At 40.3% G+C, this 144,179-nt stretch overlaps 2 protein-coding genes and 1 long non-coding RNA gene across 3 annotated transcripts in view; 2 read left to right on the top strand and 1 right to left on the bottom strand.

The window, feature by feature from the left end:
• Positions 1 to 9,332, top strand: part of MMP7 (matrix metallopeptidase 7) — a 10,465-nt gene extending 1,133 nt beyond the window's left edge. Inside the window, exons 2-6 of the mRNA XM_054439142.2 lie at positions 1,652 to 1,878; positions 1,964 to 2,112; positions 4,773 to 4,901; positions 6,445 to 6,606; positions 9,044 to 9,332. Coding sequence (XP_054295117.1) covers positions 1,652 to 1,878; positions 1,964 to 2,112; positions 4,773 to 4,901; positions 6,445 to 6,606; positions 9,044 to 9,072 — 696 coding nt within the window. The 3' untranslated portion in view covers positions 9,073 to 9,332. The remainder of the gene's footprint in view (positions 1 to 1,651; positions 1,879 to 1,963; positions 2,113 to 4,772; positions 4,902 to 6,444; positions 6,607 to 9,043) is intronic.
• A 25,177-nt stretch (positions 9,333 to 34,509) lies between these two features.
• Positions 34,510 to 66,118, bottom strand: LOC129008912 (uncharacterized). Its single transcript, XR_008492594.1, has 3 exons — positions 66,003 to 66,118; positions 39,390 to 39,475; positions 34,510 to 34,804 (listed from the first exon to the last, which is right to left on the bottom strand). It is a non-coding gene; the product is annotated as an uncharacterized LOC129008912 (long non-coding RNA).
• Positions 66,119 to 80,295: 14,177 nt separating this feature from the next.
• On the top strand, positions 80,296 to 137,117 carry TMEM123 (transmembrane protein 123). The gene is made up of 5 exons (XM_054438653.2): positions 80,296 to 80,883; positions 84,539 to 84,595; positions 131,111 to 131,401; positions 131,622 to 131,775; positions 134,597 to 137,117. Exons 1-5 carry the CDS (start codon positions 80,784 to 80,786, stop codon positions 134,619 to 134,621), a joined length of 627 nt encoding a protein of 208 aa, XP_054294628.1. The 5' UTR covers positions 80,296 to 80,783; the 3' UTR covers positions 134,622 to 137,117.
• Positions 137,118 to 144,179: the final 7,062 nt, after the last annotated feature.

The raw sequence follows: 144,179 nt of genomic DNA, 5'->3' as shown, positions 1-144,179 counted from the left end.
TTTAATTCACATTAACTTAGACTTTTAAAAAGTTCCAGTTATAATAAGTTAGATTGAACCACATGAAGTTACTAGTATTTAACTTTTAAAATCTCCACAACAGTAATTTTATATGGTTCCACCTAATGAATTCTCCAGAAAGAGTACTTTGCATTTAGTTTCTTTACTTAGAGTGCAGGTTGGCAGAAACTTAGTCTTTACTTGGAGGGATGTTAGCTAGGTTTAACAAAAAAACAGAAAAAGTCATCTCAACAAAGCAGAGAGATTTCTTCCAGAGGGTGTCTCGGTACAGTCTGTAGCTCTAGAAGGGATTAAATGGGTTACTTGTTTTTAAATAAAGGATCAGTTATCAATTGTCATGGATGAACAATAAGTATTTGTTGTATTTAATGAGACAATTGTTGGTAACAGGAAAAAAAGGCACGATATTAATAAGATTTCTTACATAAATTGCATATTCCTGGGTGGTCCCAAGACAGGTAACCATTACCATCTACTCCAAATAAACTGCAAATTAGTGAGCCAATGTTTAAATCATTTTAACAACAATATTATCAGGCATCATATAACCCTACACATGTTTCTAATGTATAGAAGTCAGAACACTTGAGTTCAAATACTGGCTCCTTCAGTTACTCACAAGGTGATCTTGTGCAATTTATTTCACTTCTCTGAGCTGTGTTTCTTCATGTATAAAATAGGGATAACAATGCCATACTTGTTTCATAGGGTGGTTATGAGGTTTACATAAAATAAATATGTAAGTGCCTGGCTCTAGTAAGTGCTTAAAAATGTTCCTGTGAGGTTTCTATTGTTGTTAGTTCATTCACTTTTGTTGTTGTGTTTGTGCTGCTGGATTCCTATCCTCGTATCCAGATACTGAGAACCTTTAGAGAAATTCCCAGGAACCCAACTTTGCATGGAATAAACCTGGGAGTCCTACTGTATACTGTAATCTCCCAAAGTGGGTTTGACTAGAGATTTAACAGCAGAAAGAGGGGCTGGGAATTGAATGAGCAGAAAGAGGGAAAAGGGCCTAGGAGTCAGGAACATGAAGTCCAGTTCTGCTAGTAATTTAAGGTGTCAACCTGGGCACATAAATCATTTAGTTCCTATAAGCTTTGGTTCCTTCACCAGATTATTAAATTGAACTATTTAATAATTTCCTAATATCTTTTCCCAGAGCTAAAATTTTAAGACCCTTTAACTTTTAGCTGGAACCACATCTCAGCTGGACCTTAGATAGGGCTAGTTGACCTCAGATCTCCCTCACAGGGGCTATGATAACACTGAGAGAAGGTCCTAGTCATACCCCTGAGGACAGACTGGTACATGCCTCCTGATTGCTCTTACACACATCTAGGCTTTATAAAGTGTATAGTGTATTTCTCCCCAAAACATTTAAAGGGATTTTTTTTTTAATTGAAGGATTCTTTTCTTTTGCTCAGGAAATGGCATGCCAGTGCTTCATTAGCAATATTAAATTTTCTCCTCACTAATGCACACTTATTTTACTCAGTGACTATGTAATTATTCTGTCTTCAAATCATTATTTGAATCCACAGGACCCAAAGGCAAGAGATGTATAGGCTTCTAAGATAAAAGAAGATAATAAACAAGAACTATAGATTAATTACTCTGTTTTCAATAGGACTATCTCAAGAGATTTTATCTCTATGACTCAGAAACAAAAAATGCCAACAGTTTAGAAGCCAAACTCAAGGAGATGCAAAAATTCTTTGGCCTACCTATAACTGGAATGTTAAACTCCCGCGTCATAGAAATAATGCAGAAGCCCAGATGTGGAGTGCCAGATGTTGCAGAATACTCACTATTTCCAAATAGCCCAAAATGGACTTCCAAAGTGGTCACCTACAGGTTAGTTTTGCTCTGGCTCATTTTGGCAAAAACAATAAAGCCTGTTTCCTAAGAGGTCAAACATTGTTTTCTTGTTTGCCACTAGGATCGTATCATATACTCGAGACTTACCGCATATTACAGTGGATCGATTAGTGTCAAAGGCTTTAAACATGTGGGGCAAAGAGATCCCCCTGCATTTCAGGAAAGTTGTATGGGGAACTGCTGACATCATGATTGGCTTTGCACGAGGAGGTAAGAAAGATTCCTGTAGGCTAATCCTGTGTCCTGTTTTGTTTGTTCATGGTTTATATCAGTGCTCTTTTCTTATGAGGGTTAAAATCCTTTAATGAGATATGATTGATTGATAGATAATAGATTCAGCAATATTATTACAATTTTTATAATCTGGTAATATAGAGCCACTTTTTATAGCAGCAGTTGGCAAACTATGACGCATGAGCCAAATCCAGCCCACCTTCTGTTTTTGTAAATAAAGTTTTACTGGAACACAGTCAGGCTCCTTCATTTCCCTATTATCTATGACTATTTGGGCTCAGGCTGCAATTGTGACAGAGATCACAACACTTAAACACTGGTTATCTGACCCTTTACAGAAAAAGTTTGCCAACCCCTGTTTTGTAACGTGAATTATTATTTATATATACAGTCATGCACTGCTTAACAATGGGAATACATTCTGAGAAATGAGACCTTTGGCAATCTTGTCATTGTGCTAACATCATAGAGTACACTTATACAAACCCAGGTAATACAGCCCACTGTCCACCTAGGCTACATAGTATAGCCTATTGCTCCTAGGCTGTAAATCTATACCGCATGTTACTATACTGAATACAGTAGGCAACTGTAACGCAATGGCAAGTATTTGTGAGGCTAAACATATTTAAACATTGAAAAGGTAATGCATTGAGCTATGACATTATCACAGCTACTATATCACTAGGCTATAGGAATTTTTCAGCTCCATTATAATCTTATAGGACCATTGTATATGTGGTCTGTTTACTGAAAGATCATTATGTAGCACATGACTGTATGTTTACAATATATCTAGCTAACATCAATATTAAATCAACAGAAAGAGTTGCAGCTTCCAAAGGCCTCAAGAGGCCCCTGAGGAGTGGTATATGACCTGTTGCTAATGCCTTTCATATGGCAAGGAAGTAGGAAATGGAAACTTTCATATTAAAGAACTTAAAAATATATAACACAGCAGGACATGGTGGCTCACGCCTGTAATCCCAGCACTTTGGGAGGTCAGGCAGGTAGATCATCTGCGGTCAGGAGTTCAAGACCAGCCTGGCCAACATGGTGAAACCCCATCTCTACTAAAACAAAAATTAGCTGAGCATGGTGGCGCATGCCTGTAATTCCAGCTACTTGGGAGGCTGAAGCATGAGTTACTTAAACCCGGGAGGTTCAATATATATATATACAAATATATATATATACACAAATATATATATATACACAAATATATATATACATATATATACACAAATATATATATACATATATACACAAATATATATATACATATATACACAAATATATATACACAAATATATATATACAAATATATATACATATATACACACATATATATACAAATATATATATACAAATATATATACAAATATATATACATATATACACAAATATATACATATACACACAAATATACATATATATTTGTATATGGGTTTTTCTATATATAAAATCCTTTTTTTTAGTATATGGGTATACACTAAAAATGGGTATATATGTATATATATGGGTATCTATATGGGTATATATATGTATACACACACACACACACACACATATATATATAACCCATATACATAAACTGTTCTTAATTACTAGTGTTTCATGGTGCGAATTTAGAGAAAAATGTTGCCCATTTCGGTCTGTCCTATGCGGAACTGTCTGGATACTGTAGTTGAAATTTGAGCTTCAACCCACAATATTGACAACACTGAAGAAAATGTTATGGGAAAGCACTAATCATGGCACTACAAGTTTTTTAAGAGCTAGATAAACTGGACTGGCCTCATATCACCTTGAAGATAACCAGCTCTGCATCACAAATTAAAGGACTATCAAAAGCCATTTTAAGAGATCTTGAAGCATGGCTCTCTAAGAGACTATTTACTATGCCCACAAAGAATAAACTAGGTTTTTAAGAAAAAAACAAAAACATATGAAATGGTGCACAAATTACTTGCCAAATGCAGTATTCATATTCTTTCTCCCTCCCACCACCCTTTGGCCGAGCAAAATGGTCAAATGTAACAAAAGCGTAAATGCAACCATAAGTTAGATATAACTGCATTTTAAGTCCCGTATCCAGTAAGCTTTCAATATATGGTGATTATCAGTGATGAGCAATGGTTATGTGAAAGGAAAAGTGTCTGGGCCAAGAAAGCACCCAAACTACCCTGTGAATGCAACTGACAGTGCATAACAATGTCAGCTACTTGGACTGGGCTGCCTTTTTTTTTTTTAAATTTATTTTTTGAGATGGAGTTTCACTATTGTCACCCAGGCTGGAGTGCAGTCGCGCGATCTCAGCTCACTGCAACTTCCACCTCCTGAGTTCAAGCAATTCTCCAGCCTCAGCCTCCCAAGTAGCTGGGATTACAGGCATGTGCCACCACGCCCAGATTTTTGTATTTTTAGTAGAGACAGGGTTTCACCATGTTAGCCAGACAGGTCTCAAACTCCTGACCTCAGGTGATCCGCCCACCTCGGCCTCGCAAAGTGAGCCACCATGCCTGGCCTGGACTGGACTGCTTTTTCTAGCCTCAATAATCGTATAAACTGAAAAATAAAATGACTGGAGAAAAAACAAATCAGTCACTAAGAACAATCACTCCATTTTCTTTCAGCTCATGGGGACGCCTACCCATTTGATGGGCCAGGAAACACACTGGCTCATGCCTTTGCACCTGGGAAAGGTCTTGGAGGAGATGCTCACTTCGATGAGGATGAACGCTGGACGGATGGTAGCAGTCTAGGTATAGCATCTCATGTCTCTTCTACTCCACATCCTTTTCAAAATCCTGGACTTACACTAAGTTAAATAATTATTTTAATTTATAATAAGTATTGAGCCCTTGCTAAGTGCCAAACACTGTACTATATGCCTGAAATGCATTATTTCATGTAATATACTCATAATGCTACACACACAGAAGATGAACACTCAGGCTATGGAGTCAAGCACCACTGATCCAATTTGCTGTACGTCTACCAATTACTCTGTGTCATTGGGCAAGTTATTGAATTTCTCTGAGCCTCAGTTTCCTCCTCTGTGGAATGGAAATATAAATAGTTCCCACATCAAGGATTCTTTAAATTAAATGAGATAATGCTTATACAGTGCTTGGAATGTATTAATAATTCATTAAATTATAGCTCTTTCTTCATATTTCCAAAAAATACATGCCCCAAATGGAAAAGAAAGAGAAGTAGAAACTATGATATTTAAGAAGTATATGCAATTCTGGAATTATTCACTATTTTCCAAAAAGAACCAACTCCATGATTTAGTATATCATTTTTATCGTTTTACATAGTAGGATATTATAGGCACATGAGAGAACTAATGGAGAAGAGCTCTGGCATAAATAATCCCAATTAGAGACAATTTTTCTTAAGGCTACCAACTGGCCCTAAAAGGGAAATTTGTACTTGTGTTTGGCAAAGGGAATTCACTATAGCTTGCTGCCTTGCTGTGAAAATCTCTGTTAAATTGTGATGCTGCCTCCCATTTGCATCTGGCATATTCTTTTCATTCTTCTTTCTTCCCACTTAAGGTAGGTTAAAGGCAGCTTCCTTCAATTCAATGCTACATCACCAGAGCTCTGGCCACTCCTCAAATACACGGGCTCATACCTTCCACATACTTGCAAAGCCTTTCAATGAGTATGAGGGAGAACAAAGGATATATGTAATGCAAGTTAATGAATCAAAATCAAAAGCAAAGCCCAGCATTGCCTAGAGATCCTGCCTTTCAATCTTCACTTTCTCAAAGCCACTTTTCTCTCTTCTGATATCCAAAGTCACTAACATTTATTGAATGGCCGTGACTTCCCAAATATTGAGAAACTCCAGTTATCATGACAAATCTATAGGGAAGAAATTACTGTCTCTGTTTAACAGATGAGAAACTGAGACTCAGCAACATTGATTAATCTGTCCAGAGTTGTTCAGATAGTAAGTAGTGGAGCTACATTTCAAATCTAGGTGTTAGTGCTTTTAAAACCTTTGCTTTCCACTGCAGAGTGTTGCTGCCTGAATGAAAGAAGCAAATAAAAAAAATTACACATTTTTAAGAAGCAGAAGTAGTGATGAGATTAAAGCACTCCTATTCTGATTAATCTTCCAATCCCTCTCCACTTTTGAAAGCCTAGAAACAAATAAGTAAGCTACCGTGGGCTAAAAATTGCGTATTTTTCTTTAGTTTTTTTAAAATTATGATATCATATATTATATATAATATTACATAATGTATGTAGCTATTTTTATCATTACTGTTTGTCACTTCTTCGGTTGTAGGAATTAACTTCCTGTATGCTGCCACTCATGAACTTGGTCATTCTTTGGGTATGGGACATTCCTCTGATCCTAATGCAGTGATGTATCCGACCTATGGAAATGGAGATCCCCAACATTTTAAACTTTCCCAGGATGATATTAAAGGCATTCAGAAACTATATGGTAATATTTATTATTTCAAATAAGAGGATTTCCCATTTTCTTTTTACAGTGGGGTAGGAAAAGGAAGGCTGGGAAATGGGTATTTACCTGGAAAACCACACTGGAACTTATACCAAAAAGCCTATTGAGGGGAGGAATTGGAGACCTTAGATACTTAAAATATAACTAGGCTGTGATATACTATGAAGAGGCTGATTGTGAGTTTCAGTAACATAATATCATGTGGTAAAATTATGCAAATGATATTGTCAAGATTTTCTTCAGGCTGCCACCCACTGCTCTTCCTCTCTCAGTTTAAATAGTTTAGGAGAGTGTCCCCTGTAGGGGTGGATCGAAGGGACAAAACGCCTTTCTTCATAGCCGCCCACTCCTAAGGATTCAACCCTAAATAATTAAAAGTGACCCTGCTCTTCCTGTTTGCATGTAGAGAAAGTGGTTAACCACGGACAGAAACTGCTTATCATTCCTGGTCTTGATACTTATGTGTATCCCATGTTCCAATCTATGCTTTTTTGGTTTAATCAAGTTCCAAATTCAGTTTTTATGAGTGCACTGATTTGGATTTACTGTATTGAGTCAGCCAAAAGTAGTATTTGAGAAAGAAATCAAAGGACAAGAATAAAAAGCTCTGTCTCTGGATAAAGATAAGGAAAGTAAGGTTCAAAGAGGCTAAGAGGACTGTCCAAGGTCATGTGACTGTCGAGTGCTTGAGCCATGATTCCAAGTGGGGACTATGTGACTTCATACTTTTTCTACAACATATCCCGGCCTATCACTGCCCAGTAAGCTTTTTATCCTAGTAAGAATAAAAGAATACAGAATGACATCTTTAAATCAGCAGATATAACTAAACCTAGCCAGTAAAAATATCAGGATGAAGAGAATACACTGCAAAAAGATCACTAAAGAGTCTTCAAATGATCACATGAGCAACGAAAGTGCTTCCACATAATAGAGGACTGTCCTCAGGGGAGAAATATTCCAGTAAGACACTGGATTTAAGATATCAGTTCAACCTAGCATTTACTAGAAATCTGCATGTCCCAAACTGTATTCTCAGAACACTAGTCCTACAGGGTGATTCCCAGAAAAGGAGGCTATGGACGAATAAGTTCAAGAAACACTACCTACTACATTTCAGGTGTATAGACTATTAGAGAGTATGGAGTATTGAACAAATGTTTAACTCAGTGTTTCCTAAATCATAATCATTTTTATGGGTCCCAATGAGTCCCATAAAATAGTACTTCAGAGAACACACTTTGGAAAATGCTATGTAACTATTCCCAAAAGATCTGACGTAAAGAACCACTGCTGCCCAAAAGATTCACAAAATGCTGACTATTGTTGGTAAAGTTATCACCAAGAAAACCGAAAATACTACCCTCCCCTTACATAAAACTGTGAAACTCATGGAATATTCTACAGCAGTCTGTAAATATTTTAGAACCCTAAGAAAAATACAAAGAGACTAAAGAAGATCTGAGGCATACTGATTAAATTTAAGAGGAAGAAAAGAGACTAGTGCATTAAAACCTTAAGTATTAGACAAAAGGGCATCCCTGGTCAGAGTTGGAAAGAAGTAACTTCTGGACAAATGGAAATAGAATTTAATTATGTAGGCTGTATACGTAGGGAGTTAATTAATCTAAAAAGTAATATGAGCAGAAAACATAGATTCCAAAGAAAGTGATTAAGATACAAGATTCCTAATGCTATACTCAGAATGACAAAAATAATAGCTGGCTGGGCGCGGTGGCTCATGCCTTTACCCAGCACTTTGGGAGGCCAAGGTGGTTGGGGATCGCTTGAGTCCAGGAGTTCGAGACCTGGGCAACATGGTAAAACCCCATCTCTACTAAAAATACAAAAATTAGCCAGGCATGAACCTTCACGCATGTCTGTAGTCCCAGCAACTCAGGAGGCTGAGGCATGAGAATTGCTGGAACCCAGGAGGCAGAGGTTGCAGTGAGTCAAGATCACAGCACTGCAATCCAGCCTGGGCAACAGAGTGAGACTCTGTCTCAAAAAATAAATAAATAATAGCTAGCATGCATTGAGTACTTGCAGTATCCCAAGACTTCACATGGATTAACTCATTTAATTCAAGAATTCAATGAGACATTATTATCCACATTTTACAGATTTGTAATCCGATGCTAAGAGAGGTTAAGTAGTCAACTACCTAAGGTCGCACAGGTAGTAAACTGGTAGAGACAAGATGCAAAGGTACCTGAGCCCTGGGCCCACACTCCAGTCAATCCTGCCTTCTTAGCATCTGGAGGTTGTTCTTCAGAATCTTTGTCCCAGGCACAAAGAACTGGGCTGAGTGAATAATAGAATATAGTTTCTGTGACATTTCCTTTGCCTGTATAATCTTAGGATGGTTTTTATGTATTTTCTACATATCAGAATGTTCTTTTTTTTCTCTCAATAGGAAAGAAAAGTAATTCAAGAAAGAAATAGAAACTTCAGGGGGAACATCCATTCATTCATTGGATTGTATATCATTGTTGCATAATCAGAATTGATAAGCACTGTTCCTCCACTCTATTTAGCAATTATGTCACCCTTTTTTATTGCAGTTGGTTTTTGAATGTCTTTCACTCCTTTTAAGGATAAACTCCTTTATGGTGTGACTGTGTCTTATTCATCTATGCTCGCAGTGGGCAGATGTCAATAAATGTTATATACACAAATAAATACAATGTTTATTCTATAGTAAATTTATTTATATTTGGGAGCACTCTTTCTGTGAAGACATACTATACAATGAAACGAAAGACTAAGACAAAAAAAGAATCCCACCACACTATTTTGGGGTCTTCTGCAGCACCTCACCCTTCCACCTAAGAGGGAAGGTGGGAGCTCCACCTCTTTATTGTTCATTAGTGTGGCCCAAAGTTACACTAATTTCCCCTTACCTTTGTGGCCCGTGCTCTCACTCTGAGTCCTCTGGAAAGTCCAATTCTTCCCACAAATGTCTGAGAATTTCCAACAACTTACAACTTACTACCACGGTCACTTCCAGCTCCAAGTTCCTACCTCCCCCTTACCTCCTGATTTTCCTGCAACCTCTCCTGCTGCAGCCACTCTCTAGGTTCACTTCCCTTTTCCCCATGCCAACTCAGATGTTGCTCTCACCCTGTTCTCTTTAACTTTCTACAAACCAGTGCTACAGGCTTTAATGAGAATGTAGATGTTGCTGGAGATTTGCATAAATAGTGGAATTTTCTACTGTGCAAGGGTCATGAAATTGAACAAAACTAAAATTGGATATTATGGATATTATCCCCATCCTTCAAATCCTTTTTTTTTTTTTTGGAGGCGGTGTCTCATTCTGTTACCCAGGCTGGCGTGCAGTGGCATGCGATCTCGGCTCACTGCAACCACCGCCTCCTGGGTTCAAACGATTCTCCTGCCTCAGCCTCCCAAGTAGCTGGGATTATAGGCACGTGCCACCATCCCTGGCTAATTTTTATATTTTTAGTAGAAATGGGGTTTCACCATATTGGCCAGGCTGGTCTTGAACTCCTGACCTCAAGTGATCTACCGGCGTCAGCCTCCCAAAGTGCTAGGATTGCAGGTGTGAGCCACCACGCCCAGCCCAAATCCTTTACTTACCCCAGATCAGGAATTTCTCACTGGCCACCTACTTTTGCAGGCTGCAGCCTCCTACCACCTGTCTCCCAACTCCTCTTTCTTTAAACCCCCCTCCTTCTCACTTTCCCAGAAACTCATTTTCCTGATGTCCTTCAGCTCAGGTCCTCCCTTTCCACACACAGAAACCCACTGTGTTTCTCTGGGTGAAGCACTCTCTATGCAGGGTTTAACCTTTTAGCAGAACACAGAGCTGGCAAGGGCTTTGCTGTTTCAGCCTTCTCTTTCTTCCTTCTTCTCCACACTCCCAACACCCATGCGTACTTTCTCTATAGGGAGATGAACAATTGAAATTTACTTTCTTACTGATAAAAATTATCCTTCCCACACATATCCTAAAAGCAGATCAATATCCCAAAATTCAGAACTATCCTGCAGCCTTAGGAAGCCATTCCAAGAATAGATCAAATGAGAGGAGAATCCACAATCCAGGCAAAATATAAAGTATATATGAACAAGAGTTCAAAGACCCTTTTAAAACATAAGGAAATATATCTATATGATGCTAGAATGAAAAGGAAGTTGTGTCATTAAATTCAAGTTCTTCATTTTGTAGAAGACAAAACAGAGATTAAATGATTTCCCTAAGGTTCACAGTAAGCAAAAGTGGTGATTTAAGCGTTTTGTTGCTTGTTTAGCTCTTTGTATTTTGATTTTAGACAGCAGGAGGCAGTATCTACCTTGCAGCTAAAGTGGATATCTATTGTTCTTACCTGCCCAGCATCCCTTCTGGGGACAAGAAACTGCCTCTTCCCTTTGTGTACAATCTTCATGAGATGTCACATAGGTTGCCACAAGCTGCCTGGGCTGAGAGAAGAGTACAGGACCCAAGCTTGGCCTATCAGACACTCTCCCAAAAACACTGGAGGGATTATGGGTGGATTCATCCTGGCCATGGGGCTCTGGAGACACTGCCTATTGAATCCTGCACCCAGACAGATTCCCTGAGGCTGCCCTGGGCCTTGTCCTTCTCATAGCTTCGGTGTAGGGCTTCTCTTCCAGATTTACAACTGACTGCACTGCCTTACAGTACATTTTGTCTATTGCTTAAGTTATCCATAGTTAGTTCATGTCTGTGGTTTGCAAATTCCTGGCACAGTAGCTTAGTTGGCTTTCCTAGAGTATCTGCACATACGGGCTCCATTCTGTATTTCACCACATATTATACTTCAATCTTAACAATGAAATAAGCTCTAACAGAGCATAGAAGTAAATAAAATGTTCTTTTTCTTATCAAATAGCATAAAACTAACTGGTAAACAGAAATTTTTCCTAGCAAATAAGGACTCATTTTTTAAATTGTGGTAAAATACATGTAACATAAAATTTGCCATCTCAACCATTAAGTGTACAGTTTAGTATTGTTAAGTATATTCACATTGTTGCACAAGAGAAAAAGTCCTTAAACTCAGCACTATTTGCATTTTTGACTACATAATTCTTTGTTGTGTCCTATGTATTAAGAATACTGGGCCAGGCACAGTGGCTCATGCCTGTGATCCCAGCATTGTGGGAGGCTAAGGCGAGCAGATCGTGTGAGCCCAGATATTAAAGACCAGCCTGGGCAACATAGCAAAACCCTATCTCTACAAAAAATTTGACAATTAGCCAGGCATGGCTGTATGTACCTGTGCTCCAAGCTAATTGGAAGGCTGAGGTGGGAGGATTTCTTGAGCCCAGGAGGTTGAGGCTGCAGTGAGGCATGACTGTAACACTGCACTCCAGCCTGGGCAACAGAGCAAGACCCTGTCTCAAAAGAAAAAAAAAAAAGAATGCTTACAGTTACCCCTGGCCTCTATGCACTGATGCCAGTAGAATATCCTCAGTTCTCTCAACCAAAAAAGTCTTCAAACAGTACCAAATATCGTCTAAGAGGAAAAATAGCCCCAAGTTGAGAACCACTGAGCTAAAGAGAATAAACTATTTCATTGTATTATACTTAGTATCCCTTCTACCATTTTCACCCAGGACGCTATCATACTCTAATTCTGTACCATCCCATGAGAAAGAAAAACCAGTAAGAGATTAAGGTGACATCGCCTGTCACCTTTTTGACACTTATTTGAGGAAAAGATTGTCATGTTTTAAGAAATAAAAAACACTTGGATTCCGGCTGGGCACGTGGCTCACGCCTGTAATCACAACACTTTGGGAGGCCGAGGCAGGCAGATCATTTGAGGTCAGGAGTTCTAGATCAGCCAACATGGCAAAATCTCCTTTCTACTAAACGTACAAAAATTAGCCAGGTGTGATGGCAGGCACCTGTAATCTCAGCTCCTCGGGATACTAAGGCATGAAGATCACTTGAGCCCAGGAGGCAGAGATTGCAGTGAGCTGAGATCACACCACTGCACTCCAGCCTAGGTGATAGAGCGACATCCTGTCTCAAAAAAAAAAAAAAGAAAAAAATCTCTATTCCAAAGCCAGGGTACTATGTATTTACAGAAGTCCATAAGACTTGGGTGTATTTTGTAAATTACTTGTTATTTTTCTAGTTTTAAAGTCAATAAACTCCAGTTTAAGAAAGAGGTCTTAGCACATGAATTTGTCTTCCCTCGCTTCAAAGATTCCATTTAAGCAGTAGTGAAGGAACAAAACAGAGCAGGAAGAGGTCTGCAACGGACAAGTGATTTCAATCAATTTCTGTGAGATCTAATACAGCTGATAGACAAAACATATCAGCCTCAGCCTAGGATGTACAAAGAGGCCTACAGTGAAAATGGGAGTTAAATTGTCCAACTCCTGAGAGGTTTTGAAATCTCAGTTAGAAGGTTTAATGAAGTCAGAGTGAAAAATGATATCAGGGGATTAACTGTGTATGAGTACATGTGTATAAGACAATTAACTTCATTTCATCCCTTTAACAAAAATGGCAGAGAGCCAGATGTTCACTTCCAGGCAAAATATCAAAGGGTTCTTTGCTAAACAAGTTTTTTTAAAAATGTAGGAGAGAACAGGACATTTAAATTGGGTTCTGTGCCTCTGAACAAAATAACCATATTTTAGCTTTGAGGCTGGGAGTAGGGAAGTCTCCATCCATCGGCTCATCCTAACTTAAATGTACCAGTGAACAAGAATATCCATGGACACCAAGCTCCTAGTTAGCCTTCTTATTGCATTGTTCTGTGGTGGACAGGTCTAGGCAAATCTACCCACAAAGGCTGAGGAAGTTGTGGGGCTGAAGAAAGAGGCTGACAAATCCAGTTTCTCAGAAAGAAACATTTAATAGTGACTTACAAACAGAAGCCTTATCTTGGGCAGCCATAAGATGAGAGGGTGGATTCCTGCACCATTACCCGCAGAACCAGTACTCACATGCCATAGGGAAAGGGTATACATGCTTCAGAAGGGACAGGTAGGACAATTGTAGCACAGTAACATCAAGGTTGTTTTGACCAGAAATTTATGCTAAGTATCTACTCTTACACAACGAACAATAAATAAGCTGGAAATCTTAGAGGCCTTCACAGAACTGGGGTTAATGAGAAGTTAACATGGTGGATTAACATCCAAGATGGAATTGCTTTACTCTCCACATTAAAATGAGATGGGAAACAAAATAACAGCTCATTGAAAAAAATGGTGATACCAAAAAAATTCACCCCAGAAAAAACAGAAATAATTTACAGAATAGAAGAGGTATGAGAAAAAAAATAGGACATTCTTACAGAAATTTGGGACGACATTACATACATAAAAAACAGTAACCAGTCAGGTGCGGTGGCTCACGTCTGCAATCTCAGCACTTTGGGAGGCCAAGGCAAGCGGATCGCTTGAGGTCAGGAGTTCAAGACCAGCCTGCCCAACATGATGAAACCCGTCTCTACTAAAAATATGAAAATTAGCTGGGCGTGGTGGCAGGCGCCTGTAGTTCCAGCTACTTGGGAAACTGAGGCAGGAGAATCGCTTGGACCCAGGAGGCGGAGGTTGCAGGGGGAGCCGGGATCGTGTCACTGCACTCCAGCTTGGGAGACAGAGTGAGACTCCATCTCAAAAACAAAACAAAACAAACAACAACAACAAAAAAAAAACAGTAATACTAAGATTGTATTAAAAATTATCAGAGAATAAGCTGAAACTTTTGAAAATTGAATTTATGATTGTCGAGAGAGAAGTATAATATAAAAGAGTTGGAAGATAAAGAAAGCCACTCAGAATGAAGAGCTGAAAGACAAAAAAACAGAAAATAGGACAGAAAAAAGAAGAAGAAAAGATCAATTCAAGAGGTCCAACACCCAACTCTTGTTGGCTTTGAAATATGTCAACTTGACTAAGCTAAACTTTATTTCCGAGAATTCCTTTCTCTATGTTTCTTGTTAGGGCTGCCCACAAGAAAAATCTGCATGGAATTTGGACCATAGAAGTAAAGTAATACTTGCTCTACCAAGGTTGATATGAGTCTGGTGCTGTCGCAGCTCATGCACAATTTCATGGTTCTGCTCATTCACATTGTGAGCACAAAACACTGCAGGCCCAGGGCCCTCCAGCTCCCACATTATCTTTTCCTTCAACTTCTCCAACTCCTGAGTTAGGCCTGAGTGTGGCTCCACACAATAATACTAGTATCTACTACAGGGCACCCACAGAAGCAAGGTTGGAGACTTAGCAACAGAGAGAAGCCATCACAAGTACCTGTGATAGAAGGAGAGAGGTTCCAGCTTGTTATTCACGTCACAGGTCCCAGGTGTCCTGCTCTCCCCACTTTACTTCTATCTTTTAACCCCTAACACCTGTCCTATAACTTCAAGCTCAGCACCAGATGCAGAAGAAACAGCCAAATCAAGATCATTTTACCAGCTCCCACAACGGTATGAGGATAAATCCCTAAAATAAGTCCTTATTTTACATCATTTTTAGTGGTTCTGCTCCTCTCATTGAACCTTGTCTGCTACAACAGCCAATAAGATTTCCAAAAATGAAGAATAGACAAAATAAAGAAAAGAAAATTATCAAAGAAATAATTGGACATTTTCCAGTCTTGAAAAGGGGGAATGGTTTGGAGAAAAACGAATCTTCAAATGAAAGAGACAACATCATGTTAAAATTTTAGAACACTAAGAATAAAGAGATGTTAGCCATGCCCCAAGATTTTTTTTTTTTTTCAAAAAGGACTCAAACAAAATAGAATTAAATTGACATCAGATTTCTCATCAGCAAAAATGATTCTAAGCTAGAGTGAAGTAAGGTCTTCAAAACCCTGAGGATGAGTTATTTTTATCCTAGAATTCTATATATACCCAGCCAAACCATCTATCCAGTGTTGTTGTGGGTTGAATTGTGTCCCCAAAAAGACAAGCTGAAGTGCTTATCCCTTGTACCTGTGAAAATGGGACCTTATTTAGAAATGGGGTGTTTGCAGAGGTAATCAAGTTAAAATGAGGCCATACTGAAGTGGAGTGGGCCCTAAATCCAATGACCATTGTCCTAAGAAAGCCATGTAAAGACAGAAGAACACAGAGACACACAAGGAAAACACCAGGCAGTAACAGAGGCAGAAGCTGGAGCGATGCACCTACAAGCCAAAGAACGCCAAGGACTGCTGGCAACCACCCAAAGCTAGGAGAGAGACATGGAACAGATTCTCCCTCAGATACCAACTTGGCTGACACCTTACTTTTGACCTTCTCACCTTCAGAACTGTGAGACTTATTTTAAACCATACAATTTATGGTACTTTTTTAAGTCAGCCCTAGAAAACTGATAAAAGTGTGGAGCCAACATAAACTCAATCTTGTACGACAAGAGTTCAGAAAGTCTATCTCTCGTGTACATTTTCTGAGATAGCTAATTTAAAATATATTGCAAACACAAAGGATGAAATCCAAGAAAGAAGATGTGAGATAGGGAAATGATGGAAAAGGAATCTCTGAATGATAGCTATGCTCCAGGGCTAGAAAGTAGCCAGTCCAAATTACAACAGTAAGTCAATGGGACCTAAAAAAAAAAAAAAAAAAGATGGTTTTTAAGAAAAAATGAAATAGCTACTAAACAATATATGAAATGATGAGTAAAAATCTGTAAAATATATAGGATGTCGTGAAGGGACATAAACTTCATCTCCCAATGGAGAAAAATGACTATCAGATATTCAAGGGAAAATGAGGAATTGTAATAAAAATGATGATCCAAATATAAGACCACAAACTCAAATGTGACAGGAGTAATTCTCAAAGAGTAATCAGCGTAATTACTCAAAGAGTGATCAGAGAAGTGGGAGAAAGGAGAGCACATTTGAACTGAAGGGAAAATTCTCCTGTGAGAGGCAGGGGGTCATGTCGGAACCAGAGAGAAGAAATGTGGTTGTAGCTCACTGCTCAGCCCTGAGCTGAATAATGTTGACATGGTGATTTATTTAAATGCTCTTTATTTGTTGTTCAGTATTCATAATCAGCACACTGATAAAGCTCAGGCAATTTAATGATGGATACAGAATGAAAAAGTTGTATCAATCATGACAATGTAACAATATGGGAAGTTGGGAGGTGAAGGGAAGGGAGAGATGCAGAGAATGCCAGAGGCTTTCAGAGCCTCCTATTACAGGGTGAGGAATGGAGAGATGCTCCTGAAACTAATGGAACAAGAAGCAAAGATTTACATAGATCATGTAAAGTTACAAGCAAAACCAATAATGATACAACTCTCAAAACTGGGAGAGAAAGGAAGGACAGCAGAGAGTAGTACAAGTGAGCAAATTCTCTGAATAGAGGACACCTAAAACTGATAAAGGAATAGTGATATAGGCTGGGTGTGGTAGCCCATGACTGTAATCCCAGAAATTTGGGAGGTCAAAGCGGGAGAATCACTTGAGCCAGGGACTCATTTCCAAGTCATCAATTCCCTTCTCTGACAGTCTTTCTTCTCTAATAAGTATGCCTGACCTATAGCAGGTCTTCATGCCAGTTGTGTACTATCCCAACTCCTGTCACAGCTGTTCGGAGCAGGAGCAGACACCTGACCCATGCAGGACCAACATGGCAACGTGATGAAACCACATCTCTACATAAAATTTAAAAATTATGGCCGGGTGTAGTGGCTCACACCTGTAATCCCAGCACTTTGGGAGGCCAAGGCAGGCCGATCACTTAAGGTTAGGAGTTCAAGACCAGCCTGGCTCACATGGTGAAACGCCATCTCTACTAAAAATACAAAAATTAGCTGGGCATGGAGGCAGGTGCCTGTAATCCCAGCTATTCAGGAGGCTGAGGCAGGAGAATCACTTGAACCTGGGAGGCGGAGGTTGCAGTGAGCCAAGATGGCACCACTGCACTCCAGCCTGAGCTACAGAGCAAGAACCTGTCTCAAAAAACAAACTAACTAGATAGATAGATAGATACATACATACATACATACATACACATAGATAGATGATAGATAGATAGATAGTTAGATAGATAGATAGATAGATATTAGCCTGGCGTGGTGGCACACACTGTAGTCCCAGCTACTTGGGCAGCTTAGGTGGGAGGATCACCTGAGCCCAGGAGGTCAAGGAGGCTGCAGTGAGCCGTCATCCCACCACAGCAATCTACCCTGGGTGACAGAATGAGCTCCTGTCTAAAAAAAGAAAAAGAAAGAAAAGAAATAGCGATGTAAGCATATTATTCAATAATATGGAGGTAACTATTTTTAGACAACTAAAAATAAAAGAAAATGTATTACTTCTGGTGGGGGAAGGAAAAAGAGAAGTTGCTTTTTCTTCTGGGAACACTTTTCCCTCTGGGTTTCATTTTCTAATTTATGTAAAAGCGTGGTTTTTATTAAAAATTAAATAAATGCAATATATGTCCATAGGGAAAATTTTTGAAAATAAAAATGCATACAAAGAGGAAACACAAAATAATTTAAAATCAACCAGAAATAATTACTGTTGACATTTTGAGATATTTTATTTATAAAAATGTGAGGAAACAAGAAAGAGGAAGGCAAGAGTGTTGCTCATATGGTATAATTACAGGTGTGCTAAGGAGAGACTTTGATATCCAGTGCTTCCTCCACTTCTAAGCAAATGCCTGAAAATTTATTCCACAATTGCAAACACATTTTCGAAAAAAAAAAAAAGAAAAGAAGTAATATATAAACACAAATTTATACCAGGAAGAAAATAACTGATACTGGTCCTCTCCTGAGGCCACATGAATGGGATGAGATTATGATTCTCTCAATGGGGAAGAAAAGACAAAAAGATCTTACATGGAAATGACCAAGACAAATATCATCCAATTTATGCATTTTCTTAAGGCTGAATTTAAAATAATACTTTAGGGCTGCTAAAATTGTAAACTAGTCTTTCTGTGACTGCTGTTCCAGGAGACTAAATCATCTTTGATGTGCCAGGAGATTAAATCTTTTCAGATTTCCATATATTTCTCCTTTTATCATTGCCTAGCTAAACTCTCCTCACCCTATCAAAACCGACTTTTATCCTGTGGTTAATCTGTGAATCTAGGATGCTGGAGAATTGGATGAATTTCCACAATTATTCAGCACATTGCCAATTTCACAGATTGTAAAACACACATTTGTACATGTTTACACTGCTAAAATAAGATGGCATCTTACAATAGCTGCTGGCAGTTCTCCTGAAGAGGATTTGGGTTTGTTTATGCCAAACATATGGGGCTCTATCAACCTGAGATCACTTGATATTAAATCATTTGGTTGAGATTGTTTAGGCCACACTGTTTGTGTGAATTCCGTCAGCAAACCTGTAGGAGTGCCAGCTTAGCATTCATACATTCAGGCATTATGATGTTTTTTCCTCCAGTTCCTCAAACTACAATTGAGATAGTCATTTGTCCTTGCTGGGTTTTTGTTTGTTTGTTTGTTTTTCAGACACAGTCTTGCTCTGTTGCCCAGACTGGAGTGCAGTGGCGTGATCTCGACTCAGGGCAACCTCCGCCTCCTGGGTTCAAGCAATTCTCCTGCCTCAGCTCCCTGAGTAGCTAGGATAACAGGCGTGTACCACCATGCCTGGCTAATTTTTGTGTTATTAGTAGAGACGGGGTTTTGCCATGCTGGCCAGGCTGGGCCTTGCTGTATTTTTGGTGTGGCAGGTTTATTTCTCATTTATCTTTGCACCACAAGATTAGTCATTGGTGTCTGAGCTTCATGTCAGTGTTTCCTATTAGACTCTACTTCTTTAACATCTCTTCTTTTTTAATGGCACACAAAGAAATAGTTCATCCTACAATAGATGATATTTTATTTCTTGGAAATGTGCTAATTGGAATACCAAGTTTAGATGCAGTACATGAAAAGACACCAAAGTTTATACAATAATCTTTTCTTATTTTAAATGCCAATTCTCCAGAACTGTTGGTTGCCTGTCAGTCTTTTAAGAACAAACATAAATAACTCACTTTCAAGTCATCAGCCCCCTTCTCTGACAGTCTTTCTTCCCTGAGGAGTATCCTGACCTATAGCAGGCCTTCATGCCAGCTGTATACTATCCCAACTCCTGCTGCAGTTGTTGGGAGCAGGGGCAGACACCTGACCCAGGCAGGACCAACTAGGTGCTTTCTCCATAGGGAATTGTGGAATTCCATTCACTTACTCATTCAATATGTATTGATGGTTCACCATTGTCTTAGTCTGTTTTGTGTTGCTATGCAGAAATACCTGAGGTTGGGCAATTTATAAAGAAAATAGGTTTTGGCCAAGCCAGGCACAGTGGCTCATGCCTGTAATCCCAGCACTTTGGAAGGCCAAGATGGGCAAATCACTTAAGGTCAGGAGTTCAAGATTAGCCTGTTCAACATGGCAAAACCTTGTCTCTACTGAAAATACAAAAATTAGCCAGGTGTGGTGATGCACACCTGTAATCCCAGCTACTTGGGAGGCTGAGGCAGGAGAATCACTTGAACCCAGGAGGCAGGGGTTGCAGTGAGCCAAGATAGTGCCACTGCACTCCAGCCTGGGTGACAGAGCGATCACCCTCTCAAAAAAAAAAAAAAAAAAAAAAAAAAAAAAGAGGCTTATTTACCTCACAGTTGCGCAGGCTGTACAAAAAGCATGGCGCCAGCATCTGGTTGGCTTCTTGTGAGGGTTTTTGTGCTAAGTCGTAACACGATGGAGAAGGTCAAACAGGAAGCAGGCATGTGTGAAGCAGGGCCCAAAACTGAGGGACATCATGGCTTTATAACAACCTACTCTCAAGGGAACTAATCCGTTCCCCTGTGAACCAATCCAGTCTCCCAAGAACAACAACTCACTCACTACTGCAAGAACAGCACCAAGCCATTCAAGAGGGATCTGCCTCCATCACCCAAACATCTTCCACCAGGCCCCCCTTCCTGACACCACCACACTGGGGGTTAAATTTCAACATGAGATTTAGTGGGGACAAACAAACCATATCCAAACCATAGCAACCATTTTCCAGGCCCTGTTCTAACCTGAAAGACACCATCCTGAACAGAGCAAGCCCTTGTGTGCACATAGACCTCACAAACTAACCACAGTGAATAGAGAGGCCCAGAGACTGGGAGCTCTGAGCTGAGTGTCGTTTATAGTGAGATTCCACAGGAAAGATGCATGTATTTCAAATAAGCTGCTGAAGATCCCAGAAATACTGTAAAACTTTTCTTTCCCACGCCCTGGTTGTTCAATGGTTTCTTTAGGATTTCATAAAGCATTCTAATGTTCTTCCAATAAATTATTTTTTGGCCATGCTAGCACAAAAACAAATGAATCTAACTATAAAGGGAAAAAATAGAATGTATTAGTATTCCTCTCCTTGTTGGTGTTATTCACCATTTTTGCCATGAAACTTTCCAGAAAAATAGAGTCCAATAATGCAGAATAAAGACCAGATCAAAGGTGACTGAAGTGTCATATAAACAAGTAAGTTAATTATTTTTTTCTCCCAGTTCCAACCTAGTGTGAAGCTAGCCATGGCTGTTCTCACATTGTTGCGGTTGTTGTTGTCGTTGTTAATGTAAAAATAATCATAGGAAACAGAAAAAATATTGAACTATGTCTGAAGTTCTGTTTTGATCCTAATTATGCTCTAACTAGTAGGGAAGCCTTGGGATTTCTTCTTTCAGCTACAGATCATCATTTATTTTAATTCCCTTACTTTATAAAGCAAGACTTACGATCCTTCTAGTTCTAAAATTTAATGATCAACTGAAAAGATAATATTTGCTGATAATCTTTTATGATTTTAGAATCCTTTACATGTCAAAATATTTTGTTTCATCCTTGAGTAAATTTACGAATGCTATCAATTCTATTACGAAAAACAAGGATGTGAAGGAAAATGTATGTTATCAGAATCACTCATTGGGGCTCTACAAGGGAAGCAACCTAGCTTACAGAGTTTAAAACTGATATAAAAAGAGCCGCTTCTCTTCACCTGGCTACTTCTGGAGTTCTTCACCTCTCAGTCTGTATGTCCTGACGTCCAGAATACCTTCACTGATCTCACACTCACCTAAACCTGCTTAGATGCTCCTCTTAAGAGCTGCCTCGGTAACTAACACTTTACCCCTCACATTCATCACTTACCTCATTGAATTAACAATCTTCTGTTTAATTAAGGAGTCCACTCTAGATTGTCAGCTTCTTAATGGAATTGGACATATATATGTGTAAAAACAATTATTTCGGAAATTAAATGAAAGCTTCACTAACATAAACTTCCATTAAGGTTATATTCAAATTATTAAATCATTCAAGTCACTCCCAAAATACAGAAAATTGAGTTATCCATGGTACATAATTAGATCAATGCCTAAGAAATTAAGGAAAAAGAGAACTTTAAAAAGAACCGCAGGTGAGGATTCTAGGAAGATGACAGAGTTGGAACTACCAGAAATCTAGCTCCTCACCTAGATGAAAATTGCACTGGAAGAATCCATCTGATGTAACTATGTTAGAACTCTGGAGTCAATGGAAGGCTTCCATCTTTCAGGGGACAGCTTAGATGGTAAATTGTAGTGAATTTTGGTGAATTTCAGCTCTTAATACAGTAGCGGCTACCCATCCCCCACTCTAAGCCCAGTGGCAGGCAATTGTGCACCTGTTCCTGGAGCAGCTTTATGTAATATAACTTTCATACAACTTTGAGAGCCAGGATAGACGAACAGGACCCTGTCCTGCAATTACTAGGTATTTGTGCTCTGATCTCCAGATTGCTGCTTCTGATCACACAAAGAGGTTATGGTCATTGTTTTTGCATCTCCCTCACTGTTGCAAGCTCTCGCCATCTGACTGACTGAAATAATTTCCAGGGGATTTAAATGGCCAGCACTTTTTCCTCCTTCATTTTTCTCTTTTTCCCCTTTTGGGACCAGACATTGAAGACACAACCTTAACAGACAACTGCATATACAAGGGAAATTAGAAAGCCACCATGCATGCTCTAGGGTAGGCTCAGGCTCAGAAAAGACCTGAGAAGACCTTAAGTTTACACTTCATGCTGATCCTTGGCACAGAGACCACCTATAAGAATATAAAAAAAGGCCAGGTGCGGTGGCTTACCCCTGTAATCCCAGCACTTTAGGAGGCCGAGGCAGGCGGATCACGAGGTCAGGAGATCGAGACCATCCTGGCTAACATGGTGAAACCCCGTCTCTACTAAAAATACAAAAAAATTAGCCAGGCGTGGTGGCGGGTGCCTGTGGTCCCAGCTACTCGGGAGGCTGAGGCAGGAGAACGGCGTGAATCCGGGAGGCAGAGCTTGCAGGGAGCCGAGATCGCGCCACTGCACTCCAGCCTGGGCGACAGAGCGAGACTCCGTCTCAAAAAAAAAAGAAAAAGAAAAAAAGAATACAAAAAAAAAAAGGCAAGGCAAACCCTAGGGATGGGAGAGAATCTGACTTCCAGAGTTACCATATCACTAGATTCAAATGTCTAGTGTTCAACAGCAATAAAAAAGTCACAATGCATACAAAGTATAGCCCACTTAAAGATAAATAAAAAGTAAAATATAGCACACTTAAAGAGAAATAAAATAAACCAACAGAAACTGTCCCTGAAAATGATATGATAGTAGATCTATCAAAAAAATCTTTAAAGCAACTGTTTTAAAGATGCTCAAAAAACTAAAAGAAGACTTAGAAAAAGTCAGGAATATAACATATGAACAAAATTAAAATATTAATAAAGAGATAGAAAACCTGATAATAAACCAAAAAGAAATGCTGGAGCTAAAAAGTGCAATAACTAAAATAACAAAGTCACTAAGAATATTCAAAGACAGATTTGAGTGGGAAGAAGAAAGAATCAGTGAACTTTGAGACAGAACAATAGAAATTATAAAATTTGAAAAACAGAAAGAAAAATTGAAGAAAAGTGAATAGAGTCTAAGACACCTGTGAAATGCCATCAGACAAACCAACATACGCGTTGTGGGAATCCTAGAAGAGAAAGGGAAGAGAGAATATTTGAAGAATTAATAACTGAAGACTTGCTAAATTTGATGAAAGACATGATTATAAACATTCAAGAAACTTAATGAATGCCAAATAAAATGAACCAAAAGAGACACACACCAAGACACATTATAATCAAACTGTTGAAAGGCAAAGAAAAAGAGATAATTTTAAAAACAGCAAAAGATAAATGATGTTTCACACATGAGATCCTCAGTAAGATCATCAGCAGATCTCTCATTGGAAACATTGGAGGCCAGAAGCAATGGCCTGATATATTCAAAGTGCTAAAGGAAAAAAAAAAGTCAGCCAAGAATTCGATATCTGGCAAAAATGACCTTCAAAAGTGAGGGAGAAATTAAGACATTACCAGATAAACAAAAACAGAAGGATTTTGTTACCACTAGACTGACCCTGCAAAAAATGCTAAAGGGAATCCTGCAGGTTGAAATGAAAGAACCACAGAGAGTAACTTGAAGTCATATGATGAAATAAAGATCTTAATAAACATAAATAGAGGGGCAATTATAAAAGATAGTATTATTGTAATGATGGTATGTAACTCTACTTTTTGTTTCTACATGTTTTAAGAGACACACTTTAAGAAAATACTCCTAATCTGAAAGCTAGTATTATTTTAACTTTTGTTTGTAACTCAACATTTTGTTTTCTACAAGATTTAAGAAAGTAATGCATTAAAAATTATTTCTGTGTTTGGACATACAATGTACAAAGATGTAATTTTTGACATCAACAACTGAAAATGCTGGAGGTATTAAAGGAGCAGAGGGCATTAAAGGAGCAGAGTTTTTGTATGTTATTAAAATTAAACTGGTATAAATTCAAATGAGAATGTTCTAACTTTAGAATGTTAAATGTAATTCCAACAGTGTTCAAAAAAAGATAAAATAATATACACAAAAGAAAATGAGAGCACAATTGAAACATTTTATTACAACAAATCATTAAACACAAAAGAAGAAAATAATGCAGGAAATATAAACAAAAAAGCTATAAGGCATATAGAAAACAAATCGTAAAATAACATTAGAAAGTCCCTCCTTATCAGTAATTATGTTAAATGTAAATGGATTAAGTAATCCAATTGAAGACAAAGATTGGCAGAATACATTTTAAAAATAGGATTCAACTATATGCTATTTACAAGAGACTCGTGTTAGATCCAAAGACACAAATAGGTTAAAAATGAAAGGATAGAAAAGAATATTCCATGGAAATAGTAACCAAAGAAAGCAGGGTTGGCTGTATTAATATCAGACAAAATAGACCTCACATTTAAAAACTTATAAGAGACAAATAAGGGCATTATATAATAAAACATTAAACACTGAAAGAACATATAATGATTGTAAGCATTTACACATCTAATAACAGACTATGAAAATATGTGAAGCAAAAATGGACAGAATTCAGAAGAGAGATGGACAGTTCTATAATTGAAGACTTCAATACTCTATTCTCAGTAATGAATGAACAATAAGGCAGAGGACAAGTAAGGAAACAGAAAATTTGAACAACACAATAAACCGATGAGATTTAACAGACATATACAGAACACTTTACCCAACAACAGAATACACATTATTCTCAAGTGCACATGGAACATTTTTCAGGATAGACCATACAGACATAATAAGCCTCACTACATTTGAAAAGACTGATATGACACAAAGTATCTTCTCTGTGCACACTGGGATAAAGTTAGAAATCAATAACAGAAAGAAAATTGGAAAATTCACAAATTTGTGGAGTGTAAACAACAGAGTCTTAACCAACAGATCATAGAAGAAATCACAAGGAAAATTGGAGAATACTTAAAGATGAATGAAAATGAAATCACAATATACCAAAACTTATGGGACACAGGAAAAGCAGTGCTGAAGTGGAAATTCATAGCTATAAACATTTAAGTAAGAAAGATCTCAAATAGGCAACCTAACTTTACATCTCAAGTAACTAGAAATTGAAGAACAAACTAAACCCAAAGCTAGCAGAAGAAAGAAAAGAATAAAAATGAGAACAGAGATAAATGAAATAAAAAATAGAAAAATAACACAGAAAGTCAACGAAGCCAAAAGTTGGCTCTTTGAAAAGATCAACAAAATTAACAAACCTTTATCTATACGGACTAAGAAACAGGAAAAAGGGCTCAAATTTCTAAAATCAGAACTGAAATTGAAAACATTACCACCAATTTTACAAAAATAAAAAGTACTAAAAGAGGCCAGGCACAGTGGCTCATGCCTGTTAATCCCAGCACTTTGGGAGGCTGAGGCAGGCAGATGGCTTGAGGAAGCTTCCAGAGGAAGGAGCAGGCAGCAATCTTTGCTGTTCTGCCGCCTCTGCTGGTGATACCCAGGCAAACAGGGTATGGAGTGGACCTCTGGAAAACTCCAGCAAACCTGCAGAAGAGGGACCTGACTGTTAGAGGGAAAACTAACAAACAGAAAGCAATAACATCAACATCAACATCAACAAAAATGATGCCCATGCAAAAACTTCATCCAAAGGCCATCAGCATCACGATGAATCCACAAAGATGAAGAAAAACCAGCACAAAAAATGCTAAAAATTCCAAAAACCAGAATGTCTCTTCTCCTTCAAAGGATCACAACTCCTCACCAGCAAGGGCACAAAACTGGATGGAGAATGAGTTTGACCAATTGACAGAAGTAGGCTTCAGAAGGTGAATAATAACAAACTCCTCCGAGCTAAAGGAGAGTGTTCTAACCCAATGCAAGGAAGCTAAGAACCTTGACAAAAGGTTATAGAAACTGCTAATTAGAATAACCAGTTTAGAGAAGAACATAAATGACCTGGTGGAGCTGAAAAACACAGCACGAGAACTTCATGAAGCATACACAAGTATCAATAGCCAAATCAATCAAGTGGAAGAAAAGATATCAGAGATTGAAGATCAACTTAATGAAATAAAATGTGAAGACAAGATTAGAGTGAAAAGAATGAAAAGGAATGAACAAAGCCTCCAAGAAATATGGGACTATGTGAAAAGACCAAACCTATGATTGATTGGTGTACCTGAAAGTGACAGGGATAATGGAACCAAGTTGGAAAACATAGTTCAGGATATTATCCAGGAGAACTTCCCCAACCTAGCAAGACCAGCCAACATTCAAATTCAGGAAATACAGAGAACATCACTAAGATACTCCTCAAGAAGAGCAACCCCAAAACACATAATCATCAGATTCACTAAGGTTGAAATGAAGGAAAAAATGTTAAGGGTAGCCAGAGAGAAAGGTCAGGTTACCCATAAAGGGAAGCCCATCAGACTAACAGCAGATCTCTGCAGAAACCCTACAAGCCAGAAGAGAGTGGGGCCCAATATTCAACATTCTTTAAGAAAGGAATTTTCAACCTAGAATTTCACATCCAGCCAAACTAAGCTTCAAAAGCAAAGGAGAAATAAATTCCTTTACAGATGAGCAAATGCTGAGAGATTTTGTCACCACCAGGCCTGCCTTACAAGAGCTCCTGAAGGAAGCACTAAATATGAAAAGGAAAAACCGGTACCAGGCACTGCAAAAACATACCAAAATATAAAGACCAATGACACTTTGAAGAAACTGCATCAACTAATGTGCAAAATAACTAGCTAGCATCATGATGACAGGATCAAATTCACACATAGCAATATTAACCTTAAATGTAAATGGGATAAATGCCCCAATTAAAGGACACAGACTGGCAAATTGCATAAAGAGTCAAGACCCATGGGTGTGCTGTCTTCCGGAGACCCATCTCATGTGCAAAGACACACATAGGCTCAAAATAAAGAGATGGAGGAAGATTTACCAAGCAAATGGAAAGAAAAAAAAAAACAGGGATTGCAATCCTAGTCTCTGATAAGACAGACTTTAAACCAACAAAGATCAAAAAAGACAAAGAAGGGCATTACATAATGGTAAAGGGATCAATGCAACAAGAAGAGCTAACTATCCTAAGTATATATACACCCAATACAGGAGCATCCAGATTCATAAAGCAAGTTTTTAGAGACCTATAAAGAGACTTAGACTCCCACACAATCATAGTGGGAGACTTTAACACCCCACTGTCAATATTAGACAGATCAACAAGACAGAAAATTAACAAGATATGCAGGACTTAAACTCAGCTCTGGACCAAGTGGACCTAATAGACCTGATAGACATCTACAGGTCTCTCCATCCCAAATCAACAGAATATATGTTCTTCTCAGCACCACACAGCACTTATTCTAAAATGGACCACATAATTGAAAGTAAAACAGTCCTCAGCAAATGCAAAAGAACACAAATGATAACAAACAGCCTCTCAGACCACAGTGCAATCAAATTAGAACTCAGGATTAAGAAACTCACTCAGAACAGCGCAACTACATGAAAACTGAACAACCTGCTCCTGAATGACTACTGGGTAAATAAGGAAATTAAGGCAGAAATAAATAAGTTATTTGAAACCAATGAGAACAAAGACAAAATGTACCAGAATCTCAGGGACCCAGCTAAAGTAGTGTTTAGAAGGAAATTTATAGCACTAGCTGCCCACATCAGAAAGAAGAAAAGATCTGAAATCAACACCCTAACATCACAATTAAAAGAACTAGAGAAGCAAGAGCAAACAAATTCAAAAGCTAGCAGAAGGCAAGAAATAACTAAGATCAGAGAAGAACTAAAGGAGATAGAGACATGAGAAATCCTTCAAAAAATCAATGAATCCAGGAGCTGGTTTTTGAAAAGATTAACAAAATAGATAGACCACTAGTCAGACTAATAAAAAAGAAAAGAGAGAAGAATCAAATAGACAAAAGAAAAAAATGATAAAGGGGATACCACCACTGATCCCACAGAAATACAAACTACCATCCGAGAACACGATAAACACCTCTATGCAAATAAACTAGAATATCTAGAAGAAATGGATAAATTCCTGGACACGTACACCCTCCCAAGACTAAACCAGGAAGAAGTTGAAACCCTCAATAGACTAATAACAAGTTCTGAAATTGAGGCAGTAATTAATAGCCTATCAACCAAAAGAAGCCCAGGACCAGATGGATTCACAGCCAAATTCTACCAGAGGTACAAAGAGGAGCCAGTACCATTCCTTCTGAAATTATTCCAAACAATAGAAAAAAAGCGACTCCTCCCTAACTCATTTCATGAGGTCAGCATTATCCTGATACCAAAACCTGGCAGAGACACAACAAAAAAAGAAAATTTCCGGCCAATATCCCTGATGAACATCAATGTGAAAATCCTCAATAAAATACTGGCAAACTGAATCCAGCAGCACATCAAAAAGCTTCTCCACCACAATCAAGTCAGCTTCATCCCTGGGATGCAAGGCTGGTTCAACATATGCATATCAATAAATGTAATCCATCACATAAACAGAACGAATGACAAAAATCACATGATTATCTCAATAGATGCAGAAAAGGCCTCAGATAAAATTCAACAACTTTTCTTGCTAAAAACACTCAATTAACTAGGTAATAATGAAACATATCTCAAAATAATAAGAGCTATTAATGACAAACTCATAGCCAATATCATACTGAATGGGCAAAAGCTGGAAGCATTCCCTTTGAAAACCAGCACAAGACAAAGATGCCCTCTCTCACCACTCCTATTCAATATAGTATTGAATGTTCTGGCCAGGGCAATCAAGCAAGAGAAAGAAATAAAGGTATTCAAATAGGAAGGCAGAAAGTCAAATTGTCTTTGTTTGCAGATTACATGATTGTGTATTTAGAAAACCCCATTGTCTCAGCCCAAAAACTCCTTAAGCTGATAAGCAACTTCAGCAAAGTGTCAGGATACAAAATCAATGTGCAAAAATCGCAAGCATTCCCATACACCAATAACAGACAAACAGAGAGCCAAATCATGAGTGGACTCCCATTCACAATTGCCACAAAGGGAATAAAATACCTAGGAATACAATTTACAAGGGATGTGAAGGACTTCTGCAAGGAGAACTACAAACCACTGCTCAAGGAAATAAGAGAGGACACAAACAAATGGAAAAACATTCCATGCTCATGAGTAGGAAGAATCAACATCATGAAAATGCCCATACGGCCCAAAGTAATTTATAGATTCAATGCTATTCCCATCAAGCTACCATTGACTTTCTGCACAGAATTAGAAAAAACTACTTTAAATTTCATATGGAACCAAAAAAAAAAATGCCCACATAGCTAAGACAATCCTAAGAATAAGAACAAAGTTGGAGGTATCACACTACCTGACTTCAAACTATACTACAAGGCTGTAGTAACCAAAACAGCATAGTAATGGTACCAAAACAGATATATAGACCAATAAAACAGAACAGAAGCCTCAGAAATAACACCACACATCTATAACCATCTGATCTTTGACAAACCTGACAAAAACAAGCAATGGGGAAAGGATTCCCTATTTAATAATAGTGTTGGGAAAACTGGCTGGCTATATGCAGAAAACTGAAACTGGACCCCTTCCTTACACTTTATACAAAAATTAACTCAAGATGGATTAAAGACTTAAATGTAAGATCTAAAACCATAAAAACCCTAGAAGAAAACCTAGGCAATACCATTCAGGACATAGGCATGGACAAAGACTTCACGACTAAAACACCAAAAGCAATTGCGTGCAACAAAAGCCAAAATTGACAAATGGGATCTAATTACACTAAAGAGTTTCTGCACGGCAAAATAAACTATCATCAGAGTAAACAGGCAACCTACAGATGGGAGAAAATTTTTGCAATCTATCCATCTGACAAAGGTCTAGTATCCAGAATCTACAAGGAACTCAAACAAAGTTACAGGAAAAAAACAACCCCATCAAAAAGTGGGCAAAGGATGTGAACAGACACTACTCAAAAGAAGACATTTATGTGGCCAACAAACATAGGGAAAAAAATCTCATCATCACTGGTCATTAGAGAAATGCAGATCAAAACCACAATGAGATACCATCTCATGCCAGTTAGACTGGCAATCATTAAAAAGTCAGGAAACAACATATGCTGGAGAGCATGTGGAGAAATAGGAATGCTTTACGCTGTTGGTGGGAGTGTAAATTAGTTCAACCATTGTGGAAGACAGTGTGGTGATTCCTCAAGGATCTAGAACCAGAAACACAATGTGACCCAGCAATCCCATTACTGGTTATATACCCAAAGGATTATAAATCATTCTACTGTCACATGTGGTGGCTCACACCTATAATCCCAGCAATTTGGGAGGCCAAGGCAGGTGGATCACCTCAGGTCAGCAGTACAAAATCAGCCTGACCAACATGGTGAAACCCCGTCTCTACTAAAAATACAAAAATTAGCTGGGCACGGTTGCAGGCACCTGTAATCCCAGCTACTTGGGAGGCTGAGGCAGGAGAATCACTTTAACCCACGAGGTGGAAGTTGCAGTGAGCCAAGATCACACCACTGCATTCCAGCCTGGGCAACAGAGGAAGACTCTGTCTCAAAACAAACAAACAAAAAAAAATCACTCTACTGTAAAGACACAGGAACACGTATGTTTATTGCAGCACTATTTACAATAGCAAAGACTTGGAGCCAACCCAAATGTCCATCAATGATAGACTGGATAAAGAAAACATGGCACATATACACCATGGAATACTACGCAGCCATAAAAAAGAATGAGTTCATGTCTTTGCGGGGACATGGATGAAGCTAGAAAGTATCATTCTTAGCAAACTAACACAGGAACAGAAAACCAAACAAAAAAAAATTCTGAGAAGAAAGCACAGGGCAAGTGCTTCATGATATTGGATTTGAGAATAATTTATTGGATATGACACCAAAAGCACAGACAACAACAACAAAATGCACGTATTGGACTTCATGAAAACGTAAGAATTTTGTGCATCAAAAAACACTCTCAACAGAATAAAAAGGCAACCCAAAGAATGGAAGAAAATATTTGCAAATCATATATATGATAAGGAATTAATATAGAGCATATATAGAGGCCTCCTAAAATTTGACAACAAAAAAATTTTGATTTAAAAATGTGCAAAGAACTTAAATAGAAGTTTCTACAAAGAATGTATACAAATGATTGATAAGCACATTCAAACATGCTCAACATCACTAATCATTAGAGAAATGCAAATCAAAACCACAACGAGATACCACCTCACATCCCCTAAGATGGCTTCTATTTTTAAAAGCTGAGTATATATGAAGAAATTGGAACCTCTATGCACTCTTTGAGGGAAAATTGTAAAGCAGTTGTGGAAAGCAGTACAGTGGTTCTCCAAGAAATAAAAGCAGAATTATCATATGATCCAGCGATTCCACTTCTGGGAAAGTACGCAAAAGAATTGAAAGCAGGATCTCAAAGACACAGTTGTACACTCATGTTCATGGCAGCATTATTCCCAGGAGCTAAAATGTGGAGGCACACAAGTGTCCACTGACAGATGAACAGATAACAAAATGTGGTATATATACGCAATGGAATGTTAGCCATAAAAAGGAAGAAAATTCTGGAAAAAACTTGAGGACCTTAGGCTCAGTGAAATAAGCCAGTTACAAAAAGACAAACACTGCATGACTCCACTTACATGAGGTACTTAGAGTAATAACATTCATAGAGATGGAAAGTAGAATGACAGTTTCCAGGGCCTTTGGGGGAAGGGGCAATAGGGAATTATTGTTTAATGGGCATCGAGCTTCAGTTTTGCAAGAAGGAAAGTGTTCTGAAGATTGATGGTGGTGATGGTTGTACAACCATACGAATGTACTTAATACCACTGAACTGTACACTTAAAAATGATTAAGACATTAAATTTTATGTTATATGTATTTTTCCCCAAAAAAAGATAAAAATTTACAATGAAAAAGATCATAAGTTAAAATTCAATTTGTAAAATACTATGTATTGAATTATCAGTTGTATTTTTAGTATATTTTAAACATATTTTTAAAATATATAAATATAGTATAAACATATGTTTAGGTGTGGAACGATAAAGAACAAAATAGTATGCATGGTCCTATCCAGGTTTTCCTTATATGTGTTTTTATAATGGACAGGAATTTATTTTGTAATAATAACACTATAAAATATTTTTCAAAAGCACATAAGAAATAATTATCACCAAGTTTCTTCAGGCAAAAAGTTTCCTTAATAAGGAAGAGAAAGTTAGAAACAGGATATCTCATCTGAAAAATGAAGTGTGACTGTTAGGAAGAAACAATAACACAAGTTACCATGGAATAAAAGTGTCTTTTAAAAATTTTTGTTTGTATTAAAAAGGAACCAGCTATTTATCATTGCACAGTTAATAATTTAGTGAAGAAATTATAGCAATTCCAGGTTTAGTTTTATTAGGCTGAAAGAAATCATTTTTAATAACATATCACCGTTGTAGAACTTCTTTTCTTCAACTTCCTGTCTTCTGGAATGTTCTTGACAATAATTAAACTATGTTTAACCACACATGGCAATGCACTTCATGTGACTATAGATGAACAAACTAAGCCATTGCTAGGGCTTGAATATTTGTCTCTTCCCAAACTCATGTTGAAACTTAAATGTCATTCTAACAGTATTAAGAGGTGGAAGCTTTAAGAAGTGACAAAGCTGTGGGGGCTCTGTCCTCATGAGTGGATTAATGCCATTATTGCAGGAGGGAGTTTGTTATCATGGGAATTATAAAAAAACAAGTTTGGCTCGCTCTCTCACTCTCTCTCGCTCGCTCTCTCTCTCTCTCTCCCTCTTGCTTTCCACCATAGAATGATACAGCAAGAAAGCCGTCACCGGATGCCAGTCACTTGATTTTGAACTTTCCACCTCCAGACTCTGCAGATGTCAATTTTTGTTCTTTATATATTACCCAGTCTGTGGTATCTTGTTATAGCAGCACAAAACAGACTAAGACAGCCACTGAAAAGGCCAACTCATTTTCTCCTGGTGTTTAGATAGGAGGGCATAGACTACTAGATGCCTACTCAAACATTCATTCTCTGCTTCTGTTTTTTTTTTTTTTTTTTTTGGAGAGCCCCAATTTTTTGCTAAGAATGTTGCCATTGTAAATCAAAGACCATTTCTCAAACTTTCTTAACAGCAAGTATACAGAAATGTGATGTGGGATATCTAGGAAAGCTTAAAGGGACTCTGTTGGTCTTATGCTTTTCTGCTTTTCTTACATTTTGCAGCCTGAAAAGCTAGCAGGAGAGGAACTCAAACAAGATTGAATTTTATTTCTCTTTTATCTAACAGTCCAGCAGTGCACAGACCTGGGCAGGTGCGGGAGCTCTCCTCAATATGAGGCTCCAAGCTTGCTCTGCTTGTCTCTGATTTCCAGCCAGCAGTCAGAAATATAGAGAGAAATGAAATTCTATTTTCTAAGCCACTGCATATCTATATCCCCTTGTCAAGAAGCTTAGCTCATTCTCTACTGATATTAGTCCTCAACGGACTGCATGGAGCAGGGCCGCTGCTGGTATGAAACTCCGGCACAGAGCTCTTCTGTAAAAATGAAATGAACTATCTTTTCTTTAAATCATTATGTTCTGGAGTCTGTAGCCTATTCTAAATAATGCATATAGCAAATAGATCAGGCACACCTATCTTGCACCAGCAGGAAGAAGGCTATGAAATCTGAACAGCCTTCTACAAGCACCGATTTCTAACACTTGCAAAAAGTAAAGAATAATGAATAAAGGACAATAGACAAAGAATTGCTCACAGAAAATGGAACAAGTTCTAACCAAGAATGTATTCCATTGCCAGGACAAGGAGTCTGTTTTTCTGCCCATTAGAATTCTGCCATTGTTATAAACCACTGGGTCCTGCTCATTTCCTGTTTCCCAATTTTCCATTTGTGAAAGAGAGATTTTATTGCAGATATACCATTCTACAACATCATTACGTACTGGATGCAGGTGTGGGAGGCAAGAGCCACCCTGTCACTTGACAGAGAGGACAGCACATCACCCAGAGATCCTGGACTTGGAGATGGATGCAACACCCAGACAGGACTTTGGGTTGTTGGCATGTGGTGATTACGCTTTACTGCTGAGAAAAAACAGTGAGCCTGACTACATGGAGGGCCAAAGGAGTGGGCTGTGATGGATCACTATTTTCTCCAGTATCCATTCTCGTCTTCCTTTCAAAAATAGAAACACCAAGTTTTAGCTAAATACATGGCCAAGAGCTACAGACCAGAATTCCCCAGCCTCACTGGTCTCTTCCTCCAACGAAGTCCAGGCCAACAGAAAGTAAGCAGACATGAGGTGTGCAACTCCTGTGTCGCCTCTGTAAATATGAAGCATCTGCTGGATGCTGTGGCTCACGCCTGTAATCCCAGCACTTTGGGAGGCCAAGGCAGGCAGATCACCTGAGGTCAGGAGTTTGAGACCAGACTGACCAACATGGCAAAACCCCGTCTCTACTAAACAGACAAAAATTAGCCAGGCATGGTGGCAGGCACCTGTAATCCCAGCTACTTGGGAGGCTCAGGCAGGAGGATGGCTTGAATCTGGGAGGCAGAGGTTGCAGTGAGCTGAGATCACGCTGTTGCACTACAGCCCACCAGCCTAGGCAACAAGAATGAAACTTCGTCTCAAAAAAAAAAAAAAAAAAAAAGCTTTGTCCCCAGGACATTCTCATTCCTCCTTACCAGCCCCTGGAAAATGGCAGCTGCCGGACAACTAGGAAAGCCCTAAATAAGTTGAAATTTTAATTTACAGCCAATAGTTCAGGTACACAGGCTGGTACCAAACTGTAAAGGAATGAGAAACAATAAGGATAATGTACTAACTCTGTAATCTGTCTCTGTCCATTCCATTTTAAAATTCTGAGATATCTTCTTTTTGTTATGAACATAGCCTTTCTTTTGTAAAATGATGGTAATAACAGGCCATAGATGATTTTTGATGTTCTCGCTTTACAAAATAAGTGTCAGCATCCCAGTTTTTAAAAAATGATATTAATCCATGAAATCCAAAAATCTGGGAACCATCACAATAGGATACAGTGACAAGGAAGACTTTAGGTACAGAACTTACAAGATCAAATGTATCCTCTAGGAAGTCAACTAAAACGTCAGTCGGGTGAGTTACGAATTCTCCTGTCCATAATCCCGTCAGAAAATGGTGGGAGAGCAGCGCTAGCAAACAAGACTATAAAAACTATTTACTAAGATAGCAAAGTACCATTAAAGAGAAATTCCTCCTTTCATGTGATTTTCTTCATTATTATTTACAAGTCTGTTTACAACATAGTTTTAGAAGATGTAATTAATATTCAGATATTTCATCAACAATGAAGTCCTTATAAATAAATCCAGAGAATTACAATTTGTTCTGAGAACCACACAGAGAATGTGATTTCACTATTATTCTTAGTCATTCAACAAGCATTCATTGAGCCAGGAACTTGGGGAATGAAGAGGGATACAAAGATAAAAAAAACACACAGATCCTGCCTTCAAGAATATCAAAGTCTGATGAATAACATGGCTATGTAAAAAATAACTATAACACATTTTGGCTGGGCGCAGTGGCTCACACCTATAATCGCCGCACTTTGGGAGGCCAAGTGGGTTTGAATCATTTGCGGTCAGGAGTTCGAGACCAGCCTGACCAACATGGCAAAACCCCAACTCTACTAAAAATACAAAAATTAGCCAGGCGTGGTGGGGCACACCTGTAATCACAGATACTTGGGAGGCTGAGGCAGGAGAATTGCTTGAACCCAGGAGGCGGAAGTTGCAGTGAGCCGAGATTGCACCACCGCTGCACTCCAGCCTCGGTGACAGAGCAAGACTCCGTCTCAAAAAAAAAAAAAAACTATGATACATTTTCAGAGTTATAATAAATGATATACAATGTGAGAGGGAGAAAGTCCTAACACTGGGATTCTATAAGTTGTTTTTTTGTTTGTTTGTTTTTTGAGATGGGGTTTCGCTCTTGTTGCCCAGGCTGGAGTGCAATGGCGCGATCTCGGCTCACTGCAACCTCTGCCTCCCGGGTTCAAGCTATTCTCCTGCTTCAGCCTCCTGAGTAGCTGGGATTACAGGCACGTGCCACCACACCCGGCTAATTTTGTATTTTTAGGAGAGGCGGGGTTTCTCCGTATTAGTCAGGCTGGTCTCAAACTCCCAAGCTCAGGTGATACGCCCACCTCAGCCTCCCAAAGTGCTGGGATTACAGGCGTGAGCCACCGCGCCCGGCGTGGGATTCTGTAAGTTGTTTTCATGAGTTTCTAAGCTACATTCTATCAATTCTAGCATGCTGCACACAGGTCCAAAACTCCAGTTTGATATAAAGTGTTTGGGATAAGCAGAATCTTTCTAACAGGCTTGAGGACCTCCCGCCCACCACCACAGCCTGGAAAAACTTTATTTTCTTGTGAGATAGCCTAAGACTCTTCTTGCCTAATCTTTCTTCCTTCAGATTCCAGACCTGCATCAGAGTCTGAAAGCTCTCCCTACCTAGTCCACTCCTTCACCCGTTAGCCTTCGCAGGTGTTTCCCCAAAAACCTCTTTTATGTCGAATCCGATCCTCTTGGTATCAGCTTTTAGAGAACTTGAATTAACAGAAGGAGTGTCCAGTTATCTAACATTGCATAAAAAGAACCCTAAACCGTAGCTCAAAACAACAATCATTTTATTATATCTCATGATTTTGTAGGCCAGGAGTTCAGGCAAGGCTGCCCTAGGTGATCCTTTTGTTCTGTGGGGCCGATGGGCTGGTTGGGAGGGGCTGTGATGGCTTCAATCACACGTCTGCTGCGTTACTGGAGATAATTGGAAATCTGGGCTCAGCTGGGACTGTCAACCATATTGCCTGCTCATGGCATCTTCTCCACCATGGAGTCTGTATGACTTTTAAGATCTAGCCATAGAAGTCATATAGCCTCACTTCTGCCATACTCTACTGATAAAAGTAATCAGAAACACAACCAGAGTTAAAATTAGGCAATATACACCTCCTCCTTGAAGCCGGGGATGCCAAAGAATTTGCTGTTATGTTTCTAAATCGCCACATGAGGGCACCCTTTCTCTTGTGAAACCACTAAGTTTCATCAACTTCAGGAGACTATCATTCAAACCAGAAGAGATGTTTTTTACACTTTACACTCCAGATGATGTGAATCTAAACACCATGACCCTGGTGACCACATTAGTTTCTTTAACGGTAAAGTCTGTATTTCCTACAAGTATAGAAGGCTGTCATGAAACGGGAACCCTGGCCACTGACTCTGATCATTCTTGGTGTGCGAAACTGTTACTCCTTTAGTTACTAGCAAGCATACAGAGGAGAGTAAATTGCACCTGAGCCTAACCTCCGACTAAGGGGCTGCTGTGACCTACTGTTGCCTTTTGGAACTTTACTTGGGGAGGTAAAAAACATGAAGTTATGATTACGAAAGGATAATGAGTTAAACTTCAAAGGAATAACTCAGTCTTATATCCCTGTCGTCTTTTGCTGAGGCATCTTCATAAAGACTAAGCACGTTAGGACCATGCAGCAGTGACTTTCCTTGGTTACAAAGCAAGAGTGGATTTGCCATCCTAGTCGTTGATAATGGTGAACGTCAAGTTTGTTTTGTGTGCACGCGTATGTGCTAAACATTCACTTGAAAGATACCTTGAGAACTACTTTGGCATAATACAAATGCATTTGACAGGCTTTTTTGTCTTGCCTCTCAAATTAGCAAATTTCCCTAGCCCTGAATAAAACCAAGCAACCACAGTATATAGAAAAATTTAGGAACCCTCAATAATGGATTGAAATTCTATTCAAACTTAACACCTAATTGTGCTTTTTTAGTTATCAGTAACTAGACCATGTCATTCAGGGATCAATCTACCTCAAAGTAAATACATTAAAATATCTTAATCTAAGAAATCATTCAGTTATAAAAAATATGATTAACCTAGCACTTTTTTTTCAAGTTTTTCCTCCTCTACCATAATTTTGATATGAAAAGTGGAGTTCTTGGCAGAAAAAGCAGAGTCTATGTCTGAATCGTTCAGAGAAACAATGGTTAGCACAGTTTAGCACGTAAAAGTTGTCCAACAAATATTTGTTGAAGCCAGGCGCTGTGGCTCATGCCTGTAATTCCAGCACTTTGGTCAAGGTGGGTGGATCACTTAAGACTGGGAGTTCGAGACCAACCTGGCCAACATAGTGAAACCCCGTCTCTACTAAAAATGCAAAAAAAATTAGCTGGGTGTGGTGATGCACACCTGTGGTCCCAAGTACTTGGGAGGCTGAGGCAGGAGAATTGCTTGAACCCGGGAGGCAGAGGTTGCAGTGAGCTGAGATCATGACACTGCACTCTAGCATGGGTGACAGAGTGAGACTCTGCCTCAAAAAATAAATAAATGAAATAAAATATTTGTTGAATGATTGGTTGAATGAATGAATGGATGAGTGGTATTTATTTGTGTTAACTTACTCAGTTAGGATTTTCATTTACACATCTTCCAGAAGGTAGTGGTATAAATTAAAAATAATAGGTAAGACAGAGGCTAATTTAAATTTGAAATAGCTATATGGTGTCTATTCAGCTTGTTAACGATTAATACTTAGATGTTAATTATAATTTACTTAGGACAGATTTCCTTTGAACTTCATTTCTTATGTGTCCATATCAGACAATTAGGTCTTTTTAGCTAAACCCCGATATTCTGGTTATCTTAATAACCATTACATCACCAACAATGATTAAAAGGTATTACCTTAATTACTTTCAGGCAAGGAATTTATCCACTTTGTTCAGCAGCAAGAAGGGCATGTGACACAGAAGTAAGCACCCATTAAATACCTGTTGAATAAGGCAATTAATTATTAAACTCCATTTCTCAATGTGAGTACATAACAAAGAATGTGCAGCCATCCCCAATCCACCCTACATACCTACATTCTGATCATTACAGCAACCCTGAAAAGTAGGTATTATTTTATTCATTTCATAAATCAGGAAATTCTCACGGCTGGGATGTGATAGCGCTTGCATTTGAAGCTATATTTGTATGTTCCCAAAGACTTTTTAATTGCCTCTCCAGGCGCAGTGGCTCATGCCTGTAATCCCAACACTTTGGGAAACCGAGGTGGGTGGATCACCTGAGGTCAGGAGTTCGAGACCAGCCTGACCAACATGGTGAAACCCCATCTTTATTAAAAAAGAAAAAAAATACTAAAAAAGATTAGCCTAAAAAATTACGTGGTGGCACGTGCCTCTAATCCCAGCTACTCGGGAGGCTGAGGCAGGAGACTCGCTTGAACCCAGGAGGTGGAGGTTGCAGTGAGCCAAGATCATGCCACTGCACCCCAGCCTGGGCAGCAGAGCCAGATTCTGTTCTGAAAAAATAAAATAATAATAATAATTGCCTCTCCAATAAGATAATCTTAAGGACATATACATATAGAAAACAAAAACAAACAACAATTACTGGATATCTGACTTTGTGTCTGGACTTAGTCATTTGCCTCATGATTGTCCCTGTTAGCCGTGTTCAGGGACAATCTATTTTCATATAGAATCATTCGTCAGGGCCCCGTACTGCCTTTTGGCTCCAAATTCTGCCTCTTGGGGTTTTCCTATTAATTGTTGTCAACACAAAGACCAGACCACCATTCCCTATTCAGCCTGGGTTTCTTGTCTTTTCACAAACCAATCATTCAGCCACCAACAAATAACCAGTCCTTGGTTCTTTTTTTTTTTTTTTTTTTTTAGGAGAGACGAAACCACACTCGGCTAGTCCTTGGTTCTTTGAAGAAAGACTATGCTTACCTGAAATAACAACACAGCATTGAGCTCTAGGCGAATTTGTCCTTATAACCCAATCACTTTCTCTGATGTGTCCTCAGAGAATGCAAAACATTTTAATACTAGCCTGATGATCATAATTCTTCTCTACTCCAAAATCCTAAAGATATTCTATGTTTTATTTTTAGTTGTTGAGACAGTGTCTTGCTCTGTCACCCAGTCTGAGTGCAGTGCAGGCTCACTGTTTCCTCAACTTCCCAGGCTCAAGTGATCTTCCCACCTCAGCCTCCTGAGTAGTTGGGACCACAGCCACATGCCACAACACCCAACGAATTTTTGTATTTTCTGTAGAAACAGGGTCTTATTATGTTGCCCAGGTTGGTCTTGAACTCCTGGGCTCAAGCAATCCTCTCACCTAGCCTCCCAAAGTGCTAGGATTATAGGCATGGGCCACCATGCCCGACCTATATATTTTTTTCTAGCAGTTACAATCTTTAATATTTAAGTCCTAACTTATTTTTATATTTCTCCCTTAGGTAGGAATCTAATTTTTATTTTTCCATAAAAACTAATTTTTTCTCCAAAATAGACCAAATTCTCATGTGCCTGTTTCTGGGTTCTATTCTGTTCCCTGGTCTGTTCGTATGTTCCTGTACCAGTACCACATTGGTTTACCTACTACGGCTGAGTAATATGTTTGAATATGTGGTGGAAAGGGGCTGTCCCCTCTTTTTCTTTTTTTTTTTTTTTTTCTGATTGTCTTAGGCAGGGGTTAGGGAATTAGGGTTCATGGGCCCAACCCTATTCACTAACTATTTTAGTAAGTTTTATTAAAACACAACTACTCTCATTTGCTTCTTTTGAACACTGCAACAGCCAAATTGGGTAGTTGCATCCAGCCACCAAAGATTCAAATGTTTAATATCCGGTCTTTTGTAGAAAAAGTTGACCAATCCCTGGTCTTAATTTACTCATGGACATGTATACTTTTACATGAATTTCAGAATCATTTTGTAGATATTCCCAGTTCCAAGTTATTGATTGTAAGGAACAGAAACTGATTCCAAATTAATACAGAAATGAATTTTATTGGGAAAGATATCAGAGAGCTCACAAAATCAGAAAGAAGGTTAGAGAAACAGGCTCAGAAAATGGGCTGGAACCACAGGAGGCCTGGCAACAGAAGCCTACACTGCTGCAGAGAGCCTGGTTAGGACACCACCAGGACGCTGCCACAGAGAAAGTTCTTGCAAACTGTCCCTGCATCACCCTACCACTCACACAAGCTTCAGAGTTCCAGAAAGGAGAATGTTATGTCCAAGTTAGGATTACATACTCATATCCTAGTATCCAGAGAGAAAGAAGGTTCTGATTCTTCTCCCACTTCCACAGAGAGAGGCAGGGCTCCGCCCTCTATCAAGACTTACTCAATGGAGGGTTCGTTCAAAATATGAGAAGGCACATTCTCCCTAAAGGTGGCTATAATTTTGCTTGGAAGTGCCCTAAATTGAGGGAAAATGGTTATCCTTAAATATTGCTGCCTCATTCATGAAGATGATTTTTCTGATTATTAATTCAGGTTTCTTTTTGCCCTTTGGTAGAGTTTCAAAGTGTTCTTCTGTGGTAGTCTTGTGAGTTTTCGTCATTAAGTCCTTGATATTTTACAGGTATTTGTGGTTTTAGACAGTATCTTCTTTTCTATTATATTTTTAATTTTATTATTTCTAGTACTGAAAAATATTACTGACTTTTGTATATTGATATTGCAATCCACAAGCTTCTTATTACTTCTAAGAGTTTGTTGATTTACTTTACTTTTCTATGTAAATGGTCATAGCAGTCATAACACTTGCAAATGACAATTTTATTTCCTCCAATCCAATAGTTATATTTCTTAGTGTTCTATGCTATGTTATTACATTGGCTTGAACCTCCAGTGTGAGGCAGAACATTATGATAGCCAGTATTCTTGAATCATCCCTAATTTTAAAGCAAACATTTTTCAAGATTTTCCAGGTAAACAGTAAATACCTTTTTATCACATTAAGGAAATTTCTTTCTGTTCCTAGTTTTCTGCTAATTTAAACTGTAAATAAATATAGCACCTTATGGAATGCTTTTTATGCTCTGTTGAAATGTTCTAAGTATTTCTTTCTTTAGTTTCTTAGTATGGGAAATCACATTAATAAATTTTTCAAATGTAGAATTATCTCCTTGCAGTCCTAAGAATTAACTATAACTGGTCATGGTATGCTATATTTTTAAATCATGATATATTATTTTAGTAATTACCAAATTCAGTTACCTAATGCATATTAGTATTCTTGCGTTTATGTTCAGAAGTGAGAACTATCTGTAATCTACTTTATTGCACTACTCTTATCAAGTTTTGATATTAGGGTTATATTGGCTTCATAAAAGGAATTTGAAGTCTTTTTTTTTTTTTTTTTTTGGCAGAGTATCGCTCTGTTGCCCAGGCTGGAGTGCAGTGGCATGATCTCAGTTCATTGCAACCTCCACCTCCTGGGTTCAAGCAATCCTCCTGCCTCAGCCTCCTGAGTAGCAGGGACAACCAGCATGCACAACAACGCCCAGCTAATTTTTGTATTTTTAGTAGAGACAGGGTTTTGCCATGTCGGCCATCCTGGGGAATTTTTAAAAGTTGAAATGATTACAAAGATTACAATTTGTTCTTTAAAAAGTTAATACAAATAAAGAAATAGCCAAGTTGACTGACCACACAGGAAAATTCTGGTTTTACTTATAGTCCTGAGATAATTATTAATAGCTGCCCCTTTCATTCTCAAAATATCACTATTGGGCAATAAATTATCCACTAGGGTAAACCTACAATAACTGACATGGATTTGATGTCACATACTAGCTGTATTACTGTGATAAATTCCCCTGACCTCTCTGAGTTTCAGGTTTCCCGTCAGCAGAATGGAAACTGCGACATTTACCTTCCTGGGTAGTTTGAAGAACAAATGAAATAAAGCAAGTAAACTGACTAATTATTTTTTAAAGTTAGTTAATTTCAGCCGTGGGCAACCTCAACAATTCACAGATTAAGGCAAAAATTCAGCACCCAGATTCAACCCCCAACAGAATTCCAAAGCCTTCTTGACCAGAAGCAGGAAAGTTCATACGAGGTTAGACCTCCAATGCCCAGCACCCACCCCTGCCACCTGCAACCATATCTACTAGGTAACTGGAGATATTCAGGTTTGATCTATGGACCCTGAATGCAGGCTCATTGCAATGCTCCATTCTGAAAATCAGGGAAGTCCAAGTTTAAAGACATCACCTTCAGCCACTCCTCGGACCCATCATATGTCCTGCCAATTGCCTCATTCATCAAGTCCTTCTCCTGGGTATTTCCTTCCACTTGTTTGTCCTCCTCTCCACAAATATGTGGCAGGGTATAAATGCTCACTATTTCAGTATAAAATCTTAACTGTTTTTGTTTTTCTTCCCTTTTTTGATGGACTAGAAAGTGAAATGCAAATATTTTCCCTCACTTTGGATTAGTAATCCCTCCCTTTCCTGGAGGAAAGAGGAACATGTTTTTCAAGTTATGAATCTGACGAACTGTAAAAGCATATGGTGAAAGAACAAGAGGGAGAAATACCCATGCAAACTAGAGATTACTTTAGAGGTCCTGAAGAGAAGAGATCTGTAGGTCTATAAGTAAGAAGGACCCATTCTCTGCTTAGGTCATTACTACGGGAAGCAAGACTCCAGGCAAGAGGTACTCAGTTCATCTAGGAAAACAAAGCCCTAGGCAATGGGTTGCAGAGCTTTGCCAAATAGTCCAGTGTTCTAAATATGTCATGGAAACTGCCAGATGCTGCCAGACCTGCCAGTATTGTGCAGACACAGACAATGGGCACGTCAGCATTGACTGATGTGGGAGATGACCAATGACTAAGGAAGGCCTCCGGAGCCTTGGCAGAGTAAGGGAGTGTGACTGAGGTGGGACCCAAACCTACTGGAGTGATTTACGTTCACCTTCCTACCAGCCTAATGCATGGCAGCTTGGAGTCAAAATTAGGTGGATTCATAGGTCATAAATGTTATGCTTCTCTCACACTTGAGCTTTCAGACTTAGAGTCAAACATTATAACACAGGAGATTCCTAATTCAGGGTGTAGATCTAGTAGTTGAGAGACTACCCCCAGAGGAAAGATTTCTCTGCTGACCATTCCTTGGTTACTCTTTCAGATTTATTTTGGCCGCACTCCAACCATGCTTCAGCCTCTCATACCACACTGCTCACCAGCCTCAGCCTTGATTGTCAGCCCCAGAAGGTGGGCCAGGTTTTCAGGGTTGGGCTTCAGTATCTCCTCTCTTGCCCTGTCTTGATCCGGTTCATCTCAAGAACAAGACACTCGTAGGATGCAAGGAATTTCACCTCTTCAGTTTCACCTTTCAAATGCTCTGGGGTGGCTGTGTGTCCCCTTGTGACTCTCAAATCTGTATCTTCAGCCTGCCCTCACTACAGAATAGCAACTCGTATGTATGAGAATCTACTGGACATCCCCTTGAGTCTCCTACATAAAAATCAAGAACCAGATACTAAAAACAGAACCTATTAGCTCATGCTACCCTGCCCTTTGATGTCACCATCTCAGTGATTAGAACCACGACCCAGTTGCTTTAATCAAAAACCTAAAGTCACTAATTCCTTTAAAATGTTCTTAATTCACTATCTTCTCCAGTCCCATTGCTGCTGAGTTAGGTCAGGGCCTCATCATCTCCTGTTTGAATTACTACGACAGCCTCCAGTTTGTCCAGTTTCTACATACGCTCCACAAAGCCAAACTGATCATTCTAAAACACAAAGTGATGGTCAGTCCCCTTTTCACACTCTTCAGAGATGCCCTACTACTCTTGTTGCATGTCATACAAATTATGACCCCTGGCCAAATCCAGCCTGCAGCCTAATATTGTACGGCCCTCAAGCTAAGAATGAATTTTGTATTTTTTAATGCCTGCAACCAAAACAAAACAGGAACATCCAATTGTGGCCATATCTGGCCTTCAGAGGCTAAATTATTTACTAGCTAGTCCTTCACAGAAAAAGTTTGCTACCCCACTAAAATTTAGATAGCCCCACTCTGGCCCTCCTATAACCACTTCCCCCCCTACTCGGGACAGGAGTCTCTATGGGTCCAAAGGGGTGTTCTTCCCAGAGCCTGTGTCCTCCCTACTTATAGACAACACTCCTGGAACACCCAGCCCAAAGGATCTGAGTCTGCTTCCAGACCCATGAAGCCACCAGGCTGCCAAGGCTCATTCTTAAGCCTTAGAGGAGGCCAAAAGGCAGATGTTTTCATGAGGATAGGACATAGCTTAGACATGCAAGCTGGGCTATTCACAGATGTGTGTGAGGATCTTTAAGTTGGAGGAGAGGAAACAGGAAGACAGCCAAAAACCTGTACTTCTGCTCTTGCCCTGAACCTCACAAGTGTTAAGACAAGCCTGCTTAGGATGCAATACTTTAAAATTCCCTTGCATGGTAGCTAAGGCTCTTCATGATATAGTACTTGTGGACACTGCACTCAAGACAATGTGAACCAGGCTGACTCTTCATACACCATGCTGTTTTATCAGCTCCCATGTACTGGCCTTCCTTTCATTGCCCATTCTCCTAATGGAATCTTATCATCTTCAAGACTCGACTCAAGGGTCAACCTCTCCATGAAGCCTTTCCTACTCTCTTGTAACTGAAACGCAGGTTCAGTTGCTTACTGCTTGCAGAGTCCAATGAACAAGAGCAAGGTCTGGTATAAAAAAAGTAACTTTTATTCCAAAGCTAGTTTAGGGGAAGAAGTATAGGCTTCCTGTCTTAATGGTATTGCTTTGCTTTTGGAGCAAAAACTGGGCACTTTAAAAGCCAGGGGAGGAAGCAAGCAGGCAGGGAGGGTCCGTGTGATAGCTTGGTACCTTATCTATCAGGCAGTTGAGTTGGCATCTTCATAGGCAGAAATAGATTGTAAAGGTGGCTGAAAACTCTCCAGGTGGGAGAGCGTTTCCTGGCAGGACTTTGGGTTATAATTCAACTTTTATCTCTCAAGGCAGCCTCCTGGTGGGTGAGAGGCTATAATTGCATTTCTAAAGAGCTAAATAGGAAGCAGGGGAAAGGAAGAAAGAGAAAATAAGAGAGAGAGAAAATAATTAAACTATCTCTTAGAAAAATGGGAGTTCTGGGTTACATTCCTCTCATAATCTCCCATCTTTTCTCCTCATTTAGTCTTAGTAGCCTCATGCCCCTATGAAAATATCTATCATAGCAACTATGACACTATTATACCTAGTTCATTGTGTCTGTTTTCCTCCATTAGGCTAGACTCTCATTGAGTACAAAGACTTGGTCTAATTTGTCTCTGTAACCTAGTCAGTGTAGTTGAGTATACACATAATATATCCTCAATGACTGTTGAAAAAAATGTATGAATAAATGAATATGTATGATCTGTAAACCTTACCACATCCTGGGATCCATTCTTAAAGTACATAGATACTTATATACCCCAAGTGACCATGGGGTCCCATTTTTATCCATACTAAATTAGAATCAAACTAGAGTCATAGAACTATAAGGGAGCAAAATTTCACCTCTACTCCCTGGGGTTTTTCGGCTGGGTCTGAGAATTAAGTTGACATAAAACAGATCAACAGAAGAAAAGCACACAAATTTGTGTAATACAAGTGTTACGTAGCACAGGAGTCTTCATGAGGAAATGAGCACCCAAAGTCACAGTTAGAGTTGAACACTTATATTCTGAATTTAACAAAAAAATTCAAAAACTTATGAAAATGTGACAAAGTTAAAGGACTTGATCTAGGGTGGTTAAAGGGGTAGAAAAAAACTAGGACGATAAGGGTTAGTTTAACAAGGTTTGATTGTACAGATTTCCCTCCCTGTATTTTGCTTCAACTTCCCTTCCTCAATGACAAGAATAACATTTCCTTCTGGTATAGGGAAGACACCTTTCACATGGGAATTTCATCTCCTGCTTTCAAGAGATAGAAAGAAAGAGAGATCTTGCACCTGCTGTTTTTCAAGTACCTTTATTTCATAATAGTCAATATGCCAGAGGAGCATATTTTGAGGCAGCATGTTTTTAACTCCTTTATTTCTCCCATCTGAAACTTCCCTAGAAGTTTCATACATTAAAAGCTGAGCAGGTGGCGGTGGAGAGAAAAATTGGGTTAGTAGCTGAGTGGCAAGAGATCTGCAAAGGGAGAGAAGAACATAGATTACAAGTATGAATCATCAGAAAAGAACAAATCTAAGCACATTTCATCATATCCCATTAAGCCAGTCTCCCAACCCTAGAAATAGGTCAGTCCATTAAAATCATGAGCCTCATTTATCTGATGGGGAGGATTAATATTTATCTTGCCCTTTAAGTGGTGCCAATTAAACACTATTTGTCCTAAGCTCTTTACATAGAAGCAGCTTTCTTCACCAATGATCAAGCAAGCTCCCCTAGTCTGACTGTTAGTAAATCTAGTCCATGACAATTTTGGAGTGAAATAGCATGATCACAGCTCACTGCAGCCTTGAACTCCTGGGCTCTAGCATAAATTTAACTTCTGATTGGAGTGCTTCCAATGTTTGCATAGTAATACTGAACTCTTGTGCATTACTATAGAAAGACTTAGAACTACCTTTCCCAAAAAGTAAGTTCCAAAGCCCAGGAACAAGATCTCAAAACTGAAGAGAACTTAGAATTGTGATACACAAATCGGTTTTCCATAATGTCACTTCTGGTACATTTGTGTGGCACTACTTTGTGAACAGCTGAGCCCACACTTGTAATCTGACTGGCATTTAAAGTGGAGTATCTGGCAATGGGAGGCATTGGGTATTCGAGTCTGCATCATCCTGACCATATAGATGGGAATACCATATATACTTTGTTGCCACATAAGATAAAAAGACCAATGTTGTCCATGGATGAGGTTAGAGTGGAACTTGTGACCCACCAGTCTGGGGTTTGTTATGTTTTGACACATGTCATGTTGGCATCTGCACATCCCCATCTTCCTAGGTCCCTATTAGTCTGTAGGAGCAGAACTGCTGCAAAATACCTGATATAGGAGTCCCGCAGTTTGGCTTTGGCAGCTATAAGGTGTGGTTTTGTCATCTGACCAAGTTAATCTACATCTTTGATCTATCCATATATAATCTTTGGTTTTTGGAAGCCCAGTTAGGGGCTGAACTACCCCAGGTTGCACAGGGCTGGCTTGTAGGCCAGCTATGACATCCAGTGATTTGACAAGTGCTTGTATCACAAGAGTCAGTGCCAGGACCATCTGTGACCTTCATGAGAGTTTGAAGATGTCACCTATAGAACAAACTACAGGATTTGGTTCCAGCATACCCTTGGTATGTCACCCAGGAAGGTTCCGGCACCATGATCATTTTCCATACAAAGGAAAAAATGTCCCTTTAATGACTTTACTTGAGCAAAGGAGTGCCTTTGAGCTTCACAGAGATTTTTCTCTATCAAATTAACTCACCAAAAGTAGTAGAAAGATATTATTTTCTTTTTTCTTTTTTTCTTTGAGACAGGGTCTCACTCTGTCACCCATGCTGGAGTGCAGTGGCATAATCACAGCTCATGATAGCCTCAGCCTCCTGGGCTCAAGCAATCTTCCCACCTCAGCCTCCCGAGTAGCTGGGACTACAGGCACACAACACCACACCCAGCTAACTTTTTGCATTTCATTGTAGAGATGGGGTCTCACCAGGTTGCCCAGGCTGGTCTTGAACTCCACTCGTTTAAACCTCCCAAAGTGCTGGGATTACAGATGTGAGCCACTGTGCCCAGTGATATTATTTTCGTGGTCATGGATACCATACCCTGTCATACATCCATTTGCCAAGTTGGTCCACCAGGCACTTGCACTGGCAGAAATTAGGTTATTTTGCATAATCTGGATGGCACTGGCGTAACCAGCAATCAGATTAGTTAATGTGGCCAAGTTTGGAAAACTGGTGTAAGGGGAGTTAGGTCTGCACTTAACCTGTTGAGAAAACTGTCAGGGTTAATAAAAGAGAGACACAGTTTCAAAAAAAGGTCATAGTGGAGGATCAGAAGGCCAATCGAAGAGACTGAGACAATAATCTCCACAGTCAGCCCTTAAATAAAAGGCCAATAAGTCAACACGATGGAGGGATTGGTGAACAGGTCTGTTCGTAGGTAGTCTGTGATGAAGGAAGAGGGTTTGTTTGTTGTTTTCTGATATCTTGTTGTTTTTATATTTATTGAATTTGAGAGGCTGAAAAGAGGAAGAAAATATTAATAGGTGCAAGCAAAGTTTCTTGATCTGTGATCTTGGGAAAAACTGTCTACTTCATGATCTTGTTTGCTTCCTGGGCCTGGGTCTTGACTCTGGAAATCCTTACTTAAAGGTCACCTGTAGGGATGGTCTTCCAATTGCCCTGGGAGTGGTAATCTGGGTCTGGTTTGGCATGACTTGCACGAATCCAGGAGGATTTTTCTTTTATTTTGATAGCAGCGTAGGTGGTCAGTGGTACTTTGCAAGGGCATTCCCAGTTAGGTGACAGCGTATGTTTTCTTCTAAAAGCCTTGATGTACTCTGATTTCCCAATCAAAAGCTTTATAGTGAGGTTTGTCAGTCAGCAGAAGCCATCCCCCTTTTACCCATTGATGATATGCTCTAAATATAATAGGGTCTGTGTATAGCTAGTCATAGCATCAGATTGTTCACTGAAGTCCCTGTAATGTTCATTTAATCCAGAAATGGAAGGTTTAGAGCTGCTAGTAGGCATGGGGCAACCAAACACTATTTCAAAAGAGGTTAATCCATGTCTTCTATTTGGAGTATTCTAGATTTCTATATGGGGTAATGTTTTTTGTTTTTTTTTTTAACGGAATCTCGCCCTGTCTGGAATGCAGTGGCGCAATCTCAGCTCACTGCAACCTCCACCTGCCGGGTTCAAGCAATTCTCCTGCCTCAGCCTCCCAAGCAGCTGGGATTTCAGGTGCCCACCACCTCGCCCAGCTAATTTTTATATTTTTAGTAGAGACGGGGTTTCACCATGCTGGCCAGACTGGTTTCAATCTCCTGACCTCAAGTGATCCGCCTAGCTCGGTCTCCCAAAGTGCTGGGATTACAGTGCTGAGCCACTGCACCCTGCCCATTTTTTTTTATATATAAGGTGTAATGCTTTCAGCCAATTAAGTCCAATTTCTTGACAGACTTGTCCTAAAGTAACTTTTGTGTCTCAGTGTTTACATTCCACTTGCTCTGAGGATTGGGAATGATATAGGGTATTAAATTTCAATGAATACCCTAGAATTTTTACAAATAACTGTTTTATTTCTGCTGTAAAATAAGTTCCAGTGGTCTGATTCAATCTATAATGGAATGTCCAAGTGAAGAATGATCTGTTATTTATTATTTATTAATTGATTAATTTATTTTTGAGACAGAGTCTTGCTCTGTCTCCCAGGCTGGAATGCAATGGCACGATCTCAGCTCACTGCAACCTCCGTCTCCCAGGTTCAAGTTTCCTGCCTCACCCTCCCAAGTAGCTAGGACTACAGGCATGCACCACCACTACACCAGGCTAATTTTCGTATTTTTTGTAGAGATGGGGTTCTGCCATGTTGGCCAGACCCAGATGATCCACCTGCCTCAGCCTCCCAAAGTGTTGGGATTACAGGCATGCACCACCAGACCGGGGTAATTTTTGTATTTTTTGTACAGATGGGATTCCACCATGTTGGCCAGGCTGGTATAGAACTCCTGACCCCAAATGATCCACCTGCCTCAGTCTCCCAAAGTGCTGGGATTACAGGCGTGAGCCACCACGCCTGACCTGTTATTAATTTCTTTACCACAGTCATGGTGTCAGCACATCTAGTTAGATAGCATTCAATCCATCCACTAAACATACAGACAACAACCAAACAGTAAGAAGAGCCTAAAGCCTAATGTCTCAGAGGACTTGTTGAGGCATGTTGGTCTTCTCCAAAAATTTGATGAGATTTATTAGAAGTGCACTGAGAATAATTCAGTTAGAAATTTTGTAAATACCAAGGCAAAACCAATTATCTTTTCATTCCTTAACTATCCTCTGTCTGTACATATGTCCCATCTGAAGGGAGATAAGTGCTTCAAGCCAAAAAGTCAAAAAAAGGGGGGCCACAGGAACTCCATTGGCCCCATGTATAATACACCTGATAATTATCTGACATTCTTTTGTATTCATTTGTGGGGTTTTTTTTGTTTGTTTGTCGCATTGTGGCCACTCTCTGGTAATCAATAACACCAGTAAGCCATAAAGGCAGGTTAATAAAGGTTGGAAAAGAATAGGAGGGTTCTTTGGGGCTGCATTCTTAGTAGCCTTCTCCACCCTCTCGTTCCCTAGAGATATAGTATCAGTCTCCTTAGGATGAGCTGAACAATAAGCAATAGCAATTTGAATAGGGAGGTGAATAGCCTGTAATAGAGCAGCAATTATATGCTAATTGGAAATAGGATTATCAGCAGAAGTTAAGAATCTGCTGGACTTCCAGATTGCCAATAGTGTGGCAGATGCCCAAGGCATATCTGGAGTCAGGGTAAATAGTGGAAATTTTTCCTTTTGCCATTACACCAGCTCTAGCAAGATCTATACATTCGGCAGCTTGGGCTGACTTTACAGTGGACAAAGAGGATGCCTGAAGTGTTTCACAAGGGAAAACTATGGCTTCACAGTTATGTTTCCTGGAAATGTCATCCACAGAAGCTATTACAAAATAGAAATAAGTCTGGATTGTCTAAAGGAGTATCTAGGAAGTCTTCTTGTGGCTTTGAGACCTTTTCTATAGTTGCAAAGCAATCATATTGAATGGAGTGAGGCTCTCCATCATCAGGCAGGGGCAGTAGAGCAGCCGGGTTTAAAGTGTTACAACAATGCAACATGATGGAGGAGCTGGTGAACAGGGCCTGTTCATAGGTGGCCTGCCATCTGGAGAAAGGTGCTGTATCTTATGAACTTGTAAGAGAACAGACAGCATGGGGAACACATTGATGAATGAAGGAGTGTAATATCAGAATATACTGACTTTGTCAATTATTAGGATGCTAGCTGTGGCTACTGTACATTGGCATGGGGGTCCAATTGACATGAGAAATATGCTACAGGGTGTATCAGAGAGGCAAAAAAAATTGTTCCGAATATCTGCAGTAATCCCGTTATTTCATGGCAAGATGGGCGAAAAGGTCTGTCAAAATCAGGTTAGCTGAGAGCAGGGGTTGTGGATGTTAATTTTAAGGCTCCAGAGGAGATTTATGGATCTGCAGGCCAAGAAAATGGGCTCAGAATTAGTATCTGGGAGGAGGGTATATAGGAGCTTAGCAAGGGCAACAAAATTAGGAATATATTGGTGGCAATAACTAGCTGCTCCTAGAAATTTACGTAGATGTTTTTTTGGGAGGGGAATGCACAAAATTGACTGTAGGCATTTTGGGGCGAGCTTTTGAGTGCTCTGAGATATGACAACCTAGCAATTCAATCCTACATAAGTAACAGTTATTTGCACCCACTGAAGTTTAGGTTGGAAGGCTTTATGGCCTCTGTTGAGCTAGTGCCTTTAGGAAAATGAGGGAGTCTAGAAGAGTGGGCCGCTTAGTTCAGTAACAAACTGAAGGATCATATCAGAATAATGAACAAAAGTGGAGCCTTGGGTAAAGGACACAGAGTCTAAGCTGACTTTAAGGACTCTGGAAAACATTGAAAAGGACTCACGGTATCCGTAAGGTATATGAGTTCATGTTAATTTTCTCTCTCTAAATGTAAATGTAAAGAGGAATTTTGAGTCAGGGTGCAATGGAATTGAAAAGAAAATTGAGCAGATGTCAGTCATTGTAAATCAGGCTGTATCAGCAGAAATTGAAGTAGAAATGTCAGCTGGATTAGGGACTAAGGGGTGGTGAAAAATCACAAAGGAGTTTATGGGCTCTTAGATCTTATACAAATCAATATATTTTATTGTTGTCTGAATCAAATGTTCCTTCTTTCTTTACTGGCAAGATTAAGGTATTACAGAGTAAAGAAGGAAATAAAGACAAGAACACCCTCTGTAAAAGACAGTCTATTATAAGTTTGTTGACCTAAAAGGAAGAAGCTGAGGCAAAATTAAAGAGTTTATCTGCGCCGAGGCTGAGGATTGCACCCTGATTCCAGGTTGCCTTGGCAAGCCTTTGGGAGAACAAAGGAAAGCCTCAAGTTTTTAAAGAAAAAGGGCGAATCAGGAGAGGGAGTGATTACAAAATACGTTCATCAAGAATTCTCACTGATTTACAGAAATACATTGGTTAGTGATTGTCTATACATTGTTGAACTATAGGGTATATGACATCTTATGGCTACATGGCATCAGTTAGTCTATAGCTCATATAGCACATATAGCTTCAAGAGGTAATTCTTTAGCTCAAGGGCGAATGAAACCTGACTGCTGTTATATTATAAATACCTCTCTGGGCCTGATAATTTAACAGGGTTTGCATTCCTTAGATAAAAAGGGTTTTTTTTTTTTCTCTCTTTCTCAGGTTTAATTTCTTGCTCTGCATTTTGTGAGAAGGGCCTACTGAGCTACTATCAGGAAAGATTTCTTCTTTTCCAGGCAATACCTACAGGCTCCTCACACAGTAGCAATTCAACCTCATTGGCATGTGAGGCTGGGAGATGAGTTGAGACATCTTTAAAGGTTGCTTCCTCTTCAGAGGATTTAAAATCAAGATGAATTTCCATTAGGGAAAGGAGGAAGTCTAAGGCCAGGGAAATAAAAATGCCTCTCTCTTTACATTGTATAACACATCTCCACCTAAAAAGTTTGTTGGTGAGGACTCAGAAACTAGAAAACCTTGACTGAAAACACTCCCACAGGGTTGACAAGCACTGCATATTGGTTTCTAGAGAAATATAATTATAATTCAGCATTAATCAGGCTGCACTTTGGCCCACTTCCTTGTTGCTGAAAGGCACATAGCACTAGAATCTGAGCATCTGCAGATGTAACCACATTGTTCCTCTGGATAGGATTGCTGACATTAGGGTTGTAAGACTGTTTAAGAATTGATTTGCAACCCCATTATTCCTGCAAACAGGATCTCTGACATAAGAATCACACGTTTTGTTTCATACCCTGAATTCCAGCAACCAGTTTAAAGACCAGCATAGAGGAATGGGATCAGCATGAAAATACAGCTTCTTCACCTCCCATGTCATTAGTTTACACTGTACCCTTCAACCAATCAACAATCTCCACACTTTGGCCTACTCCAAAATCCTTAAAAACCCTAACCCCAAATTCCTCAGGGAGGTGGATTTGAGGTTTTCTCTCATCTCCTTATTTGGTGGCCCTACAATTAAACCTCTTTCTCTGCTGCCCCCAATATGTGTCTCCACATATTGATTTGCTGTATACATTGGGCAATGAATCTATTAGAGTTACATGATGAGTGTTAAGAAGGCCTAAGGGTATTGCAGTGGCCTGATACATGGGCAATGAAATACGTTGCCCAGAAACTCCAATGGCTTGAATAGAAGCAGAGGTGACAGGGAGAGAGATCCTCTGAGCAGATAGTAGGGACAGTTGCACCGGTGGCAATTAAGTATTACAGTTCCCAGCTGGCCCTGTGGCCCATGTCTATAGTCTGAGGCTGAGACAGGAGGATTGCTTGAGCTCAGGAGTCCAGTCTGTGCAACATAGCTAGAGTTTGTCTCTTATATAAAAAAGAAAGAGTATTTCAGTTCCCAATCCTCTACTGTAAGTTTAATAGTGGGATCTAGGGTGTGACTGAAAATTAGCTGACCCCATCAGTCGATGGGGTATTGTCCCACAGAAGAGAGAAAGCTGACCTTGTGAAGGTGCTGGGGTCTAGGGAGATTGTTATTTAAGCTTTCCTTTCTCATAAGTCTAGGACAGTTGTTTTTCCAATGCCCTTGTTTTTTACAATATCTGCAAACATCTGAAGACAAAGCTCTGTGGTTGGGGAGAAAGGTGAGTGGGTTTTGAGTTTTCCCTGGAGTTATGATTTTGTTTTTGTAAAGAATCAATTTTCAAAGCAAGTACTATTGACTTTAATCCCTTTTTCCTCTTATTTTCCTGCAAGTTATTTTTAAAGAATTTCATAGCTCCTTCTATAATAACATTCAGAGAATGACCTGTCCAGCCAATGACACTATTTTGGATTTGCCTCTTTGTATCAGGGTGATTTCTAACCAAGGCAGAATTTAAAAATTTTTTATGTCCTAGGGCTTCAGAATTTAATGCAGTGAACCTTTCAAAAGTTTATATAAATCATTCCACATAGGCCTTAAGAGGTTCCCCTTTCTTCTAAGTACATAATTCAACCCTAGACCACTTCACCTTAGAGGAAAACGCCTCTAATATTGTCCCTATCGGGCCCCATAACTCAGCCATTTCCTGGTCAATTGTAGGAGGACCTGGGAGAAGTTCTGGCCACTTGTTCCCTCTAGAGGTAAGACATTCATCTGGGGGCTTTCTGGAATGTCTGATAACCACAGTATAATCATGGGTGGAAAGAACACCCCTTAGTAGCCAGTGGATGTTCCTGTGAATGGGGTTATAAATGGCCACTAATCTTTCTAACTCCTCTCTAAATTTGATAGGCTCTTTCAAAAGTGGAGACAAAAGGGCTTTGTAATTTAGAAGATCTGTTTCTGTCCGAGGGACATGAATTCTTTGCAGTAGGGATCCAGGATATATTCACAGGAGGCATTGTATAGAAAGGTCTGTGGCTGAGGAGTCTGATTACAGAACACCAGGAAGTAGGAGGAGTTGTAAGGTACAGCAAAGCAAGACTAGCTGCACGTACCAGGGCCTGTGCCAGGTTTATTTTCTGTCTGTCAGCATTGACACAAGTGACCTGTATACTCTGAGCCTAGAGATCAGGCTGGAGTGCTCTCTGAAAATTTTGCAAGGAAAGGAAAGATAAAGCAGGCAGTTGATGTTTAAAGGATTTTCTAGGGAAGTTGGAGTTTTAGAACTTACATAAAAATTTGTTGAGGAGGTGGGACTGGATTTTGAGAAGGAGAGTTTAAGCCAGTGGCCCAGAGATCAAAAGATCTTCTGGAGGATCAGGGACAGGAAGTTGAAGATAAAGGGGTATATAGGAACTGAAATTGTCTCCTTGCAAGTTTCACCCATTGTTCTTGGAATACATGTTTGCCTTCTTCACATGAGAGATTCCATATTTTTCGGAGAAAAAGATCTCATACCTCTCCCACCCTGAACCACTTTTCCAAGCTCCGTTCCTCCAATTCTTACTGATATGTTCCTAGACCTTTCACCATCTCCTTACATGCCCTGTTCTCAACATCCTTCTGATATTGAACAAAATATTCAAGAAGAGCTGTGAGACGGATGAGTACACCATAATTGAAACTGATAGCCTTAGGCCTATTCTAACAGTGTAAACATTTCAGAGCTCAGGGAATCCCTAAAGATGATCTAGTCTAAGCCCTTTACTTCACAAATGAAGAAACTGAAGTTAATTACTCATCAGAGCAAGGCACAAGACCGGCTCCTGGTCCAGTAGATAGTCAGGAGTGGACCCAAGCCCAGAATTTCAAGTTAATTATCTTATTCTATTTGAATTCTTATTCTGATGCAACACCGAAAACCCCCTGTTAGATTTGCAAGATCTAGCTCCCTGCCAAAGACTATTTATTCTCTCTAAAGAGATGATGAAATTATTTTAGAAAGAGGGCCAAGTGTCCTATTTGAGAGGAATAATTTATAGTCATTTTATCTGTTTTTCATGAATTATCAGCTTCTTGGTAGCCTTTTAAAGAAAGGGTTAATAAAATAGTTTACAACTTGTTAAAAGAGCTATAGAAAATTATATTAAGTTCTTATATAAACTCTTTGTATGATGCTTAAATTTTTTAGGTCAAACATAAACTGAATCTCAGTAAAAATTATAAGACAGAGGCAATTCAGCTTAAACCATAAGTGGTCCCTGTCACACTTCTTTTGTCTTCTATACAGAGAAAAATATACTTAAAACTAATTTTTCAGAACAGGAAAGGATAACCCATTTGCATCCCTATTTATCACTTCCTTTCACTGTGTTCACTTTTTTCAGGAAAAAGTAAGCCAAATCAAGTAGAAAATGTCAAATTTTTAGTAAAGATACTTAAACACTTCAAAAGGGTGAGCAGTTACATTCCTTTTAAAGAATTCTATCTTAATATTGATGAGAGAATAGTTTAAAAAGGATTATAAGGCCTCCTTTGCATGTAATATGTATCACGCGCAGTAAGACAATTTGTAACTAATCTAGTGGAAAACTGGTTTTACTAGTCCATTTCCCTAAAATAAATCTGCCTATTTGTAGTTGAGAACTTCCTGGAAAATGAACAATAAACACATAAAAGTTTTACTTTTATATGCATTACAAACTTCGGCTGTCAACAATTTGCACAAATTATTTTGGGAAGAATCTTCCTATATGCTCTCCGCTCTGAAAGACTGGTAATTTAAAATAGGAAAATGCACAATCATACAGTGTTAGAATTGCATTAGACAGTAACATAGAGACCACTCCAGATTTTTTTTTTTTTTGAGATGGAGTCTCACTCTTGTGGCCCAGGCTGGAGTGCAGTGGCGCAATCTCTGCTCACTGCAACCTCCGCCTCCTGGGTTCAAGCAATTCTCCTGCCTCAGCCTCCCGAGTAGCTGGGATTACAGGCATGTGCCACCATGCCCGGCTAATTTTTGTATTTTTAGTAGGCACAGGGTTTCACCATGTTGGCCAGGCTGGTCTCGAACTCCTGACCTCAGATGAGCCACCCGCTTCACCCTCCCAGTGTGTTGGGATTACAGGCATGAGCCACTGCACCTGGCCTGCTCTAGATTTTTATCTTGAGAATTGCAGATAACTCTATTGGGTCAGTTTTCTTACACTGTAATCATCCTCACTTTTGATACTTCCATCTACTTCAGTGGTTTTCAAAGTGTGGTCTGGTAGCATAGACAACACCTGAGGACTGGTTAGAAATGCAAATTTTCAAGTCTCACATTAGACCTACTGAATCAGAAACTCTGGGGGGGGGGTGGTGGGCAGCCCCCATATCTTCATAGGTCTGCCAGGAGATTCTGATGCATGTCAAAGTTTGAGGATCAATGCTAGTCCTCTATAGCAATCCACCACATTTTGTTCCTTTATCCTTCCAATGTTTTTACCCTTACAGGAACTATATCACCCCATAGAGATAAGAAAGGAAAAAGCAGCCCCTGACAGCTGGAAGTTGGCCTGGCACTCACATTTAGGCCTTGGTGTGGAACATAAACAGTTTCACTGAACATCAACATCAGACCAGAGCACTCTGTGATCATGACAAAAACAAGAGCACTCTATCATCATGTCTGAACGGAAAAACAAACATGTCCAAACCACAAAAATAACCAAAATATCCCCATCCTAGCTAATACGAGAGGATCTTGCCTCTGCCAATTAAAGCTTTAGACTCCGTTTATTCCTGCCCCCTTCAATAAGATTTGTTAAAACACCCAGTCATAAAATTGCCTCTACTTCCTTGACAGAAACCAATCCAGGCAAAGCTCCGCTTCTCAGTATCACCTAATACAAGCCCAAATCCTAAAATAAGCCTTTCTCACTCGCTTCTACTAAGATGTCCCAGGATGTGCAATCTGCCTTGCTATAAACGTAACCACCTAATGGGCTTGTTATAGTCGGTAACTAGTCAGACATGAGCAGGGCAGCAGAGGACCCCCACCCCCAACACCACCGGGAATATCAGGCAACTATCAGGTGATGGTCAGGTGGTTGTTAACTGTCTCTCTAAAACGATAATTGGTCACAGCCAGTGCCAGGGGAAAGGCAGTTCCCCAATAGGTAGAAAAAAATCTGAAACTGGTGATCAGCAACTTTCCAATAAGATCTTAGGAACTGAGCAAATGGGTCCAAGCATGTGCACTAAGAGGCAAAACGGTGGAGCTTAACTGCTGTAGGACCTTCCTCTAGGAACACTCTACTGGTAAGGGAAGAACAACTTAAGTGAGCATGCGTACAACTCCAGTAAACACACTGTGTGTGCAGTCTCTCCCAAGCATTGGCAGGGCACTGCGCATGTGGACAGCACGCCCCAAGGTAAGAATCAGGGCAGAAGTAATGCAAGGCCCTGGAAGTATGCCAACATATAAAACCAAGTCAAAAGGTCAAACCCTGCACTTGATCTTGAAACCGCCTTTGCAAAATTATGACTGAGCCAGTGAAAGAGATCTAACTTAACAGACTCCATCTTGCTTCTAACCTCCAAACTGTCCTTGTTCATTCCTGGGCATGGACTGAACTAACTTTGAGAGAAATTTAGTTTATAGTTTATAGTTTAAACAAAGACAGTAACAGCCCTTTCCTAAAGCAGACCTCCTTCTTGCCCTGGGGACTAGACTGCCTTTGTAGGACTAACATTAGCCACAAGAGTATAAATTATGGTTTAGGAGTCACGCAGCTGGAGGCTACAACATTCTGACCCTCCCTAAACTGCTCCTAAGATCGGTGTTTGAGATGTTTTGCAGACCTTACACTTGATGGATCAGCTGGCACCACCCAGATCAATAAACTGGCTCATCTGATCTTGTGGCCCCACCCAGGAATGGACTCAGTACAAGAACATGGCTTCGACTCCCTATTATTTTTCATCTCTGACCAATCAGCACTCCTGGCTGACTTGCTTCTCCCTACCCACCAAGTTATCCTTAAAAACTCTGCTCCCCCAATGCTCCGAGAGACTTATTTGAGTAATAATAAAACTCTGGTCTTGGCCGGGTGCGGTGGCTCATGCCTGTAATCCCAGCACTTCGAGAGGTCGAGGCAAGAAGATCATCTGAGGTCAGGATTTCGAGACCAGCCTGACTAACATGGAGAAACTCTATCTCTACTAAAAATACAAAATTAGATGGGCGTAGTGGCGCGTGCCTGTAATCCCAGCTACTCGGGAGGCTGAGGCAGGAGAATCGCTTGAACCCGGGAGGCGGACGTTGTGGTGAGCCGAGATCACGCTAGTGCACTCCAGCCTGGGCAACAAGAGTGAAACTCTGTCTCAAGAAAAAACAAAAACAAAAACAAAACTCTGGTCTCCTGCACAGGCAGCTCTGTGTGAATTAGTCTTTCTCTATTGCAATTCCCCTGTCTTGATGGATCAGCTCTGTCTAGGCAGCAGGCAAGGTGAACCCCTTGGGCGGTTACAATCTCTCAAGTCACCTGTTTGGCCCTCTTCCAAGTGTACTTTATTTCCTTTCTTTCCTACTCTTAAGCTTTTTAATAAACTTTCACTCCTTCTCTAAAACTTTCCTTGGTCTCTCACTCTGCCTTATGCCCCTCCATGGAATTCTTTCTTCTGAGGAGGCAAGAATTGAGGTCGCTGCAGACCCACATGGATTTGCCGCAGCTAACATACTTTGGTGCCGCGTCACTAGGATACATTCTGCTGCTAACAGGTTCTTCCCGCCCACTGCACAGACAAAACCAATTCGCCGTGACCATGATGTTGCAATAAAGAAAGAGTTTGACATGATGCTGGCCACCACGCGTGGGAGATAGAGTTATTACTCACATCAATTGCCATGAAAATTTGAAGGCCAGGGCTTTTCAAGTATAGTTTGGCAGGCCCTGTTGGTGAGGGTTGGTGGCTCCAGGTGGACCCATTGGTCATCAGAAATGCAAAAACCTGAAAAGACATCTCAAAAGACCAATCTTAAATTCTACAATGGTGATGTTATCTGCAGCAGTAATTGGAAAAGTTGCAAATCTGTGACCTCCGGAATAATGGCTGGTAATATTTGCGTCTATCCCTTAGCCGAATTCAGGCTCCTCACAGTCTCCTAACCTGGTGGCCTTTCATAAGCTTTACCAAGGTGGTTTAGTTTTGGTCAAAGGCTATTATCATTTAAACTGTAAACTAAATGTCTCCCAAAGTTATCTTGGCCTAAGCCCAGGAATGATTAAGGGCAGTTTGAAGGTTAAAGGCAAGATGAAGGTTGGTTAGATCAGATCTCTTTCACTGTCATAATTTTCTCACTTAAAATTATTGCAAAGTGATTTCACAAACTCAACTTGATCAATAATAGGTGTGCTCCTGTTGGTCTTTGGCTGGAGGGCATTGACAGAGGGATTATTGCACCAGCTCCTGGCCAGTGCTACTGTAGAGCAGTGCCCTTCCATGAACAGCTGGTTCCCAGTCCAAGGCAAGTACAGAAATTGGGAGTTGTCAGAAGAATTGACAGCAATTTGACAAAGTAATTTTATGTCTGTTGGTTGGATCCAAAAACAGAACACTAGGCTTGTGTTTCCCTATGCCAGTTTAAATTTCATTTTACTAGTAAGTTTTAATTGTATCTTACAGGTGACCTGCAGTAGATTAAAAAAGAAAGAAAGAGGCCGGGCTGGTGGCTCACACCTGAGGGTTTGGGAGGCTGACGCAGATGGATCACCTGAGGTCAGGAGTTTGAGACCAGCCTGACCAAAACGCAGAAACCTCGTCTCTACCAAAAATACAAAAATAGCCAGGCGTGGTAGCACATGCCTGTAATCTCAGCTACTCAGGAGGCTGAGGCAGGAGAATCACTTGAACCTGGGAGGCATAGGTGGCGGTGAGCCAAGATTGCACCATTACATTCCAGCCTGGGCAACAAGAAAGAAAGAGAGAGAGAGAGAGAGAGAGAGGGAAGGAAAGCAAGCAAGCAAGCAAGCAAGAAAGAAAGAAAGAAGGAGGGAAGGAAGGAAGGATGGAAGGAGAGAGAAAGAGAGAGAGAGAGGGAAGGAAAGCAAGCAAGCAAAAAAGAAAGAAGGAAGGAAGGAAGGAAGGAAGGAGAGCGAAAGAGAAAGAAAGGCTCCTCATCAGAAATAGTTTGAAAAGCAGTGTCCTAAACCATGTCCTAACACTATCCTATTCTCTAATGCTTTTCTTTCCAACACTGCTATTACATTAAGATTCTTAAAATTCTGCTTTTAATGTGTAACATTCTTCTCAAGCATCTTTAACATTACAATCTCCTCTGTTTTCTAGTTGAAGATAGAGAAAACTAATATATTTTTAGTACCTACCACATGCTATAAATTGTGAAAATCTAAACATACTCCAATACCCATGACTTTATTTTTTTAAATTGTGTTAAATTTTATTGTGTATGTGTATTTAAGGCATACAACATAATGTTGTGGGATACATATAGATAGTAATATGGTTACTATAGCGAGGCAAATTAACATATCCATCATCTCATGCAGTTACCCATTTGTGTGTGTATGTGTCACGAGGAGCTAAAATCTACTCATTTAGCAGAATTCCCAAATAAAGTACAATTTTATTAACTATAGACTTCATATTGTTCATTAGATATCTAGATTTGCTCATCCTACACATCTGCTACTTTGTAAACTGTAACCTACATGTCTCCATTTCCTCCCTCCTCCCAACCCCTGCCCTTCCCCTGGTAACCACAACCACAGTTTTTTTTTCTCTGTATATTTGACTTTTTTTTTTTTTTTAAGATTCCACATGTAAGTGAGATTTTCGCTGGTGGAGGGTGTCAATGCCTGAAGGGTTGAAGATTGGGAGCAATGACTGGATTACAGAATGAAGAGGACTTACTGAACAATTTGCTTCCAAAAGAAAAGGGAGAAGAAGAAATCCAAGAAGACATCAGCACTTTCACCTTTTATGTCTTCTAGGTTTGACAGGGGTCTGCTATTCTACCCTCAATTCAGGTGAGTCTGTTAGCAGCAGTGAATCTGAATCCGTTTGGGTCTGCAGCAACCCCAATTCTTGCCTCCCCAGAACAAAGAATTTGACTGAGGGGCATAAGGCATAAGGACAGATCAAGGCAAGTTTTAAAGCAGATGTGAAAGTGTATTTAAAAGTTTTAGAGCAGGAACAAAAGGAAGTAAAGTATACTTGGAAGAGGCCAAGCAGGTGACTTGGGAGATCAAGTGCGTGGTTTGACCTTCGACTTGGGGTCTTATACATTGGCATTCCGCATGCGCAGTGACCTGCCAGCACTTGAGAGGGGCCGCGTGTGCACTGTGTTTACTGGAGTTGTACGCATGCTCACTTGAGGCATTCTTCCCTTACCAGTCGAGTGTTCCTAGAAGGTCTTATACCAGTTAAACTCTGCCATTTTGCTGCTTGGTGAACATGCGTGAACCCGCCCGCCCAACTCCATCGGGAAGATGCTGATCACCAGTTTCAGGTGTTTCTATCTATTGGGAGACTGCCTTTCCCTGGTGCTGGCTGCAACAAATTGTTATTTTGCAGAGGCAGTTTAACAACCGCCTGACCATCACCTGATGGTTGTCAGACATTCCTGATGAAGGGGGGCCTCTCCGGCCCTGTTCATGTCTGCCTGGCTACCTACTGTAACAAGCCTTGGCTCCAGGTCATTTGTGCTTCTCAAGGAAGAAAACCAGAGTTTGCTTTGGTAAATGTCTCCATGGTAAAAGCCAACCTCTTTGACCTTTTTGTGTTTCTGCTTTCACTTACTTTTTAGCCTCTGAAAAATCCTAACTTCCTCATCGATTTACTGAAGTCTTCTTCATTAAACGTCATTTTATATTATACTTTCTCCAGTGTTTTTATGCGTTTTCACTGTGGGTCAGCCAAGAAAAATGACTCACTGACTGGTAGTTCTATTTACTGTTCATCTGGAATTTCACTGTTTTCATTTCAAAAATGTCTTCTTTATTTAGTGTGTTAAAGCAAACTAAACATGGCCTGAGAAGGACTCCATACCTCTATATTTGAGTCCTTGTGGATGAACTGCTACCTAACTTAATAGGTAGGCAAGATTGAAAACCTAACTTAGGAGTATGTGCTTGTAACAATCGCTGCGTCTTGGCCAATCCCAGCAGCCATGGCTCAACCAGTCATTTACTGCTGAGTGTTCAAACTGTGTTCAAATAAGGCAAATGCTGAGCTGTAACCAATCCAGCTGTTTCTGTACCTCACTTCCAGTTTCTGTACATCACATTACGTTTTTGTCTATAAATTTGTTCTGACCGCGAGGCACCCCTATGACAGAGGTACTTTCAGAGGTGCTTGAACCAGAGCAATTGTATCTTAAATAGGGGCTTGATAAGATAACGCTAAGACCTGCTAGCCTACATTCCCAGTAAGTTAAGGCATTCTTAGTCACAGGATGATACACGAGGTCAGCACAAGATACATGTCATAAAGACCTTGCTAATAAAACAGGTTGCGTACAGTAAAGAAGCCTGCTAAATCCCACCAAAACCAAGATGGTGATGAGAGTGACCTCTGGTCGTTCTCACTGCTCCACTCCCACCAGCACCATGACACTTTACAAATGCCATGGGCATGTCAGGAAGTTACCCTATATGGTCTAAAAACATGAGGCATGAATAATTCACCCCTTGTTTAACATATAATCAAGAAATAACCATAAAAATGGGCAACCAGCGGCCCTCAGGGCTGCTCTGTCTATGGAGTAGCCATTCTCTATTCCTTTACTTTCTTTGAATCTCTTTCGATTTAGGCTAGAAGTCCAATGAGCTACCCATTGCACCACAGAGCCTGCTTGCTATTCCTTTACTTTTTTAATAAACTTACTTTCACTTTGCCATATGAATTTGCCTCAAATTCTTTCTTGTGTGAGATCCAAGAACCATCTCTGGAGTCTTGATCAGGACCCCATTCCGGTAACAGTACTATTATTTTCCTTATATTACAGTTGAAGAAATGGAAGTTCCAAGAAGCTAAGGGACTTAGGCTTGTAGATAGAGGAGAGGACAGATTGAAGGGCATGCTGTCAGGTGGCACAGCAAATGTATAACCAGGAAGATATGCAGCCATGCATCTCTGGGGTCAGCACACACTTGTGTCTCTTGAAGTCATGGGTTTCGTTCCAGGGTGGCTGTTGTTTTTGGCAGCTGGATAGGACACTAAGGACACCCTTGTCATTTGAACTCTCCCTATTTTACCTAAGAGGAAATAAATTTGTGGTTTGTGCTCCACAATTAGAAGTGGAAGAAATGAGAGCAGAAGCCTTACCTTCCAACACTTATCAAGTGTCTATCCACTGTACTACACAGCTTCCTTAATCCTGAAGTCAGACATTTTATTGGTGTTTTATAAACTATCTGAGCAAACCAATGTGGGAGATACACAGATTGTATTATTTATATAGAAATCCAGCAAGTTGAAAATTGTTCTCACCCTGGGTCAGTTTGTTATTGTAACATTTACAATTTACAGCAAGCAATAAAACAAGATAATACAAAACAAAATAATCTGAACAATATGAACCCTGAAAGATGTCCAGTTAGATTCCATTATAATGCCACCATTATTAGAACCACTCTACCCTTCTAGTATGTCAGAGGGCCATGTGAACTAACTGGTTCAACAAGAAAAAAAAATGTTTTAAGTGTAAGTAAAACTTCCTCCATCTGCTAAGGCATACTGATCTTCTGTAAACAGGTACAATAAAATATAATATAAACAAAAGCCAAGGCTTCCCTGAATGAGAATGGGAATTATCACCTCCCATTCTCAGCTCATCTCACCAGTCTCCTGTGTCTCAGGGCACCAGCAAGCCACCTTGTTGGTCCTTCCCAACAAGGCTATGCAGGAGGACAGGTCTCTGGATGACCTTGACCCACCCAGGTTTCTTACAGAATGCACTGAGAATATGACATCCTGAGATAAGGAAAAAGGCCCAGAACCACCAGGCTATATTCTGCGACATTTGAGCTCAGCAAGCCCCGTGGCATCCAGGATATAAACGCCCAGGGTGGTGTGCTTTCAGTGTCCTTAGCTGTAGTGTGACATGGGGTCTGTGCAGATAAGACTCCACCTACCCTGGATGGCTTTCCTGAGCTCTGGAGGACCAGCTTGTCAGGGATCCTAGGCTTTGGTTTATCCTTGCTGCTTATCTGTGAGTATTAAATCTGTTTGCCTAACTTGGTATGTACAAATGTTCTGTCCCACCAGACTCATACAAGTGGTAGAGAACCTTTGCAGGCTAACCCTTATTAACAAGAGTGAAGATCAGGCCTTGTAACAGATTCAAATCTGGACACACTACCTCTGAGACTGGGGTACTCACACATTCTAGCTAAGTGTCTAAGTACTCCACTTAACCCACCTGCAATAAACTTGAGGTTACATAAGGAAGGAAACCTGCCATGTTCACCTTTGTCTCACTACCACCTACCACAGCCCTAAAGCATACTAGGAGGACAATACCTATCTTTGGAATGCTGTCACATTAGATAATAAAGGACTCAATCAGTTAATGGATGTCATGGTGACTAAAAATCAGGGATAGAATGGTTCACATGTAGCATATTCCTCCTGTGGTCACAGACAATGTCTGTGTGGAAACATTAGAAGATTTCAGTTCATCTCAAACCCCAGATAAACCACTAGTGAGATATGGCTGATAAAAATGGCACAGCCTTACGATTGACTTAACAGGAATATGGTGCTCAGAAGAAAGAAGGTTAATAGGGGAGTCTTCACTCCTGTGTCACTTCCCAGGCATTCTAAATGCTGTGCTCAATCTAACGGGAGCTGGTCCTTCTTTTGTCCTTTCTCTTCACATTGTTTATCTTCCACTTCGAAGAAGGCTTTCCATCCCATCTTTTATCTCTCTACCATTCTTCTTGGAGTTCTTTCTGGTTCCACAATACCAGTCCCCACACTCTCAACTTACGTCTGTTTCCCCTGGAATCCCTATTACAATGCTATAGCACTTAACTTTTTGCTTAATATTTTAGCTATTTATATACACATCTTCTTTAACACTGCGAAGCACTGCTCAAAAGAAAGCAATTTTCATTATCTTTTGTTAGATTTGCTCCATGTATGTTTTATATCTATTACTTCTCTTTGCATCATTAGATTGTAACCTCTGCATTTCTTTGTAAATTACACATTGCCCCTAGCTAGTTGTTCTGAACAAAGAACAAATGTTGCTAATCTGGTGATCTACAAGCCATAATAAGAGGAAGCTGACATGCTAGGAAGGAACAAGAACATACACTCCAAGACAGGAGTGAGGTTTTGAAACATCCCTTAGTATATAACTACATACGTGTATTCTCTAGTTACATTATTTTCATGTCCACAACTTGGTAAGCAACTCAGGATATAAGCAGATAATTCCCGGAGAGGAAATAAAAATGGCTAATAAATATAGGCAAAGATGTTCCATCTCAGTGATTAAGAAGGGAAGTTCAAATTAAACAAAATGAGACACCGTCATTTGCCCATCACATTGCCAAAAAGTGTCATCACATTTATATTAGTAAAAATCAGAAATAACTGAAATATCTGTCAAAAGTGAGGTGCTAAAGTAAATTACATCCATGTCTGAATACTACATAGCCATCACAATGAAGCATACACACCTATGTATACACATGGAAAAATGATTATGACATATTGTCAAATTTTTTAAAAGCAAGTTGCAAAGCATGTATTTTCGGGAAAAACCCACATGTTCTGTTTCTGTGTTCATATAAATACATATTCAAATATCTATGTAATTGTAGGTGCAAAACCTAAAACTAAAACAAAGACACAAACGGAAACAAAGGTCTGGAAAGAAAAACACTCAAGTGCTAACTGTGGTTACCCCTAGGGAAGTAAAACAGGAAGGATTTTTTTCTTTTTATTTTAGGTACTTCTGTGCATTTTTTGTTCAACACTAAAGTAATACTTTTGACTTTCTTTGAAATGAAAAATAAAACCAATAAAATTTGTAGTCATAAAAGTAGTTATAAAATGTTTTAACTATTCTAGACAACAGTGACCCGACTTCAGGAACTGCATGCATGAGTAGTCTAAGTATTCTTTATAACTCTATGCTTGCCAAATTATTTACACATATTTGTGTCAGTTACAGAAATCTGAAGCCCTATGTGGTAGCCTAGAAGAGTTGTTTCCATATTGTAGATGAGGTAAGAAAGAAACTAAAAAAAAACAAAATATTTAATACTTTATATAAATTGACAACCCAGGGACAGGGCCCTCAGAAACAATTTACCTGATTATTGTTTTATGTTAGGGATCAGAAATTCAAATGCAAGTATCAGAAATTAAGAAGCCAGCTGGGAATAAAACAATACGGAGAGTAAGGAGAGTTCAAATACTGCTTAAAGGGAGCAGCCATTTCCTAACTCCTGTTGAGAGGATGGGTCTGGTATTACCAGATCGTTCAATGTTTCCAGAGAAACCAGGAAGCAGAATTTTTATATTGATACTCTCGGGTTTTAAATTTTAGCAACCAATTTTTAAAATCCTAAATGCTGTGTTGATAAACACTGTGAAAGCCACACAAAACTTATCTCCTGGCTGGATGTGGCCTGCAGCCTCCTGTTTGCCATTTTTGGGTTTTCCCATCTTTGAAGCATTCTAGTGGACAAAGTCTAACACAAAAGTCCCCAACCTTTTGGCACCAGGGACCAGTTTTGTGGAAGACAATTTTTCCACGGAGAGGTGGGAGATGGTTTCAGGATGAAACTGTTCCACCTCAAATCAGGCATTAGATGCTCATAAGTAGTGCACAACCTAGATCCCTCATGTGTGCAGTTCACAATAGGGTTTGTGCTCATATGAGAAGCTAATGCTGCAGCTGATCTGACAGGAGGCAGAGCTCAGGTGGTAATGGCTCGCCCACTGCCACCTCCTGCTGTGCTGCCCAGTTCCTGACAGGCCATGAACAGGTAATGGTCTGTGGCCCAGGGATTGCGGACCCCTATTTTAACACATCCTTCAAGACTCAGATCAATTCCCTCTTCTTACACTAGCCCTTTGCCTGTGGTATTACAAAATATTAGAATTCAAAAGCAGGTGGATTGCCTGAGCTCAGGAGTTCAAGATCAGCCTGGGCAACATGGCGAAACCCAGTGTCTACCAATAATAATATATATATATATTAGAGTTCACAGGTATTTCAGAAATATCTTGTTAAATCTCTCATTTTTTATTGCAGTAAAATATATAACATAAAATTTGCCATATTAACCATTTTAATTACACAATTTAGTGGCATTAATTACAGATGCAATGTTGTGCAACCACCACCACTAGCTATTTCCAAAAATTTTTCATCACCCCAAACAGAAGCTCTGTACCCATTAAACAATAACTTTAATTATTGCCTCCCCCAGTCCCAGACAATTTCTAATCTACTTTGTTTCTATGACTTTGCTTATTCTAGGCACCTAACATAAACGGAATGATTCAATATATTTCCTTCTGTGTCTGGCTTATTTCACTTAGCGTAATGTTTTTGAGATTCATCCATGTTGTAACATGTATCAGAACATCATTTTTTCATGGCTCATTAATATTCCATTATATGTGAATACATTTTCTTTTTTTTTTTTCTTTGAGACAGAGTCTTGCTCTGTTGCCCAGGCTGGAGTGCAGTGGCGCGATCTCGGCTCACTGCAAGCTCCACCTCCTGGGTTCACGCCATTCACCTCTCTCAGCCTCCCGAGTAGCTTGGACTATAAGCGCCCACCACCACGCCCAGCTAATTTTTTGTATTTTTAGTTGAGATGGCATTTCACTCTGTTAGCCAGGGTGGTCTCCATCTCCTGACCTCATGATCCACCCGCCTCAGCCTCCCAAAGTGCTGGGATTACAGACGTGAGCCACCGTGCCCTGCCCACATTTTCTTTATCCATTCATCTTCTGATGGACAATTGAGTTGTTTTTACCTTTTGGAGATTGTGGGTCACGCTTAAAACATTTGTGTACAAGTATGTGTTTGAATCCCTGCCTTTGGTTCTATACCTACGAGTAGAATTACTGGGTAGTGTATACTGGGTATACTGGGTATTACTGGGTAATGTATACTGGGTAATTCTATATTTAACTTTTTGAGGAACCACCAAACTGTTTTCATAGTGACTGTACATTTTACATTCCCATCATCAATGTATGTAAAATGCTCATTTTTAAGATGAAGAACCCACGGGCAACACCAGTGAGAGAGCTCAACCATAGACACAGGAAGTCAGCTGCAATGCACAGCTGACATCAGAAACCAGGTATCTTGACTCTCAGTGTAGACACAGCCCTCTTTCCAAGGTTAAATCCATTAAAATTTAAACCAGATGATCAGGCAAATGGCTGGAATGTCTATGCAAAGACTGGGTCGTTACAAATAGATCACTTGATATGTTTAGAAGAGAGAATGTGAGTAAGTTCTAGAGTTTTTTCTCCATCATGGAATGTGGTTTTCTTTTATCTTTTTCTTCCTCAGGCCTAGGCTCTAAAAGTAGATTAGATCATATTTGTTTTTAGCCTTGTACCTAATTGTAGGATAGTCAGAAAATGTCTTTTATCATTATTAGAACTATAATTCTAAAATAACAACTTAAAAAAATTCCTTGAAATGCAATACATATTTATTTCAGAAAAGCTGAAAAACTTAGAAAAGTAGAAAGGAAAAAAAAAAGATCACTCAGAGAATGGTCAACCAGAAATATGACTATTAATCTTTACCTTTTTTCCAGACTTATTTTTTTTCTAGGAATGGTATTTTTGTTTGGTATATATTATTGGAACTATAAAATCTTAAAGCTTAAGGCAATTATTATGTTTTGGGGTGAAGTTTAAAAATCAAATAAGGAAAAATAGATATTAAGTTCTACATTTAGTTAGTACTTCTTCCTACCAACTTACAGCCCTCACAGTCTGGTGACAGTTTCGGTGGAGTGCTGTTACTTACTTGTCCACGTGGAAATGTGTCATTTACTTAAATATAACACCTGCAGGGGCATGGCCACACATTATATTATTTTGCTTTTTCTTCCATGCCTTATACAATGCTGCACATACAATAGATGCTCAGAAAAAAGCTTTCGGATGATTTTTACTGATTTCATGCCATCATTAAGGTTAACACCCTCAGAATCTCCATAGATAGTAGTAGCTCAACCCAGGCCCTGCAGGGCCCAGTCTTGACGACTTTCACATTCCAAGAAACTTGGTTTAGAAATCTAAGGTAATTTAAAAGTTATTTGAATTTTTACTTTCATTGCTTGAAGAATATTAAAATGAATTCCACTTGTAACCCATAATGGTAGTCTTAAATCCTCCTTGGCCCCATTCTTCTTCTTTTTTTTCCCCTCTTTCCTTTTTTCCCTTCATTGCTCTTGCTTCAGTATGTCCACGGCTGACTTAAAGCCCCCATCTCAAAATCTCTACCAAAATTCTCTCTGAACTTGATTCCTTGTGATTCTTGGTTTTGCTTTTCGTCCCCCCTTCCTTTGGCTTCTATTCCTTCTTCCTTCCCACCAGGAAATCACAGCCCTTGGCATCATCTTGGCACTCACGCTTGTTTCTTCACCCGGCCCTTCTCTCCTCGGTCACTGCTTCTGCTCCATGAGCAGTCAGAAGTGGAGCTGACAAGCTCAGCCTCTCATCTGGAGACACTGGAGTCAGGGCAGAAGGGAGGAGAGAGGAGAAGATCACAAATGCTTATCATTTAATGTCCTTTCTTTTATTCTCATTACACAGTGAAATTCTAATATATTTACTTATTGGGGGTGGGCTACATGAAAGGTCTCTGGAAAAAATATGTGGCAATTATAAGGGTAAAATGATAAAATTTTCTTTGAGGAGGGAGAACACTGCCTACCCATCCTCCCCTCTTTAGGGTGTCACCCTGACAACATAATAGTTCTGACCTTCTGGTTTTACATGCAAGGTCATGGGCCTTCTGACCTTTGAAACTGTCAACACTTACCTCTGGGATTTTGCTGAGGTCTCTCATCGGTACAATGATGGGTGTAATGAGACATCACACAGTACATCCTTTTGTCTCTCATAGAAATAAGAGGTTTTAGGCCAGGCACAGTGGCCCACGCCTGTAATCCCAGCACTTTGGGAGGCCGAGGTGGGCAGATCATGAGGTCAAGAGATCAAGACCATCCTGGTCAACATGGTGAAACCCAGTCTCTACTAAAAATACAAAAATTAGCTGGGCATAGTGGCGGGCCTGTAGTCCCAGCTACTCGGGAGGCTGAGGCAGGAGAATTGCTTGAACCTGGGAGGCAGAGGTTGCAGTGAGCCAAGATTGTGCCACTGCACTCCAGCCTGGGTGAAAGAGCGAGACTCCGCCTTAAAAAAAAAAAAAAAAAAAGAGGCAAAAGGCAAAGTACACCTGGTATATGACCACTAGACTGGTAAGGGAAAAATGCCACAAGTGAGTGTGCATACAACTCCAGTAAACACAGTGCACATGCGGCCCCTCCCAAACGCCAGTAGGCCACCACCACACAGGCAGACAACCCCCACAAGGGAAGAATAAAGGGAGACGTAATGCAGACCCCAAACATATAAAACTCCAAATCAATGGTCAAACAGTACACTTGATCTCTCAAGTTGCCCGTTTTGCCCTCTTCCAAGTGTACTTTATTTTCTTTCATTCCTGCTCTAAAGCTTTTGAATAAACTTTCACTCCTGCTCCAAAACTTGCCTCATTCTCTCACTCTGTCTTAGGCCCCTTGGTCAAATTCTTTCTTCTGAGGAGGCAAGAGTTGAGGTTGCCGCAGACCCATACGGATTCACCACTGCTAACACAAGTAATAATCAAAATGCAGTATTCCTGGGTGAGAGCAAACTTAGGGAGCATCCAATAGTGCTTACTTCCCTCTTGACTCATGTAGATACCAACAGATGATCACTGAAATATTGTATTCAGTTTGGCTAACTCTGTATGCATTCCTGATGAAGGCTGCTATTAAGAGATTCAGAAATGACAGAAGGACAGTAGGACAGAATTCAAAAAGTGTGGGTTAGTATTCCAGGATATGAGATGTGAAGCTACCACTCACCCAGTTGCTCAAGCCACAAACCTAAAAGGATTAATTTCTCTTTCCCTCAGCCATTATATCCAACTGACTCTACTCTCAATCCACATCCTAAATCCATTCACTTCTTCCATTGTCACCCCTTCTACCCTAGTTCAAGCCCCCAACAATAGCCTCATAACTGGTCTGTTTCTACTCTTGTTCCTCCAAAGAAGACGGTGTGATGTTTTTAAAAATATATAAAGCATAAGATGACTTGCCAACTCTCAAATGGCTTCTCATCACATTTTGTTTTGTTGTTCTTGTTCTTTCCACACATCATATTTAAAATAAAATCTAAATTCCTCATCTAAAAAGGCCCAGATCTCCCCTTGTACCTCTCTGTTCTTATTCACTGAGCTTCAGGCACACTGGCTTTCTTTTTATTCCCCCAACACACTATGCTGGTTGAAATGTACTTCCCCCTGGTTTTCACATGGCTCCTTCTAAGGACTCAGTTTAACTGTTACCTACTACAGAGGACTTCCCTGACTGCTTATTCTGAAGTCACCACCCAGTTGTTCATCACATCGCTGTGTTTTCTCAGCACTTATTTCTAGTTGTTTCTTGTGTGTGCATATGTGTGTGTATTTGTGTGTTCAACTGCTCAATTTTTGTTGAATGAATGGACTGGTAAGCCCTACTTCTCCAATTTTTTAGATGAGCAACTGAAAATATTGAGCAGGGGTTAAGACTAACAACTTTCATCTTTTTTTAACCTTCTCCACAACAGCAATTTTATCTTTTGTCAATTTCTCTGTCATGATTAGCAATGAAACTTTTGCTATGGAAAGTGGTTATGTTCAGAGGCAGCAAAGAGGAATGGCCTGGAGACTTGCAACTCACTCCATATGTAGACTTGAAGAAATAAGAACACCAAAGTATCAGGGCAGAGAGCAGTGGCTTTAAACAGAGAAATAAAATAGGCTGAGTTCCTATAGCCTCCTACAAAAGAGAAGAAACAGAAAAAGTCAAAGTAGGAGCTGATAAATAACGGGATTTAATTAACACTGGAAAGGCCCATGAGGCTTCCCTACATGCTCCCTACAAAACCTCTGAACTCACATCTCTCCTCTTCCTACTGTCCTCAGAGCACAACATAATCCTGCCTAGAACTGACACTGAAAACTCACATCACCACCTCTCATCTGGCCAAATTCTTCAGATTCAGACAAAGCTCCCCCACTCCCTTTCTGAGAAGTCATCCTTACAAACTTCAGTCCACACAGAACTCTCTCTTTCTGATCTCGTTTCAAGAGGAAAATCCAGAACTCTCTCTTTCTGATCTCGTTTCAAGAGGAAAATCCAATTGCATCAGAGTTCATTGTTCTCTGCTTATTTTTTTGTTTTGTTTGTTTGCTTGCTTTTGGAGACAGAATATCATCATCACTCAGGCTGGAGTACAGTGGCGCGATACTGCTCACTGCAGGCTTGACCTCCCAGGCTCAAGTGATCCTCCCACCTCAGCCTCCTGAGTAGTTGGGACCACAGGCACACACCACCATGCCTGGCTAATTTTTTATTTTTTGTAGAGATGAGATCTTGCTATGTTGCCCAGGCTGCTCTTAAACTCCTGGGCTCTTGTAATCCTCTCAAGTAATCCTCTTGACTCAGAATCCCAAAGTGCTGGGATTATAGGCGTCAGCCACCATGGCTGGCCTGTTTGCTTTATCTTTGCTTTTACTTGTTTTATTTTCACTTTTGCTCATCTGAATCTAAGAATCCTATAAGTGTTGAATACAAAATACTCAATAAATTTTTTTTGATTAATTATATAGATTCACACTCTGTCTGCAGTTTCTACTGTAAAGCAGGAAACAAGAAGGAAAAACCTAAAGGTGAGGGAAGAAGAAAGTGCAAGAAAAATAGGGGCTCTAGAATACAAGGGAAAGGAAGCAGAGGTACAGGAATGGGGAAGATACCCAGCAAATGAGCTTTCATTGTGAAGACTTAATCACAGTTTATAACATGTTGTCAATCTGCTAAAATGGAAGTTGACAGGAAATTGGCAGAAACAGAGAAATGGACACAGGCCAATTTACTCTCTTTTGTTAAATCTCTCCAGTGCCTTGCCTTATTTGCAACTACTTCAGTCTCAAAGCCAGGCAGATTCTGGTTCTTTCCTTATGCAAATATTGATTATTAACAGACTAATTCATACATAGCTAGAAGATAATTATCTGCGCCCATTAAGCCAGATGAGCCATCCTCTATCATCTGCTTCTTTTTAAAAATGAATCAGAATTTACTGTGGGATATAAGTAAATCTCACTGAGAAAACATGAAATCTCTATATCTTTTTACAATCATAACAGAAGCAGCTTTTACCATTCATTTTTAGAAACCAACTCACATTTTTTCCCCTAACAACATTTGTAAATTTATTGTTCTATTTTTGGGGGCGGGGGTGTAATTTTTTTCAATTGTGGTTATATATACATAAAATGTATCATCTTAGCCATTTTTACATGTACAGCTCAGTAGTATTATATACATTCAAACTGTGTGTAACCATCGCCCCCCATCTATCTTCATAACTTTTTGTCTTGCAAAATTAAATGAAAACTCTGTACCCATTAAACAAAACTCCCCATTCTTCTCTCCCCAGCCTTTGGTAACCACCATTCTATAATACTTTCTGTCTCTATAGGTAGAAACCAACTAACTTGTAAAGGACTCACTAGTGTCTATCCTTTTGTGAGGCAGATAGACTTGTGTTATTCTCTATTGTTTCCCAGCACCTAGCATAATGCCTGGTACATGTCATGTGCTCAATAAATGTTTGCACACTAAGTGAATGAATGATAGTTCCAACTCCTGGTCTGCCCTCAGGTGACCCTAAGTTAAAGACTCAGACATACTGGAAATACAGGTTGGATGCAAAGAGAATATTATTGATGGAGAAGGACACCAGCATTTTGCTGCTCTATTTGTCTCCACCCAAAATTCATTCCACAAATATAAACTGAATGCCTCTATATGATGGAAGTGCATTAGAGCCTCAAATACAAAGATGAACACATAGACTGTGCCTCCAATGCGTGCTTTCCCATGGTCACTTCATAGCATTGATTACACTCTTGTGTAATCGTATATGTACCTGCCCTGCCACTATACTGTAAGCTCTGGCTAGGACATTGTCCATCACATTGTAAGCACTCAATAAATTGTTGGCGCATCATCTAATGGAGACTGTAGCCCACTGTGGGGAAAAAGACACACAATCATACAAAGTCAAGATCCTTAGTTGTATGAAAGAAAAGCTGCTGAATCTTGCTGATATAGCAGAAAAGGATTATATTGAAGATATTGGGTAGCTCTCAGGTGTGTTGGAAGGTGTAGAGATTCAGGACTGGGGCCATTCCTCCGGGAATAATGCACAAAACCACTGCAGAACTAGCCCAGCGAGAAAACTATCACCATTGCAGCTCTCCGTCAATACCACTATTACATCAGAAACTCCATGTTGCAACCACTGAGAAACTAATGTCACTGCTAGTGCTGCCAACAAAGCCAGATGCCTGGCTATTACGGCAATTCATACCAGCAAGGAAAGGAGCTCCATAATGAGCCACTTTCCTCTGGTTGCTCATACCTGAATTTAATTTTGATATGGATGAGCCTGACTGGCAAAGCCTAGGTTATATTCTTGAGCCCAGTTGTAATACAGGCTGGGAATCTGAGTTCTAAATAAAAGAAAGTAGGCAGGGTGTGGTCGCTCACGCCTGTAATCCCAACACTTTGAGAGGCCAAGGCAGGTGGATCACTTTAGTTCAGGAGTTCAAAAACAGCCTGGCCAACATGGGGAAACTCCATCTCTACTAAAAATACAAAAGTTAGCAAGACATGGTGGCACATACCTGTAGTCCCAGCTACTCAGGAGGCTGAGGCACGAGAATCACGTGAACTTAGGAGGCGGAGGTTGCAGTGAGGTGACATTGTGCCCCTGCACTCCATCCTGGGCGACAGAGCAAGACTCTGTCTCAAAAAAAAAAAAAAAAGGAAGTGATTCGTATGACATGAATCCAGTAGCAATATGCGATAGGCACTTGGCCAAAACATGCATTCACTTTTTTATTCTCATGGAACTTGTATTTTTGTAGGACAGACAAAAAATAAAGACATAAATGAACATAATGATGGATAGCACTAGATGCCACAAAGAGAAACAGAGCTGTAAACTAGGGTATTCAAGAAGGGCTTTTCTCAGATGAACAGTGTTGAAGGATGTGAGGAAGCAGCAAGTACAGAGGCTCCGGGATGGAAACTGACTTGACATTTCTAAAGTGCTGCAAGGAGGCTGGAGCTGAGAAGTGAAGGAGAGGGTAGAAAATGAGGTGGAAAGGGCAGCCACAGACCATGTCACGTAGGCCTTGCAGGCCATGGTTTCAGACTCTGTTAAGTGGCAGGGGAATGGCATAATCTGACATATTTTAAAAGAATCACACTGGCTGCTATGTGGAGAATATTTTATAGAGAACAAGGTTAGAGACCCAGCTGATCAATGTATGAGCAGAGGGATCCAAGCACTAAAATCTGCCCAGATGGTTGGGGAGAAGGGATATGAAGGGAATCTTGAGACAGGAGTAGAAACTGCCTAAGAGAAAAGGTTAGAGGGCATCTTGGGCAAAGGGAAGAACAGGAGCAAGAACACAGGGGCGTGGAAGGCCCCGGCATATTTGGAAAATTTTGAGTGCTCTAGTGAGGTTACAGAGAGGGATCCAGACATGAGGCTGGAAAGGAGGAGAGACCTAAATGGCCAAGGGCTGCCCATGCTGTTCTTTTAACTTTTCACATCACCAAAGTAAAATGTTGGTACAGTGATGGGGGCTGAACCTGAGGCACAACTGGGGCTACAACTTCCCTGGGAGGCTAGTCCTCCCAATAGAGTTTCCAAGAGAGCAGGAAGGCCACACAGTTCCTTGCTCTTTCCCCTCTCCTCAGACTAGAAAAAACATGCGCAACCCACAGTACTGAGCTGTTAGTATCAAAGCAAAGATGGGCACACCCACTCACTGTGGTGTGGCAATCAGATAGCAGAGATCTGAAGGTGTCTCCAACAGGTCAGTCCCCGGGAAAAACTGTCCAAGTAAATAAATATCTTGTTTGCCACACTGTCTTAGTCCGTTTCTGCGGCTATAACACAAATACCTTAAATGAGATACTTTATCAACAAATTTATAAACAATAGAAATCTATTTGTCCCGGTTCTGGAGGCTGGGAAGTTGATAGAGCAAGGCCTCAACAGATTTGGTGTCTGGTGAGGGCCCTCTGCCTCATAGATGGCGTCTTCCTGCTGTGTCCTCACAGTGCAGAAGGGTGAAACAAGTTCCCTCAGGCCTCCTTTACAAGGGCACTAATCCCATTCATTAGCAACCAAATCACCTCCCAAAAGCCTCACATCTTTTTTTTTTTTTTCTTAAGACAAGTCTCACTCTGTCTCCCAGGCTGGAGTGCAGTGGCGTGATCTCGGCTCACTGCAACCTCCACCTCCCAGGTTCAAGCGATTCTCGTGCCTCAGCCTCCCCAGTAGCTAGGATTATAGGCACGCGCCACCACGCCCAGCTAATTTTTTGTATTTTTAGTAGAGGCGGGGTTTCACCATATTGGTCAGGCTGGTCTTCAACTCCTGACCTCAAACGATCTACCCTTCTCAGCCTCCCAAAGTGCTGGGATTACAGGCATGAGCCACTATGCCCGCCCAAGTCCCACATCATATTATCATCACCTTGAGGATTAGGTTTCAACACATGAAAGTGGTGGGGATATAAATATCCAGATTCCACCCCAGATTCCCAGGCTATAAGTACACTGAGCCTTAAAGGAAGTATTAGCTGTGGGTTGGTGAAGAGAATAGAGGAGAGCATTCCAGAAGGAAAGAACAATGTATGCAAATGCCAGGAACCAGAAAGCACCCTTCTCCACGGGCAACAGAACCAAGGCTGGAAAGACAGGTTGGGCCTAGATGGTGAAATGCTTGGATAATGGGGTAGTCACCAGAACGGTTTATTCCTAAACCAGATTCCCCCGTTAAATAGAATAACCAAAACCGAAATGTGCAATGCTTGCTTTTTGTCCGTGATAAGATGCTGGGGAAACATTTGCAGGTTGGCTGACTGAATCCACAGATGGAAGTCTCTGTAAATTTAGGACAGATTGTCTCAGTTAATCTCTAGGACCAGTCAGACCTCTGTAATGATGGATTTGCCTGACATAAGAAAGTTCTACCTCTCATAACACAGTTTTGAGAAGTTAACTGCAATGTGGCCTTTATGGGATGAAATCTGGCTCAGGTGCCAAAAATCTGCAACATTAAGACCTTTGCAGGTGGGGATTCACTGTGATTTTAGGTTCCCTGGATCCTTCAGTCTTCTACTTCAGCTGAGGGTTCCCACCCAAGCCAGGACTCAGCCTTTGTTATTCTCATGCATTAGCCACAGGTAGCTACCTGTCACTTCAGAGTTCTGAGCACGATGAAAATGCAGACTTTACAAGCACTTCAAGTCAAGACAAGTGATTAGCATTGGCTCCAAGGGTTTAAAAGGAACTCAGCCAAAAACTGTTCGAAACTGGCCATTTCATTTGAACTGGGACAGCAGGGCACAAGGAGAGAAGAGGCTGGTTGGATTAATGCAGCCCCCGCTTTCCATGGCTCTACTGTATTTCAGTGAGAGTTCCTACCAACTCCTGCGCGCGCCCCCACCCGCCCACTCCACTAATCTGTTGTCTTAATCAGAGATTTCAGGGAACCCGTGGAGAAGATGAGGTACAACTGGGATAAGAAGATCGTAGGTGTTTTACGTTTGAATTTAAGCAACAATTCTGCCGAGCTGTTTTTCTCCACTTCCCCCTTAGGCTGGGTCACGCGAGGGGAAAGCTCCAACCGCCCAGGACTCCTTAGAGTGAATCTCAGCCCCTCAAGTTCCTCTCCAGAATCTCTCCCTCCTCTCGCCTTTGCCCTGCAACTCCTCCCTCTCACTCTGAGTCGCACGCACCCCTGTCCCCTCCCTGCCCGCAAAACTACTCTTCAAAGGCTTCCTTCCGGGCACAGCGAAGCCAGCGTGCTCAGCATTCGGAGAGGCAGCGGCGCTCGCTTTCATCCAGGACAACAAAACTGCCATTTCCGAAGAGAAAGGAAACGGCTCGCGGCTTCTGGGGTTCCCAGGCGCGCGCCTGCGAGGGAGGCCGCAAGCCCAGTCGCCACGCCCAGAACCCCGAGCCCGCCCCCGCGCCACCCAGCCCGGCCCCGCCGCCCCGGCTGCGCACGCGACGCCCTCTCCAGGCCCCGCTCCTGCGCCCTATTTGGTCATTCGGGGGGCAAGCGGCAGGCGGGGAGACGTGCGCGGCCGAAGGGGAAGCGGAGCCGGCGCCGGCTGCGCAGACGAGCCGCTCTGGCCGCCGCCACCTCGGCTGGGAACCCACGAGGCCGTCGCATCCTGCCCTCGGAACAATGGCACTCGGCGCGCGAGGTGCTTGGGCCGCGCTGCTCCTGGGGACGCTGCAGGTGCTAGCGCTACTGGGGGCCGCCCATGAAAGCACACCCATGGCGGGTAAGTGGCTGCGGGGGTCGCCAGCCCCGTTCGTGGGAGGCAGCGCGCTGCCGAAGCTTGGGTTCGCAAGTTGGGCTCTGGTACAGAAAGTTCCGCGTGTCTCTGGCCGAAGGGTCGGGGCGGACCCAGAGATGACCGGGCGGGGTGGGGGAAACTGAGGCTTGGACCAGTCACCCGCTGGCCCCGGGGCCGCCTGCTGAGGAAATTGCCTGGTGCTTTCCCTCTCTCTTTTTGGAAGCGGCGGTCGCAGGCCGGGACGGGTGCGCATAACCTGTTGAGTTACTGCAAGTTGGTTTTTACAGCCTTTCCCTGAAGTTAATGTTTGCCGAGGTTAGAGTTTATCTAAGGCTTCCGTTTGTAAACAAGATTAGCTGAGTTGAAAAATATGTCTACCGAGGCCCGCGGAAACGTCTCCCAGTTAGTTGGGGAGATTTTCAAGCGTCCCCCCGGCATTTCATCGTCTGATATTATGCAGTATTATCCAGATGAATTACAGTCTTAAGGTCCCCCTGACGCTCGAAGTTAGACTTCGGGGCTCTTGGACCTAGTTGGGAGCTTTTGGGGAGCGCGCCCCGCCCTCGCGGCAGTTGAGGCGGCCGCCCCCGTGGCGGGGCGCTCTCCACCCATCGTGTGCCATAAACACCCGGCCGAGGCGCGCGGCAGCTGCGCAGCGTTAAGGGCACAGCTGCACGGTCGCCGGTGGCCCACGTTGTCGCTAGTAAGGTCGTAACAGGATGATGTTGACTTTGCTCTTCTGTGTAGGGCGGAATTTGTTTGGTTTTAGGCCCTTGGCCCTTTGGAGACTTTAAACAGCCCTTTTTGGATGAAACCAGGAAGTTGGGATTTGCTGTGTAAATATTGTTTTCCTTGGTCAACTGTTAGAGAAGTCAGGTCCCTAGGTAATGGTCGGTAAACTAGGATAAGTTAAGTGACTCAGGGTTTTCATGATTTTAAATTCTATCCATCCACTGTATATTTAGCCTTACGTTCGTTTTATCCAGCAAGAGAAAAAGGCAGTTTGTAAATCTGGAAGGTTCAGGCACAACACTTGCTTTTTCTGGAATAACCTGGGTGAATTAACGATTTTTCTTTATTTTGCTTAAGTTTTTTTGTTTGCTTAATTGTGCATGTGACAAACTGGCTTCGCCAGTTTTTTGAGATCATTTAAGAAAAAAGTGGTAAAATCATGTCCATCGTGTATCTTGGTCCTAATTTTATACCAATTATTTTGAGGTGAGGTCTCCATTTTTAAAAATTTGTCGCTGTGTTTGTGAAGATAAACCTTACTGTTTCTCCAATGAATTACCGAGTAGAGAAACTGTGAGTGACCCTACTTTTCTTTTGCCCTCATAACACAGATTTTTTTTTTTTTGCCCTATTTTAGCACTCACTGTTTGTTCTGTTTATTACTTAATGTCTTACTAGAGGTTAGTCCCATTTGGAAAACTTAAAATGCTCTACAGTAGGAGAGCCCTGAATTCATAAACTTATATAACCAACCAGAGGTGGAATCTGTTTCTACAGACTATAATGTCACCTTGCAACTAGACTAAAAGGTATACAATAGAAGATTTCTCAAAAAAGCTAGTAACTGTTAATCGTCGTCTTCATATATAGTGTAATCTGTATACAATGTCATTACGAAGTATAGTGATTTTTAGCAATCATACTAAAACTCTTATGGCTGATTTTTACTGGGTACATATTCTGTGCATCCCACGCTATGCTAATTTAGGTCCATAAATCATCCCATTGAATCCTCACAGTATCGTCTCCATTTTATAGATAAGTAAGCTAATTTATGGCAAGTAAAACAATTAATACGTGTTTGGTTTCAGATCAGAATCCAAATTTTCAATTAACCATTTTACCACTAAGCCACGTTAGGTGATGATGGGTCTTGAAGTGGATAATACTTTTATTCCACAGTACTACCATTGCCTAGAATATTGTGGGAGAAGATAAAAACATTATTGAAATTCTGCTTTTAAAATATTCTTCACAGTCTGCTGCATAGCTTTATAAATATCAGTTGAAGGAGGAGGGAGACTATGAGCAATTTTGCAAATCAGCAAATAGGATTTATTGTAGTATTCCAATGAATGACATTAACATTAACAGGATGGGAGGGGAGGCTATTAGTCATTACTCTTAGTGGCAAGTGACAGAAACCCACCTTGAACAACCTTTGTGGAAAGAAGGGACTTTTTTGACTTGTAACTGAAAAGTGCAAGGATTGAGGTGGCTTGAAAATGGCTGTATTCAAGGGTTCAAATAAGTTGCCAAGAAATTAAGAAATCATCGCGTAAGAGTGACAATAGCAGGGAAACAAAAACAGGCTTTTGTGTTAGCCCAGCCAAAAGATGATGGTGAGTGGCAATGGAGATAAAAGGGTGGATTCTAGATCTGTTGGGGGTTGGGACTAATCACTTGCTGATGGATTGGAGGGTGGGATGAGGAAGAGAGAAGAATCAAAGGATGACCTCTTGGTGTTGGGGTTGAGCAGCTGGTAATGCAACAATTGGGAAGGTTGGGGGAGGAGCAGGTTTATAGTAGAAAATCAGTAGTTCCATTTTGACATTCATATCTGCAGGCTTAGGAATCAAACAATCTGGTCCAATTCCAGTCTCTGCCACTTTGTATCTGGGTGGCCTTCTCTGGGCCTGAGTTCTTGTCTGCAAAACAATACTCCTAAGAATTGTTGAGAGGGTTAGATGAGCTAATGCACATAAACCTGGCTTGTGGTAAGCACCTAATAATGTTGGCAGTTATTTGCTATCTGCTGCTAAATACATCTACGTAGTCTATTGACCTTGATCTTTTTCAAGTTAATCTTACACTGTATCCTTTTGTGATAAATAGATGATAGTCCCATCAAGAAGAAGAAATTCTCACAAAGACGAAATTTGCCCGAGAAGTAAAGATAAATCCTTCAAAGTTACTGCTTTTCTTTGTACTTGGAGGATTTTTTTTAAGTGGGGGAGAGTTCATCTTTGTGAAAAGGACACAATAATACACTTGCTCTCTCCCTATGTGTTATACATATTTAATCTTCATTAGACAAAGACTCAAAACGAATAAAGCACTCTGAAAAGTTGCTTAATTGGGACATAGAAATCTCTTACATTTTTCCCGAATCTAAAGGTACTAATTTAAAAATTAAAACCGTACTGAGAAGGTGCGGTTAAATAAGAAAATCCTACTTTATCCCTCCATTGTATGTAATTAGGGGTGTTGGTGGGGTGGTGCAAGACCTAGAGATGCCTATGAGTAGAAAGGGCCTCTCCTGAAATGGTCCACTCCACTCAGAAGAGCAGAGCTGTCAGTGGCAGAAATTGGTCCATCTGTCCCCAGTTGTGTGGGTAAATGAATTTTGGCAAAGCTATTGCATTCAGTGGCTGGTATATAGTAAGTACTATGTAAGTGTTTGTTACATAAGCTAGATGTTTATCTTGAAAAACCTGATAATACAGTCCCTTTTACTGACAGCTTCAAGATATGTTTCATAACAACAGGGGCAAAAGTAGAACTTCCTGTGGAATAATCTACCCTCCCGACACCACTACCCCCACTCCCCCTAGGCAGAAAACCACATACTGCCAGTATTCTTAAGTTAAATGTTCTTTCATAACAGGATATTTATTTATTTTTACAGCATCTGCAAGCATAGAGAATTCTGGGCTTCCACACAACTCCAGTGCTAACTCAACAGGTGAGTTTTAAAAGATTAAAAAAACAAATTTTCATTTGTCTAGGGTACATGAAGTAATAACAGCCAGGGAAGGTAGGCATAAGCTGGTTCACTGACCTGTTTTAACCCTGAGTTCTTCACCCATGAATCCCAATAACCTGCCCTAGTGCCCTATAGTAGACATCAGTAAGTGATAGTTCACTGGGTTAATCTTTCTCAGTCTTGTAAAGATGTGAATAAATTCTAAAACAAAAAGTGTATGGGAATTTCATGTTATGAATTTTTGAAGCACATTTTTAGTTGTGAGGGTTTTGTAGTTTGCCTGTAGATATGAAATGTCAGCACAGAAGTCTGCAGGTCTTGCTGATGAAACAGGTCACTCTAAACTAGTCAGCCATGGCAGCCTTAATATACCTCCGCTGACTCTAAGAAGACCCTCCTTACATTTCACCCATTAGGCAGACTCAACCCAAACACTTGGTGAGGCCCTTACACTGTGATTTTAGTTTGGGACAAAGCCTTGGGCCTCTGAGTTCACTAGCATGGAAAGATGCAAGAACCAGGCTGATGTCATCAATATCAGTAGTAAATCATCAAGGTACGTTTCTTGTAAACAATTTTTAAGTTATCTTCTCACTACCCTTAATCTTCACAGTTGACTGAGTTGGAAACTAGAAAAAGGTACACCAATCCTATCACTAACTTGTTTTGTTTACTTTTATTCAGGGAATATTTGTGGACTCTAATGAGCTAGCAGCACATTCTAGGTTCTAAGACTACAAAATGGACCAAGCCTTAACTTCTAGGAGTTTTCGTTTTTTTTTCATTTTGTGGCAAAATATACATGACATCAAATATATAACCATTTTTTTTAAGTGTAAAGCTCAGTGGCACTAAGTACATTCATGCTGCTTTGCAACTTGCTGGAGTTTTTATTCCTGTGGGGCATCCCAGTGTTTCACTTAGTTTATGTTCTTGGTTTACTGCTGTTCTTTGTTTCATTATCTCTGCCTTTTCGACTGGTGTCTGGTGATACGTAGTCAGGACATACTTTAATTCTAGTTTTAGTAATTCTACAGAAAACGTTTTCATTGAGAGGAAAAAAAGTCTAGAGGGATTACTCCAAAATGTAATAGTGGTTATCATTGGCTAGTTGTGAGAGGGTCTTAGTTAAAAAATATTTTATTACACTATTAGATACCTTTTCCTTTTGTCCTTTATTTGAATCTAATTCTGCACTACTGAACTTTTAACCTTGGGTAAACAAAGGACGTAGAAGAAACATAAAGACAGTAATATTAGCAATAGACACCATTTTTGAATGCCTACAACTTATAAGATACTCCTCATACATATACTAATAACAGTGGTGAGGTAGGTGTCATTTCTGGTTTACACATGGGGAAATTGAAACTCAAGAGTGGTTAGGAAATGCCCAAGATCACATGACACTAAGTGTCACATTCAGGATTTGAAACCCAGTTGTATTCTAAAACCTATGTCTCTTTATCACACTGTCTGAAATGTGGTGTGGCCTTACTTTTTAAAAATGCTTTTCACTGTGAATGATTATTAAAAATCAACTGAATGCTTTGAGGGCAGCTCCAGAGTCAGTGGGATGATTTCAAATGCCCCTTCTAGCACAGGGAAATTTTTTGAGAAAGAAGAAAAGCATAGCCTCAAATTTTTCTAGAAAGAGAACAGATAATACAACTATTAAAAATGTTTTTGCACAATGTGTTTTACTTCTCATAACTGTTGCATTCCTCTTTGTATCTTGAAAACACTTTTGAAACATGTTAAGTTTGTGTATTTTTATAGGATGGATGCTTAACTGTTTTTCTTTTTAGTTACATAGACCATTGTTGAAGCTTTGTTTCTTTGAACATACTGTTTACCAATTTATTTGGTGCTATTTATTTAGTGCAGTTTCTGTGGCGCCATATTTCCTCTCACTAGGAAAATAGCATCTTTGGCAAATTCCATTATGATGTGTATTCCACGAATGTACTGTTGGAAAAAGCAGAGACTGCCTGCAATACTACTTAGAATGTTGGGTGTCTATCACTTTTATAGGACTCACCACGTTGGAATTTCAGAGAATCTTTTTTCTCTTGTTTTGGTCTCCATCTAAGTTCCTTGAGAGTGAAATCTATGATTTATTCATCCTAACATCTCACTCTATGCCTGGTGCATAGTAGGTGTGCAGAATATGTATATTTTTGGTTGGTTGAACTCAATTGTGGAACGAAATAGATATTTTGTAATTGCTGACTTGCCGTATCAAAATGCTATTATATACATTTTGCAGATAAGTACTGGTCTGTGCTCCAATCCTATCCATTATTACAGCTGTTTTTCTGTTTATACAGTAATATAGGTACTTGAAGTCAAACAACAGGAATGAAGGTTGCTTTCTAATCTAATGTGCCACTGAGTTACATGTAACAGTTCTATTTTTTCATGTCCTCTAATCATTATTTGAAGACAGCTATACTTTTGACATTTTTGTCTGCAGGGACTTGTTTGACACACTTTCAGCTTATAGAGAAAATAATTTCCCCTTATTTCATTTGCAGTCAGAGTATTTATATTTTAGATTCTGTGGATGGATGAATTTACACTTTATAGTGCAAGGAAGACACACACCCAGATTATTTTTCATAATGGGTTTGGGCGAGGATGTAAGGAAATGTGGCATGGTCTAGGTTGGAGTGCACATCTCATGAGTAACTAGAACAGCAGCTCCGTATCATTCAGGATACAGCCGTCTCCTTGACCACATAGCATTGATGCTTCCCAACAGAGGGATCTGAGAGGATTGGGTTACCATCATCCAATCTGAAGCTCTTTTCTTGGACATAACTTGCACCAACTCCTTTCCAAAGCCGTATATCTCTTAATCATGTATGTTCCACTTATTACGATTGCCATTAGTTTGGTTACTCATCCTTGGCCTAGTCATTTGGGCCACTCTAGTGGGGTTAGTTTTTTCCATAGACATGGCAGGGATGGGTAGTTGTGAGAGGGTGTTATTTTAAAAGTATTTTATTACACTATTAGGTACCTTTTCCTTTTATTCTTTATTGAATCTAATTCTGCACTACTGAACTTCTAACCACAATTTTGAGCACTTGGACCTGGCTTGCATTTAGATTTCTATAGAAGAAGGCAGTAGAAATTTGGGAACAGTTTATTCTGTATTCCAATTTTTACCCTCAGTTGCAACAATGAAAGTCTTACTGAAGTGGAAAGAATTTATCAGGTACATAATCCCATATGTCACACTACCTTCTTCTATTTATTTTAGATAAAATGTTTTATGTGTGAAAAGAATATTAGATGGAAACTTTCTGTGAGTTTGTAAGTCAGTCGAAGACAGGAATCAGTTGGCCTGACAGGTTGCTTTAGTTGCAAATGGTGATAAAGATGAATGATTGATTGATTGATTGATTGATTGATGCAAATGGTGATAGATACAAACAGTGATAGATACACAGAGAGACATAGAGATATCAATACTAGTTTTTAACTAGAGCTTTGATGTAGGAAGGAATTTTTCTAACTAAAGAATTCATAGTACGCCTTACTGCTTCAACTCCTCAGAAAGTTAACTGTGTTTAACTCATGTTTTTGAAATTGCATCTGAAAGTCGATGGTAATTTTTTTATACTTCAAGTTCTAGGTGTACATGTTGTGTACATGTGCACAACATGCAGATTTGTTACACATGTATACATGTGCCATGTTGGTGTGCTGCACCCATTAACGTGTCATTTACATTAGGTATATCTCCTAATGCTATCCCTCCCCTCTCCCCCCTACCCCACGACAGGCCCTGGTGTGTGATGTTCCCTGCCCTGTGTCCAAGTGTTCTCTTCGTTCAGTTCCCACCTATGAGTGAGAACATGTGGTGTTTGGTTTTCTGTCCTTCGGATAGTTTGCACGGAATGATGGTTTCCAGCTTCATCCATGTCTGTACAAAGGACATGAACTCATCCTTTTTTATGGCTGCATAGTATTCCATGGTGTATATGTGCCACATTTTCTTAATCCAGTCTATCATTGATGGACATTTGGGTTGGTTCCAAGTCTTTGCTATTGTGAATAGTGACACAGTAAATATGCATGTGTCTTTTATTTATTTATTTATTTATTATTGTACTTTAAGTTCTATGGTACATGTGCACAACGTGCAGGTTTGTTACATATGTATACATGTGCCATGTTGGTATGCTGCACCCGTCAACTCGTCATTTACATTAGGTATATCTCGTAATGCTGTCCCACCCCCACCCACGACAGGCCCTGGTGTGTGATGTTCCCCACCCTGTGTTCAAGTGTTCTCATTGTACAGTTCCCACCTATGAGTGAGAACATGTGGTACTTGGTTTCTTCCTTGTGGTAGTTTGCTGAGAATGATGGTTTCCAGCTTCATCCATGTCCCTGCAAAGGACATGAACTCATCCTTTTTTATGGCTGCATAGTATCTGATGATGTATATGTGCCACATTTTCTTAATCCACTCTATCATTGATGGACATTTGTTTTGCTTCCAAGTCTTTGCGATTGTGAATAGTGCCACAATAAACGTACGTGTGCATGTGTCTTTATAGCAGCGTGATTTATAATCCTTTGGGTATATGCCCAGTAATGGGATGGCTGGGTCAAATGGTATTTCTAGTTCTAGATCCTTGAGGAATTGCCACACTGTCTTACACAATGGTTGAACTAGTTTACCCTCCCACCAAAAGTGTAAAAGTGTTCCTATTTCTCCACATCCTCTCCAGCACCTGTTGTTTCCTGACTTTTTAATGATCACCATTCTAACTGGTGTGAGATGGTATCTCATTGTGGTTTTGATTTGCATTTCTCTGATGGCCAGTGATGATGAGCAGTTTTTTATGTGTCTGTTGGCTACCTAAATGTCTTTTGAGAAGTGTCTGTTCATATCCTTTGCTTACTTTTTCATGGGTTGTTTGATTTTTTTCTTGTAAATTTATTTAAGTTCTTTGTAGGTTCTGTATATTAGCCCTTTGTCAGATGGGTAGATTGTAAAAATTTTCTCCCATTCTGTAGGTTGCCTGTTCACTCTGATGGTAGTTTCTTTTGCCATGCAAAAGCTCTTTAGTTTAGTTAGATCCCATTTGTCTATTTTGGCTTTTGGTGTTTTAGTCATGAAGTCCTTGTCCATGCCTATGTCCTGAATGGTATTGCTTAGGTTTTCTTGTAGGGTTTTTATGGTTTTAGGTCTAACATTTAAGTCTTTAATCCATCTTGAATGAAATTTTGCATAAAGTATAAGGAAGGGATCCAGTTTCAGCTTTCTACATATGGCTAGCCAGTTCTCCCAGCACAATTTGTTAAATAGGGAATCCTTTCCCCATTTCTTGTTTTTGTCAGGTTTGTCAAAGATCAGATGGTTTTAGAAGTGTGGTATTATTTCTGAGGGCTCTGTTCTGTTCCATTGGTCTATATCTCTGTTTTGGTACCAGTACCATGCTGTTTTGGTTACTGTAGCCTTGTAGTATAGTTTGAAGTCAGGTAGCGTGATGCCTCCATCTTTGTTCTTTTGGCTTAGGATTGTCTTGGCAATGCGGGCTCTTTTTTGGTTCCATGTCAACTTGAAAGTAGTTTTTTCCAGTTCTGTGAAGAAAGTCATTGGTAGCTTGATGGGGATGGCATTGAATCTATGAATTACCTTGGGTAGTATGGCCATTTTCACAATACTGATTCTGCCTATCCATGAGCATGGAATGTTCTTCCATTTGTTTGTGTCCTCTTTTATTTCATTGAGCAGTGGTTTATAGTTCTCTTTGAAGAGGTCCTTCACACCCCTTGTAAGTTGGATTCCTAGGTATTTTATTCTCTTTGAAACAATTGTGAATGGGAGTGCACTCATGATTTGGCTCTCTGTTTGTTATTGGTGTATAGGAATGCTTGTGATTTTTGCACATTGATTTTGTATCCTGAGACTTTGCTGAAGTTGCTTATCAGCTTAAGGAGATTTTGGGCTGAGATGATGGGGTTTTCTAAATATACAGTCATGTCATCTGCAAACAGGGACAATTTGACTTCCTCTTTTCCTAATTGAATACCCTTTATTTCTTTCTCCTGCCTAATTGCCCTGGCCAGAACTTCCAACACTATGTTGAATAGGAGTGGTGAGAGAGGGCATCCCTGTCTTGTGCCAGTTTTCAAAGGGAATGCTTCCAGTTTTTGCCCATTCAGTATGATATTGGGTGTGGGTCTGTCATAAATAGCTCTTATTATTTTGAGATACGTCCCATCAATACCTATTTACTGAGAGTTTTTAGCATGAAGGCTGTTGAATTTTGTCAAAGGCCTTTTCTGCATCTATTGAGATAATCATGTGGTTTTTGTCTTTGGTTCTGTTTATATGCTGGATTACGTTTATTGATTTGCGTATATTGAACCAGCCTTGCATCCCAGGGATGAAGCCAACTTAATTCTGGTGGATAAGCTTTTTGATGTGCTGCTGGATTTGGTTTGCCAGTATTTTATTGAGGATTTTTGCATCGATGTTCATCAGGGATATTGGTCTAAAATTCTCTTTTTTTGTTGTATCTCTACCAGGCTTTGGTATCAGGATGATGCTGGTCTCATAAAATGAGTTAGGGAGGATTCCCTCTTTTTCTGTTGATTGGAATAGTTTCAGAAGGAGTGCTACCAGCTCCTCTTTGTACCTCTGGTAGAGTTTGGCTGTGAATCCGTCTGGTCCTGGACTTTTTTTGGTTGGTAGGCTGTTAATTATTGCCTTAATTTCAGAGCCTGATACTGGTCTATTGAGGGATTCAACTTCTTCTTGGTTTAGTGTTGGGAGGGTGTATGTGTCCAGGAATTTATCCATTTCTTCTAGATTTTCTAGTTTATTTGCATAGAGGTGTTTATAGTATTATCTGACGGTAGTTCGTATTTCTGTGGGATCGGTGGTGATATCCCCTTTATCATTTTTTATTGCATCTATTTGATTCTTCTCTCTTTTCTTCTTTATTAGTCTTGCTAGCGGTCTATCAATTTTGTTGATCTTTTCAAAAAACCAGCTCCTGGATTCATTGATTTTTTTGGGAAGGGTTTTTTGTGTCTCTATTTCCTTCAGTTCTGCTCTGATCTTAGTTATTTCTTGCCTTCTGCTAGCTTTTGAATGTGTTTGCTCTTGCTTCTCTAGTTCTTTTAATTGTGATATTAGGGTGTCAATTTTAGATCTTTCCTGCTTTCTCTTGTGGGCATTTAGTGCTATAAATTTCCCTCTACACACTGCTTTAAATGTGTCCCAGAGATTCTGGTATGTTGTGTCTTTGTTCTCACTGGGTTCAAAGAAAATCTTTATTTCTGCCTTCATTTTGTTATGTACCCAGTAGTCATTCAGGAGCAGGTTGTTCAGTTTCCATGTAGTTGAGCGGTTTTGAGTGAGTTTCTTACTCCTGAGTTCTAGTTTGATTGCACTGTGGTCTGAGAGACAGTTTGTTATAATTTCTGTTCTTTTACATTTGCTGAGGAGTGCTTTACTTCCAACTATGTGGTCAGTTTTCAATAAGTGCGATGTGGTGCTGAGAAGAATGTATATTCTGTTGATTTGGGGTGGAGAGTTCTGTAGATGTAAATTAGGTCTGCTTGGTGCAGAGCTGAGTTCAAGTCCTGGATATCCTTGTTACCTTTCTGTCTGGTTGATCTGTCTAATGTTGACAGTGGGGTGTTAAAGTCTCCCATTATTATTGTGTGGGAGTCTGAGTCTCTTTGTAGGTCTCTAAGGACTTGCTTTATGGATCTGGGTGCTCCTGTATTGGGTGCATATATATTTAGGATAGTTAGCTCTTCTTGTTACATTGATCCCTTTACCAGTATGTAATGGCCACCTTTGTCTCTTTTGACCTTTGTTGGTTTAAAGTCTGTTTTATCAGAGACAAGGATTGCAATCCCTGCTTTTTTTTGTTTTCCATTTGTTTGGTAGATCTTCCTCCATCCCTTTATTTTGAGCCTGTGTGTGTCTGCACGTGAGATGGGTCTCCTGAATACAGCACACTGATGAATCTTGACTCTTTATCCAATTTGCCAGTCTGTGTTTTAATTGGAGCATTTACCCCATTTACATTTAAGGTTAATATTGTTATATGTGAATTTGATCCTGTCATTATGATGTTAGCTGGTTATTTTGCTTGTTAGTTAATGCAGTTTCTTCCTGTCATCAATGGTCTTTACAATTTGGCATGTTTTTGCAGTGGCTGGTACTGGTTGTTCCTTTCCATGTTTAGTGGTTCCTTCAGGAGCTGTTGTAAGGCAGGCCTGGTGGTGACAAAATCTCTCAGCATTTGCTTGTCTGTAAAGGATTTTATTTCTCCTTCACTTATGAAGCTTAGTTTGGCTGGATATGAAATTCTGGGTTGAAAATTCTTTTCTTTAAGAATGTTGAATATTGGCCCCCCTACTTTCTTCTGGCTTGTAGAGTTTCTGCCAAGAGATCCGCTGTTAGTCTGATGGGCTTCCCTTTGTGGGTAACCCGACCTGTCTCTCTGGCTGCCCTTAGTATTTTTTCCTTCATTTCAACTTTGGTGAATCTGACAATTATGTGTCTTGGAGTTGTTCTTCTCGAGGAGTGTCTTTGTAGTGTTCTCTGTATTTCCTGAATTTGAATGTTGGCCTGCCTTGCTAGGTTGGGGGAAGTTCTCCTGGATAATATCCTGCAGAGTGTTTTCCAACTTGGTTCCATGCTCCCCGTCACTTTCAGGTACACCAGTCAGACGTAGATTTGGTCTTTTCACATAGTCCCATATTTCTTGAAGGCTTTGTTCGTTTCTTTTTACTCTTTTTTCTCCAAACTTACAATCTTGCTTCATTTCATTCATTTGATCTTCAATCACTGATACACTTTCTTCCACTTGATTGAATTGGCTACTGAAGCTTGTGCATGCGTCACGTAGTTCTTGCACCATGGTTTTCAGCTACATCAGGTCATTTAAGGTCTTCTCTACACTGTTTATTCTAGTTAGCCATTTGTCTAATCTTTTTTCAAGGTTTTTAGCTTCTTTGCGATGGGTTCGAACATCCTCCTTTAGCTTGGAGAAGTTGGTTATTACGATAGTCTGAAGCCTTCTTCTCTCAACTCGTCAAAGTCATTCTCTGTCCAGCTTTGTTCTGTTGCTGGCGAGGAGCTGCATTCCTTTGGAGGAGAAGAGGTGCTCTGATTTTTAGAATTTTCAGCTTTTCTGCTCTGGTTTCCCCCCATCTTTGTGGTTTTATCTACCTTTGGTCTTTGATGATGGTGACGTACAGATGGGGTTTTGGTGTGGATGTCCTTTCTGTTTGTTAGTTTTCCTTCTAACAGTCAGGACCCTCAGCTGCAGGTCTGTTGGAGTTTGCTCGAGGTACACTCCAGACCCTGTTTGCCTGGGTATCACCAGCGGAGGATGCAGAACAGCAAATATTGCAGAACAGCAAATGTTGCTGCCTGATCCTTCCTCTGGAAGCTGGGAGGTGTGTCCCAGTTAGGCTTCTCAGGGGTCAGGGACCCACTTGAGGCAGTCTGTCCGTTCTCAGATCTCAAACTCTGTGCTGGGAGAACCACTACTCTCTTCAAAGCTGTCAGACAGGCAAGTCTGCAGAAGTTTCTACTGCCTTTTGTTCAGCTATGTATGCCCTGCTCCCAGAGGTGGAATCTACAGAGGCAGGCAGGCCTCCTTGAGCTGTGGTGGGCTCCACCCGGTTCGAGCTTCCCGGCCACTTTGTTTACCTACCCAAGCCTCAGCACTGGCGGACGCCCTTCCCCCAGCCTCACTGCCACCTTGCAGTTTGATCTCAGACTTCTGTGCTAGCAGTGAGCGAGGCTTTGTGGGTGTGGGACCCTCTGAGCCACGCACGGAATATGATCTCCTGGTGTGCCATTTGCTAAGACCATTGGAAAAGCGCAGTATTAGGGTGGGAGTGTCCCAATTTTCCAGGTACCGTCTGTCACGGCTTCCCTTTGCTAGGAAAGGGAATTCCCCAACCCCTTGTGCTTCCCGGGTGAGGCAATGCCCCACCCTGCTTCAGCTCACACTCTGTGGGCTGCACCCACTGTCCGACAAGCACCAGTGAGATGAACCTGGTACCTCAGTTGCAAATGCAGAAATCCACCTGTCTTCTGCATCGCTCACACTGGGAGCTATAGACTGGAGCTGTTCCTATTCGGCCATCTTGGAATCCGTTGCTGGTAATTTTTAACATCGTCCAATTTTGTTTAAAGGAATGAAATGTGGGAAAATAATGCAATATTATGCTCACTTACTCAGTGAACAGCTGTTAGTTTGGATTGCCCACTCTGTTAGTCACTGTTTTAGGCACAAGGCATAAAGTGGTAAATAAGATGGATAAGTTCCTGCTCTCATGAAGATAATATCCAGGTGGAGAGACATAGACTATAAGGAAGTAAACAACTAGAAAGATGATTTTGGGTTGTGATTAAAAATAAATAGGCTGGGCACGGTGGCTCATGGCTGTAATCCCAGCACTCTGGGAGGCTGAGGGGAGCAGATCACTTGAGGTCAGGAGTGCGAGACCAACCTGGCCAACATGGTGAAACCGCCTCTTTACTGAAAATACAAAAATTAGCTGGGTATGGTGGCGTGTGCCTGTAATCCCAGCTACTCAGGAGGCTGAGGCAGGAGAATTGCTTGATCTCAGGTGACGGAGGTTGCAGTGAGTGGAGATTGTGCCACTGTACTCCAGCCTGGGTGATAGAGCAAGACTTTGTCTCAAAAAATAATAATAATAAATAAACAAGGTAAAACACCTATCTACCTCCATGCATAAACAGGGTAATGTGGAAAAAAGTGACTAGGAAGGGCTGCAGATTGGTTGGCCAGGGAAGCCCTCTCTGAAGTGGGATCATCTGAGCTGAGACCTGCATGACAGGAAGGAGCCAGCCCTACAAATGCTAGGGGGAGGAACATTCCAGGCAGAAGCCCTGAAACAGGGTGAGGAACATGTATTTCAATAAAAGAATTATATTTTGAGACATCAAAAACAGAGCAGGCCCCAGCAGACAAGGTCAGAAATATGGATTCTGATGACTTAGAATGTGGATTCTTGTTAATGTCTCTGGGTCTTTGTAAATTCTATAGTGATTCTAAACCACTATGCACTCTCTTACACCCTGTACTCTCAAGACAGCAGATATAATAATAAATTGGAACTGCACTGGTGCTTTCTTTCCTGAAGTATGCCTCCATTCTTAAAGTTGTAATTAGGACCCAAATTAAATGCTTCCAATTCAGATTAAGGACTACTGCTGTACTTTATTGTGATGTGAAGTATAAAAGGGAACATTTAACATTTTAAATGTAAAAATGTTTGTTGTTGTTGTTGTTGAGACGGAGTCTCATTCTGTCACCCAGGCTGGAGTACAGTGGCTCGATCCTCAACTCACTGCAACCTCCACCTCCTGGGTTCAAGCAGTTCTCCTGCCTCAGCCTCCCGAGTAGCTGGGATTACTGGTCTGTGCCACCACACCCAGCTAATTTTTGTATTTTAAGGGTTACAGAGATGGGGCTGGGCTGAGTAACCAGCCTGTCATGTAAATTCTGGGAAAACCCAGGAAATACTGAATTTGCCTGTGGGATGGTGGGAGTAGGGAGAAGTCATGATGAATGGGTATTAGAAGAGATAAACAGTGGGGGAAAGTACACAAACTGAAAAAGCAAGCAAAAATCCCAGAAACAAAGTGCACAACGGCAACAAAACTAACAGGAAAACAAAACTTGGGGGCATTTTTTAAATATTTGGTTTTTTTCCTTTTCAAAAGCAGGAAAAACAAAAGATGGTGTAGAAGATAAAACATCGGCCAAAAAAGTAGACCTAGGCCAGAAAAATCAACTACCAAACTCTGGGTTCCTGTTGTTTTTCCATAATGCAGCCATCTGGCTCACAGTGGGTTCAGTCTAAATTCTGGTGTGAATAGGAGAATGAACTCAGTTGGCATTTAATACTTGACGTTCTATTTTATTGTCTGTCTTTTGCATTAAATACTCCTTTTTCACAGTGAGCAGGCAGGCTTGCTCTAGATTCCCATGACTTCCTTCTTTCAGACTAAAGTTGATGACTTACCCCATCATGTTGAGTAACACAAAGATTTCTCATGAATAATTTTTCCCAGTTGTGTGAAGTTCTTAGGAAGAAACTTTGAGTTAAGCAGTAAGTAGAGTTAAACAATAATTGGTACTGAACATTAACTGCATGGCTCTTCATCTCTTTGCGTGTCTGTATTTTTTAAATACATAATTTTGTTTACAATCTGTTAGTAAAGTAATGGATGCACCAGTCTTCCTGGCTTTGAATTACGTTTCTTTATAAGGAGTTAAATTGAGGCTGGGCATGGTGGCTCACGCCTGTAATCCCAGCACTTTGGGAGGCTGAGGTGGGCGGATCACTTGAGGTCAGGAGTTTGATACCAGCCTGACCAACATGGCAAAACCTTGTCTCTACTAAAAATGCAAAAATTAGCCAGGTGTGGTGATGCATGCCTGTAGTCCCAGATACTCGGAAGGCTGAGGCAGGAGAATCACTTGAACCTGGGAGGTGGAAGCTGCAGTGAGCCGAGATCATTCCACTGCACTGCAGCCTGGGCAATAGTGGGGAAACTCCATCTCAAAATAAAAGAAAATAAATTAAAAAATGAGTTAAACCAAGATTATTTTCATATTGGCTTTTGGTTTCTTCGTTTTGTCTTTTTGTTAAGGAAACTTCGTGCATTTTTTTTTTAAATATCTTCACTGAGATGTAATTCACATACCATATAATTAAATTTATATAATGACACACCCCATTTCAAGTGTACAGTCCAGTGATTTTTAGTATATTCACAGGTATGTTTAACCATCACCACAGTCAATTTTAGAACATTTTTATCACCTCACAAAGAAACCCTGTGTTCTTTATTTATCACCCCCTTATCCTACCTGCTGTTGCCCCCACCAGCCCTAAGCAACCACAGATCTACTTTCGTTTTCCTGTTCTGGACTTTTATATGAATGGAATCCTGTAGTATGTAGTCTTTTGTGACTGTCTTCTTTCCATACTTCATTCTCTTTCATGGCCACACGATTCACGCTGTGGGTATGTCACAGGTGGTTTATCCATTCATCTGCTGATGGACATTGGAGGTGGTTCCACCTTTTGGTATTATGAATAGTGCTTCTATGAATATTTGTGTAAACACTTTTGTGTGGACATATATTTTCATTTTTATTGGGAATATACCTAGGAGTAGAATTGCTAGGTCATATGGTAACTTTGTTTAATGAACTGCCAAACTGTTTTCCAAAGTAGCTGCACCATTTTAGATACACACCAGCAGTGTATAAGGGTTTTATTTTCTTCATATCCTCACCAGTCCTTGTTGTACGGTTTTTTGGCTGTATCTAGTCTAATGGGCATGTGATGTGTTTTTGATTTGCGTTTCCTTGATAACTAATGAGTTGAACATTTTTTCATGTGATTATTGGTCATTTATATATTTTCTGTGAAGAAATGTTTATCCAAGTCCTTTGCCATTTTTTAAATTGGCTTGTCTTTTTGTTAGCTTGTCTGTGTCTGTTATTTTTCTGATTATAAAGATAATACAGGTTCTAGTGGAAAATTATTTATTCATTTTTATAGAGATGGAATCTCGCTTTGTTGCCCAAGCTGGTCTCAAACTTCTGGGCTCAAGCAATCCTTTTGCCTTGGCCTCCCAATGTGCTGGGATTACAGGTGTGAGCCACTGTGCCCAGCCCATTGTAGAAATTCTGGAAGCAAAGTATATATTTTAAAATAATTATTCAAAATACTCCCACCACAAAGCTATTGTATATTGTGGTGACTATAGCTCACAATATGTTGTATACTTGAAAATTGTTAAGAGAGTAGATTTTAAGAGTTCCCATCACATATGGATGGCCAGTTGATTTCAGACAAAGGTGCAAGAATACACAATGGGGAAAAAAGGACAGTCTCTTTAATGAATTATGTTGGGAAAACTGGTTATCCACATGCAGAAGAATGAAATAGCACCCTTATCTCAGACCACATGATTTCCATATGGAAAAATCAACTCAAAATGAGTTAAAGATTTAACATGAATCCTGAAGTTGTAAAACTGCTAGAAAAAAATAGGAAAAACTACACAACATTGGTCTGGGCAATGATATTTTAGATTTGGCCCCAAAAGCACAGGCAACAAAAACAAAAATAGACAAGATTACATCAAACTGAAAAGCTTCTGCATAAAAAGGAAACAACAGAAGAAGAGATCATACAGATTGGGAGAAAATATTTGCAAGCCATTTATTTGTTAAAGGGTTAGTATTAAAAATATATAAAGAACTCAACTCTATAGAAAGAAAATAAATAATCCAATTTAAAAATGGGCAAGGAACCTGAATAGACAGACATTTCTTAAAAGAAGACATACAGATAGCCAACAGTTACATGAGAAATTGCTGAATGTTAAGAATCATTAGGGAAATGCCAATTAAAACCACAATGAAATGTCTTCTCACACCTATGAGAATGGCTGTTCTCAAAAAGACAAAAGATAACAAATGTTGGTGATGATGTGGACAAAAGGGGACTCTTGTACACTGTTGGTGAGAATGTAAATTAGTACAGCCATTATGGAAAACAATATGGAAGTTCCTCAAAAAATTAAAAATAGAATTACCATATGATCCAGCAATCCCACTTCTGGGTATTTACACAAAAGACTGGAAATCAGTATGTCAAAAAGATGCCTGCACTCCCATGTTCATTACAGCACTATTCACAATAGCCAAGTGTATTTATCTGTTCTCACTGCTATGAAGAAATACTGGAGACTGGATAATTTATAAGGAAAAGAGGTTTAATTGAGTCACAGTTCCACATGGCTAGGGAGGCCTCAGGAAACTTATAATCATGGCGGAAGGTACCTCTTCACAGGGTGGCAGGAGAGAGAATGAGTGCCAGCAGGGGAAATGCCAGACACTTATAAAACCATCAGATCTCATGAAAAACTGTCATGAGGACAGCATAGGGGAAACCACCCCCATGATTCAGTTACCTCCCACCAGCTTACTGCCATGATGCTTGGGGATTATGGAGATTACAATTCAAGATGAAATTTGAGTGGGGACGTAGCCAAACCATATAATTTTACCACTGGCCCCCTCCCAAATCTCATGCCCTCAGACTTCATGCCTTCCCAACAGTCTTCCAAAGTCTTAACTCATTCCAGCATTAACCCAAAAGTCTAAAATCTCAACTGAGATAAGGCAAATCCCTTCCACCTATGAGCCTGTAAAATCAAAAGCAAGTTAATTACTTCCTAGATACAATGGGAGTACAGGCATTGGGTAAATACACCTGTTCCAAATGGGATAAATTGGCCAGAACAAAGGAGCTGCAGGCCCCATGCAAGTCTGAAATCCAGTAGGGCAGTCATTACACCTTAAAGTTCCAAAATGATTTCCTATGACTTTGTCTTATATCCAGATCATGCTGCTGATGCAGGAGGTGGGCTCCCATGTCCTTGAGCAGCTTCACCCCTGTGGCTTTGCAGAGTACAGCCCCCTTCCCAGATGCTGTCACTAGCTGGCATGCAGTGTCTGTGGCTTCTCCAGACACAGTGCAAGCTGTTGATGGGTCTACCATTCTGGGGGCTGGAGGACAGTGGCCCTCTTCTCACAGCTCCACTAGGCAGTGCCCCAGTGGGGACCCTGTGTGAGGGCTCCAGCCCCACATTTCCCTTCTGCACTGCCCTAGCAGAGTTTCTTCATGAGGGCTCCACCCCTGCAGCAAACTTCTGCCTGGACTTCCAGGCATTTCCATACATTCTCTGAAATCCAGTCAGAGGTTCCCAAACCTCAATTCTTGACTTCTGTGCACCCACAGGCTCAACACTACGTGGAAACCACCAAGGCTTGGGGCTTACACCCTCTGAAGCAATGGCCTGAGCTGTACCTTGACCCCTTTTAGCTGTGGCTGGAGCTGAAGCAGCTGAGACGCAGGGCACTATGTCCCCAGGCTGCATAGAGCAGGGGGCCCCTGGGCCTGGCCCAGGAAACCATTTTTCCCTCTTAAGCCTCCAGGCCTGTGATGGGAGGGGCTGCTGTGAAGATATCTGACATGCCCTGGAGACATTTTCCCCATTGTCTTTTTGTGGTTAATATTTGGCTCCTTGTTACTTATGCAAATTCCTGCAGCCGGCTTGAATTTCTCCTCAGAGAATGGGTTTTTCTTTTCTGTCACATCATCAGGCTACATATTTTCCAAACTCTTATGCTCTGCTACCTCTTGAATGCTTTGTTGCTTAGAAATTTCTTCTGCCAGGTACCCTAAATTGTGTCTTTCAAGTTCCATTTCCACAGATCTCTAGGGCAGGGGCAAAATGCCACCAGTCTCTTCACTAAAGCATAACAAGAGTGACCTTTACTCCAGTTCTCAACAAGTTCCTCAAATCTCCATCTGAGACCACCTCAGCCTGGACTTCATCGTCCATATCACTATCTGCATTTTGGTCAAAGCCATTCAACAAGTCTCTAGGAAGTTCCAAACTTTCCCACATCTTTTTGTCTTCTGAGCCCTCCAAGTCTCTAGGAAGTTCCAAACTTTCCCACATTTCCCTGTCTTATTCTGAGTCCTCCAAACTGTTTAAACCTCTGCCTGTTAACCAGTTCCAAAGTCGCTTCCACATTTTCAGCTATCCTTATAGTGGCACCCCACTCCCAGTACCAATGTACTGAATTAATCTGTTCTTACACTGCTATGAAGAAATACCCAAGACTGATTAATTTATAAAGAAAAGAGGTTTAATTGACTCAGTTCCACATGGCTAGGAAGGCTTCAGGAAACTCACAATCATGGCAGAAGGCGCCTCTTCACAGGGTGGCAGGAGAGAGAATGAGTGCCAGCAGGGAGATGCCAGACGCTTATAAAACCATCAGATCTCCTGAGAACTCACTCACTATCATGGGAACAGCATGGGGGAAACTGCCCCCATGATTCACTTACCTACTACCGGGTCACTGCCACGACGCATGGGGATTACAATTCAAGATGAGATTTGGGTGGGGGGACAGCCAGCCCATATCACCAAATTATAGAATCAACCTAACTGTTCATCAGCAGATGAATAGATAAAGCACATGTGATACATATACACACAATGGAATACTATTCAGCTTTAAAAAAGCAAATGTGCAAATTCTGTCATTTGAGACAACATGGATGGAACTGCAGAGAGTAGAATGGTGGTTCCCAGAAGCTGCAGGGTGGGGAAAAAGGGGAGATGATTGTTAAAGGATACAGAGCTTCAGAGAAGAGGAATACTTTTTTTTTCCTAGTTCTATTGCACAGCATAGTGAATATAGTTAATAGTGTATGGTACCTTCCAAAATTGCTGAGTAAAATTTCAATGTTCTCACCACAAAAATAAGTATTTGAGGTGATGGATATGTTAATTAGCATGATTAAATTATTCTACATGTATTCATAAATCATAACATCACTTTATACCTATAAATTTATACACCTGTAATTTGTCAGTTTACAAAGATATGTGAGGTAATGCATATATTTATTTAACGATTCCACATTGTATACATATATCAAAATATCATGTTGTACACCATAAATACATACAGTTTTTTTTTAAGTATCCCACCAACTATTTTTAGTTTTTCTTTTTTAACCCAACAATATAAGCACAGTTTCCTAAAATGGGAACTGAACCCTCTCCTACAAAACATTTCATTATGGTTACGTCTTTATGACATGAAAACAACTAGTTGAAAAGTGATGTTTTTTTAGTCTATTACCTGACTGTTCAGTAAGAATTGGTTTGACTGCTTTTTTCACCCCACATTGAATTTGGTTCACTAGTTTAGTGGTCCTTCCCCCATGCCATCCCCACCCAGTATGTGTATTATGTTGTATTTTGGGGAAGATACAAAGAGAAAAATTGCTTTGCTGTTAATTGAATTTGGGCAGGCTACTTAATCTCTGCCTTCTCACTTCCTGCTATGAAATAGAGCTGATTATAGAAAGATGGCTGTCTCATGCGGCTAAGAGAGTATAGCCATCTCATGGGTTAAATGAGGTAACACGTAAAGCACCTGGCACAAAACACCTAAATAAATGTGTTTTTCCTAGCTCTGTGGCCACACTTACCTTTTTGGTTCCTCCTTTCTCTGCCCTCTCTGTCATGAGACCTTTGCATGTTCTGTTCTCACTACCTGAAGAGCTCTTCCTTTCATCTTTGCCTTTTTCTGCCTACAAGTTACCCTTTCAGCCTTTAGACTGCTCAAGCTTGTTTCCTCAGGTCCAGTCCTAGACCTCTAGGCTTATAACTGGGGTACCAGCCTTCAGAGGAGTTTGTGGTTTACTGGTTTATAGTAATGTAATGTGATGCTTCATCTCACTCTGCTTCCCCAACTAGAATCAGCTCCTTCAGCGGGAAGACTGGTTTTACTCACCACCACCTTCCCAGCACCCGGTGCTGTTTTTGTTGAAACAGTAAAGGATATGCGAATGCTATGGGAGGAGTAAACCAGTTTTTGAGTTTTTTGCTTGCTGTACCAGCCTTAGTTGTGAGATGGAGCCCCTTGGTCAAAACAAATCACCACCTGCACTCTGGTCTTCTCACTTAACAGAACAGGGGAGAGTTGCCACAGTTGTCTTCTGTGGTCCCGGGCAACTCTGTTCTTTGCCTCTTTGTTTCCATAAAGATAAAGCCCATCCAGAAAAGGCAGTCATGCTGGCTGGGGGAGGTGGCATGGGGAAGGGGATGGACAGAGCATTTCGGAAGATCAGAGAGGCCTCTGCCCCTACCCAGGGCCATGCTTGCCACCAGTCTTCCTGCTGTGTGGTGCTCCCATCTCACAGGCTGCTTCTGGAGATGCTCAGGTTGTTCAGGCCCTGTGGCTTTTGGCAAGGCGGCGGGAGCATCTGTGCTTCTGCTGACATAAAAGAGGGTAATAAAAGTGACACAGGAAAGGGGTGTTGTGAGGCTTTAGTGATGGTGGAGCAGTGTTGCTGAAGTCCCTCAGGGAATTTGGATTTGATTGCAGTGAGTCTGGCTACATCTGAAGCCTATAATAGTTTACAGTAAAAGATGCTATGTATAAGATGTCAAACATTTGCTTGGTAGAATGCTGTGATTGTCAGGAGTTTACTTTTGCACTGAAAATAGTCTTGTCGGTTTGGTGTAAGTAGAGTCACATTGCAGCACACACACAAGCATTCATGCTTTTATGTTTGTTAATTGTAAGGAAATGTTTTCTCAAGGCAAGAGTCAAAGGTTAGCAGAGTGCCAAAGACCTTCTCAAAGAGGAAAGTCTCATTTTAGAAACTTCGTTTTGTACGCCAAAACTTGCCTTTCAGTAGTTTCATGTAATGTTTCTGCTGACACGAGTTGAAAAGTGCATTCTGTTATAAAGGAGAAAAAAAACTGAAGAGAAGCCGTAAGCATGATTATGAAGAAGAGAAAAGAACAGGAAGAAAGTAGACATTATCCCAGATTTAAATTTCATATTGTTAAAATCATTTGGTTGCAAGCAGTAGAAATTATCTATAACTAACTTAGATAAACAAGGAGTTGTTGGACACATGCTGTCTGACATTCACAAAACCTAAAGAAGAAAACTGAACTAGATCTAGTGTGGCTAGGGACTTCAGGGACAGGAATTAACAAATCTCCTGAGGAGGCTGCTATCAAAATGACTGTGTTAACTGTTGTCCATCCTGGTGTATTCTACTCACATTTCAGACTCCTGCGAGAGGCTAATTGACCTGGTTTGACTCTCATGCCTACCCACTCGTAGTCCCTCCAGACCCCAAGGGGGTGAGAGAAGGGTGGTTGCCTGAAGGAAGAGTGGAACAGGAGCTGGGCAGGGAAAAAAGAGCAGATGTTCATTCTACTGGCCACATAGCCACAGTCAGTGGTAATGATTTTGCCTGGCCAAAGTTGGTGGCCAGTAGTTACTAGTCTCCTTTCTCTTCAGAAACATCTGCTCTTGTCAGAGTTATAGCCTATTCTTGATGAGCTGCAGCAAAAATGTTGTACCACTTAAATTGGAGATGGATCATTTCCTAAGGATCTCAGAATATCTTTTTCAGTTAGCTTTATAAAATAATTGTCCAGATGGCCATTTAATTTATGATATGGGATAAAGTAATCTAGGGGAAAAAACACTTCTTTAAAATGACTTTTTTTTTTTTTTTGGTCGGGCACACTGGCTTACACCTGTAATCCCAGCACTTTGGGAGGCCAAGCTGGGTGGATCGCCTGGGGTCAGGAGTTCGAGACCAGCCTGGCCAACATGGCAAAACCCCATCTCTACTAAAAAATACAAAAAAAATTGCTGGGTGTGGTGGCAGGCACCTGTAATCCCAGCTACTTGGGAGGCTGAGGCAGGAGAATTGCTTAAACCCCGGAGGTGGAGGTTGCAGTGAGCTGAGATTGCACCACTGTACTCCAGCCTGGGTGACAGAGTGAGACTCCATCTCAAAAAAAATAAAATAAAATGACTTTTTTTAAATTGTGAAGAATATAGGTTAAGATTATATTACAGTAGTAACATGTAATAATGTATTCAGGATAAAAAATTGAAGTTAGATCTGAAATATCAACATCCTAAACTAAGAAAAGCCTTTTAAATTAATGTACTCTTGTTTTTTTTCTTCTTAGCTAATAGTAAATAACGATAGACTCACACTCCCAGGAAGGGTGAGGAAGGGACAATTCAGACCTTTCTAGACTCCACGCATGGCCTGGTTAAATCACTTTTTTTTATCAGCATCTCATTTTTCCTCCCAGCAAGTTTATATCCTTGTTGAGGAAGTGTGTCTTGCCAGAAAATTATTGTGATAATTTTTGTAAGATATGTATATTCTTTTCTGAATCTCAGAGTAAATATTCTTTGTCTTCCTAAATGAACTGGTAGAATGTTTACATTTGAATTCTATTTCTGTAGAATATTTATTTATTTATTTTTATTGAAACAGAGTCTTGCTCTGTTGTTCAGGCTGGAGTGCAGTGGTGCGATCTCGGCTCACTGCAACCTCTACCTCCTGGGTTCCAGCGATTCTCCTGCCTCAGCCTCCCAAGTAGCTGGGACTACAGGTGTGCACCACCACGCCTGGCTAATTTTTGTGTTTTTTAGTAGAGATGGGGTTTCACCATATTGGCCAGGCTGGTCTTGAAATGCTGACGTCGTGATCCACCTGCCTCAGCCTCCCAAAGTGCTGGGATTACAGACGTGAACCACCGCACCCAGCTATTTCGGTAGAATTTATAGCCTCCCTGTTGCAGTAAGCCGAGATCGTGCCACTGCACTCCAGCCTGGGCGACAGAGTGAGACTCTGTCTCCAAAAAAAAAAAAAGAATTTATACCCTCCCTGTTTCTTCTCTCCCACTTCTGCCTTCTCTTCCACTTCTGCCTTCTCCCCTTGTTCCTCATAGTTCTTGGGCATGTACTACTTCAGCAGAGACCTGGGTCCTCTTTTGTGAAATTCAGTCAACAAAAAGCTCAAGGAACAAGTCAAGACTGAAGACTGATTGAGTTCATTTAAGTGTGGTAGGATTGCATGGTGCTATTTGATATTAAAAGGCATGTATTGTTTAAGAAACTAAACAAAAGCCAACTGTGTTTGAACAACAGTGTTTGTCAGTGAGCTAGCTAGATATGGAGGATAAAGATGTGTATAGTGTGTTCCAGCCACAGACTAGATTGTGAAAAAGAGAACCAGCAAAAAAAAAAAAACCCGCAAAACAAAAAACCCTGCAACTTAATCTCAGAGTTCGCTCCTGTAATAGACAGTAATACATTTATAGTTAGAAAACTTCAATTTGGTTTGGCAATATCCCAACTATAGAACATCAAATAACTGATATATATACCCAGACACAAAACTTTTTATCAACTGAATAGCCAGTTGTGGATTTTGAGCAATAAATGACGGCGGGGGGGGGTGGGGGGGAGCAACTTTAAAAACATTAAGCCATGAGTTTATTCAATCTGTATCTTTGTATTCTAGTAAGTAAATTTGCTTTCATTGTTAAACAGCAGCAACAAAGGGACGCCAAAGATCTTTGCATACCTTACTTGGTTGTAAACTTTTTGAAGTCAAAGGTAATTTTTCTAACTTCTTTGCAGTAGCTAAAACTTACATAACAGCCTCTTTAAGCAGGGAAAATTATTGTAAAGAAATTGCTCTTAGATGACTTTCCACTCAAGGGTTTTAAGCTTTTTGTTTTGTTTTTAAAATCTTTTACGATGAACACTTTGTAAGTCTACTAGTTAGCTCAAAGCAGTTTTCCTTGAAGACCCACATCTACTCCAGGCTGGGAGACAGAGTGAGACCCCATCACTTAAAAAAAAAAAAAAAAAGATAATAAATATAGAGGGAAATTATTTGTGATGCGGGCGTAAAAGTGCTGTGTGCATTGGCACCCTTCTATTACTGCTTCCTAAAGTTGTTGTGAGGATTAAATGAGTTAATGTAGGTAAAGCATTCAGAACAGTGCCTGGCACGTAAGTGCTATGGATGTGTTAACTGTTATTATTGTTAAGAACGATCTAAACACAATGGTCAGGAATGGCAAAGTCAAGAGTTCTGATAGGATACTATGGTTATTTAGACTCAAAAGCAAAGCTGTAAAAATGCAGCTGACGTTCCTTTTGATATTTAGAGAAAATTCTGTTACCTAAGCCTCTGATATTTCGTTATAGCCACTCAACAAATGTTCATTTGGTACCTTCTCTGTGTTGGGCAGTGTGCCAGGTACTGAGGGAGCTACAGAGACATGACATAAATATCACCATTAGGTGCTTAAAATTTAATTGGAAAGTTAATAAGAACAAAAATAACTATAGTAAAAGGCCAGTATGCTAAGTACAATAATAAAAGTGCAGATAACGTAAGTGAGCACTCAGAAGAGGGAGAGCTTACTTTCAGTTAGGAAAATCTCGAGGGCCAGGCACAATGGCTCATGCCTGTAATTCCAGCTCTTTGGGAGCAGATTGCTTGACTCCAGGAGTTAAGACCAGCCTGTACAACGTGGGGAAACCCTGTCTCCACAAAAAATACAAAAATTAGCTAGGTGTGGTGGCGCATGCCTGTAGCCTCAGCTTCTCTGGTGGGTGAAGTGGGTGGATCAACTGAGCCTGGGAGGTTGAGGCTACAGTGAGCTGCAACCATGCCACTGCACTTCTAGCCTGGGCAACAGAGTGAGACCTTGACTCAAAAAAAAAAAAAAGAAAAAAAAAAAAAAAACAATCCTGGAGGAAATAGTGCTAGACCTAGGTCTGAGTGGATGTGGCATTGATAGATGGACAAACGAAAAACAGACAATGCTTTTTATCAGTATCATTGGAGGACACAACATGAACAGTGGTGAGGGGGAAGGAAATGGGTCTATGCTCGAAAGAAGGTCCAAGCCAACCATCTTTATTATTTGCACATAACCTGTTGTAAAATGATACTGCTGGTGTTCATAACAGTGGTAACCATCTGTTGAGCATAATGCTGTTGCCAAGCGTTGTTGTTCAAGGTGTTTCATCCTTGTTATTACATTCCATACAATAACCATATGAGTTAAGTGTTATTATAGCTATTTTAGAGATGAAAAAACAGCTACACAGAAGATGACTGTGCCATAATTTCAGCACAGAACTGGTTGGTGCAAAAGCCTCTGTTTCTTTCTGATATTCCTGGGTGGCTGCTTGGAGATCACAAGTATTTGATTGACAGATATTAGACACATATGCTATCATCTTGAGAATAGAAATGGATATAAATTAGGATATTCTTCATTCTCACTTCTGTATTTTCAACAAACAGATTTTCTGCCTCTAGTGTTTCCTGGAAACACCAAATAAAAACATATTTTTGTCTTTGACCAAGAGTGTGCTTCTGAAAAACTTGCTCAGTGAGCATGCAATCAGTACAGCATTGGGTGGTCTGGAGGGAACATTGATTCCGGCTGTAGTGGCTTGAGGACCCATATCTACAAGCTTTGACCCGCTCCCTTTTCAGTGCCAGATAAATAGTCTTATCTATATAAATCAAATTTGAACTCTTAGAATGGAACTCAGGGTCTTCTGTTCCCTGACTCCCCTCACTTCCTGAGTTTCTTTTTTTTTTTTTTTTTTTGAGACAGGGTCTTGCTCTGTCAGCCAGGCTGGAGTGCAGTGGTGCAGTCTTTGCTCATTGCAGCCTCTGCCTCCTGGGTTCAAGCGATTCTCCCACCTCAGCATCCCAATTAGCTGGGACTACAGGTGTGCGCCACCACGCCTGGCTAATTTTTTGTATTTTTTAGTAGAGGTGGGGTTTTGCCATGTTGGCCAGGCTGGTCTTGCCATGTTGGCCTGGCCTCAAGTGATCCACCTGCCTCAGCCTCCCAAAGTGTTGGGATTATAGGCGTGAGCCACTGTACCTGGCCCTGAGTTTATTTTCAAATCTGTAAAATGGCAGTAAGTGTACTTCTATAAGTATATGGAATACTTCATAAAGTATTCACTGCTTTATAAATACATGATAAAGTATTCACTGCTTTATAAATACTGTTTTTATAATCATAGTCTTGTGAGAGAGTTACATCCTCAGAGGTTTCTTTATAAATATGCAGGGGTCTTTATTCCTACACTTGAGTGGCTTCAGATGGCTTATATTAGCTTTTGTCTCCGTTTTGGTGACAGACTCAACTGTTGTGTCTTTGTATTGGCATTATGCCTCCCTCTAATAGCCCACTCCCTTCAATTTGCTGCTTTTAATCAGCAGTCAACTAGGAAACCACATAATAGAACTTGTTAGCAGTGTGTCTAAAATTAAAGTCATTTTGTTCTTTTCTTTTACAGGAGATGATTTAAAAAAAATCTGAATTTGTTTAAAACTTTTATATTTTTTTAAAATCTTGATAGCCTTCTAAAAATTGTAGGAGTTAATAATGCATGCACTTAATATTTTAAGTAATATAAAAGTGTATAAAAAAATATGCTGTTCCTCCGTCCCTTTGTCTTCCCAATACCTCCCTAGAAATAATCACTGTTAGCTGGTGTGACTGTACAAAAATGGCATACACATAGTATTGTACAAGTTGCTTTTTTGACTGAACTATGAATTATTGATTTTTTGTGTTAATACTTTATTGGTTATCTATTGATACATAGCAGAACCCCAGAACTAAGTGGTTTAAAACTGCGCTTATTATCTCATGGTTCCTATGTGTCAGGAGTTCAGAAGTAGCTTAGCTGGGGTCAGATCTGAGGTTGCAGTCATGAAGGCTTAACTGGGGATAGAGAATTTTCTTCCAGTGTGGCTTGCTCACATGGCTGGCTATTGGCAGACAGCCTCAGTTCTCTATATGAGGTTCCCCATAGGGCTGCCTGAGTATCTTTACAGCATCATGCCAGGCTTCCCCAAAAGGGAGTGGACTTTAAAGGGAGCTGGGAGGGAGCTATCCTTATTATGACCTAGCCTCAGAAGTCATATAGCAGCATTTCATTCTGCCCTGTTCTCAGAAGAGAGTCTGGTTAGGTCCACCCACAAGAGAAGTGGAATGAGGCTTCACTTTTTGAAGGGGGGCTTATCAAAGAATTTATGGACATATTTTAAAACCACCACAGTATGTATAGCTGTATCTCATTCATTTGCATGTTGTGTTACATAGTAGGGATATACCGTAATTTTTCCTTAGCCATGCCCCCATTTGTGGTTATTTTTACTCTTCTAAACAGTGCTGCAGTAAACAAACATACACACCTTTAGCAGCTTGAGCTAGGATTTAGCTAGATTCTTAGAAGTGGGATTGTTGAGTCAGTAGGTGTTGGGTTCTGAGGGCCTGAGAGGTAGCTCTCCTATAACTAAAAAACCTGAATGTGTACTAACACATTTTATCTTTCAGCTCTGTTCTGGGTAGATTATTCAGAAAGGTATCGGAGTTAATCATTGCATCATGCCAGACTCATGGAAACATAAAACATCTTAAAACATAGCTCTTAGGATAAAAATTTTAAATACAGTGAGAAATGAATGAAATAGAGCTAAAGATGTCAACATGAGTGAAATTCATAAACATAATATTGAGTGCAAAAAGCAAATACATTTTGTGTGTTGCTATTTATATAAAATTTAAATGTATGAAAAGCATGGTATTATGTTGCTTAGAAATAGATTGGTGTGAAGTAAAAATAAAGAGAAATGTGTGAGAATGATAAACCCAGAATTCAGGTTAGTGGTTATTCTGAAAGGGGTGCAGTTGAGGAGGGGCACACTTTTTGGGGATTTCCTAATTGGCAGAATGATGAGAACACAGATGTTTGTGTTATTCTCTTCACTTTTTTTTTTCTTTTATTTGGAGATGGAGTGTTGCTCTGTCAACCAGGCTGGAGTGCAGTGGCACGATCTTGGCTCACTGCAACCTCCCCCTGCCAGGTTCAGGTGATTCTCCTGCCTCAGCCTCCCAAGTAACTGGGACTACAGGCGTGCGCCACCACACCTGGCTAATTTTGTATTTTTTAGTAGAGACAAGGTTTCGTCATGTTGGCCAGGCTGATCTCAAACTCCTGACCTCAAGTGATCCACCTGCCTTGGCCTCCCACAGTGTTGGGGTTACAGGCGTGAGCCACCACACTCGGCCATTCTTTCCACCTTTACCATCAACATCAGTGATGAAGTGTGTACATTGTATTGATTGATGGTGATTCTAGTGCAGTGAAGATAGTGGTAAAATTAATGCCTAATCAATATGTACAGTTAATATCAAATATGCCAGACTCTAGAATTCAGGTAGATTTTTGTTAAGAAACACTGAACTAATGACAAGAGCACCAGGTTCAGAGCAGCTCAAAGACCTAAGTTAAAGTGTCTTCACTGGCACCTCCAACAGCACTTCAGGGCATTTATTTAACCTTCTGGGTCAGTTTTCTCATCTGCAAATTGGGAGGAGCAAACCCATCTCCCATTGCTGTTCTATAGATCATGTGAAATTTTTTAAAAATTAAAAATATGAAAAGCATCTAGCATGGTGACTGCACACAGCAAATGTTCAGTATTTGCCTCCTACTTCCCCAGATTACTGCCTTAAACAATATGTGTTTTTAGTAACTGGCGAAGTTTCCATTTTTCCTTTGTCTTTCAAGAAAACATGTTCAGTATTAAATATTAAATTTTCTAGTGCCTTTACACAATGAATTAAAATTATTTACTAGTATACTAAACTGTACAGTTGTCATCTCTAGGGATTTCTTTTGTGCTGACATTTGAGCAGACAGTTTTTTTTTTTGCTGACTGAATATCTCTTTGTTGTGGTGCTTTGAGCTTGTTAATGACCAAATTCTTATGTGGCAGCTGCACATTACACATGCTTATTCCCCGTGTTTAGACCATAAATCTTCTGTAACTGAGTGACAGCACCACCTGCACAGCCTTTCAGGGTTGCAAATACAGCTCTAATAATGTTATTTCAAAATATTTCAGATGTGTTTTTTCACACATTTTAGTCCCGCTGTGACAATAAAATGATAATTTAGAGTATGAGAAGTTGTTATTATTTTATGTGGATTTTATAATGGAGACAGACTGATAGTATGTCTTGTATGCAGGTTTATAGAACATGGGATATCAAGAGACAGACTGATAGTATGTCTTGTATGCAGGTTTATAGAACATGGGATATCAAGAGTATTTGGTACATACCCAGTGGAGGTTTATAAAATACTTGGAGTAATTCTGAGCTTGTTTATGTTGTTATTTTTCTGCCTAAAATCTATTTATCCCCTAGTTTTTTTGTTGTTGTTTTCTTTCAAGATGGAGTCTTGCTCTGTCACCCAGGCCGGAGTGCAGTGGCGCCATCTTGACTCACTGCAACCTCCGCCTCCTGGGTTCAAGCAATTCTTGTGCCTCAACCTCCAGAGTAGCTGGGATTACAGGCACGCACCACCCCGCCTGGATAATTTTTGTATTTTTGCAGAGACAGGGTTTCACCATGTTGACCAGGCTGGTTTTGAACTCCTGACCTCAAGTGACCCACCCGCCTTGGCCTCCCAAAGTGAGCCACCAGGCCCGGTGGCCCCCTAGTTTTACCATTCTTAGCCAGCAATGTGTTAAAGGTTAACAGTGGAACATTGACACATTCACTTATCTGTCCTAACCAAAGCTTCTTGACTTTGTGATACTGCTCCTTGTGACTGGCAGCCTAATAGTGATGAAGTGCAGGGACTCCTTAGCCAACCTGAGGAAGTCTAAATCTTGGCTCCTCCCCTTACTAGTTTGTGACCCTAGGCAAGTTACTCAACCTCTTTGTGCCTTAGTTTCATCTGTAAAATGGGGATGACAATAACATCTGCCTCCTAGGGTTATGAAAATTACAAATGTTTATAAAATACTTAGAACAGCGTTCAGTGCAGAATGAGCACTGTTGAAGTATTCATTGAATACTGCTGGGACAGACAGATACCTATAGAGCACACAGGGCTCAGCTTTTGTGAGCTCATTCCAGGTCAGATCTATGCCTAGACAGTAAAAGACATTTGCTGTTCTCTTAGTCACATTAGTAATACAAACTGATAAGAATAGTGAGGAATATAAAACATTAACAATGATGCTTTCCCTTTGGCCAAACCTAACCAGAAGCCTTGTGGGGCAAGGGAGCCTGTCAGTGCAGTCTATAAGTGTCACCTCTCAGGGCAGAGAGCAGGCTGGATGAGGGTGGGGAGGGGATCTGGAGATGCAAATAGTTTCTAAGACAGAGTGTCTTAATTCCTATATAATTCATATGTTTGTGCATATTTTTATATCAAAACCATTCTTCCCCATTGCCTTCCAGTATACTTTCTAAGTTTCTACAGAAAGAAATTTGGCCTCAGCATGTAACTGGAAGGGAATATAAAAATTCTGAGTTGCTTACAGTGTATATCCTGGATTAATATTTCAAGGCTTAAAACAAGGGAGAAACAGTTCATTTTCTGCCTAATCCATAAAAGCCATTTCAAGCATGGGAGAAATGTTGAAGAGCTGATGGGTAGAATTGATAATGCTGCCTTGCGGCTAGAAATGCAGGCAGAACTGCCCACCCCATCTTAATACTTCTAATCCACACTAATAACTTGTGTTCATAAATAGAAAAATTGAATTCTCCTTTTAGATTAAATAAATCTGTTCCTTATTCAGCCATCTCATTATTCTTCTAATAGAGACCTATTGAGCTCACTTTACTATTTATGTCTTCAAGGGTATAATGCTAGTGTGGAATATACTGAATTTTAAAGTAGTTTAAAAAATGCTTTTAAAAAGCCATTGTCTAACAGACTGGACACACAGTTGCCCTGGGGAGTTTAGGTAGCTGAGAGCTGATGAAGGAGGAGACTTTCTAGTTCTCTTGGTGATTTCTTGCTAGAGTACCATTTAAAACTGCTTCTGGAGGTTTGTGAAGGAGTCTTTCTTGCCTCACACCATTGGATTAATTTCATGTCCAGGCAGGTATACAAGGTACATGATTAACCCTGGTTTGACAATTGATGTTGGTAGCTAGAAGTACGTATTCAGGATATGAGGAAACATGAACAAGGATTGAAATTAAATGTGAATGAATGAATGAATGAACTTTTTTAGTACAACGTGTACCTTAATTTTTAGAATAGTAAACATGAAAAGCCATAAACTTGAATGCATACACTTTTTGTTTGTCTTTCTAACTTTTATTTTAGGCTTGAGGGTACATGTGCAGATTTGTTACATGGGTAAATCGTGTGTGACAGGGGTTTGGTGTACAGATTATTTCGTCACGCAGGTAATGAGCGTAGTACTCAATAGGTAGTTTTTCCATCCTCACCCTCCTCCCTACTCTTACCCTCAGGCAGGTCTTGGTGTGTTGTTCTTCCCTTCTTAGTGTCCATTGTGTACTCATTGTTTAGCTCGCACTTATAATTGAGAACATGCAGTATTTGATTTTCTGTTTCTGCGTTAATTTGCTTAGGATAATGCCTTCCAGCTGCATCCGTGTTGTTGCAAAGGATATGATTTCATTCCTTTTTATGGCTGTGTAGTATTCCATGGTGTATATTATTAATACCACATTTTCTTTATCCAGTCCGCCACTGTTGGGTATCTAGGTTGATTCCATGTCTTTGCTATTTTGTGAATAGTGCTGCAGTTAACGTATGTGTGCATGTGTCTTTATATATAATGAGTTATATTTTGGGTATATACCCAGTAATGGGATTGCTAGGTCAAATGGTAGTTCTATTGTAAGTTCTTTGTGAAATCTTCAAACTGCTTTCCACAGTGGCTGAACTAATTTACATTCCCACCAGCGGTGTATAAGCATTCCTTTTTCTCCATGGCCTTGCTAGTATCTGTTATTTTTTTATTTTTTACCATTCTGACTGGTGTGAGATGCTGTCTCACTGTGGTTTGATTTGCATTTCTCTAATAATTAGTTATGTTGAGCATTTTTTTTTATATGCTTGTTGGCTGCATGTCTATGTCTTCTTTTGGGAAGTGTCTGTTCATATCCTTTCAATAAGGGTTGTTTTTTGCCTGTTCATTTAAGTTTCTTATAGATTCTAGATATTAGACCTTTGTCAGATGCATAATATGCAAATATTTTCTCCCATTCTATAGGTTTTCTGTTTACTTTGTTGATAGTTTCTTTTGCAGTACAGAAGCTCTTTAGGTCGCACTTCTCAACTTTTGTTTTTGTTGCAGTTGCCTTTGGTGTCTCTGTCATGAAAGCTTTGACAGGGCTCATGGCCAGAATGGTGTTTCCTAGGTTTTCTTCTAGGGTTTTATTTTTTTTTTCTGCCTCCCTCCCTTCCTCTCTTCTAGGGTTTTTATAGTTTTAGGTTTTACATTTAAGTCTTTAATTCATCTTGAGTTGATTTTCATATATGGTGAAAGGAAGGGGTCCAGTTTCAATCTTAAGCTTATGGCTAGCCAGTTATCCCAGTACCGTTTATTGAATAGGGAGTCCCTTCCCCATTGCACATTTTTGTTAACTTTATCAAATATCAGATGACTGTAGTCGTGAGGCTTTATTTCTGGGTTATCTGACCTGTTCCATTGTTCCGTGTATTAGTTTCTGTACCGATACCATGCTGTTTTGGTTACTGTAGTCTTGTAGTATAGTTTAAAGTCAGGTAGCATGATGACTCTAGCTTTGTTCTTTTTGCTTAGGATTGCTTTGGCTAGTTGGGCTCATTTTTTGGTTCCATATGAATTTTAGAAGAGCTTTTTTCCACTTACGGTGGTTTGATATCAATAGCACTGAATCTGTAAATTGCTTTGGGCAGTATGGCCATCTTAATAATATTGATTCTTTCTCTCCATGAGCAAGGAATGGCTTTCTATTTGTGTTATATCTGATTTCTTTGAGCAGTGTTTCATAATTCTCGTTGTAGAGATCTTTCACCTCCCTGGTTAACTGTATTCCTAGGTATTTGTATGTTTGTGGTGGGGGAAGGGAGTGCTGCTGTGAATGGGATTGCATTCTTGATTTGGCTCTTAGCTTGGGCATTATTGGTGTATAGAAATGTTACTGATTTTTGTACATTGATTTTGCATCCCGAAACTTTGCTGAAGTTGTTAATCAGATCTAGGAGCCCTTGGGCAGAGACTGGGGTTTTCTAGTTAGAGAATCATATCATCTGCAAAGAGAGAGTTTGACTTTCTCTTGGTTTCCTGTTATTTCTTTCTCTTGTCTGACTGCCTAGGACTTCCAGTACTGTCTTGAATAGGAGTGGTGAGAGTGGGCATTTTTGTCTTGTTCTGGTTCTCAAAGGGAGTGCTTCCAGCTTTTGGCCACTCAGTATGATGTTAGCTGTAGGTTTGTCATAGATGGATCTTATTATTTTGAGGTATGTTTCTTTAATACCTAGATTTTTGAGGGTTTTTAACATAAAGGGATTTTGAATTTTATTAAAAGCCTTTTCTTTGTTTACTGAGATGATCATGGTTTTTTTAGTTCAGATTATGTGATAAATCACGTTTATTGATTTGCCTATGTTTAACCAGCCTTGCAAGCATCCCAAGAATAAAGCCTACTTGATCATGGTGGATTAGCTTTTTGATGTGCTGGTGGATCAGTTCGCTAGTATTTTCTTGAGGATTTTTGTATCTATGTTTATCAGGGATATTGGCCTGAAGTTTTATTTTTTTGTTGTGTCTCTGCCAGGTTTTGGTATCAGAATGATGCTAGCCTTATAGAATGAGCTAGGGTAGAATCTCTTCTTAATTTTTTGGAATAATTTTATATTTTATTAATGTATGTCTGGTAGAACTTGACTGTGAATCGGTCTGGTCCAAGGCTTTTCCTGATTGGTAGATTTTTTTATTACTGATTTGATGTCAGAACTCATTATTGATCTGTTCAGGGTTTCAGTTTCTTCTGGGTTAAGTCTTGGGAGGTTGTATGTTTCTGGGAATTTATCCATTTCTTCTTCCAGGTTTTCTAGTTTGTATACATAGTGGTGTTCATAATAGTCTCTGAGGGTTTTTTGTATTTCTGTAGGGTTGGTGGTAATGTTTCCTTTATCATTTCTGATTGTGTTTATTTGGCTCTTCTCTCTTTTTTCTTTATTAGCCTAGCTAGAATCTGTCAATCTTATTTACTCTTTCAAATAACCAACTTTTGGGGTGGGCATGGTGCCTCACACCTTGCAATCCCAACACTTTGGGAGGCCAAGGAGAGTGGATCACCTGAGGTCAGGAGTTCGACACCAGCCTGGCCAACATGGAAAAACTCTGTCTCTACTAAAAATACAAAAATTAGCTGGCTGTGGTGGCACATATCTGTAGTCCCAGGTACTTGGGAGGCTGAGGCAGGAGAATCACTGGAACCCAGAAGGTGGAAGTTGCAGTGAGCTGAGATTGCACCATTGCACTCCAGCCTGGGCAACAGAGCAAGACTCCATCTCAAAAATAATAATAATAATAATAACAACAACCAACTTTTGGTTTCATTGATCTTTTGTATGTTTTTTCACATCTCAATTTCCTCTGATTTTGGTTATTTCTTTTCTTCTGCTAGCACTGGGGTTGATTTGCTTTTGTTTTTCTAGTTCCCCTAGGTGTAAAGTTAGGTTGTTAATTTGAGGTCTTTCTTACATTTTCATGTGGGCATTTAGAGCTGTAAACTTTCCTCTTAACACTGCTTTAGCCATGTCTCACAGATTCTGATATGTTGTAGCTTTGTTTTCATTAGTTTCAAAGAATTTTTTTATTTCTGCCTTAATTTCATTGTTTACCCCAAAGTTAGTAATGAGCAGATTGTTTAATTTCCCTTTAATTGTATGGGTTTTAAGAGATCTTCCTGGTATTGATTTACATTTTTATGCTGTGGTCTGAGAGTGTGGTTGGTATGATTTTGAGAATCATAATTTGTTGAGAATTGTTTTATGGCTGAGCATTTGGTATATGCCATGTGCAATTTTAGAGTATGTGCCTTGTGCAGATGAGGAGAATGTGTATTCTGTTGTTGGGTGGAGTGCTCTGTAGATATCTGTAAGATCTGTTTGGTCAAGTGTTGAATTCAGGTCCCAAATATCTTTGTTAGTTTTCTGCTTCAGTGATCTGTCTAATACTGTCAGTGGGGTTTTGAAGTCTGCCACTATTGTGTGGTTATCTTAAGAGTCTATAGGTCTCTAAGAACTTGTTTTATGAATCTGGGTTCTCCAGTGTTGAGTGTATATTTATATAGGATAGTTAAGTTGTCTTGTTGAGGTAACCCTGTATCATTATGTAATGCCCGTCTTGGTCCTTTTTGATTGTTATTGGTTTAAAGTTTGTCTGAAATAAGAATAGCAACCTCTGTTGTTTTTTGATTTCCATTTGCTTGATTTTTCTTTATCCCTTTATTTTGAGCCCATGGGTGTCATTGCAGGTGAGACTGGTCTCTTGAAGCCAGCTTAGGATTGGGTTTTGCTTCTTTATCCAATTTGCCATTCTGTACATTTTAAGTGGAGCATTTAGTTTGTTTACATTCAAGGTTAACATTGATATGTGTGGATTTGATCCTGTTACTGTGTTGTTAACTGGTTTCTATGTAAACTTGTTGTGTAGTTGCTTTGTAGTGTCATTGGTCTGTGTACATAAGTGTGTTTTTGTGGTGACTGGTAATAGCCCTTTATTTCCATGTTTATCCCTCTCTTAAGGACCTCTTGTAAGGCAAGTCTGGTGGTAATGGATTCCCTTAGTGCTTGCTTGTCTGAAATGAAATTTATTTTTCCTTTGCTTATGAAGCTTAGCTTAGCTAGATTATGACATTCTTGGTTGAAATTTCTCTTTTTTAAGGATGCCAAATATAGCCCCCCAATTTCTTCTGGCTTATAGGGTTTCTGCAGAAAGGTCTGCTGTTAGCCTAATGGGGTTCCCTCTGTAAGTTACCTGCCCCTTCTCTCTGTCTTTAGTATTTTTCCTTTTGTGTTGGCCTTGGAGAATCTGATGACTATATGTCTTGGGGATGGTTGTCTTGTATGGTATCTTGCAGTTTTCTGAGTTTCCTGAATTTGCAAGTTGACCTCTTTAGTGAGTTTGGGGAAATTTTCATGGACAGTATCCTCAAATATGTTTTCCAGGTTGCTTGTTTTCTCTCCCTCTCTTTCAGGGATGCCAGTGAGTCGTAGGTTTTTGTCTTTTTACATAATCCCATATTTCTAGGAAGTTATCTTCATTTCTTTTCATTCTTTTTTGTTTCTTTGTCTGACTGAGTTGATTGAAAGAACTAGTCTTTGAGCTCTGAGAGTCTTTCCTCAGATTGGTCTCTTCTGTTGTTAATACTTGCAGTTATATTATGAAATCTTTGTCGTGAATTTTTCAACTCTTATCAGATCAGTTTGGTTCTTTCTTAAAATTGCTATTTTGTGTTTCAGCCCTTGTGTCATTTTACTGGATTCCTTAGGTTCCATGGATTGGGCTTCAACTTTGTCCTGAATCTTGATCTTTGTTGCCCTCCAGATTCTTAATTCCACGTCTGATGTTTTAGCCATTTCAGTTTCCAGTATGGTTGTTTGGAGGTAAGAAGACCCTGCAGCTTTTTGAGTTGCCAGAGTTCTTGCGCTGGTTCTTTCCCAGCTGCGTGGACTTTGAAGTTGCTGTCCTTTGAGGCTTTTGCTTTTATATTCTTTGATGCCCTTGATTTGACTGTGGCATAAGTTGGGTTAATTTGACTGGCTTTATTTCACAATGCTTTCAGGGGGCCAAGGCTTAGCTCAGCACTCCGGGGCTGTGTGCTCTAACCCTGGAGGTCTGGGACCAGGCCTACAGCTTTGTTTTCTGGCCCCTCGAAGTTAAGCACCTGCCGTGCTGGAGGGACTTAGGTGTTCCTGGTCCACTGGCAATAACATTCCAATGTGAGGGTGCCAGCAAAAGCGCTTTGTCAGGACGGTGGCAGCAGGGTCCACGTGCATGTGCCAGTGGCAATGGGGTGGTGGGGTCTGTGCACATGTACACCAGTGGTGCATGCACTTTTAATTAAACTTATCTAGCTAGAGGAACCATCTCGAGATGGTTTCCAACAAAGTTTTGACAGCAAGTTTTTCCAAGTTCTTTCTCTTGTTGTGGACTAACACATACCTTAATAGAAACTTCTGAAGTATAAGTCTCACATTTAAGAGGAATACAGCCTTCAAAAGTTCTTAAATTTCTCTGAAATGGAAACATTTGTATGAGTTGCTGGAAGATGGTGTGCATTTTTTAAGCTTATTCTCACATCAAAAGTTCATTTTACCTTTCTTTCCAATATATGCATTTTTGCTATATATCTCTGTAAGCATAACTTGAGTTGCATCCCACAAGTTTTTAGGTCATAGGTTCCTTATCAAAATATTTTTAAATTAATTTTTTTTACTTTATCAATAGTTGGAAAATATGTTACTTATTTTCTCATCCTTTGGGAATTAGCGTGTGAAGAATTCTGTAGTTTTTAGGTACATTGAAGGTATGTGAAGAAGTCAGATTTGTTAACATTGTTGAGAACCTGTCATTTACTTATGAATTTCTTGGGGTCTGTTCTTTTGCTTAGAGATGTTGACAAAAGTCCAGCTCTATAAAAAGTATCTACTTTTCTCCATCAGGTCTATCGTATTTTTATATATTTCTCATCTTGTATATGAAATATATTTTCCTGTTAGATTAATCCATTTATGAGATGTCTTTTCTTTTTAAAAAATTTCTAGTGATACTTTTCACCTTAAAGATTTGCATATGATATTAATAGAGTTGTTATCTTTTTTTTCTGGCCAGTAGTTGTATTGTAAAATTTCTTTTCTTTACTCTTACTTTCAGTACTTTTTAGCATTTCTATATCTTATATTTAAGTTGTATTACTTATAAACAGTTAAATCCAGTCTTATAATCTCTGTCTTTTAAATGGCCTGTTGATTCTATTTGCTTTTTTTTTTGAAACAGAGTTTTGCACTGTTGCCCAGGCTGGAGTGCAATGGCGCGATCTCGGCTCACTGCAACCTCCGCCTCCTGGGTTCAAGTGATTCTTCTTCTGCCTCAGCTTCCTGAGTAGCTGGGACTACAGGCATGCACCACCATGCCCAGCTAATTTTGTATTTTTAGTAGAGACAGGGTTTCACCATGTTGGTCAGGCTGGTCTTGAACTCCTGACCTCAGATGATTTGCCTGCCTTGGCCTCCCAAAGTGCTGGGATTACAGGCATGAGCCACCGGGCCTGGCCTCTATTTGTTTTTATACCTTTGATATGATGTATAGACTGGTTCTTGAACATCAGTAGAATTTTGCAGAGCTGAGAATGGGTGGGAAGCAGCCCAGGCACCTGAAGTAACATAACAAAGCAACAGAAATAAAAATGAACTGCATGCTAGGGGATAGGTGGTAGATAGATCTTCCTCCTGGGGCAGAAGGGTAGGCAGCAGAGGGCGACTGGGGCCTTGTCTGTAATGGTGAAGAGTTCAGACATACCTTGGGTGCCCCCCAACTCTATATGCTCCAAACTGTGCTAGGCACTTGCACAGTTTGGAGCATATACTAGAAATTATCACGTTTTCCCAGAACTGCGTCTGACACTTTGATAGAATGAAATGAAAATATAAGACATAGTTCTTACAATTAATTCAATTGAAAAGATAAACAAGACCTGGGAAAATACCGTTTCTCTATAATCATACAGCACTTCCGACACCAGATGTGTTTTTTTTTTCCCACCTCAGCCAGTTCTCAGACATCAGCTGAGTGTCCTACAATCCAATTCAATTCTGACTCTATCTACTACCTATCTGGATTTAGTGTCAGATCCCATCAGTTAAGTTCTCAGGCCACAAGACTGACCTCAGTTCAGATGCTAATTGCACGTTCAGCTCTTGTACTCCTAATTAACTATAAATCAGGCTTTCCCATAACCCCCTCCTTGGGTTAGATAATTTGCTAGAATGGCTCCCAGAACTCAAGGAAACACTTTATTTACATTTATTGGTTTATTATAGAGGATATAACTCAGGAGCAGCCAAGTGGAAGAGATGGTTAGGGTAAGGTCTGGGCGTGGAGGAATGGTGCGCAGAGCTTCGATACACTCTCTGGGAACACCGCCGTCTCAGCACCTCCATGTGTTCACCAACTCAGAAGCCCCTCAGATCTCAGTACAGGAGTTTTTATAGAGCTTAATTTCTAGCCTTCCCAAAGGTTGATGGATGGGGCTGAAACTTCCAACCCGCTAATCACCTGGTATTTCTGGTGAGGAGCCCATCCTGAGGCTATCTATGGGCCCTACCCTATGGCACTTGATTAGCCAAAAACTCAGGTTTGAGCAAAAAGGGGGTCTTCATGAGTAACCAAAGACGCTCCCATCATTCAGGAAATCCCAAGGGATTTTAGAAACTCTGTGCCAGGAACCAGGGACAAAGACCAAATATATTTTGTATTGTAACACACAAGATACATTAATTTTTAAAATAATAATAAAAGTTCAGAAAAATGAACAGCAGGTGTTCGATAAAAAGGAAGTTGCCTGAGGAGGAGGTGAAAATCAAACTGGCCCCTGGCATACATATTGTAACTGTGTTGTTTCCTTCTCGTCCTTACTAGACCACCCTCCATGCTGATAAGGATCACGTCTCTTTTGTGTGTGCAGAGCCTCCTAGCATAGTTCTCGGTAGAGAGAAGGTACTAAACAAGCCTATGGAAAGACATGAGGGAGGAGCGAGCTGCCAGCCTAACAGGAGTGTGATAGGGAGGAATAGAGTGAATTCTGCTCCCTGGAGAGCGAGGATGCGAGGATGAGAGGCTTGGGGAGTTTTGAGCAGGAACAGGGGGAAAATATCAGTCTAGCCTGACGCCTTTGTGGCTGTGATTCATGCTTTTTTTTTGTAACTAACACAGGGGTTATTGTGGATTGAGTCTGTGGAAATGGAATGGAATGGGCAAGACCTATGGGAAAAGCATAAGGAAGCCTGGACACTGTCTACAGTGCCCCGTCAACTTTGCCCATCTGGTAGTCTCATCCCCTAGGAAGCCAGGCTGCTTTTCTCACCCTCTCTGCTCAGCTTCTTTGCAGTTCAATTCCAGTTCTGGGAATGAACAGGATCACCTTTCGGGCTATGTTTCCTTAAACAGACCTGAACTATGTCTCAGTTGTTAGTTCTCATTGTCCTTAAGACAGGTCATTATCGCTTTAACTGGAAGTGCCTCTTTCATTTATTGCCAGAGGAAACAAACATCCTATTTATGTTCATAGATATTAGTGGAATGAATGATAGTTTAACTAAAATGTGGTAATAAATCTACTGCAGATATACTGTAACTTATTGGAATCCCTAATTGTTACTTTTCTGTGATCATATACTATTGTTTTTCCCTTTTGAAATTTTAGTTTTTGAGTTTAAAAATTTAGGAATTTATAAAACATTTTCAGAAAATGTACAGTTCTTTATCATGTTGTGACTTTTTTAGGCGCAGTTTTCTCTTAGTTTTTTTTTTTTTTTGAATCTAGATTTATCTAGTTTTTTTTGTTTGTTTATTGTGACAGAGTCTTGCTCTGTCACCCAGGCTGGAGTGCAGTAGCGTGATCTCGGCTCACTGCAACCTCTGCCTCCCAGGTTCAAGCATTTCTCCTGCCTCAGCCTCCCGGATTACAGGCGCCCGCCGCCATGCCTGGCTAATTTTTGTATTTTGAGTAGAGACAAGGTTTCACCATGTTGGCCAGGCTGGTCTCGAATTCCTGACTCGGGTGATCTGCCCGCCTGGGCCTCCCAAAGTGCTGGGATTATAGGTATGAGCCACCACACCCGGCCTGTCTAGGTTTTTTTAAAGATTTTTTTTTTTTTTTTAAATCTAGATCTTCAATGGTGTGGATTTTTGATCCCCAGGTAATTTGAATTCAGAAGAATGTTTAGAATGAATCTGTTGACTCTGTGCAATGAGGAAAGGCCTCTTTGCTTTCTAAGCAATGAATGTTTCTGGAATTACACTGATATTTAGTTGATGGGGTAAGGTTGTAAATTCTATAGGAAAGAGATTCTCAAGGTTTTCATGTTTTAAAAAATTCCCAGAACCTCACATAAGAGTAGTTCTTAAATTTACTCAAGCTGCAGACCATTCTTAGAATCACAGACCCCTCAAAATAACTATGGCACCAGAAATTTATGGTTTATGTCTTGAATAGCTTAGTATTTTTGACAACTATAATAGGAAATGAAAAGCTGCTACTGTCCCATTTAAAAATAACTGTGAGATTTTAAAAAATTGGATGTGTATTTTCAACTCTGGTTTAAGTGTGTATTTGATGCCCTGATGAAAACAAATTGTCATCCTTAACTTTGGGATATTTAGGTTAAAGGAGAACAATGGCACTTAAATATTTTTGGACTCAAGGTTATAGGAATAAGGTTATTTCAACACAGCAGAGATAGTTGGAATGAATCCAGACTTTGATGAGTACTTTTACTTGAAACTAGAAAAATGGACTGCTTCATAGTGTCCTTGGCCTTGTTGCAATATGGTGGCTGTCTGGTATTAACAGAAAAAGGTCTGGGCCTCACTTTCTTCTTTTTGGGTGTTTGCACTGATAAATCAAAAATATCCCAATAGTGTGTTCTTCCGTAAGATGTTATTCGGATGGTAGTTACGGTAACCATGGGAGCTCGGAGATCTCAGTGCCTACTCCTCAGCCTCCCATAGGGAACTGTACAGTGCAGCTCTGTAGGGGAGTTACATTTAATGAAATTAATGGTTATATAAAGAATTAATTGAGCACTTCTCAGGCACTGTGGGAAGTGCTCAACACAGATTATATCAGTGAATTCTCCCAGACTCTTGTGATAGCCCTGATTTATAGATGAGAAAGGGTAGTGAATCTCAGAGAGATTAAGTAACTTGCCTAAGGTACCCAAGCAAGTAAATTGCTGAGCTGATCCAGAGCTTGAGCTTATACTCACCATGCCTAGGTAACATTACCAGGCTTAGTAAAAAGAAGAGCTCAGCAAATGGAAGCTCTAATTCTAATCACAGAAAAATTAGGAGTAATAATTTTACCACCAAACAGGAATGAAGAACTGATTGGGCTGTTGGAATATATTTTTTACAGCAGTGCCAGACATCACTCATAGCCATGTGTGCATTCTTTGTCATCTTTCACTGTGGGCTGAACACTGCAGCTGCTGGGAAGGAAGGTGCATGGATGCTCTTATTACAGCCCTTTGCTTCATTTTTCCTGTAATTATGTTAGTCGAAACCAGGAGTTAAATAGAGAAATTCTTATATCTCTGATTGACATCTATAGATAATCTCAACTTTCATTAAAACAAGTTTTGTGAGTGGTTTGATGAGTATTTACAGACTTACTTCATATCATGGTGACTAGTTTCAAAGATCTGCAAAAGGAACCAGCTCAATACAATCACTAGTGCCAGTTGTACCGTTGCACAGAGACAACATATTGTTTATAAACGAAAAAACCTTTGAAGCTGAGTGTATTAATTTGCTTGGGCTGCAGAAACAAAGTACCAGAAACTGGGTGGCTTAAATAACAGAAATTGATTGTCTCACAGTTTGGGAGGCTGGAGTCAGAGGTGAAGGTGTTTACAGGGTTGCTTCCTTCTGGGGGCTTTGAGAGCATCTGTCCCATGCCTCTCCTCTGGCTTCTGGCGGTTTGTGGCAATCCATGGCGTTCCCTGGCTTGTAGAGACACATCATGATCTCTGTCTTCATCTTCACAGGGTGTTCTTTCTGTATGTTTGTGTGTCTGTCTCCAACTTTTCCCTTTTAATAAGGACACCAACCATAATGGATGAATAAGCCTAACCTAATGACTTAATGACCTTTGTAAAGATTCTCTCTCCAAATAAGGTCGTGTTCTGAAGTACTGTGAGTTAGGACTTCAACGTATGACTTTGGGCAGGGTGGAGAGGGGAACAATTCAACCCTTAACACTGAGCATGGACAACTGTATGCCACACACACCCTTTCCCTGGTGGTTCTACCCTCCCAGCTGCACTAGCTGAGGTGTTACAGATACAATGTCCAATTCACTGAGTAACTTCTATTTAGTAGGGTACAGCTTCTGTCCAGAATAATACCAAAATAATAAAACTCTACAGTGATTCAAAATGGAAACTTGTCCCTTCTGCCAGCCCAGGCCTGCTTTGGGCTTAGAAGCCTTTCAGTGGCAAAGTTAATGTTGTTGGCTTCCTTGTTCCACCTCTTCTCCTCACTTCTCCTGTTTGCCACCCTTATGGAATCAGGCCTAGAGAGGCTTAAGGGACAAAAGCTGTTTGGTTGATGGCTGGGATGTTTTCATTTGGCACAGGTGCCCTCTGGATGGCAGATGTGTGGTTCTCAGTGGTAGGTTCCTGGGAGATCCTCCTGCTAAGCCTCCCCCTTCAGCCCTCCATGCAGTGGGCCTCTCCTCCAGCTGGCCCTTGCTTTTGGTGCTCCACCCACTACTGGTGACCTCCTCATCTCTAAGCTGTACTCTCTTGGCAAGCTATCTTTTTTTTTTTTTTTTTTTTTTTGACGGAGCCTCGCTCTGTTGCCCAGGCTGGAGTGCAGTGGCACGATCTCAGCTCACTGCAAGCTCCGCCTCCCGAGTTCACGCCATTCTCCTGCCTCAGCCTCCCGAGTAGCTGGGACTACAGGCGCCTACCACCATGCCCAGCTAATTTTTTGTATTTTTAGTAGAGATGGGGTTTCACTGTGTTAGCCAGGATGGTCTCGATCTCCTGACCTCGTGATCCACCCACCTCGGCCTCCCAAACTGCTGGGATTACAGGTGTGAGCCACTGCACTCGGCCTCAGGAAGCTATCTTTTTTTAAGGCAATCTCATGTCAGTTATCTTCCATGGAGTCTGATTTGCTTCATGGGAAACAAGAACCTTTGCTGTTAGTGGAGGTGTGGTCTCCTCCCAGTGCAGCCTTTTAAACTTAGCTGATGGGTAGATAGAGCTCAGTCACAGTGTCTCACCTTTGTTAAGGCTTGAATCAAATCCTACTGTCTGTGTCCATCCAAGTCCAGTAGATGCTTGTCCAGCTCTTCAGGTAGTGCCCTAGAAGCCTTCCCAGGCTGGTGTGAGGTGGAGGATGGCATTCTCCTCTTTTCCCCCATAGACAGAGGAGGGAGCGGACACTCTCACTCTGCACACTGACACCCTCCAGCAACATATGCGCCTCAGATTCTTCAACCTTAGCTTATCGGAGGCTGGAGGAGACTGAGTGGCTAAGATGGGCAGAGTTAGATAAAGCTTCACCCCTTGCAAGTCCCACATGGATGGTCCGTTCTGCATCTTTTTGCAGGTGTTAACTGTGCCACTCCTAGAGGTGCCAGTCAGCATTTCAACAGTTAAGGGAGAGGGAAAAAGACCAGAGTTGGGATGGTATCATTTGCAGAGGAAAACAAGTGACTATTTACTTATTACAGAAGAAGATTAGGTCATCCAATGTGAATTCGGAGAGCATCCTTGTGTTTCATTTATGCTTAAACGCATCAGGAAACACAGTTTAATGCAAAATTTCCTTTTGCCTGTTTTGTCAGTTCATAGAAATTGACATAGAAATTGACAAAATTTTTTGTTTCTTTAGCACATTTGGATTGACTTAGTGGAGAACTAACCTATTATAGCTTCCCATTTTTGCCCATGTGACTTTGTACAGTATCTTTGAAGAATGTTTTATTATACCAGAGGGCAGGGGGAGGGGTGTGTGTGTGTTGAATCCAAAAGCAGCATTGTGTTCATTGTTTTATTCTGCGGGATCATTCTGTTCTAAAGCTAGGATATAAATGTTGGTTCTTTGCTGTATTTAATTTCATTGTAATAGAATCCATTCAGCATTTTAAAATAAAAGGTGATTATTTTAATGTTAAATTCTATTACTTATATCTCTATAGAACATTCAGACTTGAATAAGAAAAGATTAGTTCAAGTTCATTTGAACTTAGTGCATTTGTATTACCTACTTGGATAATTATTATTTATTTGCCTGTGTAGTATAAAAGCATTAATTCCTTTGGCCTTATTAAGAAAATAGATCAGGCTGGGCATGGTGGCTCACGCCTGTAATCCCAGCACTTTGGGAGGCTGAGGCGGGCGCCTGTAGTCCCAGCTACTCGGGAGGCTGAGGCAGGAGAATGGCGTGAACCTGGGAGGCGGAGCTTGCAGTAAGCCAAGATCACGCCACTGCACTCCAGCCTGGGCAACAGAGCAAGACTCTGTCTCAAAAAAAAAAAAAAAAAAAAAAGAAAGAAAAGAAAATAGGTCATACTCAGTAGAAGAGATCACAGAGACCCAAAGTTGAAGAAAGTAGTAGAAATTTCAGTAGTAAAACCTGATATGCAAGTAAGCAGCACTATTAAAACCAACTTGTTTTGACAATCAAGTCAAAAATAAATATAGTTGGGGCCGGGCGTGGTGGCTTAGCCTGTAATCCCAGCACTTTGGGAGGCCAAGGCAGGCAGATCACCTGAGGTCAGGAGTTCAAGACCAGCCAGGCCAACATGGCAAAACCCCGTCTCTACTAAAAATACAAAAATTAGGTGGGCTTGGTGGTGCATGCCTGTAATCCCAGCTACTAAGGAGGCTGAGGCAGGAGAATTGCTTGAACCTGGGAGGCAGAGGTTATAGTGAGCAGAGATCGCAGGCACCGCCCTCCAGCCTGGGCGACAGGGCAAGACTGTTTGAAAAATAGTAATAACAGTAATAAATACATATAGGAGCCAGGCGCAGTGGCTCACGTCTGTAGTACTAGCACTTTGAGAGGCTGAGGTGGGTGGATCACCTGATGTCAGGAGTGTGAAACCAGCCTGGCCAACATGGTGAAGCGCTGTCTCTACTAAAAATACAAAAATTAGCCAGGCGTGGTGGCATGTGCCTGTGGTCCCAGCTACTCAGTAGGCTGAGGCACGAGAATCGCTTGAACTCAGGAGGCGGAGGTTGCCCTGAGCTGAGATCGTGCCACTGCACTCCAGCCTGGGTGACAGAGTAAGACTTTGTCTCTAAGTAAATAAATAAATAAATATCAATCTGTCTGTCTTTCAAGAATAAGGCCAAAATAGTTGTAGAAGATAGGATAATATATGAAGTCTCACTTTTGGTACTTGACAGCAGTGGCGCGGCAAGGAACCTAAGGCATTGGTACTGCTCTCACTGGGGGAAAGGAGAAAGCAGGCCCAGTGGTTAATTCTGTGTACCTTAAATATGTGGACATAAATAATAAAATGGGAGTATATAGGTGTCTTAGTACATTTTGTGTTGCTATAAAGGAATACCTGAGACTAGGCAATTGATAAAGAAAATGTTTATTTAGCTCGAGGTGCTGCAGGTGGGAAAGTTCTGCAAGCCCTGGTTTCTGGGGAGGACTTTTATAAAGCTGTGCCACAACATAGCAGAGAAGGTCAAAGGGGAAGTGGATAACTGCAAAGATAGAAAACCTGAGGAGCATCCTGGCTTTATAACAACCCTCTTTCATGGGAACTCATTCATTTCCACAGGAACTGATCCAGTTTTGCCAGAGTGAGAACTCACTCACTACCACGTGAAGGGCATCAAGCCATTTATGAGGGATCTGCCCCCATGAGCCAGACAACTCCCACTAGGCCCCACCTCCCAAGACTGCCACATTGGAGATCAAATTTCAATATGAGTTTTGATAGGGACAGACAAACCAAATCCAAACCATAGCAGTAGGCAACATAGGAAACCAAAAAACCTGAAAATAAACTATGAGACAGGAAATGAATACAGAAACATATTACATCATATTAAATGAACAAAGACATATTAAAAGCTTTCATTCCCTAGACATTGTATCCTAATAGGTACCTATAGTTGTAAATGTTAAATTGTGGTGTTAAAAAGAAGATGCAGTATGAAATAAAATTAACACAGAAGGGTTTGCTTCTGGTTATATGCCATATTTTATGCAAAAAGAAGGAAACCTTTACTGGATGGAAACAAAAGTAATCGAAGTTTATTTTAAGGAGTATTGGCCGGGCATGATGGCTCATGCCTGTGATCCCAGCACTTGGGGAAGCTGAGGTGAGCCGATCACTTGAGGTCAGGCGTTCAAGACCAGCCTGACCAACATGGTAAAACCTCGTCTCTACTAAAAATACAAAAATTAGCCGGCATGGTGGCAGGCGCCCGTAATCCCAGCTACTCAGGAGGCCAAAGCAGAATCACTTGGACCCGGGAGGCGGAGGTTGCACTGAGCTGAGATCTTGACACTGCACTTCAGCCTGGGTGACAGAGTGAAACTCCATCTCAGGAAAAAAAAAAAAAAAGAAGGAGCATTAACAAGATCAACACCTATTTGTTTTTGTTTACATCATACCCCCCAAAAAAGAAAAACTCAGTTGCAGGTATGAGCAAAGGTATTGTTTGAGTTGTGTATTTTATATGACTAATTTTTCTTTTCATACAAAATTGGCTTTTGGATTTTTAAAACTTTCACAGATAGTTTTAGAACTGTCCTTCCAACTATGGGAAATCATTATTACCAGTATGACAGCTAGCCACATTCTGTGACGGTATTTCACTTCCTGATGCGTAGCGGGAAGTTGGCTTTACTCTTACAAAGAATAACTCACTTGCACTTCCCATTCTACCAGGAGGGTTAGAAACACGCAGCTACTGATTTATTGTTCTCAAAGCCCCTTAGAAGGTATAGCAGAGAACTGGACATTTAAAAACCATTTTTATATTCATTAGTTTATCCATCCATTCAACAGGTATTTGTTGAAAGCCTATTATGTGATATGAATTATGTTGAGATGTTCAGACAGAGATGATTAAGACATGTCCCTGCACTGAGGGAACTCAATCTTCTGGGTTTTTTTTTCCTTCATATCTTCCCCAAAATTTCTAACTTTATATAAATTTAGACTTGGTTTCTGTTGAGTCTTTTACTAGTTTGAGACATTTTATTGCAGTATAGTGCAAAGTATTAATGGGCTAAGTATGTTAAATGCTGCTGTATTTGTAAGATCTCTTGCTTTGTCTGTGACCATGAAAGTCTCAGTGAAATGGGATCTTATTCCCTAAATCATAGCTCTGATTTTAATGTTTCTTGATATTATTGCAGAGACTCTCCAACATGTGCCTTCTGACCATACAAATGAAACTTCCAACAGTACTGTGAAACCACCAACTTCAGTTGCCTCAGACTCCAGCAATACGACGGTCACCACCATGAAACCCACAGCGGCATCTAATACAACAACACCAGGAATGGTCTCAACAAATATGACTTCTACCACCTTAAAGTCTACACCCAAAACAACAAGTGTTTCACAGAACACATCTCAGATATCAACATCCACGATGACTGTAACCCACAATAGTTCAGTGACATCTGCTTCTTCATCAGTAACAAGTATGTATTAAAGCTGACCTTTTTTTCCTATGCTGCAAGTAGTTAAATGCCACATTTAAGTCATTATTCTGTCTGGCAAAAATAATATAGAAACTTTATATGCCTAGATTTCCCTTAATTCCTAATTAAATGTTCTTAACACAGAAAATCAGAGAGCTTTAATTACATTGTTAAAAAAATAATAATAATAACACTAAAGCCCTTTTTTGTTTTGTTCTAGTCACAACAACTATGCATTCTGAAGCGAAGAAAGGATCAAAATTTGATACTGGGAGCTTTGTTGGTGGTATTGTATTAACGCTGGGAGTTTTATCTATTCTTTACATTGGATGCAAAATGTATTACTCAAGAAGAGGCATTCGGTATAGAACCATGTAAGTTTTTGAATGGCCAGGACTTTTTTAAAAAAATTGTTGGTGCACATCTTTAATTATGATAGAATATCAAGCCAGTGCTCATCTCAGGGATGAATAATTGATAGATTTATGAGTTATATTCCCATTAACCCTCTTGGCCCAAAGTAAATTGTTTATGTACAAGCTTGTGATTATAATTATTTGCAAATGAAAATGGATATATGTACTTTAAAAAATTTTACTAGTGTCAAACACACTTTACAGGAGACCAAAGTTAACCCACCCTGAAATTTTCACTTACTCATACCAATAATTGTAAGAAATACCAGTTCTCAGCAGGCTGTTGACTTAATATGTCTGTGTCTGTTGTGGTATTAAATAGCATCCTCGGTAAAACCATGGCTTTTGTTTTCCATGACAAAGACAAACAAAAATTCCTCTGACAGCCTCATTATCCCTGATAATTTAAATGACTGGTTAGTATAAATAATATAATTTATCATTTTACCTGTAGCAAAACTCTCTTTAGATGTGCATTATCAACAAGACCTAATCAACAAACCATGTTTACTCTACATGTAGCTCTATAGGTCTGATGGTTTGAGGATATATCCAAACTTTTGTTGCTCCAATAGTCCTTTTTGTTTTTGTTTTTTGAGTCTTACATGTTGTCTTAGTTCATGCTGACACAACAAAGTATCATACAGCTGGGTGCCTTAAACAACAGACATTTATTTCTCACACTTCTGGAGGCTTGGAAGTCCAAGATCAGGGTGCCACCATGGTTGAGTTCTAGTAAGGGCCTTCTTCACATGGCAGAAAGAAGGCTAGCTAGTTCTCTGACCTCTAATTGTAAGGGTATTAATTCTGTTCATGAGGGGTCCACACTCACGACCTAACTACCTCCCCAAGGCCCCACTTCAAAATATCATCACACTGGGATTAGGGTTTCAACATATTCATATTGGGTGACACAAATATTCATTCCATTGCATATACGTAAGAGCTAATTCACTTTTTTTTATTCTTAATGTATATAAATATAGAACAGATGACTGTTTTCCAAAATTTGCCCTGTGGGTTAACATTTGACATACATGTGTCCCACACACAGAGTTCGTATATCAAAAAGTTTGGGAAATGTTCAGTTGACTAAAGTAAACCAAGACAGTTTACTATAAGACTTCTCTACGCCTTTAAAATGTTGATATACATTATGATTTTCCAGGATGGAATACAGTATGAACTGTTGCCCAAATTTGTAACCAAAATACTTGTTGAATGAATAAATCCCTCCCCCTGCCCCTCTTCAATGGGAGCTAACACTGGTCTATCTCTTGGAACTAGTATTGTGTGGAACACATTTTGGGAAATGTTGGAATAGGCCATTGGAGGGAATATTCCAGTTTTGACACTACATATGATTCAGTACACATAAAAGTAAATCAAACTTCTTGATAGATTTGTAAGAAGTACTAAATAAGAACATGGAAGTTTCCCAGATTTTCAGGTTATTGACATAAGCTCTAAATAAACATTGCATCATAAATGAAAATTGGATCTAACAGTTACATTACTAATACTTAAACAAAAATGATAATTTAAGAACAGATTTTTTTTTTTTTTTTTTTGAGATGGAGTTTCCCTCTTGTTGCCCAGGCTGGAGTGCAATGGCACGATCTCGGCTCACTGCAACCTCCGCCTCCTGGGTTCAAGCTATTCTTCTGCCTCAGCCTCCCCAGTAGCTGGGATTATAGGTGCCTGCCACCACGCCCAGCTAATTTTTGTATTTTTCGTAGAGATGGAGTTTCACTATGTTGGCCAGGCTGGTCTCGAACCCCTGACCTTAGGTGATCTTCCCACCTTGGCCTCCCAAAGTGCTGGGATTACAGGCATGAGCCACCATGTCTGGCCTTAAGAACATATTTTTAAAAGTTATATTTAAATAAAGTTACGTTGCATATATTTATCATATCAAACTCACTTTAGCTTCCATGATCACATGAGATCAGACACATTCACACTGGCGTGGCTGTAGGCTCAAACTCATTTTAAAAGAATATCAAGGTGGTGTTTTGTCAGATTAAAGGCATATTCAGAAACATTCTTTTTTAAGGTCAATACATGAAAGAATCCATAAAAGAAACCATGACTAAACAGAGTGCTTTGCAGTGGGCAGGTTTGGGCAAACCTACCCTTAAAAGTCTGAGGAAGCTAAAAGGCCAAAGGAAAAGAAGCTGACTTATCCAGTTTCTCAAACTTCTTTTTTTTTTTTTTTTGGAGACATGGTCTGGCTCTGTCACCCAGGTTGGAGTGCAGTGGTGCGATCATGGGGCACTGCAACCTCAGCCTCCTGGGCTTAAGTGGTGCGATCATGGGTCACTCTTACCTCAGCCTGCTGAGTAGCTGGGACTACAGGCATGCAATGCCACACCAGGCTAATTTTTAAATTTTTTATAGAGATGGTAGTCTCACTGTTTTGCCCAGGCTGGTCTCAAACTCCTGGGCTCAAGTGATCCTCTGTTCTGACCTCCTAGAGTGCTGGGATTATAAGCATGAGCCACTATGCCCAGCTACAAAGAAATATTTAATAGGGACTTAGAAGCTATGTCTGTGTCTGTGATTGCAGCAAGACAAGATGGTAGATCCCCATGCCATTAACCCCCAGATCTTTATAACCACTACAGTATATTGGATACTTAAGGAGTTTTACACAGAACAGTGACAATTTGATTGTGCAGCTTGAAATTGTTCTAATGTTACTTTACGAACAAATAGGAACATAACTAGATTTGACAAATAACAAAACAAAGTAATTGTAACTTTTAATATATTACAGAGATGAACATGATGCCATCATTTAAGGAAACCCATGGACCAAGGAAGGAAGACAGATTGATGCTGTCCTATCAATTAATTTTGGTTTATTAATAGTTTAAAACAATATTCTTTTTGAAAATAGTATAAACAGGCCATGCATATAATGTACAGTGTATTACGTAAATATGTAAAGATTCTTCAAGGTAATAAGGGTTTGGGTTTTGAAATAAACATCTGGATCTTACAGACCGTTAATACATTGGTTTTAGCAAGTTCATAGTAAGACAAGTACTATCTTTTTTTTTTTTTGGCTGGGGTGGGGGGCATTGGTCACATATGACCAGTAATTGAAAGACAGAATGCCATCTGGGCATACAAATAAGGAGTTTGTCACAGCACTCAGGATTTTGGGTATCTTTTGTAGCTCACACAAAGAACTTCAGTGCTTTTCAGAGCTGGATATATCCTAATTACTAATGCCACACAGAAATTATACAATCAAGTAAACCAGATCTGAAGCATAATTTAAGAAAAACATCATTTTTTGTGCTTTAAACTGTAGCAGTTGGTCTAGAAACAAAATACTCCAAGAAAAAGAGAAAATTTTCAAATGAAACCCAAAATAATAGCTGTGCTTAGCCCTGTTAGGGATCCATTGGAGCATTAAGGAGCACATATTTTTATTAACTTCTTTTGAGCTTTCAATGTTGATGTAATTTTTGTTCTCTGTGTAATTTAGGTAAACTGCAGTGTTTAACATAATAATGTTTTAAAGACTTAGTTGTCAGTATTAAATAATCCTGGCATTATAGGAAAAAAACCTCCTAGAAGTTAGATTATTTGCTACTGTGAGAATATTGTCACCACTGGAAGTTACTTTAGTTCATTTAATTTAATTTTATATTTCGTGAATATTTTAAGAACTGTAGAGCTGCTTTCAATATCTAGAAATTTTTAATTGAGTGTAAACACACCTAACTTTAAGAAAAAGAACCCCTTGTATGATTTTCAAAAGAACATTTAGAATTCTATACAGTCAAAACTATAGCTTACGTAATGCTGTGTTTATTAAGCCAGGGATGTGGGACTTCCCCCCAGGCTACTAAACCTGCAGGATGAAAATGCTGTATTTTCTTTTATGCACTGTCGATATTACTCAGAGATTTGGGGAAATGACATTTTTATACTAAAACACCAACATATTTTAGAATAAATTCTTAGAAAGTTTTGAGAGGAATTTTTAGACAGGACATTTCCTCCTTCCTGATTTGGATATTCCCTCAAATCCCTCCTCTTACTCCATGCTGAAGGAGAAGTACTTTCAGATGCATTATGTTAATGGAGAGAAAAAGCACAGTATTGTAGAGACACCAATATTAGCTAATGTATTTTGGAGTGTTTTCCATTTTACAGTTTATATTCCAGCACTCAAAACTCAGGGTCAAGTTTTAACAAAAGGTATGTAGTCACAGTAAATACTAAGATCGCATTTCTATCTTAGAGGGCCAAAGTAAATCACACCAGTTTCTGAAGGTCCTAAAAACAGCTCAGATGTCCTAATGAACACGCGCCTACATTTAATAGGAATACAATAAGACTGTGTTGTGGTCAGCTTTTGTTTTGCAGAGAATGCTAGATATTAAGAATTTTGAAATGGATCATTTCTACTTGCTGTGCATTTTAACCAATAATCTGATGAATATAGAAAAAAATTATCCAAAATATGGATATGATTGGATGTATGTAACACACAGAGTATGGAGGAAATTTTCTGAAAAATACGTTTAGTTTGAAAGAGATGTGGGCTGATGGCTGAGTTGTATGTTGCTAACTTGGCCCTGACTGGTTATGCAACCATTGCTTCATTTCTTTGCAAAATGTAGTTAAGATATACATCATTCTAATGAAGGCCTTTTAAATTTGTTCACTGCATTCTTGGTATTTCACTACTTCAAGTCAGTCAGAACTTTGTAGACCGACCTGAAGTTTCTTTTTGAATACTTGTTTCTTTAGCACTTTGAAGATAGAAAAACCACTTTTTAAGTACTAAGTCATCATTTGCCTTGAAAGTTTCCTCTGCATTGGGTTTGAAGTAGTTTAGTTACGTCTTTTTCTCTGTATATAAGTAGTATAATTTGTTACTTTCAAATACCAGTACTTTCAATGCAGGTTTTTTTGTTGTTGTTATCTATAAAAATTGAAGGAAATGGTCATGCAAAAAAATATTTTGCTTTGGACCATATTAAGCATAAAGAAAATGCTCAGTTTTGCTTGCATTCCTTGAGAATGTATTTTATCTGAAGATCAAAACAATCCAGATGTATAAGTACTAGGCAAGAAGCCAATTTTAAAATTTCCTTGAATAATCCATGAAAGGAATAATTCAAATACAGATAAACAGTTGGCAGTATATTATAGTGATAATTTTGTATTTTCACAAAAAGTTAAACTCTTCTTTTCTTTTTATTATAATGACCAGCTTTTGGTATTTCATTGTTACCAAGATCTATTTTTAGAATAAAATTGTTCTCCTTCTAAAAGTTTTAAGTGTGTGATTTTGCTTCATTTCATTAAACTCAAGATAAATAGAAAACGCAAATTCTTTGGCCCCAACCCAAATATGTTGAGTTGGAAATTCTAGGGTAGAGCTCAGCAATCTGATTGTGTTTTTAGAGACAGGGTCTTGCTCTGTCACCGAGGCTGGAGTGCAGTGGCACAATCATAGCTCACTATAACTTTGAACCCCTTGGCTCAGTTCAAGCTATCCTCCAGCCTCAGTCTCCTGAGTAGCTAGGACTACAGGCATGCACCACCACACCCAGCTATTTTTAAAATATTTTTTGTAGAGACGGGGTCTTGCTATGTTGCCCAGGCTAGTCTCAAACTTCCAGCGTCAAGCAATCCTCCTGCCTTGGCTTCCTAGAGTGCTGGGATTACAGGACTCACCCACTGCACCTGGCCAGCAATCTATTTTAATGACTCTACCATGTGATTCTGATGTGCACCAAAATTTGAGAACCACTACTCAAAGGATTTTTATTTGCAGCTGCTGCTTTATTCTGCTGGACAGAATTTTAAAAATTGGTATACTAATGGTAGAAAATCTACCATTCTCTAGATAAATCAGTTACAAATGCATTAGTGTATAGCATGGTATTTTCAACAGTCTTTTTCTTCTTTAAAAGTAGATATAATTTAGGCTGGGTGTAGTGGCTCACACCTGTAATCTCAGCACTTTGGGAGGCTGAGGCGGGCGGATCACCTGAGGTCAGGAGTTAGAGACCAGCCTGGCCATCATGTGGAAACCCCATCTCTACCAAAAATATAAAAATTAGCCGGCTGTGGTGGCGTGTGCTTGTAATCCCACCTATTGGGGAGGCTTAAGGAAGGAGAATTGCTTGAGCCCGGGAGGTGGAGGTTGTAGTGAGCCGAGATCACACCACTGCCCTCCAGCCTGGGTGACAGCAAGACTACGCCTCAAAACAAACAAACAAACAAACAAACTAGATCGAATTCATATCTGAGAATGGATTTCAATATTTGTTATAAGACAACCAAGGTAAAATGATGCTGTCTTAAGAAAAAAAAATTTTTTTCTTTGAGTTTTGCTCTTGTCACCCAGGCTGGAGTGCAATGGCATGACCTTGGCTCACTGCAACCTTCGCCTTCCAGGTTCAAGTGATTCTCCTGCTCCAGCCTCCCTAGTAGCTGGGATTACAGGTGTCTGCCACCACGCCCAGTTAATTATTGTACTTTTAGTAGAAATGGGGTTTCACCATGTTGGCCAAGCTGGTCTCGCACTCCTGACCTCAGGTGATCCACCCACCTCAGCCTCCCAAAGTGCTGGGATTACAGGTGTGAGCCACTGCACCCAGCCAAAAAAAATTTTAAGTACCCTCCTATAGTCAAGCCCTGATGTCAGATTGCTTGGGGTTAAGTGCTTCCTCTACTATATACTAGCTGTATGACCTTGAGTAAGTTACTCCTCTTATCCTCCATGTCATCTGTAAAATGGGGATGGTAACAGTACTTACTGCACAGGGTTATTGCATGAGGATTATATAGGATACTTCATGTAAATTATTTAGGATACTGCCTTGCACAAGTGCTTTTAAAAAGTCTTATTAATCCCGACAAAGCCAATTTTCTGATACCCAAGGGAAAAAAAGTACCCTCTTTCGATATTCGTTCACAATTCGGCCTCCCTCGTCACTTTGCTATGGCTTCACAATGGGCACAGTTTACTCCCCCAACAACTTTAGGTGTGGGTATGTGTCTTGCTTTTAGTCCATAGGTATGAGAGTTATGTAATAAACGTGATGTCTGTTCTGGGGGTAAAAAGGCCCTCCTAACTTTCAGCTAATCACTTTTTAAAAATTACGTTATACCTACCAAAAAATGCACAAATCAGAAGTATATAGAAATTTTGGCAAGTGACCTCACCAAAATGGTGGAGTAGGAGATAACAGCCTTCATGCCCCGTCAAAAGAAACAAATATACACTGCTATCCACAAACCAAAACAGCCCTGGAGGGCTCAAGGGCAATTGTCTTAATATATGTATGTATGTTACTATGTATGAATTAATGAATGGCAGGCTCTCACTGTGTTGCCTCTGCTGGAGTGCAGTGGTGTGATCATAGCGCACTGCAGCCTCAAACTCCTGGGCTGAAGTGATCCCTCCCACCTCAGACTCCCAAGGAGCTGGGACTCAGGTGCCACCATGCTTGACTAAGTTTTTGGTTGTTTTGTTTTTGTTTTTGTTTCTGAGTAGAAACAGGGCCTCACTATGTTGCCCAGGCTGGTCTCAAACTCTTGAGCTCAAGCGATCCTACTGCCTCAGCCTCCCAAACTGCTAGAATTACAGGCATGAGCTAGTGCACCCGGCCTCAAGGGCCCATTAAAAAATGTGCAACAACCTAGTGGAGAATTAAAAGAAAAAATGCACATAAAAAATTGCTTATGAGATCAGAATTCCTGAGACACCAGAAGATGGCTAAGAAGAAAGGCAGGCGCTATCAGTATCAGTCATGTGGCCTGCTCTACAGAGGATACCACCTTCTTTTGCCACAAAGGTAACCAACAGCCATGGCCATAGCAAGCTAGTTTGCACTCCAGAGCCAAAATCTCTCTGCATGTCCACACTCCAAACACCAACTCAGCTGCCATTGAGAGCCCATGCTCCAGTTCCTGACTCCAAGGCTGGGCTGTGCACACCTATACTGCAAACAGTAAAGCCACTGCCATAGTAAGGGAGTTTGCACCCTGGGCCCCAGAGCCAAGGTTTCTCTGTTTACACCCTGGAGACCAGCTCAGTCATCATAGAGGGCCAGGCCTTGCCTCAACACTAAAGCCGCTGTAGCTGTGTGCACACTTGTGCTCTTGTCTCTGCCTGTTTCACAAGCTCCCATACTTCACATACCATTATCAACTGTGAGCAGGGTGTCTGTGCCCTGGGCACCAGTGCCATTACCACCCCAGAGCTATAGTCCCTTTACACATGCTGCTCTGTGGGCATCACTCATCAGACACCAGTTCCATTGCCACCTCAAGTGGGCTTGCATGCCAGACCAAGTGTCAAGAAAGATCCCTTTAGCCACAACTTCCCTGGTCGGGGAAAGAGAGATCAAGAGGACCCTACAATCATCATCACCGAGCACCCCAACAGCCCTTACCACTGCTTCAAACACTGACAGTGTTGGTTGCTGAGGATCCCTGCAGTTTTCAACAGTGATCTCAGCTGAAAGAGCTACAAGGAGACTACACTGTTGCATCCTCACAGCTGCCAGAATCACTGCACCTCACCCAGCCAGTGCCCTTACATCCCCCACTCACAGGAAAAGTCTTTCCTTAACCAAACCAGCCTGAAAAGTCTGAAGAGGTGACTGCTGCACCAAATGCTCAAACATCAACATAAGGTAAAAAGAAACATGAAAAGCCAAGGAAACATCAATATCAAAAGAACACAATTTCCCAGTAGCTAATGCCAGAGAAATGGAGAGCAACAAACTACATAACAAATAATTCAAAGTAATCATTTTAAGGAAGCTCAGCAAACCAAGGAAATACAGAGGAACAATTCAATGAAATCAGGAAAACAAAATGAGAAATTTAATAGATTGAAATAAAAAAAGTTCCATAGCTGCAGAGTACAACAAATGAAAAATGCAATAAAGATACCAGGTTCAACATGGCTGACTAGATGCAGCTAGGATGTGCCTCTTCCACAAAGAGGAACCAAAATATTGAGTAAATCACATGAACAGATCTTTTAAGAGAGAACAGGCTGGGTGCGGTGGCTCACATCTGTAATCCCAACACTTTGGGAAGCCGAGGCAGGCGGATCACCTGAGGTCAGGAGTTTGAGACCAGCCTGACCAACATGGAGAAACCCTGTCTCTACTAAAAATACCAAACTTAGCCAGGGGTGGTGGCGCATGCCTGCAATCCCAGCTGCTTCGGAGGCTGAGGCAGGAGAATCACTTGAACCCGCAAGGCAGAGGTTGCGGTGAGCCGAGATCGCGCCATTGTACTCCAGCCTGGGCAACAAGAGTGAAACTCCGTCTCAAAAAGAAAAAAAGAGAACACTGAAATTCAATAGAAGATGGGAGACACTGGTTGAAGAGGGAAGTAATGGGACTGTGTGCTTGGCATCACCAAGTGCCAGGACTGGCCCCAGACCAGGACCCAAGGAAAGAGTGAGTGAAGGAACTCTGGGGTACCACATTCCTGCCATAGGCCTCTGAGATCTTCACTACAGAAGAGTTCCATGACCCCACAGACCTTTAGACTGGCAGAGGGAGCTAGGGTGACCACACACATACAGGTCACTTGAACTCATATAGAACCCCAAAGGCTTCTATGTGCTGGACAACTTAAGCAAAGCGTGACTCTGGGCACCAACCCCCAAGACTCTATGTCATGCCATAAGCTGCTGCAGCTGCTGCTGCTGTCTGCCAGGCCAGGGAATGAACAGGGCCCAGGCACTCTCACTCTTATATGCCACAAAGACAGGCTACATCTGAGCATGCCCCATGCCTGCTCATCCCTCCCAAGACTGCCTGCCTGGCCATTCCCATAGCTTGTTGGGAAGGGAGGGGACAGGGGGAACCTGACCCCACAGTGTAGCCACCAATGCCCCATGTGAGTGTTTTGTTGGCAGCCTGGGGGCAATTTGCTCCTCCCTATCACAGCTGGTACTTGAGCCCAAGGGGCCAGTGGACAAGTCTGCTGACTTGGTACTTGTTCCCCAGGACTCAAGCACACCATCCAGAAGCATGGAGATTTATGATCTGATCTCAAGCAGGGTAGGAGCCCCCACTGTCAGAACCACACAGAAGAAGAGCATGGTGTGGGTTCATGCAGTGGCAGGGAAGCATGGTGGCCCGCCCTCCATAAGACTAAACCAGAAAGGGTATGGCCTAATAACCATGGTTTCTGCCCCCAAGGAGTCACATGGCCTGTGGCTAGGCAATTTGAATGCAGTTGGCTTGGAACTAGCATAACCATTCTCTTCTGCTGCTGACAGCTAGATACTGGAGACCTAGCAGCTCAGGGGTGTGGGAGCTGGGTGGGTCCCACTGCAACGTGGTACAGTGAAAACCCTGGGCTGTCCCAATTCCCCTGAATGGGCTCTGTAGCACAGGAGAGGCACCTCCCGGCCTCTCTGGAAGATTGCCCCAGTGGCCTGGAAGCTGACCCTAGATGCTTGCCAGCCACCTTGGCAGCAGAGCCAGGATGGGGACCACTGGGAACCCCATGGGCCCATTCATTGCCCAGGAACTCTAATACCTCTCCTGATTAACAAAGGCCAAGTAAAAATTTTACACCATCTCAACTACCTGGCGTCTGCAAGTGCCAGCTACTGGCTGGGAGGTCAACCTCCAGGGCCCATCACTTCTACTGACACCATTGGACAGTGCTTGGCCGTCTCTTTCCTGCAAGCTCCACCTACTGGCCCGTAGAGTGAACTGCACAACCCAATGTAATTCCCCAATGTAATTCCTGCTGACAGAAGTACACAGCTCTGGAGAACGAGATAAGCCTAGCCTCCCAACACCTCCACCTTCCCATCTCTGTAGGAGAAAGTGAGCCTGCTCACACACACAGTACACCATTACTACAACCTAAAAACAACCAGCATTTGAGAAAACCACTACATTAAGGCTATTATTAATACAGAGCTTTGGCCCCCTAAAAACAAAGAGAAGCAGAATATGCACTTACCTTGCAATGCCCTACTTCAGAAATGAAGGAGAGATAAAGACTCTCAGACAAAAGCTGTGGGGGTTCATCCCCGCTAAACCTGCCTTATAAGAAATGTTAAGGGAATTCTTCCAGCTGAAAGAAAAGGATGCTAATTATTAACAGGAAAACATGAATATGAAATTCACTGGTTAAAAAGTAAGTACATAGTCAACTCTAGAATACTCTAATACCATAATGGTGGTTTGCAAATCAACTTATATCATTAGTATGAATGCTAAAAGACACAACTTAGGCCAGGCACAGTGGCTCACGCCTGTAATCCCAGCACTCTGGGAGGCCAAGGCAGGCAGATCACCTGAGGTCAGGAGTTCGAGAGCAGCCTGGTCAACATGGCAAAACCCCATCTCTACTAAAAATACAAAAATTAGCCGGGTGTGGTGGCGGGCACCTGTAATCCCAGCTACTCAGGAGGCTGAGTTAGGGAGAATCGCTTGAACCCGGGAGGCAGAGGCTGCAGTGAGCTGAGATTGTGCCACTGAACTCCAGCCTGGGCGACAGAGCGAGACTCTGTCTCAAAAAAAAAAAAGACACAACTTTAAAAAATAATAATAACTATAATAATTTGTTAATGGATATATGATATAAAAATATAAATTGTGACATCAAAAACAAAATGGGGAGCACGGAGTAAAAGTATACAGTTTTTTTTTAATGCAATGAAAATTATTAGTCTGAAATATCCTGTTATGTTTTATATAAGCCTCATGGTAACCACAAACTAAAAGCCAAGAGTAGATGCACAAAAAGTAAACAGTAAGGAATGAAAGCATGCCACTACAGAAAATCATCTAATCACAAAGGAAGATAGCAAGAGAGGAAGAAAGAAACAGAGGGTCTGCCAAACAACTAGAAAACAATTAACAAAATTGCAGTAGTGAGTCCTTATTTATCAATAATTATCTTGAATGTAAATGGGTTAAATTCTCTGATATGGTTTGTGTATTTGTTCCCTCCAAATGTCATGTTGAAATGTGACCTCCGTTATTGAAGGTAGGGCCTGATGGGAGGTGTTTGAGTCACAGAGGTGGATTCCTCATGGATGGCTTAGCATTATCCCCTTGGCGACAAGTGAGTTCGTGTTGAGTTCACGAGAGATCTGGTTATTTAAAAGAGTGTGGGACTTCCCCCCTCTCTTGCTTCCTCTCACCATGTGACATTTGACTTCATCTTCTGCCATGAGTAAAAGCTCCATGAGGCCCTCACCAGAAGCTGAGTAGATGCCAGCACCATGCTTCCTGTACAGCCTGCAGAACTGTGAGCCAATTAAATCTCTTTCCTGTATAAATTACTCAGTCTTAGGTATTCCTTCATAGCAACAAAAAATAGATGAACAC

Source organism: Pongo pygmaeus, chromosome 9, assembly GCF_028885625.2.
Source record: "Pongo pygmaeus isolate AG05252 chromosome 9, NHGRI_mPonPyg2-v2.0_pri, whole genome shotgun sequence".
Taxonomy (NCBI): domain Eukaryota; kingdom Metazoa; phylum Chordata; class Mammalia; order Primates; family Hominidae; genus Pongo; species Pongo pygmaeus.
Note: the sequence above shows the minus strand (reverse complement) of the source record. Positions and strands in the feature narration are given on the sequence as shown.

Excerpts from the sequence above, each read along its gene's own strand:
- TMEM123 (XM_054438653.2), top strand. The coding sequence starts at position 80,784 with ATGGCACTCGGCGCGCGAGGTGCTTGGGCCGCGCTGCTCCTGGGGACG. Across the intron at positions 84,596-131,110 it reads CTCCAGTGCTAACTCAACAG|AGACTCTCCAACATGTGCCT; the intron begins GTGAGTTTTAAA and ends ATATTATTGCAG. Across the intron at positions 131,402-131,621 it reads TGCTTCTTCATCAGTAACAA|TCACAACAACTATGCATTCT; the intron begins GTATGTATTAAA and ends GTTTTGTTCTAG.